This window comes from Lissotriton vulgaris, chromosome 4_1, assembly GCF_964263255.1.
Source record: "Lissotriton vulgaris chromosome 4_1, aLisVul1.2, whole genome shotgun sequence".
In the NCBI taxonomy this organism is placed as follows: Eukaryota; Metazoa; Chordata; class Amphibia; order Caudata; family Salamandridae; genus Lissotriton; species Lissotriton vulgaris.
In genome coordinates this window covers 126,625,932-126,770,110 of record NC_141691.1, presented here as the reverse complement: position 1 = coordinate 126,770,110, position 144,179 = coordinate 126,625,932, and the positions used below count along the sequence as shown (strand labels likewise).

The window sequence follows — 144,179 nt, the reverse complement described above, 5'->3', positions numbered from 1 at the left end:
TGGCAAACTGTATTTAAAACTTTGTTCTAAATGTCATACACTGCTTACTGCAAGGCACCGCATTAGGGAAAGGGGTACTACTTTTTATTAGCCTATGCAGAGCATGTGCTCTACTTTTAAACATCTAGGGGTATACCCAAATCACCCTACAACACCTGGGCTTCGAACATTCAAAATACACTCAAGAGATGCAGTTTTCCTTTGCATTATAGGACATATGGTCCTTGAAAAGATGTAAATAAGTATCAGCGCTTGTTGTCTCTAATCACACCTAACTAGTGATGTCCAATGTTAGACAGTCTGCATCAGTCGAGTGGCCGGGTATGGCATAATATACAGTACCTTGACCAGTATTGGAAATCTTTGCAAAAACAATAGAAGAGGGCCCATCGGACAGCAGCAGGCGCTCCGCGCTTCGAAAGAACGGCTCCAGGCATCGCAAGAACGGCAGACCTCCACAGAGATTTAGGCTTTGAGATATAAGATGGCCATCTCCCCAACCTCAACGAGACACTCTACAAAGGACTTGCTCAAAAGGAAAACCCACTGAGCAAAAAACTTGCTGATATTTCTACAAACCGTTTTGACCGGTATTCTTGACCCATCACAGTGTTGACCCTGCGCACCAGTTGACCTGGGCAAAGTGTCACAGATCAACAAGAAAACAAAACTGTGCCTTTTAAAAAATAAACGTGAGACTGGACTAATGCGGCTAAAGTCACTGTCAGTTCAAATCTTACAGACAGAGAATGACAGACCTGCCTGTACTTACAGCCCTGTTACCAGAATCTACTTTGTATCCCTAGGGCGCATTGGTAAGGACCCTTTGCATCTGAAGAACCGAGACTGTGCAGGGGACGGGGCAGGCCAGCTCGGGTTTGCTATGTGCGTGACAACTGGGCTTTGAAAAGGAAACTGGGATTGACCCCTTTTGATTCCCCATGCCAGCTCTTCCTCGGCCAGGATGAGCCTCGCCACGCCGCAGCGTGTGATGTCACGCGGTGCTGCTTTTACTCCATTACATGTCACGTTCAGTATATATATCACCACATCTGTCCCAACGAGACGGCAAGAGGAGGAAAGCGACGGAGCAAGTCGCTTTTCTGCTCATCTCTTCGGGGTGCAGTGATGCCCGAGCTCTCACCCCTTTCAAGCAATTCTGAAGGACATTTTGGGGCAAATTGTGATACTGAACGTATTTGTGGACTATATAACGTGGGGCCGTAGAAATAAATAAGGACAGAGCAGACAAAATATACAGTCACCAAAAATGAAGCCTGACCCTCTTAAATCAGGGTACGCATGTGACATTTCGGTGCGGCCCCGGTGCCTGCGTCCTCGCGCCCCCGCACCCCCTTGTACTCGGCCCCCAGAGAGGCATTGGAGCGCTCTGCAGCAGTGAAGGTTACACCGAGCACAGTGGACCATGCGGGACTGCAGCATCCCCTCCCCCATGCCAGAGGGAGGGGGCTTCTTCTCCGCCTGGCCCCGGAGGAGAGGGGCTACCGCACGAGCCAGGGGCTATATGGGGTGACCATACAGCCTGCTACCCACCACCCCCCAGGCGCAGGCACCCGCACCGCCCGCAGCCAGTACTTGCCTTGACTTTGCCTGCTGTGCGCCCGCCGCTGCATGCTGCACCTCCTCTGCACCGCGCTGCACACTGCCCGGCAGCTGAAGTTCCCTGACGGGTGGGCGCACGGGGGGGGCCGGGGGAGGGGCAGGGCGCTCCCTCCGACCTGCTGTAAATGCCAACTCGGCCGGTCCTCTTCTCGAAGCAGAGAGGCTCGCTGCGCCTGGAAGAAGTGCACGAGGGAGACTCCTAGAGCCGGCCACCTCCGGCGCTGGCAGTCTGTCCTGCCGGGCTGAGGGAGAGTGGTATAAAGGAGGGAGGGTGAGTGGGAAGAAGGGAGAGCAGAAGAAAGGGTGACAGGGACAGGAGGGGTGGAAGGTGTAGTCTGGGGTGGGATATGAGGTGTGGAGACCGGGGACAGTATGTGGGGAGGAGAGGGAGGAAGGTGGGATGGCCCGAGGGGCAGAGGTGAAGAGAGGTGGAAACCGAGACACAAAGGGGACAGAGGAGGAGGAAATGGCACTGGAGAGGCAGAAAGTGGAATACCAGAAGCGTGCGGAGAGGGGTAAAGTGTCTGCACGAGGCATAGGGGAGTAGAAGCGAGGCCGTGTGGCATTGGAGAGAGAAGGGCGGTATCACCTGGGTGAGGTAGTGTCTGAGAACGGAGATGCTGATAAAACACTACGGGGAAGTTAGAAGGGCCGAAGAGAGGGCGCTGCGGAGGACAGCCGGGTGGGGAAGGATGGGAGCGAGAGCACGAGACGGGGCAGGCAAGGTAGGACAGGAGAGATGAGAGAGAGGGACAGGGAAAGCCAGAGAGGCGGGAGAAGCGAAGAGGTCCCAGGCCGCGCTGTGATTGGCTGACGTCACGGGGGTGTCCCGGGCCGGCAGCTAACCACAGCGCGGCCCGGGAATGACGTCACGGGGGTGTCCCGGGCCGGCAGCCAATCGCAGCGCGGCCCGGGACAAAGGGGCGGGGCTTTAAAAAAGCACCAGAAACGCCCCTGAATCGCGTTTTCAAGAGAAAGCGCGATTGACAGCCTCTGTCTCCCAATGGCTAGCCTCCATTTATGGAGCTAGCCAATTGGAAACAGAGGCGATCTGAACATCCCTACTGAAAACAAAAGTTTTCAAACTGGGAGGGGCACTTCGTGCCCCTCGCCAGGTCGAAACCTAAAAAGGTAGACTAAAGTAATCCTAGGTTTGGAAATGTCCTAATGTGAGAGGGAAAATAATTCTACATCTTCTGCTGCCCTCACACACCCCGGGGGTGTCATGCTTCATCATCGGGCGTTTGCTCCTCGTAGGGCTGGCGCTACAATTCCCTACGGGTCCATCGAAGGGTCACTTTATCGGAGATCTTTTTTGAGGATTGCCGGATGTTGCATGCGGGTGTGTGGGGATTGGGTAAAAGGAGGGTAAATCAATTTATGTGCACGTGATAGTGTAAAAAATGACTGACCCCAAAAGGGCCCATTAGGCCTAGGTGTCAAAAGTCAAGGCCAACATGTTTCATGCCTCTGTTGCCTGTAGGTCATTGGCGCTTCTTCAGGACCACAATAATAAACAGTGTAGTGCACGTGCTATAAAAAGTAAAGATTAAAATGAGAACCCTCTTTAGGACATTTCCAAACCTAGGATTACTTTAGTCTACCTTTTTTCCTAATCTCTCTGTGTTTTTAAATATGGGTGACTGTTAGCACCCCGATTCATGGGTGGCTTTTCCACCTTTTTAGTTACTTTTTTCACCTTGATACATGGGTGACTTTTGCACCCTTGTTGGTGAATGTTTGCACCTTGAACTATGGGTGACTTTTGCACCCTGATCTAGGAACTTTGTCCTCTTTTTGATAAATACGATGAGTGGCACCCCACACAACTGGTTTGTAGGGAAGTTTTATGTCCTCACATAACCTCATCTAGAAGAGTTGTTTCGGCGTCTTCTTAAATCAATGGCTTCCTCTTACAACGGGAAAACCAACAGCTACCAGTGGTCCCATTTCATCTGTGTCAGTTCTCACCTCCACGTTTCGCATGGAACATCTGATCTATGTCAAGTCTCACCTCACTCTTCCGCAGGCAGCGAATGACCTAGAACCACTTCTATACCTCCAAAATGTCTTCAAATTTTAGTGACTACCAGAACGTACTCAGATTTCTGCAGTGATTGCATTAATCACCCGAGCTATCTGATAGTATTAAAGCCTGAGACTTGATTGATACTTGCAGATCGCTGAAGAAAGTTCAGTTACCACCTGACTGGGACAGACATCTCTGCAACAGGTGCCTTAACCCCCACACTATCACTCAAGACACATGCTATGTGCCATGGAGCCCTGGAAATCTCTGCACTATTCCTGGTTCTCCGCTCTCATCACTCCAGCATTAACAGGTGAGAAGTGACGAGTTAAAGGTGCGGTGCTCATATTTTGAGGAAGACATTATTAATCATTCTCTACATCTGCCATCTGAGAAGTGAGGAAGAATGTGGGGTGAGGAAAACGGGTGCTGAAGATAGCCAAGCATTATCATCAGTATGGACAAACAATTGAGCCCCATCCCACTGTGGCAGAGTAAATTCCTGCATATTAGGAAAATGAAGTGGGGTAGAGGGAGAGGTGTGTGTAACTTCAAAAAATTCTCTCTATCCATATAAGGTCAGGTTTGTAAATGTCTAACTAAATACTCAGAAGCTGCTGTACTGATGGCTCAGGGAGTTTAGTTCACTGCTGACATTTGTAGTGTCCTGAAGGAAACGAGTTTAGATCCCGAGAATGTCGAGTGGGCCTCCTAGAGAACCAGAATGGAGAACCAGAATGGATAGGGAACAGCATCTTCTGTTATTTACACCACTGGGAAAAGGCTATAATAACAATGATTTTCCTTCTTTCTGTAAGCTATTCTGAAACAGACCTAACACAAAACTGTTGTATGTACAGCCGTTTATTCTCAAGATGTGCCTGCTCCAGTAAAATGGTCTCTGCAAGCGGTCTCCTGCTCCTTAGAGGTAGGTCCGAACTAAATGTATTTATATTTTTGTCAGCTTGTGTTTCTGTGGCCCTGTCTGCATGTACCTACCGGTCTATCTTATTACCTAATTCTATGTGCACGCATGCCACCTGTGTGTGTATGTTGGCCTATATGTGTGTGGCTGGCTGCCTCTGTGTGCTTGAGTGTGTCTGCCTGTAGGCTAGGATTATGGATGTTTCTGTTCCCTTTTGGAGCAGAACTGGACTGGTCCATGCATTCTAAAAGGACAGGACCGAGAATGATTTGCATATGGCTGGTCTCTGTCTACAGTGCCACAAGGGGCAAAAACACTGGACTAGAATGCCGATGGTGCGATCCTTCGGGGCAAACATTTCTTCGATCACTTTATTTGTTAAAGCAAATGCCCTCAGTGCAACTAGTCAGGGGCCCTTCGCTCACTGCGCCGTCAGACTCAAGCAGCACCTCATTAATGAGGCACACGTTGGCAAAACCCTATCCGGGGTGGACTGGAATCTCATCAGGAGGGGAATCGGCCTGGGAGCTGGGCTGTTGTGTTCCAATGGGATCAGCACCAATGCTGGCTTGGAAGTGCCTGGTCTTTGTCTAGAGTGGCACTTTCAGCAAAAAACAATATAACAAGGCCCGAACGAATGCCAGTGGTGGACATTACGTCATGAATTCCTCCCATCACCTTGTTGCTTTTGCATGTCGCCTGGATCTGCTTGCATGTGTACATGTCTGATATAGTCTTGAATGTCCATGTTTGTCTGACATGGTCCTTGTTGGTAACATTGTCCTTACTCTTGTAGATCCAGTCTGAGTGACAGTTATCCCTGCATTGGTGCTGGATGGACGCATATGGGACGAGGGCACGCAAACTGCACAGTACTGGGGCATCCAAATTACCATTTTGCTTAAGATGGAGAGACTCCTTGTACTACCCTGTGATGAGTCCAGATGAATGGTTTTCTGGGAGTAGCTCTGCCTACTTATACGGTTTGCACTGGATCTCGGTCACTGCATCGAAACCATTCCCTGGTCTGCCTTTTCGTCATCAAGTTCACCAGTACCCTGTATGCGCTCTGACACCGTCACCTTGTTCGTATCTGTAAGGTGTCAAAATGCGTTAACCATGTTAGCCACAAGCACTTACCCTGACTTAACCCTAAACTTTTCCTTACATTTATTCCTATCCTTGTACTTGCCCTAATCTTATATTTTTCATTTCTTTTCCTCTTCATTCTAACCTAAACAATAACTCTATACCTCTCTCTTACAATAATTGTGATACCAACTCAAACATTTCCTTTACCCTCACCATAACCGAACCCTAAACCTTGCCTGTTCGCTTAACCCTTAATTTCTCCTTTACCCTGATCCTATACCAGTCCCTTTGCAAACCTATTCCTTAACCATGTCTAAATGTTTCACTTACCCCAGATTTGGGATAAATTAAACTCCAAAACCAGGATGGATAATGTGAACTGTGCTTTGCAACTCAACCCTATCGTCCCTACTCCCACAAAATCATCCACCCTGCACCCCAAGACAATTAAAGTTAAAACCACCAACTTCTTTCTTGAGAATGTGAAAAGACAAGCTCCTAGTTCCCTACTCATCCCCCAAGCCCCTATTACTGGCACAAATCATGCATGGTTCCCATTGTTATTGATTCCAGCAAAACTTTACTCTGGGAACTAGAGTCGTGCTCAATGGATGCGGTCTATTCCCTACCAGCTGTGAACCACACAAACATCATGGTTTAACCTGTGCCAGATGTGACCAGCAATCCCTCCCCTTGCATTGGACGAATGGTACGTTCTGACAAACTCCCAGTGCTCACTGTAGCCATATAGACAGACTATGGGCCCTGCAGTGCTGCAGAACTACTGATCAATACCACCTTAGAAGGGTGTGAGTAAGGAGTCAGTTTACCAGGTCCAGCAGAAGCCAAACGATTCCCATCTATCCGAAACAGCGCCACGCTAGATTTCAGCACGTATGCCCGCACAGCTAGGCCTCTCATAGTAGCCCTGTTCTATCTATTCTTGACGCGCACCACTTTCGACATCAATGACAGACCATGGCATAACAAACACACAAAAGGTTATGGAAGGATGCTTGCAAGAAGTCTAACCAGTGGCAATCGCTCAGATAGCATTCCAACCCATTGTTCTTTTGCCCACAACGCCACCTCAGTTTGGACCCAGCCAAATGCAAATCAGTCTTGGCCCTGCTCCAATAGGAACAGTCCAGCCCAAACCGGGTCCTCCCTGCACCAGAACACAAGCAACCAAAGACTGATTACGCTTTTATTGGGACTCTTCAGTCGAAGGTGCAGCATCCTCCCATCACCATTTGTGTGTATAATAGACCTTAGAATAAACCAGCACAGGAGCAGAAAAACATCTCAGCTGCAGTGTAAACGTGTACTTGCTAAAAGGCCATCCTCCTGTATAGTAACACATAGTACTGTAGTTGCACTTGTATAGTACATCATTTACTTAACAGGGACCTGACGAGCAATGGTAGATAGAAAAGTGGCTCCAACCCTGCTCAAATCCACCTTTAAGCAAACAGTGCTAAAGGAATTGCTGTGGTAATGAGTGTTGGGTGTGTGGCTGGTTTTAAGGAAGATGTGTAGCAGATTCCACTTCTCTTGTCACTGTGCCGGTTTCACTACGATTATGACTGGAAAGAAATCAGGTAGTTTATGAATAGCTGCACAAACCGTACCTTGTGGGGGGAGATGTTCTGGTTTTTGGTTGGGTGTAGTCCCAGGGCATCTGACGTCCATACTGCTTTGTACCAGTGATTGACTCTGTTTATTGGTAGGTGTGATCCCACATCATCTTTTTGAGAACCAGTTTTTTCTTTCCTTCGTGAATAAGTGAAACAAGAATGAAGGACGGGCCCTTGCCAGGAATGACCGTTTGGGTAATGCAGAGTCCCTTGAAGGTGGAGCACCTGGCCACAAGAAGCCAGAGCAGTGCTTGGAGCGCTCGTGCGATGCCTTCCTATGGTCGCAGATGGGAAAGCAGTGAGCGGCCATTGTTGGCTCCAGTGCATGTATGTGCAACACTGACTTGATCAGCTCTCATCATCTGAGGACTTCTAGCGGTTTGTTAGGTTTCGAAACGCTAATCCAGCCCATCATTCCCCAAATAAGTGCCGCTCCCTGCTTGGTACCATATCCTGGACTCCACTTGCAAAGAATTTCCCAACACAGATGGGGCTCACATGCTTTTGTAATGGCAACTGGTACCAAGGGAATTAAAACTATCCACACAACAAGGTCAACATATAAAGGTGCATAGCTCCATCACTCAGATTATTAAAGCTCTCAATTATGTAATTCTGAGTCGTAAATCCCCACTTGCTGTCCACGACCTTGTATCGTTTCTAAACCCCACAGAACAGACAGCATTCTGTTGCTCTCACGCTAGGTTTGTGTGCCTCATGCTGAGACTCTGGACATTTCTCGAGCCCAGAAGATGTAGAGGTTGTTGCTGCTGTTTCCGTAACAAATGCTTTTTTACTGAACAAGGTTGGCAGCCTTGTGGCCAACCTCCAACCTGGAGGACCAGTGATTGTGCATTGTCTGACCTCTACCTGGTTTGGGCGATCCTGCCAGAAAACTACGTTCTCGCTAGCATAGCACTCCAGGTCACTGAGACACACTAGCCCCTCATCCACCTAAACATGTGATGCTCCAAGGAGCAAGCTAGGTCATGTAAAATATCAATGCAAGCGCGCCAATACAAAGGGTTCCTGTGTGAGGAAGCGGAGTTTTGTAACATACTTCAGTCTTTTAGTGAACCTCATGGGCAAAAAGGAACAATTACATTTCATAAATTTGCAATGGTATTTCTAATATTTACATTTTTAGGTAAAGGGAGATAAAGGCATTTACACAGAATCAAACAATTTTCAGTCCAGCATGCCTTGCACCGCAATCCCCTGGAAACACACCGTGCATCCGTCTTAGCTCCCAGGTAAACTATAAGCATACTGACACATACCTTAGGGAAGATCTCTTTATTGTTGGTAATGTAGGGTACCTTTCACCGTCATGTGACTGCAACTTTTGAACGACCGTGCAAAATTCTATACTGCAACACTAGCCTGAAAACAAATACAAGAGACACTATGGGGCCTATTTATGAGCCGCTTTGCGACTCTCTTGCACCACGCAACATGGTGCAAGAGCAACGCAAAGCTTGATTGTGACTTATGAAGCCAGGCCGCTTTGTGTTGTCCTAAGTGGCTCTATAATCTGGAGCATGGCAACACAGAGCAAATAGAAGCAGCAGTTGTCTGTCGAGTCCCCGACCCATCACTCTTGCATGCACGGGCCACTCCTAAACGCAAATCGCTGAATTGCCGTATTCTGCAATGGGAAGGCGTTGCGTGGGTGCTCCCAAGCACCTCCCATGGTTTTTGATGCATTGCCATATTTACCAGAAGTCGTAAACCTGGGAATGCGCTAAAAATATCCGCCTTCTCAGGTGAGGTGTGATGTCACTTCCTCTTTCTATGAGAGCTGCACCCTGCAGCACATTCAGAGGGGAATATGCCTTTCAGGGTTGTTTTTGTGCAGAAGGTGTCCCTTCCTGTGCAAAAACAATCCTGCCTAAAATGCAGGCACCCTTGCACCATCACACAAGGGTGCCTGCATTGGTGCTAGACTATCAAAGGGCGTCCACGCAGAGAATAGAACAGCAATGTGCCTTATTGACTCAAATACAATGCAGTCCTGTCCTTGTCCTGTCACGCAAGTGAGAGAGGTGACTTACTGCAACCTATTCAATTCTCGTAAATAGGCCCCTATGTTTGATGCTCACAAAAACACTGGCCTATCCCTCAATCAACTACAAACAACAGCAATTATAGGTACCAGAGACCGAAGGAAGTGGGCGCACCTGTGATCCTAGGGCAATTGCATACAAACAGCAGGGGGGCAGGGCCATTAAATGTCATGAGCAGGCATTAAGCAAACGCATTTCCCTGCAATCTGTAATGATCTGCGGGGGATTAGCAGGCTGATTTTCCCTTTGTTTAATCAATACTCATGAATTTCCACACCGTAGCCCTGGAAAAGCTGGGACCCTCCCTGGAGCATGAGCTCTTTTGCATAATCTCCCACGGCAACAGCAGATGAGACACTAATTTGGCAGCTTGTCATACATCACAGTTAATTAAACCGCGTTCAAATTTCAATTTCCCTCCCGCGAGCTGGGGCGTGCTTTGTCGCGGGCCAGCGCGCGGGCAGGCGCGTGCGACGCACAAGAATGGCGGAGACAAAGGCGTGTGCGCGAGCTGCGTATACTGTGGATCCGATTCTTTCACTTTACAGACTTCTTTAATAGCTGAAAGTTGCGTGTCCTCTGGAGGTCAGACTCACGATAGGCCACAGAAGGTCAGCAATGCCTTTCATCCTTCCCATGTCACTAAAATGAATACCCGTTCTAATTGAGAGACAAAATACACAAACGTGTTCCATGTAAAGTGCGCTGGCAATAGTGAAATTTTAAGCAAGACATTGTTATTGCGCAGGTTTGCCGTGGGAGCCACACCTGGAGCGCAGGTAAAACACTGATCAAGCGCATTGCTAAATCCTGGTTTTCTTCTGCTCATCAGGTCCAGCTGACTATTCGACATGGCCTCAAAATTTTACATTATGCATTTTCGCCACACAAGCACCAATAACGTCTGCCGTGCAGTGAGAATGTCATGTCAGTTGAACCAGACGTCACCACCAGGTCGGCAAGCGCCTGCGCCTTTGGCAGCCATCTTTGTTTCTTGTAGGTGCAGGTACAGGAAGTGACGTCGAGTGTGGGCAAGTGTTGCCCCAAGAGCTCTACTTAAGGTGACAAATAAATAGAAATACCACTGCACGTTGAAAAGACAGCTGTATGGCACTTTACAGAACACCCACAGAGGGGACCCACTTTTAACAAGCACCCCCCATCATTTCCCAAGTAACGAGTACTCTTTGGAGCAACATGCTGCTTCCTCCAGGGGTATAACACAAGCCCCTGCTGTGTAGACGGGGCCCCGACTCTTAAGACCTGGTGGCTCAGTGGACTAATGCGTCCATTGCAGGGGCCTGTGTACGACCTCATGGTCACAGGTTCAAATCCCATCTGATCCTCTCAGCCTTTCATCCATCTGAGGTCGATAAAATGAGCACCATTGAGTTGGGTAACAACAAACATATGTTATTCAGCGCCAAGACACCTACGGGGTGGGCTCTCAACCTTTTAGGGAAGCCTCTTTCAGTCCATGGTCAATGAATAGCTGTGAGTGATAGAAGACTCAGGGGCCACTCTTCACATTTGGCAGGTGGGTGAGAAAATCAATGGAAAAATAAGAACCCCTTCCACTCCGATAAAAAAAAAAAAAATCAGCCTTTCCTGTTCCCAAATGTTGGCATGCATGGCACACAACCAAGTTGGCAACCTACTGCGGTGGTCGGAGACCCAGAAGTGAGGTTCCGATGAACGAGAATGCACCTGCAGAGATATATTCTATAGTCTTGCAAATGCATTCATATAGCGCTTACTACCTCCTGATGAGGCGTAGAAGGGCTTTTTGGCGAGTAGTAAGCTATTCCGCAACCCATGACGGATTAATGTTGAATTAGTATATTGAAATATTAAAGTAATTTGAGTGGTGGATATGTAAATCAGTTATTTGGATTTCAAAGGATAGCAGAGGGAAAAAAAAGCTTTGCATTTATATAGCACTTGTTACCCCAAATGTGGTGTTGCAGCACTTTTTTTGGCGAGTAGCACGCTACTCCGGAATCCATAAAGGATTAATATAGTGAAATATGAAAGTAATTTGAGTGGAGGATATGTTGAGCAGTTACTTGGATTGAGAAGGTTAGTGGAGGGACAGAAGAGGGGGGGGGTGGCAGGTTTGCCTCTATATAGTGCTTGCTACTCCGGATGGGGTTTTGAAGCGTTTACTTGACAAGTAGCACACTACTCTAGAGCCCGGGAGGGAGGGAGGGAGGGGTGTGTGTACGAGTATGTGTGTGTATATATATATATATATATATATGCGAACCTTTTCGTAGGCTGGTGGGAGAAGCACGTGGCCTGGGGGGGGACCAACGAACACTGGCTAGACCACATTATGGTCTGGACCAGATATATTGACGACTTGTTCGTCGTCTGGCGGGGCGACAGACCCTCGGCTGAGAGGTTTGTGGCAACACTGGACGACAACAATCTCAACTGGAGATTCACCAGTGAGATAAGCGATAAATCAGTCCACTATCTAGATCTCGAGGTATTTGCGGCTAGGGACACTATTCAAACCAAACTCTACCGCAAGCCGATGGCAGGAAATGCCGTCTTGCACGCTGCTAGCCACCACCCCAGATCTATGGTTAGAAACATTCCTCACGGTGAACTCCTGCGCCTGAAACGAAATTGCTCAGAACACAGCGATTTCATACAGGCACAAGAAGCAGCAATCTCTAGATTTCAAGAGCGAGGCTATTCGAAGACATCACTACTAGAGGCCTCCAAAAAAGTGGAACTCAAAAATAGAAAAGATCTCCTTGTGAACAAAAACCTGAACAAGAGAATAGAGACAGAACCGGTGACAAGAATGATCACAACCTATAATATGAGATCAAGGGAGTTGGTCCAGATTTTTAACAACAATTGGCATATTCTGAAAACAGACAGCGTCCTAAAGAACAGAATATCGCCTAGACCAATGATTACTTATTGGCGTTGTCAATCCTTAGGTGACCATCTAACTAGGAGCCATTACAGGGACCCCCCCAAAACAATCCAGATCCAAGCCCATCCAGGGTTTCTACCCCTGCATTCATTGCAAAGCATGTAAATATAGCCAGAAGAAGATCAAATATGAGGGTAGACCCAATGACCCCCGGCCTACAAGAACCATCAACAAATTCCTGAATTGTAATTCAGAATTTGTGATATATTGTCTTGTCTGTCCGTGCTCCAAGAGGTACGTTGGAAGTACGATCAATCCAGCAAAAAAGCGTATCTTGGAGCACATGCGTGCCATCACCAACAGGGACAAGAACTACCCGGTGGCACGCCACTTCGAAACCCACCATAACAGCAACAGAGACTTACTGTCCTTTTACCTAATAGATCAATTGGAAAGGCAGGAGAGAGGTGGGGATAAAATTAGAACTCTCAGGGCAATGGAGTCAAGATATATTATCGACCTCCAAACCATGAAGCCGGTAGGTTTAAATAATGATGAAGAACTTTGGGTACATCTGGATTAACACCATAGGAGTCAACTGTAAACTAGTAAACATGCAACATCTAAAATATAAATGAGATACCATCATCTGTTACTCTCCCCCTCACACGCTGTGTCTGATTTGATTATACAATCTGTATATCTAGATTAGGGAGGCCTAAGCCCATACAGGGCAAGAGTAAAAAAACAAGCAAATACGCCCATTCAGGGCTATAAGAAAAATGACTTGCTCGGAACACGTATAAAGACGTAGAGAGAGTGATCCAACACACACAGTGCACACAAATAGTATGTCTATGTATACAAACTACATACAAATGTCTAATTTTCCTATGTATAGTACATAGAGAGTTACGTGAATTTTTGTAAAATATATTCCCTTAAAGTTAACTCCTGACATTGTAACAAGTCCGAGACTACTGGAAATATGTTTGCACCGTGTCTATGTGTGTATATATATGAATTTATTACTGTGATCATATGCAAACTTTTCTATTTTCCGAACAAGTCATATATGTTATGAAAGAATCACATGGGTTTTACTCGTTGTTTTTAATTGCACGAGCACTTTATTAATCGCCATTCTCCGCATATTACTGTTAGATAACATATATTTGCACTTTATAAGAGGTCTGCCACAATTCTAACTAGTTTCTGGGACAGTCCTCTTTTGAGGTCAATGAAGAGGTGGAGATAAAATGGCGTGTTTGGTTATGCACTTTGCCGTTTCACGGCGAAACGCGTTTGTCTTTTTATGGGGTAGGGGGTCTGTCAATAAACACAACGAAATACCATCAGCTTGGAGTGCCGTCTGCTTTCTTCTAAAAAAGTGAGCGTGTATCGATATATATATATATATATATATATATATATATACACACACATTGAGGTAATTGAAATTTTTATGGTCGGATATGTCCCCTAACGTGTACCCCAACGTCTCCATGTACGAGTTTAAAGTGCATGTAACTTCCCTCCGCAACCGAATTTGAAGACGCAAATACATTTGCGTCCAACGTCAACATGTCCTCTATCAGATCCACCATGAATGGATTAATAATTCAGTTCCTAACTATGCCATGCCAACGTCTTTACATGGTGCACTTTCACGTGTTCCTGGCTCTGCCGAGCTAGGCCCTGATTTCTGCCTTCGAACCACTTCTGTCTCTGCCTCTGAAAGCTGCAGCGCGGAGATGCATCCCTGACCTCTGCCTTACTTCCTGCCAAGCGAAGCGGTGCCTGGCTCAACCTGGCCTGCCTGCCAAAACAGTATTTTGCCTTCAAGTTATCTGTTCAGCCTCCTCGAAAACACATTCCCGTCTAGTGATTTAGGTAAACATATCCCCGGCTGCAGAGCAAAGAGCAAGTCTTCCTGTCTCCATGCAAGTAATTTACAGTTCCCGTTGCCATAGTAGGCCCATGGCCCCACACGTAGACACGTAGACACATATGCACGCACTAGCATTCAGTATAGTATAGCCTCTGCCCGAGAGACCTTTTACTCCAGATAATACATCCTCCAAACATAAGATACCAGATATGTTATAGGTCCAGGTCGTTCTGACATCCCAGACTTCTGTCTCCTTTTACTAGTGTTAAAGTTCTCCCCAGTTACACGTCTATGTCACGTCATTCTAGTTGCGCGCGCATCCGCACTTCCTGCTGACTCTGCAGAATTCTCTATGCACCCACCCACTTATGACACGTTTCTGTGACGTTTCCAGCACACACCTCCGTGCACACCTTTGTACACGCCTTTCTGCTACGCACATGTGTTCTTATCACTTGTCACGCCTACTGTATCCATTGCCATTACACAGTTTTACTATATATGTCATGTACTGTTAATAAATCGTTGACATCTTTTTGCCATCATTACATATCCCCCGAACCCTTGTATTGATGGAATTGATTTCCATGGCTCGAGCCATCCAGATTAAAGCCTGTATGACTCAGACACCCCAGACTCTGACTCTCATTTGATTGAGCTATTCTTTTACTTGTCTGTAATTATATGGTAAAACTAGTACGGTAAATTATATTTACCACAACATACATATATAAAAGAAGGGTATTTCCTGCTACTACCCTGCAATTCAATTCGTCCTCCTCTGAAGAAGAAGGCAGCCGCCTTCGAAACGCGTCAGGATACAAGACGAAGCAGGACATTTATCATGAACCTTGTTCCCGGTTTTCTAGCTACCTAGCAACCTGTCGTGAATAAAGCCTTGCCTGGAAGCCCCGTGAGTGTGGTTGGTGTTTTACACTCTAGCTCTCACATATTGGAAGGTCCCATCACCTTCCTTGCTGCACCCGCCTGAGAAGAGTGAACAGCGTTTTGATGGGAACAGAGCTTCGCAGAAGTACTGCATTTCGCCGAGCACCGCCACGCAACGAGATGTAACGAGCCCAGAGATGGCGAGCATCCAGCTTGTAGGGAGATGATCATATACTTCTCCCTTGCTCCAATACCATCGCGCTGCCTGGCTGGCGAGGGGTCTCCAGGTCAGGGCCGTTGCACCACTAATGAAAACTTTGAACTTGCACGCAATATGTGAGTAGACATCACTTGCAGGACTATAAATACCACTAGGCACTGCGCCCATCCAGGGACGTGCCATGAACATAAAAGAAGGGTATTTCCTGCTACTACCCTGCAATTCAATTCGTCCTCCTCTGAAGAAGAAGGCAGCCGCCTTCGAAACACATCAGGATACAAGACGAAGCAGGACATTTATCATGAACCTTGTTCCCGGTTTTCTAGCTACCTAGCAACCTGTCGTGAATAAAGCCTTGCCTGGAAGCCCCGTGAGTGTGGTTGGTGTTTTACACTCGAGCTATATATATATATATATATATATATATATATGCACATTTACACGATATAACGATTCTCCAGCCCTGGTACCTATTCCTAATTTGGGAAACAATCAAACTAAGCATAGATTTGAGTCACTTCAGTTTCACAGAAGCAGCTTTGTTCATAATTGTGGGCAAGGGGTTTAGGTATTGACCGGTCACGTTGTCTACCGTTGGGAAGGATGGTGTTGAAGACAGGGGTGCAAGTATGCTGGAATGTAGGCCTACTGAGCTCCTGTTTGAGAAGTCTGAGTATCAATGCCCTAAACAATGGCTCAAAGTACAGCCCCAGGGTAGCATGCATCCCTCTTGGCCTTTGCATGCGGCCCCCTGATGTGCAGAAGCACTCAGCTGGTGATTACTAGAGAGATGCTAACAACAAAAAAAGATGTTACATAAACAGACAAGCATTTATTTAAAGGTTAATTGGTGTCAACAAAAAGTAGTAACTAAGGAGTCCTGCACCACTTAATTTTAAGAGTACTTACATTTTTAAAGCCATCTGGCATCAAAACTGTAAAAATGATCTGATAAAGTATCTTGGATTCAAAAAGTGTAATTAATTAACAGGCAGAAACTTTTCACTTTATTAATCAGATTAGATCAGTGCATTTAGAAGTATTATTTTAAAAGTGAAGGTTTTCAGAGATGATTTTGGAAACATTCATTCTTCCCCTCACCCCAACAACGCAAACAGTGAACTAAAGAGGCAAGGTAGTGTTTGTTTGCTCTCTTTGGGTAACCGGGGTACACATTTAACAAGTAGACATTATAGTTTATTAAATCAAACACAGGAGACAGTTTTGTACAGTGTGCATCCTAAAGTTGTGTAATTCGAGGTCCTTGTAAATGCGATAATGAAGAAAAGGGAGGGAAAGTGAATTAAACTATTGCCTAGGACCAGTTTTATAAAGTGGAGAAACCGTGGATTAATCCAAAGTTTTCTTGTTTCACACTGCTCAATTAAGCAACTATGAGTATATACCTTTGTCTCCCCCACACCCAACATACTGCAAGTCCATACCCCCGCCCACCCCCCCCCCACTCCCCCCCAACCCAGGTTTAACCACACCCCGCTGTCATCAATGCGGCCGTGAGTCACTTCACAGACCACAACTTTTGGCCCTTGGGAAAATGTTTAAGAGTACCCATGGTTTGGGGTGTTGAACATGACCACTGATGATCCTTTTAGAGGAAGAGAGAGAATTGATCCCTAGCCTTGCTAGCGATAACAACAACAAGTATTGCACCTTTCACAAGCGTAGGTGGGACGGTCATTGCTTTGGAAGGTGCTCAGCAGCAAGACGTGTGTGGCCAACTGTACGTACCCATGTAAAGGCTGAACTCATCGAGTAAGATGTGTACTGTGGAAGATAAGTCTGGAGTAAAAGTTTGATTTTGAGTTCTACAAAGGTATGGCTGTCTCGGGAGGGTGGTACATTCGATGAAATTTCGTTGGGATGGAGTCCAGTACTGAATGAGCGGCTTTATTGACCCAGGTCTCAGAGAGGAATGAAAGGTCATGGTTCCTGGTTGTGCGGCGGTCCAATATTTCTATACTGCACTTTGCTGGTGTTGTGGAGGAGGAATGTGAGGGAAGACTGAATAGTGAATACAGGCAGGTCCCTGTGCCAGCTTCCCCACAACAGTTCTCTTGTCCAGCTTGCCCACAGTCTGCTACCCTCTGCTGCCTACCTCTCTTTGTGCCTCCTCTGCTCGGTTCTTGCTTAGGTTTGCCCCTCCGGCTTGTTTTTCTGCCCGGTTTTGACTCTCCTGCTCATTTTTCAGCCCCGTTTTCTTTCCTGCTTGTTCTTTGCGTTTTCTGCCCTGTTTGCCTTTTTCTGCTAGTTTTTCTGCACTGCACTGACATGGCTCTCATCTTTCCTCAGTGACCGCCTCTTCGAGGGAGATGTGGTCTCCTCCATATTACCTCTGGGTTGTGGGGTCCCGCAGGGCTCAGCCCCAAGTCCGACACTCTTTAATATTTATATGAGGCCTTTGGCAGGTATTATCCATCCATTTGGCAATAAGATCGTCAGTTATGCAGATGATACCCAGTTAGTGGTATCGTTATACCACAATAAGGGTTCATCTAGCGTCCTGGCTCCCTGCCTTGAAGCAGTGGCCAGATGGATGGAGCTTTCCTACCTTCGCCTCAACGGGGACAAGACCGAGATTATGCTGTTGGGGAATTCATCACCCACTATCTTTGTCTCCATGTTGCCGTCTTGCTTGGGTCCTGCGCCATTCCCGAAGCCACAGATAAAGAGCCTTGGCATTTGGCTTGATAGTTCCCTTAACTTTGTGTATCAGGCTACTGCACTCTCTTCCATCTGTTATGGATTGATGAGAATGCTTCGCAGTTATTCCCCTCCTTCCTTTCGAGGCAAGAAGGATAATGGTCCAGGCTCTCATATTGTCCTGCCTGGACTACAGGAATGTTTTTTACTTGGGAGCCCCCCCCCTGGCCACAATAAATAAACTACAAGTAGTTCAGAACTGTGCTGCACGGATACTCCTTCATGTTCCACGTTGGCAATCGGCAAGGCCAGCACTGAGACAGCTACACTGGCTACCAGTTTCTGCCAGGATACAATTCAAAGCCGTGTTTGGCAATAAAGCCATATGGAAAACTTGTCCACCAATTCAACACCCACTAATAACATCATATCTTCCGCATAGAACTCTACGCTCTAGTTCTTTACATCTGGCCACTATCAAGAAAATAAGGAAGGCAAGATGGGGCGGACCCTCCTTCTCACTCACTGCTGCTAAGTTGTGGAACTCCCTTCCCCCAGTTATGCGGGGGAAAGACAATTTGTTGACCTTTTGTAAGCTTTTAAAAACACACCTGTTTGGAATGCTTCCCTAGCTCTGCGGATTGGCTCTGCTCTGCCTTTCTTTTCTACAAGCGCTACGAGGCCTTCGGGTAGTTAGGCGCTATAGAAATACTCTTATATTCTGCCCTCAGTTTGGCTTTTTTTTATGCCCTCTTATGCCTTTTCGGCTTGTTTCTCTGCTGTTTTACCTTTTTCTGTTAGTTTTTCTGCTCTCGTTTGTCAATCCTGCTCGTTTTTCTGCCCTCTGTTTTGCCTTTTCTGCCCGGTCTTACCTTTTCGGTTTGTTTTTCCACCCTGTTCTTCCCTCTTCTGCTCAGCTTTGCTTTTACTGCTTGTTTTTCTGCCCTGTTTTGTCTTTTCAGATCCCTCATTTTTCTGCCCTCTATTTAGCCTTTTTCTGCTCGTTTCTTCCCTCTTCCCGCCATTTCCTCAAGATCTGGATTTTCAACAGAGACCTTTCACCAAAGCACCCAAATAACCCCAGGGGTGACAGTGCAGCGCTCTACAAATGCGGACTGAGGTAGAGAAGGTGTGAATTTTGATAAGTTATTTGGGCCGTATCTTCTTTCATTGCCTGGCTGATTTTCTATCCCCAACCATATATGGTAGGTGTATATTGTGGGGGGTTTGGACAAGACTGCAAAGATTTGCTGTTGTAATCTATTAGAAGAGAATTTATGTCCTCTTCACAGATGTCTTGACTTTATCTTTTAGGTTTCAGTTCCTTGTTGTTTCTATGGGTGGTGCCAGGATGGGTGTGGGAAGGGATGTAGAGATGAGGGAGTGGTGGGAACTACAGCTTGGAGACCTGAGCGGATACATTTCACCTCCACAGACAGCAGGTTTATTTCCTGGAGAAAAGCATCAATGTTAGAGATCAGTCAATCTGAATTGTTGGAATGGGGATATGTGACTGCCCATGTCTAGCATTTTGGTGTTAGAGTAGGAATGGGACTGAAGAGGTAGAATATGGTTGACAGTGCATTGTGTCTGAAACTGAGACAAAGTAAAACTGGGGTTAGTGCTTGAGGGCTGCAGGGCAGTGTGTAGGGGTTGGGGCGATGCAGCATGGAGTGGATTACAGCTGTAGATTCCACTAGCCAGGAAGAGTCCACTGGGTCTGTTAACCTGTTTCCCATTCATTGGGGTTCTAATGCAGGTTTGGGGAGAGAGGGTGTTGTAATCGGCCAGTTGGATGTTCTGGATTAGATGGTAACGTTGTTTGAGATTGCAAGAACTATGTGCTAGGATACATGGAAAGTAGATGTTTGAGTGGTATGTGGGGGGGTCGCTAAGATGTGAGATAACGAGATATGGATGTGTTTGAAGGTAAAAGGTGAGTGGTTAATAATCAAAGTGCTAGAGTGGGATTTTAGATAACAGTATAAATACATTGGTGTTTTAAAACAGACATTGGAGGCGGTTTTAAAGCATAAATCAGGATTTGACAATTGTTATCTATTGGGATGGAAGCTTCCGCATCAAATGGATCAGATGGGGTTATGTTTAGGTTCTGGTCATTCTGGATTTCTATATGCGGGAGACAGAAAGAGGAGAACGTCTCGGTCCAGAGAGGAGGGTAGCAGGAAAAGGAGTTCGAAGAGTGCCTCTTCTAGGACAGTGATATTAGTCAGAGATGAAAGTATAGGCAGTGTTTCCAGGAGCCTGTTTGAATTTCCTCGTTGCACTTTTGGAGGGACTGAGAGAAAAGGCGATTTCATAGGATTGGTATCCTATTTTGACCAGTTGGGAGGAAGAGTGTTTAATGGGGGGAAATCAGTTGCACAAGCATTTCTGTGATGATCAGGAATCCACTAAGCCGTGAAGACTGCCTTGCAGAGAAGAATTATAAACAGGTGAGGAATCAATTAGTGAAATAAGGAGGGAGGTTCAAAATTACAGTTCAGCATTTTCTACTTCCCTTGGGAAGGTAATGGACAGTGGAATCTAAAGCAGATTGAATACACCACGGCTAATCTTCACGGGGTGATAGCCCTTCCGTTTTGGGCAGGTCCTTTTACTGGGTCAAAATATTTAGGTAGTTCATTTTCTGTTTCAGTTGTGTCCTAAGTGCAGGTTGTAGCTTGTCCTCGGTTTTGTTGTTAGTGCATACCCATACCATAGGAAAGATGGCCACCCCGCTGATTGGACAAAGACGGGTGTGTCCAAGAAAGGGGGGTGGGGGTGATTCTGGATCCCCAACCAGGGGAGGAGGGACTACTGGCTGCTCCCTCGGATCCCTCAGATAAAGAATGTCCAGGAGTTTTATGGATGCTGAGAAGCCATGTCGAATTGGACAGGGGCAGCACAGGCCCCAAACGAGGCAGTGACTTGTTGCACCTCACCCTGTAACAGCATCTACTAAGAGGTCATTGATATGGAGACCCTCCCTGTCCACAGAGGCACTGCAGCCGGATGTACTGGACATGTCCGTCAAATCAGCCCCTGGGACAAGTGGAACCAGCGACTGGGCTCGATCAGCCCGTTACTCAGATCTAACAATCAAGGGAGGACACACCGGAACCAGAGGTTAGTACTAAGCATTGAGGGGTCTCGCTATCATTCCTAGTCTCCTCACCTTAGGCTTGCCCCGCTGGACTCGATGCAGGTGTGACAAGGGTTAAACCCAAGTGCGCTTTCCGGTCCCAATGGCAGATCGTCTGGGGAAAATAGTCGCAATTGCAACAAAAATTGACTTATTGTACCCTTTACTTTTGTACAACAAAACCAGCGAGGATGTGCTCCAAACGCATTGTGCCACTGGTACAAGTCTGTGAGATGATACACAAAATCAGGGCACAAATTAAACCAATATGAGGGAGTAGTCCTTTAGCACTGACGACAGAGTCCTTGAGGGTCAACCGCTGGCATCTCAGAGATTAATCCTATGATACAAGAAGCTGAAATCAGAAGAAACGTATGCAAAAGAAGCAACAGCAGCTCTATCAGTTATCAAGGAAGACGCTCCTTGTGGTGGACCTAAATGACCACTTGGAGACCAAGTGCAGCGACCAATAGTAAGTGCTTAGCGATACATATGAATTCCGAAGGCGGTCTAGTACACAATCATCCATTCATATATTTGATAGATATATGCCCCTGTGGCAGACTCTAGTTTCAGAAACAAAATGATACTATGGATTGGCAAAGACAATAGGTCTAGCCTTAGCCATGCAGCATTTTTAATTTATATTTTTGAAGAGATATGCAATAGACATTAGAAATAACAAAAGGTAAAGCCGTTGCCATTTACAGATGGTGTGCCTGTGATTGCAACAAAAAACAAGCACTGGCGTTGCCAATAGGGCTTTGTCATTTACAAAACCAATAGCTCCAACTTTGCTACTGCGAGACCTATTGTGCACTGCACAGTGTGGATGAGTGGCGCTGCGTGGGTGTGAGTGGCGCTGCGTGGGTGTGAGTGGCGCTGCGTGGGTGTGAGTGGCGCTGCGTGGGTGTGAGTGGCGCTGCGTGGGTGTGAGTGGCGCTGCGTGGGTGTGAGTGGCGCTGCGTGGGTGTGAGTGGCGCTGCGTGGGTGTGAGTGGCGCTGCGTGGGTGTGAGTGGCGCTGCGTGGGTGTGAGTGGCGCTGCGTGGGTGTGAGTGGCGCTGCGTGGGTGTGAGTGGCGCTGCGTGGGTGTGAGTGGCGCTGCGTGGGTGTGAGTGGCGCTGCGTGGGTGTGAGTGGCGCTGCGTGGGTGTGAGTGGCGCTGCGTGGGTGTGAGTGGCGCTGCGTGGGTGTGAGTGGCGCTGCGTGGGTGTGAGTGGCGCTGCGTGGGTGTGAGTGGCGCTGCGTGGGTGTGAGTGGCGCTGCGTGGGTGTGAGTGGCGCTGCGTGGGTGTGAGTGGCGCTGCGTGGGTGTGAGTGGCGCTGCGTGGGTGTGAGTGGCGCTGCGTGGGTGTGAGTGGCGCTGCGTGGGTGTGAGTGGCGCTGCGTGGGTGTGAGTGGCGCTGCGTGGGTGTGAGTGGCGCTGCGTGGGTGTGAGTGGCGCTGCGTGGGTGTGAGTGGCGCTGCGTGGGTGTGAGTGGCGCTGCGTGGGTGTGAGTGGCGCTGCGTGGGTGTGAGTGGCGCTGCGTGGGTGTGAGTGGCGCTGCGTGGGTGTGAGTGGCGCTGCGTGGGTGTGAGTGGCGCTGCGTGGGTGTGAGTGGCGCTGCGTGGGTGTGAGTGGCGCTGCGTGGGTGTGAGTGGCGCTGCGTGGGTGTGAGTGGCGCTGCGTGGGTGTGAGTGGCGCTGCGTGGGTGTGAGTGGCGCTGCGTGGGTGTGAGTGGCGCTGCGTGGGTGTGAGTGGCGCTGCGTGGGTGTGAGTGGCGCTGCGTGGGTGTGAGTGGCGCTGCGTGGGTGTGAGTGGCGCTGCGTGGGTGTGAGTGGCGCTGCGTGGGTGTGAGTGGCGTTGCGCGTGTGAGTGGTGCTGCGTGGGTGTGGCTTTGCGTGGGTGAGTGGCGTTGCGTGTCTGAGAGTGGCGTTGCGTGTCTGAGTGGCGTTGCGTGTCTGAGAGTGGCGTTGCGTGGATGAGTGGGGTTGCGTGGATGAGTGGGGTTGCGTGGATGAGTGGGGTTGCGTGGATGAGTGGGGTTGCGTGGATGAGTGGGGTTGCGTGGATGAGTGGGGTTGCGTGGATGAGTGGGGTTGCGTGGATGAGTGGGGTTGCGTGGATGAGTGGGGTTGCGTGGATGAGTGGGGTTGCGTGGATGAGTGGGGTTGCGTGGATGAGTGGGGTTGCGTGGATGAGTGGGGTTGCGTGGATGAGTGGGGTTGCGTGGATGAGTGGGGTTGCGTGGATGAGTGGGGTTGCGTGGATGAGTGGGGTTGCGTGGATGAGTGGGGTTGCGTGGATGAGTGGGGTTGCGTGGATGAGTGGGGTTGCGTGGATGAGTGGGGTTGCGTGGATGAGTGGGGTTGCGTGGATGAGTGGGGTTGCGTGGATGAGTGGGGTTGCGTGGATGAGTGGGGTTGCGTGGATGAGTGGGGTTGCGTGGATGAGTGGGGTTGCGTGGATGAGTGGGGTTGCGTGGATGAGTGGGGTTGCGTGGATGAGTGGGGTTGCGTGGATGAGTGGGGTTGCGTGGATGAGTGGGGTTGCGTGGATGAGTGGGGTTGCGTGGATGAGTGGGGTTGCGTGGATGAGTGGGGTTGCGTGGATGAGTGGGGTTGCGTGGATGAGTGGGGTTGCGTGGATGAGTGGGGTTGCGTGGATGAGTGGGGTTGCGTGGATGAGTGGGGTTGCGTGGATGAGTGGGGTTGCGTGGATGAGTGGGGTTGCGTGGATGAGTGGGGTTGCGTGGATGAGTGGGGTTGTGGGGTTGCGTGGATGAGTGGTGTTGCGTGGGTGAGTGTGGTGTTGCGTGGGTGATAGTGGGCTTGCGTGGGTGATAGTGGGCTTGCGTGGGTGATAGTGGGCTTGCGTGGGTGATAGTGGGCTTGCGTGGGTGATAGTGGGCTTGCGTGGGTGATAGTGGGCTTGCGTGGGTGATAGTGGGCTTGCGTGGGTGATAGTGGGCTTGCGTGGGTGTGAGTGGCGTTGCGTGTCTGTAAGTGGTGCTGTGTGGGTGAAAGTGACACAGAGCCTTTGATGTGGGGCTGGCGCAGGAGAAATGCTGCTGCTGCTAATTAAATATAAAAAGTGTTTAGGGAGTCACGACTGCCGAGAGTAACAAGGCAAAGCTGGGAGGGGGGGCTGCGCACCAACTGAAGTGCTCTGGTTGCACAGCCTGCGGCCGTGTGAAGTGATAAGCCTTTGAAGTACACAGGCATGCTGTGACGGAGGTGTGAGAGGTCTGGCAGGGAACAGATGGCCTGGCTGTGAAGCAGGGGGCGGGGCAGCGCTGGGGAAGCCTGTGGGAGGGTGATTGATGCCTTTGATGTGGGGAGGGAGGAGAGCCTTTTGCGAGCCTTGTGCAGGAGAAATGCTGCTGATGCGCGTGCATGTTTAATCACGTGATTCATGTGAACTTAAAGAAAACCGCGGCTGAAAGCCCGTGGTTTGACGATGATTTTGGCCACTTGAATTCTCGTTCCCTCAATGCGCTTGCGCGCATTGTAGGTCACGAGACCAAAAAAAGTAATGATGAAATTTAAGTAGATATTGGCGTGCCCACCCAGGCACCGAAGTGGACTACTTTCTAGGTTGATGCCCAGGCATTTTTTTTTAAAGGGGGCCTCGCAACTGGTCCCTATCGGGCTGTATTGTGCCCTGGCACAGGTGGTCCGTTTTTTCCCCAGACTGTAGTGACAGCAGGCACATCGATGTGCGTACACTGCTCACTAGTGGAGAAGTTACAGTATGGCGTCAAGCAAAGTGAGCGTTATAGGGGAAGGGAAATCCTTTAAAGAGAGTCATTTTCTTTTTGGATATGCCTTCTCTTCTTGAAACGCAGGAGCAGCAACATTGTCGTGGTGTCACCAGGGCTTTAAGTGGAAGCTTTTTCAATATTATATACAAGCCATAGTTGCTGCTTATTTATCTTATACAACCAACAACCATTGACCAAGCCAATAGTCCTGACTTCTTGTAGGTCTGATTTTACTTGTTGTATCATATATCCAGATGCAAGGTCACGCAGCAAAATACAAGTCGGGCAGCACACTATGCTAAGCACAGATTTTTAGCCTGTGATTGGGCCACGCCCCTTAGTTTTTTCATCCCACTTAAAGCCCTGCCGATGCTCACATGTGCAAGAACGAAATGCCATCACTCACAGTGATGGGAGCCAATCTCTGAAGTGACCCGGTCCATTACCCCAATGCTGTAGGATGTGTTGGACGTAGGATGTGTTGGACAACGGCAACATGTGAATGATGCTTGAACAGACCAATCGACGGAGGAGACGGACCAAAAAGCAAGTATATATAGACATGGGCATTTATGGGATTTGTTTTTTTGGAACTCCTGTGGAAGGCGAGACAACTAAAGCCATTTCTGTATCAGAGCTAAACACGTACCATGCGGTCCTAACGAAGCACAATTACAGCGCAGCGCATTCATGTTGGCGACAGCTGGTGGCGAGCACGACCAGTCCCTGGCCTCCGTGCCTGTCGGTTCGGAATTGATGCTAAATGAACAATGACGCCCCACTTAGATGGATTTGTGCAGGTCTGCAGAGCCCCCTCATCTGCGCCTCTGAATTCCCAACAGACTAATTCAGACGAGAACAGACCAAGCGTGAAAATCAAAGCACACGCAAACCCGTGTTACCCCAGCCCGCCGCCAACCGCGCCCCCCCCCCCCCCCCCCCCCCGCCCACCCCCAACAAACTGCAACTGCAAATTAGCTCGGCAATGGGCTCCATGAATTCACAACAAGGTCATTTAAAACCCCGACCAAGAGCGAATGGGGAAGACATGAGCGCACTCTGGAAGCGACAGACTCCCGATCCGAGGTGGACTGTACCATTATTTCAGGGTGTCCGTCCCAACAAATGCGCAACAAATCGAGGAATACAGAAAAAAAGAGGAGTTTGAGAATAACCAATTCATTTGTAGGAAAGCAGCCGGCTGCCCTGGTCACAGGTCAGCAGTAAATTCACTTGAAGAGTACACCACCAAATGGAATCGCCAAGTGCGTCTTCTTTCGTCATAAATAACCTGGAAATCGCCCCCACGGCCCTGTGCTCGCCAGGACAGAATGTAATACTCACTTCGGGGAAATGGGGAAGTTTATCTGTCACGAACACCCGTGCATGGATAAATGTGGATAAAAAATACTTTTAAAATAATTCATATAAACTACCACTATCTAATGTGCAAGTACCAAAAGCAACACTCGCAAATTTGACAGTTCAATACAAAAAACTGCTCACAAAAGCTTGTAAAACAAACCACAAAACTTCAAGATAAACCCTTGGAAAATGCAGTGAGGTTTCGAATGTGTAACTGAATGGGATCTTTAATCTGCTAAACTGGCACGAACACATCCCAAACACAACAGGCATTTATCACACGATGGTTCCCTCCATCCGAGCTGGTACCTAGTCTTTCCTCTCTTGAAAGACATCTCCTGCCATCATGTGGTCTTATTGTATTGTCTATTGTATTATTGGGCTTATTTCCTCCCCCAAAAAGTGTGCCCAAATGGAAAATGCGCCCCCATACCATAACACACATGCAAATAACAAAAATATTAAATTCCTGAAAGGGGAAAGATACACTACTGACTAGCCTCTGAAGGGGCATGATTAGCAAGCAGTGTAGACTGGTCAGGCAGGAATCTTATTACGCCATCAACCAAAGAAGGTCCACAAAATGGATGGGGGTGGGCACAAAGAAATAAGAAACTAAAAACACTCATTTAAGTTTGTAATTTGATAACTAAATGGTGGAAATGCCACTGATCACTGCCATAACCTCCCCCTGCTTCACCATCACTCTAGCAATTCAGGAAGTACCTCAAGACATGGATGTTCAACCGATAGAACAGGCACTTTACCAGACAGCACCACACGGATGAAGCAGCCATGCTCAGCAAATACAGATTTATTGATTTCTCACTTCCCGCAGTGAAAGCACTGGTACAGCTTTCAGGCCGGACTAGTCCAACAGAATTGAGACTTGCCACTTACCAACCAAGGAACTTTGAAGCACCTAAAAACCGGAATAGTGAGGTACACACAAAATTTTAAAAAATCTTATACACAGAAAGATATACCACCTGAGTGTGTCTAAAGAAACACACAATTATTAAAGCTGTATCTAGTGACGGATCGTGAATTACACTTCACTCTGGAGAAATTACAGCTTCCCGATTAACTCAATGAGAAAATAACTATCCATTCAGTCAAGTCTGGCCACAAAGGGAATCCAGTTTTTTCGCTAGAATCCTAGGTCAGTTGAAAGGACTTCTGTGTTTTATGTGCATAAGGGCAGCAGAGATCAACTCACTATGTGAGGTACGGCAGGACAAGCCCGGCACACCCATACAGGACCATCAGTGCCTTCTTCAGGACGAACTCTGGCTCACTCGGTATGTAGCAAGAGTCAGTCCAATGAAAGGTGCCAAAGGAACTTCAAGGGGCATCAAGATGAGTTAATGACTGGCACACCAAGGAGCTCATCAAAAACACCATTGAGCCAACAAAGAGGAATACGGCTTCAGGTTGATGGCTTTAGGTGAAATCCATTGTGCAATTCAAGCAGCTGCCAGAGATAGAGATGCTTAAAGCAAGGTAGCTAGGCTAGTGGGTTCACAAGCACTCAACTGCTTTCAAAGAACTCACAAGAGGTCTTATCTTTCTGTGCATTATTTTTATTTGCTTTGATTTGCTGCTTTGGTGCAGGCGTTTGCCAAAAAAGCTTGGCCACCCTCTGTCTGATGGCTTCAGGTACATCAAAGCATAGGAGTCGCCGGCTGTGGCACTGTGAGCCTAAAGTTGACATGCAGATGTCATGTCAGGTCCTTCTAGACCTCAGCCACCTTTGACAATGTCTGCCATCACATCCTGATCAACAGGCTCCACCACATCAGAATCCAGGGAGACACCTTCAAATGGATCGCCTCATACCTCACCAGAAGAGCCCACAGAACTGGTCCCCCCTAGTTTATTTATTTAATTAGTTTTATATAGCGCTGGCTAGACCCGTAGGTATCAGAGTGCTTTACATTAGGTTACACAATGTTACAGAAAAAGATAACTATTACACATTACATCAAAAATAAGCAACACATTCAGGGAGGAAAGAAAGGTGAGACAAATAGAGCAGAGGGAGGGGTGGGGGGGGGGGTGAAGGGGGAAGATGAGGGAAAAGACTGCAGGAGAGACGAAAGGAAGCCTGCCCAAAGACCGACTGGGTAGGTGACGTCCAACGAGGGAATCCACAGCCCGTCTCCCCTATAGCTAAACAAGGTAGCTCCATCGGGCATCAGTTCACCTTGGAGCTCAAGATGAACCTCTGCTGCATCCCCAAGGATCATCCATCAGTCCCCCAACCTCTTCAACGTGCACATGACCCACCCCTTCTCCCAGCCAACATTGTCAGCTCACACAGACTCAACATCATTTCATACGCCGACACCCAGCTCATTCTCTTGCAGTTAGAAGACGCTGCTCCCCCCCACACCACCAGAGCCAACTTACACAGATGTATGATGAACATCGCTCACTGGATGAAAGACAAGCGCCTCAAGCTGAACACAGACGAGACAGAAGTTCCCATCTTGGGGAACAACACCTCCCTGTGAAATGATGCATGGCAACCTGCGGAACTCAGCCCACCCCCCTGACCAGGCAGACCGCACCTGCAATCTAGAACTCGGCCCACCCCCTGACCAGGCAGACCGCACCTGCAATCTAAGTGTCCTCTTGAACAGCAAGCTAAAAATGAAGGAATAGGTAAACACTGTCTCATCTGGCTGCTTCCACACCCTATGCATGCTCCGCAAGATCTTCAGGTGGATCCCTGTCGACACCAGAAGGACCATTATGCAGGCCCTCATCAACAGCAGGCTAAATCACTGCACACCTCCTGAATAGACTACAGACCTTACAAAACTCAGCAGCAAGACTCATCCTCGACCTTCCCAGACAGACACACATCACACCCCACCTTAAACTACCCAGACTCCCGATCCAGACGAGATGCCAGTTCAAGACATTGACCCACGGGTACAAAGCCCTGCACAAAGAAGGAACAGTTTACATCAACAAAACTCATGACCTTCCACCAACCAACTAGACACCTACGATCCACCTCCCTCTTTTTCGCAGACGCCCCCCTAATCAATCAAGGCAACAGCGGAGGATGCTCCTTCTCACATCTGGCGTCCAAAGCTTGGAACAACCTTCCCCTGCACCTCAGGACCGCCTCCCTGCTCCAGCAACTCAGGAGAGAACTGAAGAACTGGCTGTTCGAACAAACAGATCACCTCGCAGCAGCCAGCATGCCAAGAGTTTTGAGATTTGCACAGGTGATTTGCAGTGCTTTATAAAAAATGATTGATTGATGTGGACCCAACAAACACCTCTTGTGAGATATTTTTGGAGGAGACATTTGACCTAGTCACAGTCAAAATTGCTGTGGAATTTAATCTGTGAAGTACTGAGTAAATTCAAGAAATTAATCAATGAAGCGCAGAAAACGGAAATAGATACCAGTGTGCTGGATGGCAGGCAACAAATTCTGATGTCATGTCCGGTAGATGGAGCTAAAGGCGAAGCCTCATGATGGCATGGATCACGCTGGAGAGATATAGGAAAAGAAAAGTTTTACAGGACAGTCCAACACCTGGAAGTACTATGATAAAGAAATCAATCTGAGGAAAGCTGTATCATGGCACACCAAAAATCATACCCATTTCCTTACTGCAGAGCCACAATTTTGTTCATCTGTGAAAAATGGTAAAGTTAAAACATGGCCTTTGCTTTAAAAATTTCAATTAACTGCTTTCCAAGAAACAGATGGCAGAAAATCTGTTGCCTACCACGAACCTTTTCTCTGTCACCAAAAAAAGCATTCACACTTATTATGCAGGGATGTAATTAACTGAACTGCTAACATACCAAAATGGATTCATTTTAGATTTACCTTGCCCACAGTACACGAGAATGACACTTTGACTTCTGGCCATTGGAGATGAAAATGCTATTAATGGAAAACAAATTGGCTCCTTTGTTGCAGGGTAGGGGTTAGTACGAATGTCATTCAATTTAAACAATCGACCTTTTCACAACATTGAGTGAGTAACTATGTACAGAGGCTGATGTGTCGGTAAGCAGGAAGTATGGTCCATTCTGCACATTCAGCATTTGACAAGAATCTCAAGAAAACCATAAATGGCAAAGGCCTGTCGGGCTGCCTGAAAATGAGGTCTACCTACGAACAGCACATATTCACAAAGTAATGGAAAAAAGATTTATTGACAAACAATTCCTTCTATTCAGCACCAAAATGTACACTATTACAAAGGTGTGCACTGTCAGCTTGATATGTATTGTGGAATTGTGTTACAATATTGTGAGCCCTCATAGACCTCCAACCTGTCAACTACATATTTTAATAAAATAAAGAATAAGAGACACCCTTGTCTTTGGTGATTGGTGTAAAACATGGCGTGACAACATTAACAACAAGAACAGTGTGAAGTTCTGTGCACGCTTCTTGCGCCCTAGTGTTTTATGCTTCAGTGCTAGCTCCACCTCCTCTTCCTTTGCTGCATTCAATTGGCCGAAACAAAGAAAAAACATACAGTTTATAAAAACATTCCACTACAGAGCCTAATTTAGGCTGCTTATTAACGTCCAGTATTCTAAATAAAAGAATACATTGCTCATACCATAATATTGAAACTTCCTTCCAAAGAAAATCGACTCGACCTGCTATAATGTATCTACAGCTATGAGCTGAAATAGCTTAACACATACATCCATTTTTTAAGTGCAGCAGAACCAAGGGAGTTCTAGATGCGATCATGTTGGACTGGTATAACTTGGAAGTATATACAAGACCAGCATGGCCCATCACCTGGATATCTCCGCAGCCGCAAGTTTTTGACGTGGCGGTGAGGGTAGCTACCTTGTGGTGCTTGCGCAACTTGCAGAAGCATACACTGGTAGTGCCGTTCAACTGAGTGTGTAAATATATACCGCAGTATAAAAAATACAATCCTCATACATTATGGCTAAGCGCACTACAGTAAAGGCAAAAAAATCTATTTAGACACATTTTCCTACATTGCTGCAGACAGCAAGGTCTGCTAGACGCCTTCTGCACTCCCAAAAGTAAAAGAAAGCATTTGGTTAGAGCGATACTCGCTGCAGTCGTCGGTCCAGCAAGCAGGCATGGGTTTAACTTGCTCTATTCTTCCTTTCTGCATAACTTTTTGAGGGCTTTCATAGCGCTCAGCGAAATTTGCAGAGTGCTTTAAGGTTTCGGTGCCATTTGGGTTGAATTGAGGCATTGCTTGGGTGATGCCTATAGGTTTACATTTTTTTGTTACATTGTCAGAAGACTTAGGGAAGCAGAACTGAGGACAGTCTTCTTTTTGCTCTTCCCAATGTAACTCGCGGTCAAGCTTCTTTTGAATCTGGTCTGCATAATACTGGTAGGAGCCAGGCACCTCGGAGGACTGCCTGCCATTTCTCAAGAGAGGTAAATTGGACGGTCTCACCATCTGTCTAGGGCTCTGGTTACTAGCCGCTCTGTTCTCTGACCTCCCCTGAAAAAGCCTTCTGTCCGGCCTCTGCGGATCGCTTTCACGTGGCACAGATGTATGCAAGCCACTACTCCAAACAGAAGCGTCACCATTGTCAGCCATATCCCATCTCTCTTCAGCCTCTGGAGAAAGATCATCATTGTAGTGTAGTGACCTCAACCACTTAGCAGCCGCTTCTCCACCTTCTGCATAAAACGGCGGGGCCCTTTCTCTACTGCTACTGAGCTCAGAGGACAGAACATCTTTCTTGCCACCCCTTTTTACTGGAAGTTCACACGACCTAAGGCCACTTTTCGACAGGCGCATGTTGGCAAGCTCGAATTCCAAGCTTTCTGTGTCAAGTGACCGACTCCGCCGGTTAGTAGACAAAGGTGCTGGCATCGAAGAGCCAAGTCTATAGAGGCTGAGATGGCGGGGAAGACTGGACACGCCCCATTCGCAGCTTTGAAGGGTGCTTTGGGTGTCCATGCGAAACATTTGCTCGTCACATTCAGCAAAAGATTCTTTCTGCACAAAAATGCTCTCAAAGTCTTCAAATGATGCACTGATCTCTTCCTCGGCGCTAATTTCAATCTGCTGGTCAAATTCACCTTCCCCATCATTTTCAACATCGACTATGTCAAAGTTGACCATCGTTGGAAGCGTGGTGAGATTCTGAGTAAATGAGGAACCAGAATCCGAACTCCCCAGGCTTTCAGAGAGACTAGAGAACAATGTACCATTGCTGGTGAAGTCCACCAGAGCTTGACTATAGCTCACTGCCTGCTCACACTCCAAAATGTCGTCATGACCTGCGTCAATCACGCCATCATTAGGTTCCTTTGACAAGCTGCTTCCCGGGTGGGCTTTCCGGACGTTCAGATGCATCTCTGAACCATTATGGCCATTAGTGCCCAATGCCACGTCATCAGCATCCAAATCAAAGTTACAGCCACTTTTCGTTATTTGAACATGGCCGTTAGGCAGTGTTCTTTGGTCAGAGCTTTCACTATAGAACCTACTCAAACAAGGCATGGACATCTCTTGAAAGTCTCTCCAAGTTGGATGCTCAGTTCCAGAATCTGAAAAAGCATCATTAACACTAGTTCGGCTTGAATTTTGAGAGCCCACCTGCTCACTATTAAGGCACCTTTGTTTTCTGCCAAGCAAGGCAGCTGTTCTATTTTTACATTCAGCATTTTGCTTGATACATGGTCCTTGATTTGCATATTCACTCTTCTTAAAAATGGGTTCCTTGTTCTGATCCCACTGCAGAATCTGCTTCTGAATTACAGCTAATCTTTCTTCCTCTGTTTCCATTGCACCCATTTGCTGTCCAATAATTTGCATCAAATTTATATCACTTGGAAAGTTGCTGTCTAAAAAATGGTCAAAAAGCTCTGGACAATATGCCTCATTTTTAAACAAGGATTTACCTCCAAGAGGGGGACTCATGAGGCTATCGTCTGCCTCATAAAACTCATAAAGGGCGTCCCCGCTGTAGCTGTCTCTTGGAAGGCGGTCCTTCTTAAAGTTATGACTGACGCTGTCTCCTGTGTCGTCATCAGGCCCTGGGGTGTTTGAATCATAATAACCTTCGTCACTATTGGGTGCAGAACCTTGGTGGTCACTCTGCGGTGTTAGGTCTGCCGCGTCCATGACACCTGCTTCAGCACAGAGGTGAGTCATCTCCATCTGAAGAGGAGGGGCAGGGTCTGAAACATCCTGCACCTCCAAATAACTTTCGTCAGACCCTCGGTCACGGCTCGCATCCCCTTCGACCGCCTTCTCCCACAAATGCTGCAGGTATTCATCTCCCAGCTCATCCGGAGTTGCCATTTCTTCACCTCCTCCTTGATAGGTTACAAGACAAGAGCTCCTTTTGGTCAGTTCCCGACTCCGCTCTACAGACACTGTGCTGTCAGCAATGCTGTCAATATCTTGGTCGGCAATGATGTCTCCACAACCAGTCAAGGAATCAAAACTTTTGAGAGAGGAAACGTCATCAAATAAGAGGCTCATATGTCCTTCCGAGGGTGTCAATACTGGTTCAGTATCCTGGTCATCAGAGGGAATAATTTCTGGAATGCTACCATCATCAAATTTGGCACAAGCAGGGACTGCGTCCAGGATTACATGGTTACTCTCATTTGCGGTCACATTTTCTACAGTGTGCTTATGTGCGGACCTCGTTTCTGCACCGACATTCAACTCAAATTCTTTGCCAACAACATTAATGTCCAAGTGCTTGTTTATTTTGCTCAAAATAATTTTTTTACTTGGACTTTCTATCAACACTGCAATTTGACCATTGTCATCTGGATTAAGAGCATTTATGTCTTGGGGAGCAGCTGGCTCGATCCTTGCCTTTTTGTTGACCTCGTTTAAGCCTGCTGGCAATACATTCAACTCCAGTGGGTCTTTATCAGAATTATGTGCCTTGCTCTTTTTGTGTCGCCGCATCCCACTGAACAGTCCTTTTAGGCCTTTCTTGGCTTTGGGTAAAGATAAAGACTTATCTTCTTTCTGTTTGGAATCCAGAGCCTCTGTGCTGGTCCATGACGAGGCTCTTGGGTGGTTGAAGTCAAGATTGGCACCAACCTGAATTCCCAGGTGTGCACTCTGAGAGCTTGGAAGTGTTTTAGCGCCACGCTCGTGCAGATTCAACGCGGTCTCTGCATTGGAAATATTCTCCAGAGGCCCTCTTCTCGTTTGCCCATAGCTGACGTCACTGATGCAGTCATGGGTCTTGCTCTTACAGAGGCTCTTCTTCAAGGCTCCCTTTCCAGAGCTCTTAGTCCTACTACTGAAGAAGTTTGGAAGGGTGCAAATACTTTTGCGTACCCCAAAGAACCTGAACGACGTTTTCTTCTGCTTTCCTTGAAGCGGCTGATCAGGTGGGAGAGCAGGAACCTCAGCCTGGTCCGCGAGCAGACCTGCTGCTTGAGCTTGGCTCCCGGAGTCGGAGACTTCGCAGCACACAGGCTTTGTTGAAATGGTCGCCTTTCTGCCATCATTGCTCGAGCAAGTTTCCATGGCAACAGACGAAGATTCAGGTGTGGTTAGCTGGCGACAAGAACAGCAGATCTGGTATTCGTTTCCTCGTCAATCTGTGCAGATGGCATCATTACGGATCTATAAAAAAAAAGTGAAAAAATATCAATGCTAGCCTCAAGATGCAAGTCTTACACATCTTCTACATGGGTGCATTTAACAGTTCTGCCTGCTAAAAATAAGTACACATTAGGAAAAGCAAGATTCGAATCTCCATTTCTCGCTAAATGTTTAATTCATGTGAAATGATGCCTTTTGCAACAATCACATTTTTAAGGCTGAACTAAACAATACTACGCTGCATAAGGTTTGTGTAACTGGCACAAAGCTGCATAAAACACCACGTGTGTGGGATTAGAAACTAACAGGATGACACTATTCAGGCCATGGTGGCTGCAGAATCACACAGAGGGTGAAACCTTTGCTTCAACTTGCTTTTCATATGTTTTCTGGCAACAATTGGACACCGCCTCTTTGCCTCACCACCACCAACCTCTGCCCCAGCTGATCAGAAGCTAAGACAAACAAGATTTTAGGAACAAACACAATTTAAAGCAATTTTATAGAATGGTTTCCACAGTGATGCACTAACAGCTGGAAGCGAGACAAACATTGGGCAAAAGGCCTTGATGTAAGTATCGAGCTTTAAAATATCCTCGTTGCTAAAGTGCACGTTTTCAAAGCTGCCTTAACAACTGCTGTCTTTACAAGTCTACATGAACATACCAATGTACACCTAGATACATTTTCCTAAGTCACTGATGTTTTGTTAAGAATGGGAAATGCAAATTGCAAATGACTGAGTGGTCGGAAGGGTAGAATGCACAGGTTCAACGGTAGACTTTGTGAGCAGGTGACCATCACGGAAAGGTTTGTAGAGGAAATGGCCAGCAAGGGATTTTAATTTGAGAGTTTGTACAGCACCTTTAGGACTTGTTGTTTAATCACAGTACCTAAGTATGAGTTAAATCAATGGCTGTTAAATTCAATTCAAAATAGACATAAGATGTTACCACACTAACATCATGATAGAGCAATATTGCTCAATAAAACAAAACAAGAAACCAGGGTATATTGTCTGAAAATTATTATTAAGTTTCAAGGCAAAGTATATGTACAAAAACAATGAATGAACATAAAAAGCAGGGTGCATACATAGATATACAATGAGGATATTCAAGGTCTTGTTTCCTTTTCCTTGGACATATCCAAATTAAAGTCCAGACTGCTGTATTTCAGTGGTTGATTGGTTTTAACCCGGAGTCAGAAGAAAATCAAAAGATGACTGGGGGGCAAACTAGGCAGAATTGGACTAAGCAGGTCGACGTTTCGGTCTTATTATGGTTATTTTTAAGACCATCATCAGGACTACAAAGTAGTATATGCAATTGATGACCCTCTGTAAAGAAACAACAGTACATTATAATATATACAGTTAAATTGAATACCTGGTTTATGACATACAATAGTTATGACACAGCTGAATGTATTTACAATTCCTATTTACACTAAACAGAATAGCAGTAAGTTTCATCATAAGGTAAAATTGGTCGGTGTGGAGACCAAGAAAATTTATTATTTTAATCAAAAGATTTAAAAGAAAATTGTGCTAAGTAAGATAGGTCTACTCCGCGTTTTAATCGCCACGTATTGTACTTACTTTTGGCAATATAGGAGTCTTATTTGCACCGGTGTTTGGAATTAATTACACTGAAGTGGTGCACAAAGATGAATCCAATGTGCCACGATTGCGCTATAAGGAACAAGGAATCAATTTAGTTCCTATCAGATGTACATGTTTGTTTTATGTTGAATATGGAGGTTTAGGGCATTTACCTTGCAACACTTTAGGTGCAGTGATGAATAGGAAAGGATAGACCGTCCACTTTCAATTGTTGATCAGTTATCTCTATATATAAACTGAATAAAACAGAGAAAAGCAATATTGTGGCTTTTTGTAGTAAAAAATGGTCACACACAGGTAACAGGAAATGCTGCACTGGGTAGACAAGGGCATAGAGTTGATGTACAATTACAGCGCTTATTAAAAAAAAAAAAAAAAAAAAAGGGGGGGGGGGGCATGTACCCAACTTACTGTGGGTTAAGTGCACCGGCAAAGAGCCCCCGTGTTACGCATGATTTCCGCCTTAAGCAAAGCGCCGATTCGCGGCACTGGCATTTGTAAACTCCCGGTTTGGGAGTTTCACTCTCCTTATTTAAAATCTTGGGGAGTTAAAGTAGCGTTAATGTGAGCGCAACTGTCTACAACTAGCATTTCGCTTTAAATCAAATGCGAGTTCTCATCCTCTGTCAAAAACGCCTAAAAATTGATGTGTCTCACTCTTTATTTTATTTAAAGAAATAACTAAGGTACTTTTAAATCTTGGCAAGCATTAGGCCATGACAGCATGGGCTACCCCTATGTTGGGTACATGCCCCCCCCCCCTTTTTTTTTTTTTTTTTTTTTTAATAAGCGCTGTAATTGTACATCAACTCTATGCCCTTGTCTACCCAGTGCAGCATTTCCTGTTACCTGTGTGTGACCATTTTTTACTACAAAAAGCCACAATATTGCTTTTCTCTGTTTTATTCAGTTTATATATAGAGATAACTGATCAACAATTGAAAGTGGACGGTCTATCCTTTCCTATTCATCACTGCACCTAAAGTGTTGCAAGGTAAATGCCCTAAACCTCCATATTCAACATAAAACAAACATGTACATCTGATAGGAACTAAATTGATTCCTTGTTCCTTATAGCGCAATCGTGGCACATTGGATTCATCTTTGTGCACCACTTCAGTGTAATTAATTCCAAACACCGGTGCAAATAAGACTCCTATATTGCCAAAAGTAAGTACAATACGTGGCGATTAAAACGCGGAGTAGACCTATCTTACTTAGCACAATTTTCTTTTAAATCTTTTGATTAAAATAATAAATTTTCTTGGTCTCCACACCGACCAATTTTACCTTATGATGAAACTTACTGCTATTCTGTTTAGTGTAAATAGGAATTGTAAATACATTCAGCTGTGTCATAACTATTGTATGTCATAAACCAGGTATTCAATTTAACTGTATATATTATAATGTACTGTTGTTTCTTTACAGAGGGTCATCAATTGCATATACTACTTTGTAGTCCTGATGATGGTCTTAAAAATAACCATAATAAGACCGAAACGTCGACCTGCTTAGTCCAATTCTGCCTAGTTTGCCCCCCAGTCATCTTTTGATTTTCTTCTGACTCCGGGTTAAAACCAATCAACCACTGAAATACAGCAGTCTGGACTTTAATTTGGATATGTCCAAGGAAAAGGAAACAAGACCTTGAATATCCTCATTGTATATCTATGTATGCACCCTGCTTTTTATGTTCATTCATTGTTTTTGTACATATACTTTGCCTTGAAACTTAATAATAATTTTCAGACAATATACCCTGGTTTCTTGTTTTGTTTTATTGAGCAATATTGCTCTATCATGATGTTAGTGTGGTAACATCTTATGTCTATTTTGAATTGAATTTAACAGCCATTGATTTAACTCATACTTAGGTACTGTGATTAAACAACAAGTCCTAAAGGTGCTGTACAAACTCTCAAATTAAAATCCCTTGCTGGCCATTTCCTCTACAAACCTTGCCCAAGCCCGCAAGGGTATATTGGGTTGCTCACCCTTGTGTATATTATCACGGAAAGGTGGCGTTTGCAATGCTTTTTAATGTACACATTAATATTACTTCAAACAGACTGACTGTAGAGGATTTTCTGGTGGTAATTTTGGCCAGGTACAAAACTGGTGACCAGCAGGAGTTGGGAAGTGGCGTGAACAGCTAGCCCACTGTGATGTGATATTGCCATTAAAACATGCCACTGTCATTAATTGTGTACTTAGCACAAAGGTTGCAATATCCAGCAGGGCCCCGAGTCGGCAGGGTACGGCAGACCATTCCTTTCGCCTCTTGCATCGGTCACAAACAGAGCATGCGTAGCCATCAGAAGAATAGTTCAGGTGCAGCATAGTCAGTTATAGTCTGCTAAAGCTTGAGCACAGGAAGACATGGAGAGGGAGAGAAGCCAGTGAAAAAAAATACAAAGCCTGGTCATGTGAGTGTCCACCAAACCCATTAGGCGTGTAAGGAAGTGTTCTTGTGCAGTGTTCTTCCTGAGATCTGAAAGTGGACAAGGCGCCTGGATCTCACTGGCGGCCATCTTGAAGTACAGTTCATGTTTTATGATATCTGTATAAGAGCAGGAAATATGTATGCTGGGATGGAGAGAACCATTAGTTGTTACTTTGTTTCAAAAGTGCAGGATTGCCTACAAGTGCATGGAAGAATCTTCTGGTTTTCAACTGGGACTACTTTAACTAGTCTTGACTAGTGGTGGGTACTTTATTTACTAGTCTTCTTGTGTGCACATTTAATGGAAAGGTCAAGCATTCCTTCACATCTTCTGTTTCTGCTGGAGTCAGGTGATCCCCTGATGGAGCGGGAGATTTGAATAGATCTAATCCAGGCATATGTGAAGGTGTTAGAAGAAGGTGGGTGTTCTGCAAAGTCAATCATTGTGGCAGCACTGCTGGGGTGCAGCTGTTTAGAAATAGTTAAACATGTATGAAATGAAATACCAGCATTTGTAAAGCGCTGAGCTACCTCCAGAGAGGTGTCCTGGCGCTGGGGGCCATCAGTAAGATTAAGCGAGCATTTGCCCCGAGCCACAAGGTGCTGGGCTAACCTGCTGCCAGCGATCGAACCGTGAGCCCCCGTGTTCCGGAGTCAGCCGCCTTGGCCGCTGCACCACACCTCTTCCCTAGAAAGCATTCACAATTGGATGTTAACAAATGGCGACCAAACATTACAGGAACAATGTGGGGAGAAAGTCAACTGTCCAAAAGAGATTTTAAAATATGAGATGTCAGGTGGGAAGTGAGATAATTGAGAATGTGGTTATTCGAAGGGTGTTGGCCATAACCTGTGACTAAACACTACATGTACGAAGAGGTACCTTGTGATCAAATGTTATGAAAAGGTAATCAAAGAAATTACAAGAAGCTATATGGGCAGGATAAGAAATAATCACCCTTCAGAAGGCTACTAAGTACTTTTAGAAGCATAAAGTTGTCAGAGAATTAAGTTCAGAAAGTCCAAAAAGAAATGGGTAGTATCGTTAATGTTGTAATCACTCAGGAGAAAAAGAAAGAACAAAAGGAGAAGGGAAGAACTCTCCCAGGGGGGAAAAGAAATGATGCCACAGATGTTTCAGTTTCATTCATTTAGAAAATGCGAAGAAGTGCCCCATGAATGACAACATTTTTAAATTGCTGCAAAGAGAAGAGACATTTTGGGAGAGTGTTTTGATGTTGGAAGTAGTAGTTGTGCAAATGTTATGAATGAAGAGGTAGCAGTAGGAGATGGGGTGGTCTTGGCGTTCATGGGAGAGTTGCCTTGCTGTGGTTTAAACATGGATAGGGTGAATACCATCGTAGATGTGTGGTGCATGGTACACTATAAAAAGGTAAAAAGTTGTTTGACCAACCGTGGCCAACATGCATGTGAAGCTGCAATAAGCCACAACCTCTGCCGCTCGCAAACAGAGGTATTGCCAGCATTTTCCTGCTTACCTGACACTCGCTACTGGAGTAGCAGAACTTCTGCCAAAGTCCTTTGCCGCCGAGGAAGGAGTAAAGAACAGCAAGGCCGCAGAGGAGGCGAGAGGCGCGGCCCCGGGACTGCGAGGTACAGCGCTACTGACACCAGCTGTTTCCTCTTCCCGAGGGTGCCGCGCCCCCTCCCAGTGCCCCGCCCCCAGGCGTACAAAACCTCTCGCGGCCCCCGAGTCAGATCTCTCCATCACGTTTGACGATCTGGAAGCAACCCCTGACCTAGCTGCCCGTCATACTCAGGGGGACGCCCAACCACACGACAACTCGCTTCAACAAGGGGAAAGGGAGGGAGCAATCTCAAAAACTCACCCAGTAAGCTCCGGAGAACTAGCAACCAATGCCCCGTGTTCAGAACACTCGCTACCCCATTCAAACCCCACAGCGTCCCATAGCATATTATTTCCCCCAGTAACTAATCAACCGAACAAGGCTATTTCCAACGATCATTTTGAAAACCAATGCAAAACTTGCAGAGTTACCTCGCAAGTTCTCACGACAACAAAAGATCTGCTATTTCAATACCTAAAGCCCATTCAACTCAGCTTCAGGAATCTCGAAGCTCAGTTAACTATAATCTCGGCCACCCTTTTAGATACAAACACCCGTATAGAAACAAAGGGTCAGCGTAACATCTCGCAGCCACCCAAAAAACAGCATCAAGCACACATACAGAAAACAGCCAATCACACAAATTTAACGCCTTTAGCACAGAAAAACACCAAACAAAACACCACATTACCTAAACCTGTAGTCAAAACGCCTCAACCTCAGAAAGAGAAACCTCCTGCTAAATCAAGTCAGCAAACAGCAAACACAGATCTAGTCATGGTAGACACCCCAGGTCCAGTGATAAACGCAGACAGCAGTAGAGCCTGCTCAGAAAAAAGGCCCGAAAATTTTCCGTCGAAATCACTGCCCTCTCAAACAACTCCTAAAAACACATCCCAAAAACCTTCAGCAGCTAGACACCCTGCCCATTTGCCTCCGGAAGCCACCCCATACACAATAGTTCTCACAGGCGTACCAGAGCTAACCGATGACACACCAGAAACTGCATGGTCTCTTAAAAACAAAGCCATGCAGTGGTTAAGCATCAATAGACCGCTCGAATCCCACCTATCTGGAGGGATCACTACAGCCCGTAGGGTAGCCTGGATAGGCAAAACAACAAAGACAATCCGCGGAGACTGCATTATTGTAACATGCAGAGATCCCTCAACAGTGGACTACATCTGTGCCTGGCCTCAGCTTGATAAAAAAGGGGGGATTGACGCTCGTCATCTCTCCTTTTATCCGCCAGCAAAACACCAACGTAACCCTCCACCCTGGTCATGGCACCAGCTCCCCAAAGAACCATGGAACCAGGAGCCATGGTACCAAGTGCCATGGAAACAGATGGAATATTCCTATGACTATGTAGGTAGGGGTGGACCGAGAGAAAGGCCCAGAGAACGCCAGAGGCCCTACTGGCAAGAAAGACCCTATCAAAACTACGAAGGATGGCAGGGCCTCCCAACCCAAAACCGTTTTGACTGTCTCGAAATGGTCGACTGACCATTCAGGGACAAATCGAGACACCCTAAGCCCGATGATACATCGCAATCACTGAACGCTAAACAGTACCCCACAGAGTCTCCACATGACAGTCACGAAACCACTTTGCATGAATCATATAATTTTTCCTTCACCAAAACCGAAAATCCTACTCTTACCCGTCAGGGTCTACCTAATGTTCCAAACAAGGCTCTGATCACTATCCCCTCAATAGAAGCTAATACTAGCTCGGGCTTACGTCTTCAGCAACCACTAGCCTTTAATAACAACCTGACAAAACCATCACACACTGCAACGGATTCTTTAACCCTGAGTTTGACTATCGCTTACTGGAACGTTGCAGGTTTAACTACAAAAATAACCTCTTCCTCATGGCTCGACACAGCAAAGAGCCATCAAATTCTGTGCCTGCAAGAGACCTGGTGCACAACTCCTCTTCACTTAGTGGGCTACAAAACACTGTTTACTCAAGCAGTACCTAGTAGAATGGGCAGACCAAAAGGTGGGCTTACGACCTTCATCTCAAATACTCTTCCACTCAAAGTGAAACTGTTAAAGGAAACATCCTCCTTCCAAATAATACAAACCACACAGTCAACAGTAACGAAAGGAGATTTACATATATACATAAATTACTACAATAACTCAGGCAATGTGGAATGCTGCTCACACCTAGATGAAATAGCCGCATACTTACTCTCTTTCCAAAAAACAAACAATAAATCCACAATCTACCTCATCTGGGGAGGCGATTTTAATTTTACACTGTGCCCAAAGCACACCAATGGGAACTGCGGGCTCCAGAACGAACTTGGAAATCCCATCCCTCACTTTGTGCATACGCCAGGGGGCAACAAATTAAACGAAATCCTCTTCACCCTAGACCTTGACTTTGTCAACGAAATAGTCAATCCGGAGCAGGACTTCCTACCCACCTTTCACGGGCGAGGCTGCCTCTCAACCATCGACTTTATCTTAGCCTCAAACTTCTATAAAGGGCAACTATGTAACTTTAAAATTGGGTCCAACCCAATCAGTGACCATTACCCACTCAGCGTGGAAATCCACATGAGGCAAGCTGGGATACCTTCTTCAAAAGCTAGTTCCCTAGACCAACAATCGCTCACCATGAAGAAGCTGAACGGGTATGCAATTAAATGGACAAAGATCGACCCGGATGAGATGACACAGAGGGTTCTCGAAAAAACACACCGGTGGAGAACCAACTGTCTGTCCCCCGAGGCACCCCCAGAATTAATAGTCACCTCCTTTCAAAATATCCAGGAAGTAATAAAGGACGAGCTATTCATCAACCCCAAAAATAAGCACAAACTCCCTACCACAAGATGGTTCGATACCGCCTGTCGAAAGGCCCTTACGTCTCTCAAAGAATCCTTACGACAGCAACCGAGAGACCCTCAAAAAATTTCCCAGCTAAGGAAAACCTACAACAATGCTCGCAAAAATCGTAAAAAACAGATAAAGTCAGATCTATGGCTTCAACTACACGAAAGTGCATTAAGGAAAGACAGCACTGTCTTTTGGCAGACCATAAGATCCCCTCTCCTGGCCAACACCAGCGACCATGACCATCTCGATGTGGCAATAACTGAGGATGAATGGGTCTTACACTTTACAAAAATCTTCGGAATACCATCGGGTGCCGTACCAACAACCCAAACACAGGGACCTGAACGGGTAAAGAGCAACGTCTATCCAATCAACTTACGCTTTACTCTAAATGAGTTCTCAAACAATACAGGAGCTTAGAGGGAATACGGAAAGGGTCGCCCTCCACTCACAGTCAATAATATACAATGAGACCCAATCCAAATGGCGAGTAAATCTATCAGTGACATAAGGGGGGGTCCAATACATCCCACTCCCCACTACTCTCTTATCCACATTATAATGAGATAATGCACTGTGCTCTGCCTTGTTTAAAATATCTGTTCTCCAAGACAACCCAACAGAGCAAAGCTCTCAGAGTGACCCCAATCTTGGTTGTTCACAACAGTCCACACCACACATTGGACTTTACTCTAATGCATAGTCCTCTATTTAGAGTAAAGTCCAATGTGTGGTGTGGACTGTTGTGAACAACCAAGATTGGGGTCACTCTGAGAGCTTTGCTCTGTTGGGTTGTCTTGGAGAACAGATATTTTAAACAAGGCAGAGCACAGTGCATTATCTCATTATAATGTGGATAAGAGAGTAGTGGGGAGTGGGATGTATTGGACCCCCCTTATGTCACTGATAGATTTACTCGCCATTTGGATTGGGTCTCATTGTATATTATTACTCTAAATGAGGTCAGAAAGGCAATCAAGGCCTCAAAAACAGGAAAGGCCCCTGGCCCAGACGGGGTCCCCATGGATTTGTTCCTACATGACGTCGACTATTGGTCGAAATTAATTACATGTGTGATGGCTGCTGTTGTCTCAATCGGTCTCTTCCCTTCATGGTCAACATCGACACTATTGCCCATCTTCAAAAAAGGGGATCGTAATGACCCAGCGTGCTACAGGCCGATCTCCCTTCTGGACTCCATGGGCAAGATTGCAGGTCGAATACTCCTGGACCGACTACAATCTTGGGCCCGGGAGAACAACATCATTACTGACCTGCAATATGGTTTCCAGAAGGGGCTCGGAACGGTCGAACAGGCCTTAAACCTTGTCCTCCTGGCTGGAAAGTACGCACGCGCCAAAGGAGGTAACATCTTCCTGGTCTATGTAGACTTGAGCGCAGCGTTCGACTGTGTACAGCACGCAAAGCTATGGCAGATCCTATTGCATCTTGGAGTGGACCCACCCATACTAGCATTCCTAAGAGAGTTATACACCAATGCAGAAGGTCGAGTTAGATTTGGCACTGGCGGTGAACTATCACGACCCTTCAAAATCTCAAGAGGAGTAAGGCAGGGATGTGTACTGGCTCCCTTCCTGTTCAACCTATACACAAATGGGCTCGAACAGGCTATGCTGGAAGGGAGCCAGGACCTCCCGCAGATAGATCACCGTCCGATACCCATTCTCCTGTATGCCGACGACTCTGTCATCCTGGCACGGACTTCGAACCAACTCCAACGGCAACTCAACAAATACGTGACCTTCATGGACGCACTAGGCCTTAAAGTTAACATCAAAAAAACTTTTACAATGAACATCGGCCCAAGGCAAAGAGTCTCCAAGCCCATACATATTAACAACAGCACGCTAGAGAAAACATCGGTGTACCCATACCTGGGCATCCTAGTGGATGACACAATGACCTGGCGTAAGGCAGTGGAAGCCAGAAATCTTAACTTCCGCTGTGCTACATCAGCACTAACCGCATTCTCAAGGAAACTAGGCAAACCAGCCCCTGCGGAACTGTTAACCATATACTATGCGAAATGCCACAGTGTGGCTACCTATGGAGCAGGTATCTGGGGCTATGGATGCATTGATCAACTCCAGTCACCGAAAATGCTTTCATCAAATACATCCTAGCCCTTCCCCAAAGTTCCCCGATTTCAGCTTCACACCGGGAGCTTGGTATGGAATATATTATCGATACCATACGATGCCAGCCTATCCTACTGTGACAGCGTATATGGTGTAACCCTGAAAGTCATATTACTCGTTCCCTCATCACGGATTGTCTTGGCCTAGCGCATTGGCGGAAAATTCCGTGGCTTACCTACATCCACAAATTCTTTGTAGATCTTGACTGTGAGCATTACTTCCTTGAACCACCCTCAATTGAAGATATTTCGAAGAGACAGCTGAAGCAAATATGTATGGGCCACCTAAGGGAACTCCGCAATCAAGCAGAGATCACCAAAGCACAAAATGAAAAAATCTGCATATTACAGACAGGGAAACTCATTCAGCCCTACTTGACATACTTCCTGTCGAACTACGAAAAATTCTTAATCACAAGATTCCGGTTCGATCTTTTTTACTGTTTGGTCTCATTCCCGGAAATGAAGAACTGGTCCCGAAATCTGATGAACTGTCCTTGTGATGGAGTTTCTTTACAATCCACGATCCATGTCGTACTTTTTTGCAAATACTATAGACCAGCAAGAAAAACATGGATTCTCCCTATTCTGAGATCAAGCGGTCTAAGACAATCATATCCTGCACTTTCCCGTTTACAATCCCCGAAAACCCTGCACGAGGCGAAATTGATAGCAGCTTTTCTTAAAACAGTAATATCAACTCGACGCAAAGTCTCTATCTAAACTTGTATTTCTCTATTCACTGTAGAAACAGTACCACCATATTTGAAACTCCTTTCTTTTTTAACAGTGATTCAAGTTTTGTGTTCTTTTGTTTATTGATCTTTTTAATCTTTGATCTATGTTCAAAATTTCCTCTTTTTAATGTACTTTTTAGGATTATATAAATCTATAATCGAATAAAAGTTGATGAAATGAAATACTAAGTACTTTTAGAAGCATAAAGTTGTCAGAGAATTAAGTTCAGAAAGTCCAAAAAGAAATGGGTAGTGACGTTAATGTTGTAATCACTCAGGAGAAAAAGAAAGAACAAAAGGAGAAGGGAAGAACTCTCCCAGGGGGGGAAAAGAAATGATGCCACAGATGTTTCAGTTTCATTCATTTAGAAAATGCGAAGAAGTGCCCCATGAATGACAACATTTTTAAATTGCTGCAAAGAGAAGAGACATTTTGGGAGAGTGTTTTGATGTTGGAAGTAGTAGTTGTGCAAATGTTATGAATGAAGAGGTAGCAGTAGGAGATGGGGTGGTCTTGGCGTTCATGGGAGAGTTGCCTTGCTGTGGTTTAAACATGGATAGGGTGAATACCATCGTAGATGTGTGGTGCATGGTACAGTTGTTTGACCAACCGTGGCCAACATGCATGTGAAGCTGCAATAAGCCACAACCTCTGCTTATTCAGGGCAAAACATTGCAATGAAGGATTACATTTGGGCCGACTGGGAACACAAAGGGAGAATAACCAGCCATGAAGGGCAAGACAATTTTTGGATGGGCAACCTAATCTTGGTATTGGGACCAAGATTAGACCGAGAGCAAATCCACTAAGCATATATAGCTGGAAATGCAAGAAACAGTGACTTGGAGAATGAGTATTTAAAATATGCCCTTGAAAGTTCTAAGGGTTCAACCACAACATTATATTAAAACATGATGCTATTTATGTGGCGATAATGTTGCATTGTCTCATGTAGGGAATGCTACCTGTATTCCAGGGGAAAGGATGCCTAGGGTCATGCAGAATGCACAGAGGAGGAAGAGGACCTATGGAGCCTATTCTTTCACTCACCTGTGCCCATGAGTGACGTTGTTTCATGAGGAATGTCATCAGTATGCATGAGAAATTTCCCTTCGACCCAGGATGTTAGCTGGCTGCTAAAGGTATCATGGAAACACAGACATGCGTGTGATCATAACCAGGGAATCCCTTATGGTGGACTCACTTACTACTTCACAGATATAATTAAGTATTAGGAGAAGACTCCTCACCCACATTCAATAGTGGCATGCTTCATCATAAGTGCCTTTACCTCATTAGGGTAGGTAAATACCATTCGAATGGGCTGAACCGCTAGCAGAGAACTCGTTATAAAGTTATTCTTCTGGAGAAGTGCAGCAATCCGCTTTCTTCTAAAAAATGACTATGGTTATGCTGTAAAGACATCTCCTTTTATTCAGAGGGTAACCATGTCATGGTTTAAGGATGCTTTTCGAAACGCAATAGTTCATACAGCCAATCAGTTGTCGTAGTTGCCTACATATTTAGGCTGATTCGAACCAGCCCGAATGGTCCTCCGGCTTTCTGCTGGGCCTAAAAAACCCTGCTTGTATGCTTCAGACTACGAAAAGCAGGCACTTAAGTAGGGGCGTAAGGTTTTCAGAACTGTTGTTAGCATGTAAAAACCGTGAAGTAGATCCAGAGTACAAAATGCATTTGATTAACATATACTTAAACACTGCCACACACCCATTAGTGACCACTGAAAAAAGAACACACACACACGGGTTTCTATGTAGATTTATACACTGCACACAAAGTTTGTATAGTACAGAACTCTACATAAATGTTGGGACATGATTATACTTGTATAAAATGGTTATACATGGCATATTATTTATAGCAGATGGATTGTATCACGTGCGCACTGACTGGTGACCTCACACATCCTGAGGGTTTGTTTTGGCATACATGGAGGGGGCACTTGCCTGTAGTCAAACTCTTAAGAAAATAACATTAGGAGGCAGGTGTTAGATTGTTATCCATTAAGTACTCTTCTCTCGAGTATTTTTGATCGAGTTAGGTTATACACCCCTTGATTCCAATGATCATTGGACACCGTAACAAGATCATACAAGGACAATACAAATCTGAAAATTGACAGACCTGGCCTTAAACCAGCACTCTTGCTTGTACGGAGGAACTGAATCGGCCAAAATGCTCTCTCTAGGATTAAGTGTTTATATATAAAGATATCTTAAAACCCACTGAGTGCCCAGACTGGCTTTCCCCTGTTGTGATAGCCCTAAAATGTTCTGGCTAAGTGTTTTGAGACTTTTCATACGCTAGCGCTGCTTGAATTAAACAGTCTGCATTCACAGTGAGCAGTTATTAAATCTGTGTGGGATGTATGACGTTACAACGCATACTTTTACAACGCATACCTTTACAGCGCATTTTTTACAACGCAACATCCATTACATTATTCTCCAGTGGAGAAGTGTGGCTCACTGGTTAGAGGAGGCAGACCTGGAAGCAGAGGTCAGCCCGGAACCAGGGTTCAATTCCCGGCTCGGCGGGGTCTTGAGTCCTAAAATGTCCATGGACTTGACAATTCTCGCTCCGGTGCCTACTCGATTCATGGGTTCACACTCTGCGACTCTGGGCAATAGCTTGCTTAATCTCCACAACGGCCCCTCGCTGCGGGATGCCTGGCTTTCACCTTGCGGATACCCTGCCGGGGTTATCTCTCAGGGGAATACCAGACGGGTTCCCTAAGCAAGCGCTTAGAGACCGGTTGGTGATTTGCGCTATATAAATACCTGTACATTTACATTTACATTTACAACGCATTCCATTACAACGCATGCCATTACAACGAATTTTTAAAAACTACCTTTACAACGCATTCCACTACATCGCATACTACCTTTACAACGTAAACCATTACAACGCATAACATTACATTGCATGTAAGGTAAGTATTGGATAGTGTAGGGGTAACCATTACTATTCTAACTCCAGGGGGGGTGCAACAGTAGGGTAAGTGTTGGATAGTGTAGGGGTAAAAATTACTATTCTAACTCCAGGGGTTGCAATAGTAGGGTAAGTGTTGGATAGTGTAGGGGTAAAAATTACTATTCTAACTCCAGGGGGTGCAACAGTAGGGTATGTGTTGGATAGTGTAAGGGTACTATGTGTTGTAATGCTATGCGTTGTAATGACATGCGTTGTAGTGGTATGCGTTGTAATGGTTGCGTTGTAATGGGTGTTGCGTTGTAAAAGTTTTGTTGTAATGGTAGTGCGTTGTAAAATTTGCGTTGTAAAGGTTGTTTCCCATCTGTGAGAGATGCTGGATAGTTTCTGGGACTACAACATTTTCCAGAATTGACCTGAACACTGCTTGCCACCAGATCAAATTGGAAAGAGTTGAAACATCTTATGGCTTTCATTAAGCCACATGAGATCTAGCAATAGAGAATTATGCTTTCTGGATTTGCCAATACAACAACAGTTGTATTTCAGAGGCTGATGAGTAGCGTCTTCTAGGAAATTAATGGAGAAAAAGGATTCCAAGACAACATTTTGTTTTTAGATCACAACAAGGTGGAGAATCACATTCATTTGAGATAAGTACTGGCAACATCACAAAAGGAGAACCTTACTATCAAAAGTAGTAAATTCCAAGTTTGGCAGAGATTAAGTAGAATATCGAGGGCTCAAACTCTTGGGGGCTCATTACGATGGGGGGAAAAATAGCCACTGCCGGGACGGCGGTGGTGATCGTTCCGCCATCGTCATGAGATTTACCCCCGCCACATTAGGATGGTGGTGGGTATCGCGGCAGACGGAAAGTCTGTCTGCCGCTTTGCGGCCGGTAGCAATCGTCACGATTGCCTGGCGGAGCGGTCAGCATGCTCACAATGGCGGCGGAGCCTAAGCAGGCTCTGCATGCACAATTATGATGCCGGCGGAAGCCAGCCTTTTCCGTGACGGTTGAACCGCCATTGAAAGGCTGGTGGAGAATGTCTTCAGGGACCCGTTGCGGGCCCCCCTTGTGTTTGGGGGAGGTGTGGGTGCATTAGGGGGGGGGCCTGTGGTACCCACCTACAGTTCACTGCATCAAGTGGCAGGCAGAGTGTAGTGCCTGCCACGTAGTGCAGTTAATAGCACAACATGCTCTTTTTAACATTGTGGTAGTGAGTGCTGCGGTCAGCAGCCACCGCCGCAATGTTAAAGGTGCGGAATCCGACCGCAGCGGTGGCGGTCCCATCATAATTGTATATACGGGACCGCCGTATGCATGGCGGTCGGACCCAATCACCGCTACGGTGGTCCGCCCATTATCGTAATGAGCCCCTAAGTGAGGGATGCAACCAAGAAGAAAATGTCAAAGCCATTTTATTTGCACCCAGGCTAGAGACAAAAGAACAACTTATGAAATGTAACTCAAGGTTTCATGAGAACTATGAATTAAAGGTGTAGTCGCTTTAACAATTTTCTGGGAAGCTGAACAAGAATTTTTTTTTGAAATGGTCAAGAAGGGACGTCAGTGTTTATGATCTGGGAGCAGTTTTGAGAAGGTCGCGAAAGAGGAATGGAAAGCATTGAATGGATCTTTAGCACAGCAGTCAGCATAAAAAAAAGAAGATTCTGTGACTGAGTGAGAACATGGGCAGCTGAGTACAGCCACACGTATCTGAACGGACCACATACTGTTGCTTTAGGTTTGCAGGCCTTTGTTACATGATGCAGAATGTGCCTAGAAGGCTGAACGAAGCACAAGTGTATTATCGGGTTACAGCTAAACTTAGAAGAGTCTGCATAAAAGTTGACCGAGTATAGTGTGAGGCAGCTGTTTAAGTATGTTTTGACAGAAAGTAAGTGGGTTCAAAGAAATGGTCGCTTTGAAATGTAAAGGAGCACATGGTCAGAGGGTCTGAAGTGAGGCATCTCATAGGCGACTACCCAGCTTATGGAAAACGTATAGAGGAGTTGATGTTGAACAGTAATATTGTGTTCAGAGCGAATAAGATCATACCTCCGGAAGGGTCGCAAAGATATTTTGGCATTGTCCTAGAAGGGACATTGAGGAATCTCTGGCACTAAAAGGAGAGGTAGGGAATATTTCGGATGGCCTTTAATTGATGGTACTTGGACTGATAGGGGAGAAATTGTGTTGAAAAGGCAGCCAAAGGAATATAAACGATCAAGCTGTGAAGTGTTTGTTAACAAAGCTCATCATCTTCGGAGAACACAGGCAACGGATACAATGGGATATTTTTCAGTACTGCCCTAAAAATAATCTTTTTGTAATGATTGATTTTAGTACATGGCCCAGAGTGAATAGGGTTGGAAGTGTCACCACTAATGTTGTATTAGATTTTCTCGGGGATGCATTTTGCTGAGAAGGTATTCGCAATAAAATGGTGTCTGACAATAGGCTACAAGTTCATGTCAGCTAAGATGCAAGACTTTTTGAAACACAACAGCACAAAACATTTACAATAGGTTTGTACCATCCAATGGCTAACAGCTAAGTGGGGAACTTTAACAGGCTAGTGAAATATTTGCTCCAGTTGGCGGTGAATCGGAGGTTTTGATGGAGAAAGGATTGCCAGAATAAGGCCGATAACGATGATGGTTGGACTGCCCGTCCCACTACCGTGGCAGAGATCAGAATTCTGACCGCCGAGGCCAGGAAAGCTCCAGCAGCCGTATTACGATGCAACCACTACTACTGCAGAGGTCTCATCGTCAGTGCTGTTATGTTATGTTATTATTTATTTATAGAGCGCACGTACACCCAAGGGTTTCTTGGCGCTGGTGTCTGGGTCCTTAGACGATCCCTAGTCGTAGGTGCCATGCTCTCCAGAAAGGTCACTGCAAGTAGGTACATATGCACAGGAAACATGCAGTTGTACACACATGCGTAACACATGTGGACATGCCCTGTGCACCACATACCCCATTATTAGAGTGTGGCGATATATGCACAGTTCAGTCAATGGGGATACATGCCACCTACAGATTTACCTGCCTTCAGGAACCCACAGGATCGTAGTCTTGGGGGTTCAACTGCTGCGGTGTAAGGCGGGCCTGGAGAAAGGGATCCATGCCGGAGTCCGCTAGGGAGAAGGGAAATCAGCTGAGTAATAACCCCTTTTCCCACGACCCAAGGCAGCCGGTCAGATCGCCACAGTCGGGTTGTTGGAAACCCACATCTTAATCCAGACCGCGGTTGGATACCCCTGTACAGCTCTATGGATACAGTTAGTTTCCAAATGCCATCTCAGCAGTCGGAAAAAAGCCGTTGGAGTCAGCAGCCCTTCTGCGGTCGGTCGGATAATACGATGCATGCATTGTAATCCGGCGGTTGAACCGACTGTTTCTGAAGAGACCTTCGCCGGCTGACCGCCTCAGACAGGACCGCGGAATACGGTTCAACTGGACTCGTAATCAGGCCCTTAGTTACAAGCTAATATAAAAAAAAAAAAAATAATAATGAAAAAAAAAACACCAAGTACGTTCACAGGAAGTCACCATTCACACAGCGGCAGGGAAGGAAATCTCCAACTAATCAGTGGTTGGTAAATAGACATAAAAGGTTGAATAAGGTACGAGAGTATGAAGAGTTGGAGAAGAAGGTGAAACTCACCTAGAAACAAATGAAGAATCAATAATCTGAGAGGTGGCTCCAATTGGCATTCAATTTGGGGAGGCCAAGGGGTGAGGACAAGAAACTAATGTTGTATAATAAAGAGGCCACGTGCTGGTCTGATCCAATATCTTGCTGGATAACGGGGGTGAGAAAATAAATGTTTTTTAAGCACACAACAAAATGTATATGTCTGTAAATGAGCTATGCAAGTTAATATCAAGCTCAAAATATATAAAATATTTCAGAATATATCAGAATTAGGAAATCACAAATAAAGCACATTTTTGTAATTCTGAAGTGTGGTGTAAACCAGTATTTTAATGCGATCAAAACAAATCATACACTAGGTGATGCCATTGCACACATTATCGTTTGTACGCTGTATATTTTTATTAGTAAAAGTGTATGCCCAAATGTTACGGTCATTTCAATTGAAAATGTGTTTTCTGTAAAGGCAGTGCACTACTCCACCATGCATACTCCACTTTTCACCACTCCACATCACTCCATACAACTCCCTCTATGTCATTTTACTCCACTCTACACCACTGAACAACACTCTAGGACTCTGAACTCGACTCCACTCTTCGAGCTGCATTATACTAAACTCAACTCCACGCTGCTCTCCTCTACGCCACTAACCTTTAGCAATGCTCAACAGCATCCACGCTGGTGTACAGCATGGCTAAAACATACTGGCAAAGTCAATAACTCTTGCATGGACAAGACCTACAGGCTTTGCCAATGATGGTTTTAAATGAAATTACATAGGGGGAAGAGTGTGTGGCATGTGCAAACAGTTTGATTGGGGTGCGGGCTTGAAATGTGGCATGGAAGGAATGAATGATGCATTGAAATAGCCAAATGTGTGACGCTCTGATAGCGAGGCGGATGGCTGAGGCTGCCTGTGACAGGCCAACAGTGACAAGAAGGGGACTAAAACCCATTTTCAATCCCATGCTGACTCTTCTACACTAATTTACATTGCAATCTACTCTTCCCAACTCATAATACATGGGGTGGAGGGATGTAAGAATCTCCCTGTTTCTACACTGAGCTCGTCACTGCTATGTACCTGGCAATCAGATGCATTCCATCCCTTGGTCCATTTCCATCCCTCTGCCCCCCCCCCCCCCAGCCTCCGTCCCATTGTCCTTCGGTGTAATCCTCACCAAGGTACGCTGCTGATCCCTGCTCATCCTCCTTCACTTTCCCAGCTGTGATCTTGGTGCTTCGTGCAGCTCTCCACAGATATCGCATGCACTGGATTAGCCCACGCCTGGGCTCGTTAGTTCAGTGCTGCCCCAGCTCCCAGTCGAGGATCTTGGGGTACGTTTAACAGGATTATGGCCCACTTCGATGCATACTGCGCGCATGGGACGCAAAGGGCCACGTCATTTCCTCAAGGGGGCCATTCCGAGCGGAAGGCGCTTCGGTTCTGGATCATCAGTTTGAAATGTGAACAAATGCCAGAGACGGGCCAGGCGCTGCAGTATATATTTAAGATTGTTTGACACATTTTCTGAGTTTCAGCACCTCGGCTCACACTGCATAATAAATGTTATTTTCACAGACTGAAGGAGGGCAGAACACACCCTGCTTCACAAGAGAGAAGCAGTGACAGCAGAATGCGGCGCGTGGCTACTATTACTGCAGCCAGCAGGACCAGGGGACTCGGTGCACCGGACAGTGAGCACAGGACAGAGCGGACTCGGCCGTTCTGGCGCTATGTGGTGGAAGATACAATGTCAGGAGGGCACAGGGAATGTTCCGTGCTGGGATGTGTACGGTTTACTGCAATCAACTCCCTCCTGCGTGGATGAATATTGTAACAAAAGGATGCATTATAATGTTGCCTATATGAGTATATCTTGTAATAAACTGCTTCCTTTAAATTTTGGCTGCATGGATGTATATTGTAACAGAATGACTTTCAACTTTTGGTTGTATAGATATAAATTTTAACAAAATCTTCTTTTCACTTTTACAATGCTAAATTTAAATACATTTCTGCCTTTCTCTTTTGGTTATGTAGATGTATATTTTAATAAATTGCCTCCTTTCACTTTTGCCTAGGGCTGTTACTTCGGTGACACTGCAAAGAACACCCCAGAAAGCTGTTGCAGCCTAGCGCCTACATAATTGTACCCCCCCCCCCTAAACTTAATGTAATTGCATTTATATAACACTTACTACCCCCGACGAGGCGTTGAAGAGCTTTTCGGCGAGTAGCACGCTACTCCAGAACCCCGAAAGGATTAGTGGCGAGTTAGTTTAAGGAAAAACAAAATTAATTTGGAGCGGTGGACATGCGAGTCGGTTAGTTGGATTGAAAAGGATAGTGGATGGCTAGAAGAAGGAAGGGGGTATAAAGTATTTATTTGGAGATCATAGTAGTAAGATGGGGTTTGGGATGAGTAAAGGAGAGATGGATAGAGGGAAGAGTCTCTAGAAGTGGATTAGGGAGAGCGAAGAGGTATCGCTGAGCCTAGGAGGTATATACGAGGGAAGGGTCTAGAAAGGCTTGCTTGGAGAGATTTGAACAGCAAAGGTGGTTTGAGATGATGCAAGTCTAGAAAGGGTTATTTTAGGGCTCACAGTAGTAAGAATGGTGTTTGGGATAAATCAGAGAGTGGAGGTAGAGGATATATTGAGAGAGGTACAGGGTGAGATATAGGGTAGTGCACTGGAGATGCTGAATTTGGAGTAAATTAACAAAATGTAAAGATACGCAAGTACATGGAAGGTACATATGTAAAAGGAAGGCAACATATCTAGTTTTAAGTTGTATTTAATAAACTCAGGCCTTCAAGTGTTGCTGTACTTTAAACAAATGTATTCGGTTTTATACATATTTTCCCTTTTTAATAATTCAATAATGAAGCACTTCTAGATCGTTATGATAAAAAAAGTACTTATTTATGCAGTGACCTATATGTTAAACATAAAATAAGATAACCATAAGAAATATGTCAATTTATTTAAGCACACCTAACGAATACCTAAATAGTTACGACTTGTACCAATATTAGCAGTATAGTGGTTGTAAATAGAGTATACCAACCCTGTTGCCTTTCTGGAGGGAAAATAGCGGGCAGACGCCAAAGTGCATCGTTTTTGCTGCACGGGTCGGGTAACACGCAACGCCCATTCCTCAAACTGTATGCAGCAGAAAGCCTGACTGACAGCTCTCGTTTTCAGCCAGCACGAGCAGTGCATTGTGCCGGCACTGCAGCAGGCGCAGCCTGCAACAATCCAGTGGTTACACACGGGTTCTACTCAGCATCATCATAACGTACCTGTATGAGGTGGTTACACGCGGGTACTACTCAGCATCATGATAGCTTGCCTGTATCAGGTAGTTGTACGTGCGCACTACTCGGCATCATCATAACTTGAATGTATCAGGTGGCTACATGCAAGTACTACTCAGCACCAGGACTGCTTGCCTATATCATGTAGATACACACAAGTAGTACTCTGCATCACGATAACATACCTGTATCAGGTGGCTACACGCTGTTGCTACTCAGCATCACTATAAGACGTGTGTATCACGTAGCTACACACAGGTACTACTCAGCATGTTTTTAAGTTGCCTGTATCAGGTGTCTGCACACTGGTTCTACTTTTTTTTCGGTCTGGCAGACACCAAGCCTAGTCCGATACAACTACAATATGACACACCCACAAGGGCTCCTATTAGCAAGTCCTACACTTCTGAGATAGGGACACACTTTTACAATTGTATAACGCTGCCACTACAGGAGCAATATGCATCACATTTCTGAAAATATTTTAACGGAGATAAGAGTACTTATGCAGAATTCGGTTGAGGGGGGTCAAAGGTTTCAATGGTGATAACATTTTTTTTTTTAAAACAGCCAGTGGCTGGTTGGGGAGGAGGAGTGAGTGACCTTTTTAGGTCTCGCCTGTCGATGCGCATGCGCATCGAGCTTGCGAGACTATGGGGGCTTAACCACTCTTTAACTAACTTGCAAGGAATCGTGGAGATTCCTTGCAGTGCCCGTGACTTTTAAGCTCAATGCGCATGCGCATTGAGCTTAAAAGCGCGTGCACATCAGTTCCCTCAGCCGCTCTCCAGGCCCCTGCTGCTTTCACACCCTCTCCCCGCTCCGCCCCCTCCCCTGCCCGCCGTGTCGCATTTCTCCTCCCCCCTCCCCTTATCTGCCTTCCCTCCGTCTTGTTTGTGTCGCATTTCTCCTCCCCCCTCCTCCTCCTACTCTCCTCTCCCCTCCTCCTCCTCCTCCTCCTCCTCCTCCTCCTCCTCCTCCTCCTACTCTCCTCCCCTGCCTGCCGTGTCGCACCTCTCCCCGCTCCGCCCCCTCCCCGCCGTGTCGCAGACACAGAAGCTTGTTTTTCCTGTAAGTATTCTCAGTGCTGCTTCATCCGCCTCCTCTTCACACTCGAGCCTTGCCACCGCCTCCACTCTTCGCCTCGCTCTCCATGCTTGCTACTTACCCTCTCTTTTCCACGCCTTCGCCCCCAACCCTCGTCCTCAAAACCTCCCCTCCCTCTCTCTTCCTCAGCCCCCATCTTTATCCCACCCTCTCTCTCCCTCATAGGTCTATTTACCGGCCTCTCTCCTCACTATATCTCCTCCTGTGTCGCCCCCACACGGCCGTTGCCCCTCACCCCCTCCCGCTTGGGCCTTCCTACCTTCCAGGGGGGTCCCCGTCTTCCCTGCGGTGCTCCCCCATCACATGAGTGAATAGTGTACAACGCAGTGCCTTCCGCAGGGGCCGCTGGGAGCTGCATTGACTGATGCCTGCTGCAGCCGCAGGGCACACCTCGCTGCACACAGCCACGCGCTGGGCTGAGTTCCCACTTCCAGGCCGGCGGGGTGCTCACTCTCCGCTCCCTCACACTACCCGTCATTCCCTCCAGCACTTAGTGCGCTGTGTGTATCTCTCCTCTCCCCCAATTCCATATGTTATGGCTGAGATGCTCCCATTACAATACAAATGCACTGCCCACACCCATGCCACGAACTCTTCTCCGTAGTGAAAGTTACCGCACACTCCACGTTTATTACTAGCCTCGCTCTCCATGCTTGCTACTTACCCTCTCTTTTCCACGCCTTCGCCCCAAACCCTCGTCCTCAAAACCTTCCCTCCCTCTCTCTTCCTCGGCCCCCATCTTTATCCCACCCTCTCTCTCCCTCATAGGTCTATTTACCGGCCTCTCTCCTCACTATATCTCCTCCTGTGTCGCCCCCGCACGGCCGTTGCCCCTCACCCCCTCCCGCTTGGGCCTTCCTACCTTCCAGGGGGGTCCCCGTCTTCCCTGCGGTGCTCCCCCATCACATGAGTGAATAGTGTACAACGCAGTGCCTTCCGCAGGGGCCGCTGGGAGCTGCATTGACTGATGCCTGCTGCAGCCGCAGGGCACACCTCGCTGCACACAGCCACGCGCTGGGCTGAGTTCCCACTTCCAGGCCGGTGGGGTGCTCACTCTCCGCTCCCTCACACTACCCGTCATTCCCTCCAGCACTTAGTGCGCTGTGTATCTCTCCTCTCCCCCAATTCCATATGTTATGGCTGAGATGCTCCCATTACAATACAAATGCACTGCCCACACCCATGCCGCTAACTCTTCTCCGTAGTGAAAGTTACCGCACACTCCACGTTTATTACTACAGTGGAAAGTTCAAATTCCAGTTTATTACCACAGCAGCATAAACATAAGATAAGACAATGATTGTGTATGCCTCTTACAACTATTTAACACAGAAACAGCTGTACCACTTAATCATGAGGCCCCTTCAGTCTGAATTTACCTTCGGCATACATTTAACCCCTTACATCCTCGTTTTAGTTAACCACATCCACCACACCCACCACCACTACATCCACCACCCCATCCACCACCACCCCATCCACCACCACTTCACCGCATCCACCACCACCACCGCATCCACCACCACCACCGCATCCAACACCACCACATCCACCATCAACTCCAAATGCACCTCCACATGCACCACCACAACCACTGCCACATCCACAGCCACATCCACCAGATCCACCACACCCACCACCACCCCATCCACCACCACCACCACCCCATCCACCACCACCCCATCCACCACCACCACACCCACCACCACCACATCCACCACCACCACATCCACCGCCACATCCACATCCACCGCCGCATCCACCACCACCACACCCACCACCACACCCACCACCACCACACCCACCACCACCACACCCACCACCACCGCATCCACCACCACCACATCCACCACCACATCCAACACCACCACACGGTGTGTTACTGCTACAACGCATCTTTTACAACGTAATGCTGTTACAACGCAGCTATTACATCGCAAATACCATTACAATGCATGCCATTACAACGCATGGCATTACATAGCAGATGCTAATACAACGCATACCATTACATCGTAAGTATTGGTAAGTATTTAATTTTTTTTTTTTTATTTAATATTTTATAATTGATTTAATTATTATTAATTATAAAAAAATATTTATTTCGTTTTTAAATATTATAAATTAAATATATTATTTTAAGTAATTTTTTAAATAAGTATGAGTATAGGAGTATATGTTTTGGGGTACTGATGTATAGGTTTTGGGGTGTTTGGGTATTTTTAGGTTTTAGGGCAGGGTTTGGGTTTTGGGATGTTTGGGTATTTTTAGGTTTTAGGGCAGGGTTTGGGTTTTGGGGTACAGGGGTGTTTTTAGGTTTTAGGGCAGGGTTTGGGTTTTGGGGTACAGGGGTGTTTTTAGGTTTTAGGGCAGGGTTTGGGTTTTGGGGTTCAGGGGTGTTTTTAGGTTTTAGGGCAGGGTTTAGGTTTTGGGGTACAGGGGTGTTTTTAGGTTTTAGGGCAGGGTTTGGGTTTTGGGGTACAGGGGTGTTTTTAGGTTTTAGGGCAGGGTTTGGGTTTTGGGGTACAGGGGTGTTTTTAGGTTTTAGGGCAGGGTTTGGGTTTTGGGGTACAGGGGTGTTTTTAGGTTTTAGGGCAGGGTTTGGGTTTTGGGGTACAGGGGTGTTTTTAGGTTTTAGGGCAGGGTTTGGGTTTTGGGGTACAGGGGTGTTTTTAGGTTTTAGGGCAGGGTTTGGGTTTTGGGGTACAGGGGTGTTTTTAGGTTTTAGGGCAGGGTTTGGGTTTTGGGGTACAGGGTTTTTTTAGGTTTTAGGGCAGGGTTTGCGTTTTGGGGTACAGGGGTGTTTTTAGGTTTTAGGGTAGGGTTTGGGTTTTGGGGTACAGGGGTGTTTTTAGGTTTTAGGGCTGGGTTTGTTTTTTGGGGTACAGGGGTATTACGACTTTATATAAATCAAATTAATTAAATTAATTTTATTTAATTTAATTACATTAATAACTATATTTACAATTATTTATTTAATTGTATTAATAAACGATTATAATAAAATTATATTATTTAAAAATGTTTAATTAAATTCTTTTAATTATATTAAATATAATTATATTATGTATTATTTATAATTTAATTAAATTATAATAATATTTATTGTAATTACATTATATTATTTAACTATTTATAAATTTTTTATATTTCATTAATTATATTTTAAATATATTGAATTAATATCAATTTTAATATTAATTAAATTACTATAATTAAAATAATTACTGTTTTAAAAATGTTATATTATTTTTATTAATTTAAATTAATTTAATTAACTTTATTACATTTTTTTTTAAAAAGATATACTTACCTATACTTACGATGTAATGGCATGCGTTGTAAAAGTATCTGCTATGTAATGCCATGCGTTGTAATGGCATGCATTGTAATGGTTTTTGCGTTGTAAAAATCGCGTTGTAACGGAATACGTTGTAAAATAACGCGTTGTACTGACACCAATCCCCACCACATCCAACACCACCACATACACCACATACACCACCACATCCACCACCACCACATCCACCACACCCACCACCACTACATCCACCACACCCACCACCACCACATCCACCACACCCACCACCACCACACATCCACCAACACTTCCAACACCACCGCATCCACCACCACTGCATCCACCAACACCACATCCATGACCACCACCGCATCCACCACCACATCCACAAACACATCCACCACCACCATATCCCCCAGATCCACCACATCTATATGTGTGTGTGTGTGTGTGTGTGTGTGTGTAGGTGCAAATGCAATGTGCTTGGATTTTCGTCACAATAAAATACACTGAACATAATCTTCACAAAACTTATTTACAAACGTTTAAGGTATTGCCATTATAAATTAAAATAACTTAATTAAGTATTAATCATTTACAAAAATAAAAGCCATTGTGATTTGTAATATCAATACATCTAAGTCACGTAAATACAACACACATTGCATTACAAATGCTATAGGTGTCACATTTGCAAAAGTTAAAACTATTGACATCGTAACTGACAAAGCTATTAATTTTGCTATTTTAAAAACCAACACATCAATAAAAAAGTGTCATTTACAATAACAATCGCTCAAACTTTCCTAATGCGAGACCTATTGCATTTCCAATGCTTGTTATTCCCAACTTCCAAAAGTAAGAAGTAAAATATTTCCAATGTAAAGCATTAAGTGGAGCCTCTGTGGGGCATCTTAGTGATGTCAACAGTGTGCTTACCAAGCCTCCTTGGGAAAGGGATCAGTTTGGCGTCATTGTTAAAGTACAGAAAATCACAAAACTGCAGAGCGTGCACGTAGTGGTCGACACACGTGAACTAAACATGGTCGACACCCAGGTGCTGAGGAATGTGTGCTGTGTATCGGCAGACACTTTCCTGACTACACGCGATGCGCAATATGTAACACGTTTGAATGGAGTATAATTTGCGGCCATAATATCTGGAGGAGATTTCCAGGACCCACACAAGTAGAATTTTTCATGGTGCGACACAATAAAACCCACAGTGAGATAGCTTTAGTCGAGGGCTGGCTAGGATTCCCTGCCAAGAAGGAATAAGACCAGATCCATGCACAGCCCACAGTTGAGGGGACCTTAAAGTGATGATGAAACCCAAAGTTTGTCTTTTAAAGCTGCTGCACGCCCACTTCACACTGCAGTGCCAGATCCCAATTTACACTGCAGAGACCGCATCATACATACTCAGTGATAACTTACATATGACATCATATAGGCCAACGCTGATGGCATAACACAATAAACAGCATTTCCAAAGTAGGAGGAAACAGGACTGGAGAGTGCAGAATCTGCAAACAGTCCACGCGCTGCATACCGTGTAAATGTTCACACCCACACTAGCATCAGATTGGTACAGAGGGTCGTGCATTTGTCAGAAAACCCTACTGAAGCAGTAAGATCAGTAAGATACAACACCAGTCAGGTGCTTTTCTGATCAGCAAACACGTGTGGCGTCTTGATTAACTAATAATCAGCAACAGGACCCAGTAAGCTAAAACCTTGTTGTCGTATTTAACAAGCACCAAAACCTTGTGATGTCTAGATATATATATATTCATTTAGAACTGCGCAAGGATCCAGCAGTTTGTGTTGAAGCAAATGGAAAGTCAACTTCTCTTCTTGAAAAAGGAGTCGAAACAGAAAGAGATGAGCGGGGGTTACATAGATAAAAGCATATACAGTTAAGAGAACACTGGAGAAGAACAAGCTTCTCAATAGATGTATTTCTTTTTCATCCCTGTGTATGTGTTTATTACAGAACTTAAACACAAGCCATTTGATGATTTTTTAGATAGCCACTAGTTTGGTAAATACTAGAAATAACACATGGGTCACATAACTTGTAGCAGACTAAGCTGGGCTAAAACTCGCTCTCCTTCATAGAATTGTTGTAGTAATAAAGTAATATTGGTAGTAGTGCTAATCCATGCAAGTGCGCACACACGCGCCATCCCAGAATCTGTTCATTCACAGACTTGAAGGAAGTTGAGCTGAATGTGTCCATAGAATCTGTGAACTGCTCCATTAATGCTCGGTCTCAAGTTCCATCAGCGACATGCCTACTGCACACTGCCTAGTTACGGCAAAGAATAGGAAGGAAACTACTATTGTAGGAAGTAAATGTACAACTTAAGGGCAAATCAGAGCTGGGCTCTTTATAGGCTTTCAGAAACAAGGGGTGTCTACATCAACAGATGGCACGGGGCAATTTAATGGGCAGATGGCACGGCCGCTATTCAAATAAGTCATTGTATACAGTCCTACCGCTGAGAATATACTTAACGCAGGATACAGAGGGTTTCATTACCTCTGTGGCACATCACGTGGACTTTGCAAACACAGAGCACAAGTGCATTCGTTTGTTTGCTTTCTCGCAAAAAAACCAAACAAAAGAAGGATGTCAGGTGAAAACAAAACGCTGCCACCGGTTTTTTAACACCTATTTTGGGGGTTCTCCATCTTCAACTGAACAGCCTTTATTTTCACAAGACGGTGTATTTTTCAAACCCTTGCAAAAGAATGGCAGACGGCACAGACAGCCACACCTACACTATGCCCTGGGGTGGGTTTTGGATAGTGAACTGTGTGTGGGTCTATATGAGCTCCTGACATGTGACAATAGACGTACAAACTCCTCAAAATACCATTCCCCTTAGTAGCCAACATCATGTAATCTTTTTTTTATAAAACTTCATTATCTAAAGGGCCCCATGTGAGAGTTCTATAAGGTTAGCTTAGGCTCCATTTCCTTTTCATATATTGAAGGACTTCAGATCTGTGCAAGACATGCACCTCACTGTTACTCAGCGATGAAGATGCAGTGGAAAAGGTATCCCAAGGGTGGAAAAATAAAGCAAAGTGAATGAATGTGAGAGTGCATCAGAAATCAAAGTGAGCATGCGAAACCATAGACCACATACCTATCAAACTTATCATCACAAAGCTGAGTGGGACAATTAGATTTTGCCTCAAATGTTTAACCACAGCAACGGGTTAACTTACAGCCAAATAAGGAGTAGTCAGCCATGAGGTGGCCTAAACTGGTCTCTCAATAGCTTGCAATATGAGGCCAACAGAGATGGGATGACCTAGGCTGGTCCCTCCATAGTCTATGGTGTGGGCCACTCAGCAGAAGACGACCCCAGCTGGTTGAGGTGCAGTTAGGATGTTTTCATCCAAATGGTCTCACCTTAAGGGTTTTTTCAAGTCCTGATGGTGGTATGCTGGTGTAGAATGTTTATGGTTAGAGAGAAGCTGTGAAGACACTTGCTGGAAAGACCTCTTTGGGCTGCTTGCCTGTGGCGTCTCCATTTTACAATAATGGACTTACTGCTTTTTGGCAAACTTACCTCGTCAAGTCTTATGCACCGAGGTTATTGAAAGGATGTAGAGGCCATTACATGTAATAAACATCAGGTGCTAGATCTTTATTGCTCTGACCCTCTTGCTTATCTGCATAAGTCTTATTTCCACACTGGTCCGTCCCTAGCCTACGGAGAAGGGGCAGTCAGCAATGAGGAGACCCAAGGTCCTACCCTAGCCAATGATACAAGATAGTCAGGCTATGGAGAGACTAGCTTAGGTCATCTAAAAGTTATCGAGAAACTAGTTTAGGTCATCTCATGGCTAATCTACACGGCAGTCTGCTAGGAGATGGCCCAAGCAGCTCCTACCCCACAATAAAGGGCAGTAAGCAATGAGATGACCTATTTATTTTTATTTATTTATTTTAAAGGTTTTATATAGTGCTTGCTAGACCCGGAGGTATCAGAGCGCTTTACATAAGCATCAGATCATATTTACAGGTTACATCGTTACAAAGGTTACACAGTTATTGGAGCATCGCAACATAGTTACTTGTAAGGTCGAGATAAACAATAAGCACAAACACGTAAGGGATGTAGACAGGTAATCAAGGCGGGAAAGAGGAGGGGAGGGTGAAGGACACCGCATGGAAAGAGGCGGGGGAGGGCGACGGGGACACAAACCAGTAGACGAGTCAAAGCAACGTCCAAAGTTCAGTAAGCAGTGATCCCAGGGAAAGTGGTATCACTTCCCTATCTCAGTTGCGGGAAGCTCCCTTTACGCAGTGGACTCTCTCAGAGGGGTCTCTGAGACTCCAAGGCCTACAAACTGGATCCTACCACAAAAAGGGAAGAGGGAGTGCTTTGGCAAGGGGTGTCATACCATACCTCAGCTGTGAGTGGCTCCCTTGGTGCAGTTTACTCTCTCAGCGGCTTCACTGAGACTCCAGACTATAATTATTGGATCTTTCCCAAACAAGTGGAGGAGTGCTTAGTCAAAGGGAACAAAGGACAAGGGGCTAGGTAGACTAGCAAACAAGATGAGAGATTCAGGGGAGGAAGGTAGACAAAGAGAGAAAGAGTACTAAATGGGAACAAATTTAATTAATGAGTTATTATATAGCGCTGGCTAGACCCGAAGGAATCAGAGCGCCTTACATGAGGAACAATAATGTTGCAACTTACATCAGTTAAAAATTACATAAGTATCGAGAAAAGCATTTAAAGAACATAGGGGACAAGGTGAATGGAGCAAGGAAGGGTAAGGGGATAGGGTAAAGGGGTAGGAGAAAGATAGGACGTAGAGACGAGGAGAAAATATGCCCAAAGTCCGGCCTGGGTAGGTGACGGCAGGGAGGGGGGGTGGTTTCCACAACCCATCTCCTCTTTAGCTATATGGTAGGTCCACCAGGCATGAGCCAAATAGCTAGGTCTCCACAGTCTGGGGTAAGTTTCGCAAGTTCCAAGTCCTGATGTGTAGGCAGGTTAGTGGATAGGTTCAAGGTCTGGTCAATGTCCAATTGTTGTCTCAGGGAAGTAAAACAACGTATTGGGGGCCACTAAGGAAGCCATCTTGGGGACAGGCAGGGGACTGTACTGTACACTGGGACACTGGTGGCCATCCTAAGGTCAGGCATCAGGAAGTTAAAGTCAGAATCCAGGACAGCAGCCACCAGAGAATAACAAATCCAGCGTGCACACACCATCATACGCACAGACATGCACAAGCACACAGAAATTTGAGCAAACACTCTCATATGCGCACTGACGCACACACACAAGCACATAGACAGAAAACATCCAAGAACACAAGCACACATAAAATCCTATGCTCTAATACAAAAACACCCAAATACATGCACACGCAAACATTGTCACATGCACAAGTACACACAAATGCGCTCACACTCTCATACAGTTAGACACGCACACATACACACATACAATCACATGCTCCAGAACAAAAATACCCAAGGACGTACATAAATACATGCACACACACACACACCATCACACCCACAGACAAATGTGCGCACACGCTCTCATACGCGAACAGAGGGCGCATACAAGTACGCATACAGAAACATCTGTGCGCACAAGCAAACATACAATCCCATGCTCTAATATAAAGACACTCAAAACATGCACACAACATCACACGCTTCAAAACCCTCAGCCACACTGTTGATACTTTTAAAAGATACAATATAATAAAATCATTGTGATAAGTTCAGAGGGTGGGGGTTGGGTGGCGATGATTTTCTTTTCTACTAAGGGCGTGCAGGTGTGGAAGGGGGCATTAAAAGGTTTGAAGACCACTGTTCTAGGGGAAGAATTAGCAGACATTCATTTCCTCAATGAGTGGAGTTGGCACTTATAAAACACATCATTATCCCGGGGCATCTTGGCTTTGAGACGCACTCAATTAGCCAAACTGACAGTGGCTTTAATAGAACAGATGTGTTTTAAGGTCCCTCGCAACAAACACTGATCTTCAATCTTATGCAAGGTAAGAGGAAGGGCATTCTACAGAGGAGGCTGCAAATGAGTTGGAGCGTCTCCCTTACTGCCCCCAGATCTTCTGAAGCATGGAACAGAGAAGGGGGCACTTTGGATACAGACTTGAGAGTAGAGATTAAAGAAATCTGGGTTTGCTGTGATAAACAGAGCCTTGTTTCCAATCCTTCTGTCTACTTGAACCCAATGCATCTTTCGAAATACATCCAATCATTTAAAAATGTAAACCAGGAACTTCGCCTCTGGACATAGACCAGACTACATATCGCACAAAGGCCCGTTTCACCAATACAGCGAAACGGTTGTGTGACAATAAGTGGTTAAAGACTTTCTGCTTAGAATTTGTTAATCCCATCTCAATTTTTCAACCCTTGTAACCTTCAGAGAGCCAGCAGTAGTCAACTTTTTGAGTGGAGACCTCACATCGAAAGGAAAGCCTGAAGACGACGCCTGGAAGTTTGCACTGAATGTGAACCTTCAAATTGAAAGTAATTAACATTTGGAGACGACATCTATTAATGGTCGATATTTTCAGAGGCTCTGTTTTTCCTTGCCATGCTTTTACACCTAGCGCAAGTACTCTTGCAGTAGGAAAAAAAAACTAACATTTCGTCTGGCCAAGTTAAGTAGTAACTTATCAGGGTACAAATAGGGGAGGGCACAGCCCCATAAGTTCATGAATACATATGGAAGCGTTTTCCTGTGCAAAAAGGAAATATTATTCTTCACTGAGAAAAAGAAACGTAACAGCAAATTCTCTTGAGTTTCATGCGTCTATATGGAAAAGCACGGCTGCTGCATTTCTATACAACGAAAGTATTACGCATCTGAGAACTCAGACATATCTACAACTGGTAGAACCGACGATGAAGGCAGAGTATTTTCAAACAGGTAGACTGAAGAACGACTACACGCAGCACCGCGACATGTTAACAATATCCCCCTTTTATGAAATAGAACGAATCTTGTTGATTTCACCTTGCCAGACCCTTGAGGTATAGAGTTTAGTGCTTAGCTGCTTATAACTGGACTCGTTTAGCGCTGATAAGATGTCAATAAGAGCTTGCATGTGGCGGCTGCAAAAAAACACCGCGTGCACACAGCACAAGGAGCCACCGTTTATGATTACTAAACTGTAAGGTATTCCAGACAATATATCCAGTCAGGGGGTGCACTTTATGCGTTTCTCTCTTTTCTTTCGCGTGAGTTGCAGATCTAAGACCCTCTGCTTTACATGGTTCGGTCTCGCTTCCCGGTATCCCCCTTCCCTTCTCAGCCCCTCCCCCTTTGATCACAGCATCGATGCCCCCATTCTTGGCGCTCCCTCCTCTGTGACATCTGAACACGGACACCGCTCGTGAGGTAACCCTGGACTGATTCTAGTCGCCACGGCCCACAATGTAGACACTCGCATCTGCGGCCTCGAGCGCCTGCTGGGCTTCCATGCGCACACAAACAAGCCTTGGAAGCAGCAACCTCTCAAGACGGAATCATGGATACCACCAGCTAGCACACAGGCACACGCGGAGGCACAAGGCGCACACCCTGACAAATAGAACCATGCAGGACGGCCGCGGGAAGCTCTCCATGGCGCTTCGCTGTAGTAAAGTGAAGAATAGGTGGGGACAGAAGGCGGGAGGGAGAGACTAGTCATGTGAGAAAAATCAACACAACCCGCTGTATTTGGAATTGTATAGGGAAGCGGCAGAACCGCCTGACATTCTGAGAAGATCTAAAAATAGTTACACGGTTCTGCAGCACATCAACAAGTACTTCAAAAAGTCAAGTCTGGCTCGCTGGGATTGAGATATATATATATATATATATATATATATGGGTGCCCATGTTGGGCACCCATGATATATATCATGGGTGCCCAACATGGGTCCTAGAAACCAGCCCACAATTAGGATAACAACGAATTCATATAGGTATTTCTCATTCATACTAATTGTACCCAAATTAATCTTATGCAGGGGTCATAAAACGTCCGACACGGCAGAGGCCCTCCTGGGATATTTTGGACACGTCTACTCCACAGAGCGCACTAATTCGTCTCCATGCTTCCTACAGTGCTTTAGTAGAAGAAGCAGCATATTGTACACATATATATTTCTATTTGGACATTATTAATAAATAATTTAGACAGCAGGTTGCTCCGAATGCTACAGGCACTCTGCAATGGTTCTCCCACAACAGTCTAGGCTAGGGAAGGGGCGGGACAGCGATAGGAAGCCCTAATGCCGACTGGGAAAGGGATGGGACAGTAACAGGACGTACTCGTGCAGACTGGGAAAGGGATGGGGCAGTGACAGGACGTCCTCGTGCAGACTGGGAAAGGGATGGGGCAGTGACAGGACGTCCTCGTGCAGACTGGGAAAGGGATGGGGCAGTGACAGGACGTCCTCGTGCAGACTGGGAAAGGGATGGGGCAGTGACAGGACGTCCTCGTGCAGACTGGGAAAGGGATGGGGCAGTGACAGGACGTCCTCGTGCAGACTGGGAAAGGGATGGGGCAGTGACAGGACGTCCTCGTGCAGACTGGGAAAGGGATGGGACAGTGACAGGACGTCCTCGTGCAGACTGGGAAAGGGATGGGACAGTGACAGGACGTCCTCGTGCAGACTGGGAAAGGGATGGGGCAGTGACAGGACGACATCGTGCAGACTGGGAAAGGGATGAGGCAGCAATAGGATGTCCTAGTGCAGACTGGGAAGAGATGGGAACAGTGAAAGGTCGCCTTTGTGCATAGTGGGAAAGGAGTGTGTCTACAATAGGACCTCTTTGTGCATACTGGGACGGGGTGGGACTGCAATAGAAGGTCCTTGTGCAGACTGGTAAAGGGGCGGCACAGTGCTAGGACGTCCTTGTGCATACTGGGACAGCGATGGAACGTCCTCGTGCGTACTCGGAAAGGGGTGAAAAAGTCCTAGGATTTCCTTGTGCAGGTCGAGAAGGGGCGGGCAGTGATAACATTCTTTCTTTATGCAGACTGATCCCCCTAGTTGCTTCTGATCACTCCCATGTGTGAGGGGAAGGGCGACCCATAGCTTTATTGACCAACTAGCACTCAATAAGGTAGTCTACCGCAATATCATATTTAACTATCCCAATACAAAAATATTGTAGCCAAATTATCTAATACAAGAAAACCATGAAGGCAAGTACATGGGCACGTATATCCTTACTACTTTAATCTCTACAAACCAGAAGCTTGATGATCGATCTATTCACAGCATTGCAGTAGTAAAATATGGCTAATATATTTTAGTAGCACGGTGCTTTTCTACCCAATATTATGGCATCCAACTGTAAATAAACATGCAACAATAATGGCCTGTTGGGTTTCCACTTTGAACTGGCAAATCAATGCCCAGTTCTCAGGTACTAACTGTATATAAGGCCACTTGTTTAGCAATAGTGACCTATGGCGCGGGCTTGTGGGGGCATGCCAACGTGACTGGTCTACAGGTGGTAGAAAATCTTTGTATGAAGTACCTTCTGGCTGTCCCGAGAAGTGTATCCACGTACTCTTGCCACACAGAACTTGGGGAACCATATCTAGTAGATATTTTAAGAACCGCCCCAATATTGTTATGGCATAGAGTTTGGACAACTGACGAATGTGGTCTAAATCGGTTGATTTTGAATAATGTGCTAGGCCTAGAAAAGAAAAAGAAAATTTGTTGGTGGTCATACGTGAAGACATTTTTCGAGGGTCTGGGAACCATATATTATTTTAATGACCCAACCTCTTTAAGTAATATCTCAAGCAAAGCTCTGAAAGAAAAGTGTATGGGATACCTACATGAACGCAGAGTACAAACAGAAATGAAAAAGAAAACTGTAGTGGCACATGCACAAACTGTTATTTCTAACAAAATGCAGCCATATGTCAAACTCCAGATGAGCGATTATGAGAGGTTTTATTAACTCGTTTTAGGTTTAATTTATTGTTTCGGTTATTTAGTTTCCCAGATATGAAGGACTGGTCAAAACATCTGATCAAATGTCCCTGTGATAACCTGTCAGAACAATCAGACATGCACATTCTTTTCTTTTGTAAATTTTATATCAAGCCTAGACGAAAATTGGTCATTCCCCTACTGAAGATTATGGATGTAAACCGCTGCCGCCCTGCCTTTTTAGCTGTACAGAAACGGGACAATATTTTAACTGTCGTATTTATTTCCTCGTTTTTAAAAAATTCTTTTAAACTACGAAAAACAATGATATTCTGAATTATAATACCTGTCTGTGAAATTATGTTGAACTGTCTCTGGAACTATGTCGAATTTTTTTTGGTATTATGATAAAATGTTTATGTATTTATGATAATTCGATAATGGTGCTCATAATGAATTTATGAATTGAATATGATTTTATATGAATTTTTATGTATATTGTGTTTTAATAACTGAATAAAGAATTTGAATGAATGAAGGTGCCAGGTTTTAGTCATGGTCCATGCGCCAAAACTTTGGAAGGTGAAAATAAAAAATAAAAAAAAAGAAGGAAAAAAAAACATCAATCGAAAAATGAACAACTAGTGAAATCTAACAGCTTTTCCAATAAGTTTTCGGTGAACAAAAAAAAAAAAGTGTAAGGTGGATCTCAACACCTTCTTCAGTCTTCCCCAGTCTAGAAAGTCCCATCAGCCATTTGCTCCAGCAAGGAACAGTGTGCTAAGCTCTGGAGTGCCTGGGTGCATGAAGAATATCGAATAGGTAGTGCTTAATGTGTGCCAGGACTCAGTGTTGTGCAATGGAACGTGTTTTTCATCATCAGACTTTGACCCAGAGGATGAAAGAAAGGAGGCCGAAGAAGGCAGAGTAAGATAGGTAGATAGGTAAACAGTAATGAAAGGAGAAATTAGGATGGAAAAAACAAAACGTTTGGTAGCGAGCGACAGAGAAAGGAAGCGGTACGTACAGCAGTGGAAGTAAAAGATATGATGTGGAATTAAGGAGCGGCAGCCCTAATATCTGCCAAACCACAGTATATGGGATCAACAGGAAACAGTAAGCCCAGGTCCTGGATATGCACTCACAACAACACTGGCAACAGTTTCTAAAACGTGGAATGTCTTGGTTGAACTTAGAAAAAATGTCACCATATAAACAATGCGTAATATTTCAAAACGTCTTGTCCCCGACTCGCTACATTTCTAGTTCATTCGGCTCCACAGGACTTATTCCTCACCATGCAAAAAAACAAAAAAAACAAAAAAAAACCACACATGACAGATCCCTGAAATATATCCCTATTCTATGTATTAAAGTAAAAGTACTTATTATTCCAACTGTTGATATATCAGAAAATATAGTTATGCAGCAGTGTTCGAGTTACCAGTTTAACCACCCTGTCTTCCTACCCTATCATAAGACTAAGTTTAAAAAAGCGCAAGAGGTCTTTTTAGGGCCAAGCTGGAAGGAAGCAAACTCTTCAAATAAAAACCTGTAGCATCTTCAGCTGCGAATTTGACCTGTTCTGGAAGAAGGGTCAACAGGGGTTGATAAATTATTTATTGTTGGAATTCTGAGGAGTATATATTTTCCAACAGTATATTGGACGCCTGCATATAATCATTTTGGGGAATGAGTTATTTAGTCAGGGGTAGATTTCATTTAGATAGGATGTTTAGAATTATCGATAAAACAACCCAGAAAACCACTCACATTTTCAGGGTCTTATGTCAACCAAGTCCCTTCTCTAGCAGGTAAAGGCATCCCTCAGCTTTATGATGCATACATTCTATGCAGCACTTGGTTAGACTTTAAGCCAGAGTTTTGTGTCAGGTTGCACTCCACGTGGGATGATCAACGGTGCTCGTTTGTTGTGTGATGACAAAGCCACCTTACCATTACCAGCTAAGGAAATGCTTGTCCCAGTCACGGGACCAATGGAAAGTAATACATCGTTAAAGAGGCTAACAGGTGAATGATGTACCAACAGATCCCACGCCCTAAGCTATCTTCATCATGTGGTGATGACCGTCACCATGAAAGAATGAGTAAAGAGAACTGTCTCTTTTATAGCTTTATAGTCTGCCGTAGAGGGCTCTACCAACCATTAAAGGCCCGAGCCAAAAGAGAGGGCCTTTAACAAGGGAGCGGGCCTTTAATTTATTTATTTATTTATTTATTTTTGATATTTAATAAAGCGCGAACAATTGCCCGCAGGCGTCTCAGCGCTGTATTGTTGCAGACATCTCCTATGCTCGGCTTCATGCTCTCAGAGGTTAAACAACCAGGTTTTCAGTTGCTTTCTAAATGACAGGAGGTTTGGGCTAGATCTAATGGATTGGGGGAGAGTATTCCATAAGTTCGGGGCAGCAACCAGAAAACGTCGATCTCCCCAAGTGACCAATTTAGTATGGGGTACCACCAGATCGTTCAATTTGGCTGAACGGAGAGGTGGGGAAGGATTGTATGGAATGAGGTGGTCTCTCAGGAATTGAGGGGCTTGTTGGTGCAGTGATTTATAAACTATGCACAAGGTCTTGAATGTAATTCTATTCCTGATGGGGAGCCAGTGATAGCTTCTTAAGGTGTCCGCTATGGGTTTGAATCTAGGGATTCCCGAGAGAAGTCTGGCCGCTGCGTTCTGTACTGTCTGCATTTTCTTGATGACCCTGATTTGAGCATTGGCTAACAAGCCGTTGCAGTAATCGAATGCAGACAGGACTAGCGCACTTACCAGTGTCTTGCCTGCGCTCTTTGGGAGAAATGGAAGGACCTTTTTACCAGTCGTAGTTTGTAGAAAGCCGTAGAGGCCGTCTGGATAGCATGTGCCATGAAATTCAGGTTGTCATCGAAGATAACGCCTAAGTTCCTCACCTTGGGGGTTGGTTTAGGCAGAGCTCCAAAGGATGGTGGCCACCAAACTGAGGACCAGTTGGGACTAAGATGGCCAAAAGTTACCACCTCGTTTTTTTCGGAGTTCAATTTTAAACAGTTTGCTGACATCCATTGTCCGATGGCCAGCATACCTGTTTTAAAACTCTCCGCTACAGTTTCCCCATCATTTTTGACGGTTAGAATCAGCTGAGTGTCGTCCGCATATGAGGTAAGGTTCATCCCGTGGGCTTTGATGGTTATAGCAAGGTCCGACACGTAGATGTTAAATCAGGCATCTCCAACCGGTCGATCGCGAGCTACCGGTAGCTCTCCGAGGTCCGGTGAGTAGCTCGCTCCAGCATCCTAGTTTTGTAACCCCTTTTGGCCATTTTACGTTTTTCTGCTTTTTTTTTAATAGCTGTTGCCCGCCCTCACCAAAATCACCTGCTCCGATAGGCTGAATTTAAGTTAGCTGGGCCGAGCCTAAGAGTACGACGTAGTGGGGCCGGAAAGTTTGGTAGCGTGTAAGTAGCCTACCTTTTCAGGTCACTGAGGCCTTGGCGAGCGGTGATCGGCGCTGGCCCGCACCCCCATGCTCCTCACCGCACTGTGGACATTACTGATGCGGGGCAGCTCTCAACCACCCGCGCCTCCGTAGCTCACCAAAATGGAGCAGCTATTCCCGGTGGAGGGTTGAACTCTGAGGTAATTTAGAGCCTGGAAAGGCCTTTCAGCACTATACAATCTTCCACCGCACCCGACCTTGCCCACAGAGCACCCAAAGTGCTCCTTTCAACCTCTGCAGGCAGGCAGCAGTTGTTGAATTCGGACAGTACAAAGAAACCGGGAACAGGACAATAGTCAGGAAGCAATAAATAGCTGGGCCTGGCTTAAGAGTACGACATAGTTCGTCATCTGCGTGATCTCTGCGCCACCTGCCTCGCCCTTTTGCAGTCTGGCACCACGCTTTTAACCTGCACATCGTGTGCTAGAAGGGGCCGGAAAGTTTGGTAGCGTGCAAGTAGCCTACCTTTTCAAGTCCAGCACCAAGTCTCTGATTTGAGTGAGGAGCAGCTGATCAATGGGTAAGTCCTGGCCACAAAAAGTTGTGATTTCTTAGTTTGTTAGTTTGCTAGTAGTGGCAGATGGAATGGCAGCGAGGGAAAAAAAAAAACAAGAGCAGACTGCCTGGCCTGAAAGGGTAATTTTCCCTGCTTGATGTCTCCTACCCCGTGATTCTTACACTCATAATAAAGACTGCCGTCAATAACTGGTGTGCATTTTAACAAATCGAGCAACAGAAATGTACATTTACATATTTTAGGAGACAATTATTCATGGATTCGAGGCAGCTTCTTGTGGTGTGAATGCTGGTGCCTAGAGACAGCTCGAGCGCTGCTGGGTTTATGTTGCCGAATACCTCGGTTGACTAAAAAAAACAAGCATTTGCAATGCAATAGGTCTCGCATTAGGAAAGTTTGAGCTATTGGTATTGTAAATGACAAATATTTTATTTATGTGTTGGTTTTGAAAATTGCGAAATTAATAGCTTTGTCATTAAAATGCCAATAGTTTTAACTTTCGCAAATGTGACACCGATAGCATTTGTAATTTAATATGTGTTGAACTGACCCTAGGCAGCGGCCATGGCGTAGATTGAGTGCTAATTTAAGTTATGATCTATTTGCTCTAGTATCTGGGAACACTTTGTTTGCATCACTTATCTACCCAGGTCCCAGCGACTTATTGGGTCAACCCGTGTTTTTACAGCACATATGTATTCACTAAAGGCATAAATGAAGACAATGTCACGCACAAAAATACACTTAAGTGGAGTAACATCAAATTTAACACTAAACACCCAGTATATGCACTTTGGTTTTATGGTGGTAATTTTCGGGGGCAGGCGATGGAGCTAGAGCTGATGGGTCAGTGAGGGCTTTATTTTACCAGCACCAACAGTTAGCAAGCACAGTCAGACGGTGTAAAGCTCGCAGAAATCAATAGTGCAACGAGGAAGTCTGCAGCATAAGTGAATTGTTTTGTTTGGGAAGGGTAGGCAAAACAAGCCGGTATGCGTGACCAGAAATTAATGTGACAAAATCCGAAATGAAGGGGTTTGCGTATAACCATGTGAGCAAGGAATGCATACAAACACCAGCACACAACATCGAATAAAAATTATGATGACAACTGCAGCTAACCTATGCCTCATACTGCCTGGGGCATCAAATCTGACCAGGGGTGACCTCCGTACTCAGTGGAGGTTCGTATCTTATCCACCTGCCCAATAAATATAAAAATGCCTGCCTGTACCGACGCCAGGCTGGCTGTTCATATACCTGAAATGTTACCGGCCGCATATCGTTATAATATCTTTAAGCCAATGCTTAGCAGATGTAATTCACTATAGTTATGTCGGCAGTGTTGGAAACGCTACAGTTGACTCCCAGTTCAATCCACATGTGTGCAGTGTCAGCAGAGGTCCAGTTATTCTCACAAAGCAACAATTTTACACTGCCAAAGTCAGCCACAAGAAAAATCCGGAAGTCACTTACAGACATTTACTGCAAGCTTAAAAGACTCTCCGGCACAGGCTTCATGCTATGGTAACATTTTCAAATCTCCACGTTCTTTGGAGGTCAGCAATTTTAACATTTTGCACTTGCCTGTTGTACTTTAGATGGCAGCTGGCACAACCCTGTGAATACATGAAAGCGGGCACCGTGCTGTAGCGGGAAAACTGCGTCCATGTAAATAAAAGTTAGTCGCAATGTAAAGCAGGACCCCATCCTGAGCCACTCACATCCGGCCCGGCCCTGATTAGGCTGGGAGGGCATATGAAGGCAGAAAGGGAACTGACAACCTATTGGAAGCACGGAAAGATGGTGGCTGCGACAACCCTGTGAAAGAAAGCGGTTCCCATGTAAATAAGTTTGGCATGCGGCGGACATTGTGAAACCTTATTACAATGGTGGCACTCTCGCTTTAGCCATAAACAAATATCAAATATATGGAGATAAATATCTGTCTACATCCGTCCGGCAGGGAAATGTCGAACGATGCTCCAGTCCTAATGTAATTCTTTCCCCAGTGATAAAAGGAGGCGCGCTTCCAATTCTGCCGGCGCCAGCTGATTCAATTTATAAGCATGTGAAGCGCGTGCTGCAGTCCGCCGCCGGCCTGCGACCAGGAAGTCAGGCAGGCCGGGCGGGACAACCGGAAACAGGAAGTAGGAGGGCAGGAGCCTACCCCGCCTCCCACGGAAGAGCCGCGATTGTTTGGAGCACCGGAGCAGGCAGGAGCCTACCCTGTGCCCCGGTGCCGAAGAAGGGAGGAAGAGTCCTGCTGCCGGTGAGAGCCGCTGCACCAAGCAAGCCGGTGAGTGGGGCTTCGCCTTGTTGCTTGGCTGCGAGGGCGGGGTTCATGTGTGCGCGCACGTGCGGCGGCGGGCGGTGTATGTGTGTGAGCGTGCGTGTGTGTGTGTATGTGTCTTGGAGTCTGTGTGTATGCGTGTGTGTGACTTAGGGGGTGGGGGGTTGCCTGTCTGGGTGCCTGCGTGTCCGTGTAAGTGTGAATGCGTGTGCATGCATGCGCGTTAGGCTGACTTGCTGGGAGTAAGGGAGGGAAGTGCACGGCGCGGCGCAGGACGGAACGTGCGCGTTCGTGCACCCAAATCTGCCTTCAAAGCTTGTGACAGTTTCTTGTCCTCCATTCCCCCGTGTCCGATAGCTATAAGTCTCCGACCTTGGACGCATCATTCGGATGCGAATTCCAGGGCGAGACCTAAAAAACGGCTGGATTTCTCCATCAGCAGGGGACAGAAACACCCTAAATGGAAAAGGATTGAAAAAGCAACTTCAGCTCCGCCCCGGGGGATCTAAGGTGCAGGTTCAGTGCTACATTAAGAGCACTGCAGACAACTGTCTTACAGCTCTGCTACAGTATTCCTCAAGAGGACCCCAGGCTGTGTGCTGCACCGCGGGTACAACTGGTGGAACAGAAGTGAACTTTCCTGTCTCGCATTACTGCAGGACAGAGTCCATGTGGCACCTAAAGTTACCACGAGGGATGTATTTGGTTAATACCTACATGCCCATGCTGTCAGAGGTTATCAGAGATGCCAGTTCCAATGCAAATGTTATATAGAGCGGGAGGAGTGAGGTGTGCCAGGGGCGGACCCTCACCCTGGAACACAAATATTTGGAGAGGTACAAATCTGGATAAGATGTATCTGATTGTGGCAATGCCATCAGCAACAGGTCCTAGGTGCCTCTGACTAGTTAGTAGGACGTTCAGTGAACAAAAAGCCATCGAATAGTGTGGAACTAATTGAAATTGAGCAGCGCAGCGCTTTATGAAGAACATTTATATTGGAGAAGGAGGCGATTATGGTGCCTGGAGTCCAGTTGAGAACCGGTTACATATATCAAGTTGTGATGGACCCTGGGAGCGAGTACATGTACCAAGTAAAATGCTATATATTCTATTAGGTGTTTATATTACTTCTAATTACAGATGGGTGTGACAGCGTTGCCCTTTAGTGGTCAAGGAGTGGTCAGTTGTCCATGGTGCTGCCTGTACTGATTGTATGATACCACATTCCTAGCCAGGCTGAGAGCTCTTGTGTGAGAGGTTTCGCATTCCAGTGTCATATTTGGGTAACTATTTGAAAGGTTCTAACCCAGGATGTGTCAGAGTGAATAGAGAAAAGTACTTTTCAGCAGGTTAGCAGGCAGTACTGTGACGACTATGGCTTCTGTGCTTGGTTGCATTGCAAGGGTGTCGAGGGGGGTCTCTTGTAAAATGCGCTAGCTGGTTAGCCTTTAGTAGCTCACAATGGTTTTCGCTGATCAGAAAAGGTTGGAGACCCCTGTGTTAAATAGTGTCGGACTTGGGGATGAACCTTGAGGTACCCCACATGGCAAGGAAAACTCTGCTGATTCGAATGGTCCTAGGGTCACTGCTTGTGATCTATCCGTCAAGAATGATGCCAATAGATCCTTGGCTAGGCCCAGCACGCCCATCTTTTCAACACGGTCGACCAGGATCTTATGGTCGACCGTGTCGAAAGCTGCCGATAGGTCTAGAAGCACCAGCAGTGCTGTGCCTCCCTGATCTCGGATTATTCTGATGTCATCCGCCGCCTTGATTAGAGCCGTTTCTGTTCCAAGAAACTTGCGAAATCCAAATTGGGTTTCGTCGAGAAGTTGGTGTTGCTCGATAAAAGCTGCAAGTTGGATGTTCATGGCCTTTTCTGCCACTTTGGCCAGAAAAGGGAGGTTGGCAATAGGCCTGTAATTTTTTAGCTCCGTTTTATCTAGGCCAGAATTTTTCAGATGGGGCTTCAGTAGAGTTTTTTTAAAGGGATCGGGTAAGTTCCTGTGCAGAACATCAGGTTGCAAATTTGAGTTATAACTGGAATCAAGGTGTCCATTAATGGACGAAGGGTTTTCAAAGGGCATGGATCCAGTGCTGAGCCAGATTTAATAGAACTGATGATGTCTTGAACTTGGTTCTCTGAGATTTCCACAAACTGTGGAAAGATGTTACAAGTAGGTGGCATATTTATTTCGTTGGTGCTATGATTGGCAGAAGAAGTGAATGCAGAATAAATATCATTCACTTTTGTAAAAATGTAAGATGCTAATGAGTCACAAAAGCTTTGTGAGGTTGGAGGGTTAAGGTCAGGGGCATTTCCTGCCAACTGCTTGGTTATCTAATAGAGCCTTTTTTGGAGTTTTTTGCGCTTTCAATTTGCTCCTTGGAGTACTTTTTTTGGCCTCCAGGATTTGTACTGGGTTAGGACCTCCTTATAGTTATATTTACTTTCATCATCATAGTTTTTCCTCCAGTGCCTTTCTTTGTTTCTACAGAGCTGTTTATGTTTTCTTAGTTCCTCAGAATACCAAGGCGCTGAAGGGGAATTCCTGTTTCTAGATAGGAGTTTAACCGGTACTAATTTGTTAGTGGCATGATCCAGCCAAGCTTGATATTGCTTTGTTGCTATTTCTGGATCAGTGGACAGTGTTGGTTTAGAGTTGTCTAATGATACCTTAATGGAAGTATAGTCTAGCTACGGCTGCCTATAAAGCTATTAGAACATTACGCCACTAGAGGAAAGAATACTCTAATAAAGTAAACAAAGGCTTCACTAAGCCCGAGGGGATTCAAATCCCCTCAGGGTCTATGAGGCCTTGATTCACAGCAACACCTGTGAGCAACAAACATTGGAATGTTTGCGCTCCGGGGGTTTAACAGCCATTAGATGCCTGGAGCACTCCATTGTCTTCAAGGGAGCTCTCAACATTCCAATGGTCCAATATACCGTTATAGGCCGCCTTAGCAGGCTATACCGGCCATTAAATGACTGCTCCAGCGTTAAAGGCCTGAGCATTTGGCTCGGGCCTTTAACGCTGGAGCGGGTCTTCAGTGGCCGGTATAGCCTGCTACGGCAGGCTATTAGAACATTCCGCCCCTAGAGTGCAGAATGTTCTGAATAGCAAAACAAATGTCTCATGGTGCCTGAGGAAACTGAATTCCCCTCAGGCTCTGTGATGCCTTTGTTCACAGCAACAAAAAGGCAAACATTGAGATGTTGACGCTCCGGGCTTCTACTGGCCATTACATTACATTTCTCGCATCCTTTCTATCTCCACCCCCTACTCTATCCCATTGCTCTTCACTGGTAGTCTTTCTGACTTAATAGAGCTTACCCCACATACTCATGGTCTTTTTGATCTCATGCTGGCTCTTGCTTTTCAACACATTTTCTTCAATTGGAAGACTTCCACAAAATTATTCATTACAACATTGGTGGAACACTCGGTCATTTTCACAGATTGGATGTGGACTTTGTTACCTCATGGTTGCCAGGATTTAATATAGATCTATTTTGGTTGCCTCTCACCTCCTTTCTGGATCGAAATGTATTGAAGAATGTTTCACATTTATCTTCTGAGAATTTTAATCCTCCTTGAATGATTAGGTCTCTGTTTTTTTGTTTTCTTTCACCTTACCCTTCAATATTGCTATAAGTTGGGAAATTATTGATCAACTTCTTTTAACTTATGTATGATGCTTATTTTGGATGGATTCTCTTGCTTTATATTGTATGCTTCTCTCCTATGATATAGCTCCTCCCGTCTCCTCCCTTCCCCCCTCTTCTCCTTTCCCCTTAATGTAAAATCTCGAAAATGCTTTTATTCCCTTTTTGCATATGTCAGCCTACTCATTGATTTTACTTACAGTTTTCTTTTTGTGTACTGCTGATATGTTTTTATACCTTATTGTATATCAATAAAGCTTTTCAAACTGAAGAAGCCCGGAGCACTCCATTGTCTTCAGTGGAGCTTACAACATTCCAATGTTCTAATATGGACTTATTGTCCAACGTAGCGGGCTATGCAGACCATTAAAGGCCCGCTTCAGCAGGCAAGTCCTGAGCGGAAGGCTAACAAGGGAACAGGACTTTAATACCGATATAGCGCAGCTACAGAGGGTTACAAGACTATTAGAACATTCAGTCCTCTAGTGGCAGAATGTTCTAACAAAAAAACAAAGACCTCACAGGCCCAAGGAGACTGAAATCCACTCAAGCTCCATGAGGCTTTTGTACACAGCAACAGCTGTGAACAACAACATTGGAATGTTGGAGCTGCGGGCTTCTACAAGCATTAGAAGCCCAGAACACTCCATGGCTTTCAGTAGAGCTCCCAACATTCCAATGTTCTAATATAGCCTTATAGCCCGCCGTAGCGGGCTAAACCGGCTATTAAAGGCCCTCTCCAGCGTTTAAGGCCCGAGCCGAAGCCAGAGCTGTGAACAAAGAAACATTGGAATGTTGGAGCTCCGGGCTTATACCAGCCATTATAAGCCCGAAGCACTCCATTGTTTTAAATGGAGCTACCAACATTCCAACATTCTAATTAAAGATCTATACTGGGTGGCTCCTTATACGATTATCAATGAAGAGAACTAGAAGCCACATGTTCTCTACGATCTAGACCAGTACTGTCCGTTCCAAGCCATGGCTGTAACAGAACACGCACTGTAGGTTGGCCGTCAGTGGAGCGGCTGGACAGCCAACCACTGTCCTTCTGAAGCTCAACTCATTCAATCATAATTGGAGATCATTTCTGTTCTTCCCATTCAGATGCAGATTTCTACGTGTGTGTGCTGCCCACCAGCAGTCTGAAGTTTGACTCAATTTGGTAAAACGTGAAGGGGTTTACCATATACTTTTCTGGTTGCAAAATGTAGAAATCTGCATCAAATCAAGGTCATGAACTGAAACAACACAAGACTGTGCTCCAATCTAAACATGTAGAATCGAAATAGGGAATAAGAAGGTGAAACTACTGTGTACCAGCCGCGAGTGAAAGACATGGTGACATGCTTCGATGAAGGGTGGATTTCAACCTCAAACAAAGTTTGATAAAAGTAAAGAATGTAATCAGTTATCCCTTCATTCCAGGCTTGGAGTCTACCCTCATTCCAGGCCTGGGTTCTACTCCATACACAGCAAGAGGGAGAAGCACTCCCACATAAATGTACATAGACCAAACTTTATACGAAGGGCATTATAGCCCGCCAGAAGTCACCGCCCAGAGTTGCAGGAAAGTTTGGACATTATCAATGAGGTATCACAACACATCAGTTGGATGTATTCGTTCTTAATTTCTTTGCTTGTGTTAAAACAGTAGACAAAGATACAGCAAACGCGTTTCGTAACAAAACATCGGGACTTCTACAGGGCACACATTTTAAATTAAGTTTTATAGTCCATAGGCTGACATGGATTGTATGTGTTTTTTAATTACTCCAATATATGTTTCACACAATCGGGTCAAAGGCCATAAATTCAAGCCAATGCATTCCAGAGGCATAGGAAATGCAAAAAAAACCAGTTTGATCTCAAGCCAATGCGTATATTTTCCGCATACGAGCTCGTCTCTCTTCTAAAGTTGCACCAAAGACGAAAAAGAAAAAAAGGTTTTCTACTCCCTTGTTAACATGGCTGAATTCTCTTTTTTGCTCACCTTGCTGGAAACTAGGTCTCTGGATAACAACAGTATTTCAGGTCTCCTTTTCTCTTCCTTTTTCTGGTGCCTACTCTTTCAGAGCTCTCAAGGTTCTCATTCGGTTTGTCAGCCTTAGGGTGGTCTTCCCCCAAATATTTAGCCATCTCCCCTCTTGTTATGATGAAATTGTATCTGTTGGCCTCACTCTGCATTTTACCACTGTTGACCAGTGCTAAAGTACTTGCGCTCACTCCCTAAAACACTGTAAATTTGGCTTATATACAACTGGCATATTTTATTTTCTTGCAAGTCACTAGTAAAGTGGTACTCTATACACCCAGGGCCAGTACATTAAATTGTGCCAACCACTTAAGTAGCTCTTTAAATTGCAGCCTGTGTGCAGGTAACTGGCAGCTAGACTAGGCAAAATAAACAATTTGCCAAGCTTTAAACTAACTCCCTTTTTATTACACATAAGTAAGAGAAAGGGATACTAGGTGTTGGCAGGTTGGGAGGAGTGGAAATGGGCACAGCCCCACTTAGCGTTTTTTAAATATGTTTCAGCAAACACACAAAGAACATCACACTAGCCTTATGTGACCCCATTCCCAGTGGAGCCCAGAGAGGGAGGCAGGAAATTCCATGACCACTGTTGGGCAGGGGCCATATACAAGCTTCCTCCACTTCAAAGCTGGCACCGGGTATAAAATTAGGACCCTCAGACACACTGTTCAGTACACTCCTGGACTTGCGGCTACTTTACAGGACTGCCCTGCAGCTCGAGGCCCTGAGAAGCAAGACTGGACCTGCTCCCTTCATCCAGGTATAATGACTCCAAGGGACCTCCCTGCAACTGCCCACCTGACAACTGGACTGAGTCCATGATATCCCAAAAGTGCCTCACCCAGTATTTAGCCCTTGGTTGGCATCAGAGGGCACTCCTCTGAAGAAGAAAAAATCCTAGAGTCTTGGGCTCTTTGCAACCACAAATTGGCCTGTTCGCACGAGATCTCGCTGTCCACCAACATGAAATTAAGGTAGACTGGACTCTCTTGCACTACAGCGACAGCCAGTAACGACAGTCAACGCAAGATATGCACTGACTGCTTTAGTGCCAAGCTACAAGAGGGTTAAGCACAGGTTGATTTATTGACTTCTGTGGTTCATCCTGACAGAGATTGGGTTGTTGCTTGAGGGGGTGGGGGTCCCACTCAATTAAAAACCCAATTTATCACAGTTCTGAGATCTATGAGGGAGTAGTTAATCCAGTTCTGGTTTCTTCTTTGCATTCTGGGTTTTGTATGCTTGTTGAAAAAACCTCATTCACAAGTCAACTTCAATCTGTAGTTTCATAACAGTTTGATAAAACAGTCTGTAGGAAACTACATGGTGTCACTGACTGTAACGTGCAATGCCTTTCCATTTTACTTAGTACTGAGGGCTATACCCAGCACTGTACCAGATTGTAAAGCTACCATACTTTTTTGGGTGAGGTCTGCGCACTCTAGAAACAATGATATTTAGTATCATGTACATTATGTTTGGGATTAGAGAGGTCAATGGAAGCCAGTAAATAAGGTCCGGAGGTTCCGATGAAAGCTCATCGGCATTTCTGCACACACAAACAGAGCAGGAACATGTTGACCGTGTTTTAGAGAGGAGTGTGGAGTTATAAAATCACAAGTCGCCCATCCCATAGCTTTTCATTTTGTATAAGTGGGGTACAAGAGCAAAAAAAGATTTCCCCAATTTAATACAATTTTAATTTACGTGCCCTTTCTTGCATCCAAAAAAACAGCTCAAGAGCTGTGGCTGAGCTCATCGAGCAACAGTATCTGCTGGCATGGGAGTACCCCAAGGATAAAACATAGCACCATGTGAGGAGTAGTGTCCACCTTTTAAGGCAACTACATAAGTGGGACACAAGAATGCAGGAACCAGTAGGAATGGAACACCTTGCTAGTCTAGAACTAACCGCTCTTAGGAGTAATACTATCTCATGCACTAACACGGACAAGGTAGGCAAATCAAAGTGTTTATGCTCATGAAAACACATGAGCACTGGGAAAAGGTAGCAAACCCAGCCAATCTTGCTGATTAGCAGTCTGTAGTCAAACCGAAAGCATGCCTGTCATCTAGAAGCCACAGTCTTTCTTCTACAGCAATTTCTCCAATGAAAGGATAGCTTTAAGCCAGAAGTATAACAGAAACAAAGAGTGATGGATGGGAATGTATATCATTTCCAACTGGGGGGAGGAATTACAAGGTATTAGGGGGGTCCACGAATGAACTACATCAAAAGTCCCAAAATGCTAGCAATGCGCACACACACACCCTCTACCACAGCGCATTGGCATGAAACACTGAAATCAGTTGCAGTTCTATCAACAACGTGTCAGTGCTCGGATCCAAATCATCTCTAGGTTGCAGGTGAGTGATGGTCATTGGGCCCAGAGAACCTGCAAGTAGCTCTCGACTGTCCCATGGGCAGTTACCAGAAAGACCATTGGCCTTCCCGTCCAGCACTAGCTGACTACTTAGGCGCAGATGTGTTCTTCTGGTGGTTGGCCTGGAGTAGAAGAACTGTGTCCTTCAAGTACCCAGCATCTTTAAATGGAAATGGTAATTTGGGACTTTTGCATTTGTTAATCTGGTCTCAGGAAAAAAAAAACTGAGGTCAGGAAACTGAGCATGAACGAGTGTGCGAAGGGCTTTGGGTGGTTCCAATTCTTGGGGGAATTAAATTCTTGAATTAATCTCAACCAATGTGATACACTCCGGTCCATGTTTTTTATAGCTCACTTTTGAGGCCCAAAAAGCATCAACCTGGCCTGAAGTGGCTTATGATCATGTTCAAAGAGGACGTAGCCCAATAGCTTGGGCTGGACTGTTCTGCTTAGAGGAAACGTAGTGTTAATTTGCATAGGATAGGCCCCTGTCAGTAGTCGCACACGTGGTTACTGCCCGTCTGTAGCTGCAGTGCAGTCAGAACGGAGATGGACTACAACAAGAACCACAGTAAATACCAGCAGCAGAGATTAAGGCAAGCATTGCAACATCACTATTGTGTCGTTACTTTTTTTCTCCCAGCTCCAACTTCTCAGAGTGACCTTAAAGTCTGAAAAGAGATGGGCGATGCCAATTAAAGAGGCTAGGCCGTTAAAAGCTTGAGCTAAACACTCAATCTCCTGCTCGGTCGAATTCAGAACGAAAGGGAAAAAACATAAGGAGCAGAGATCTCCACATACATACACACCCATCCCGGTGAGGAGCTCAGGTGTACCTACAAAGCCGCTGCAGAAACTGATCAAATGTATTATATGGATCGGCTTCCTCTACTGATGATGCACGCAGGCCAGAAACAAAGACCGGCGAGTTACTGGTGCAGAAAAGGATAAACCATGCAGCATTTATGCAATTGATTTTCCTCATAATAAAAAAGAATGCTCTTTTCAGGACTTTTGAGTGACGAGAGAGGTCGAACAACTCGACTGCCAAACCAATGCAGTTAAAGACTTACTCTGCTTTCTGCACAGTCTCCTGTATTTTATCCCCAATTGACCAGCACAAACACGCCTTCAATTGTAACCAAAACAAACTCCCTGTCACTATATCCAACATGACATGAAACACTTTGAAGAGCCCTCCACATACAGCACTATGGCCGATCAACTTAAAATACTGCATCATCCTTAGCTCACCAACTCAGCGTGGTTTAATGCAAAATTACTCTACAAATACTGGAGTGGGGAGCTTTTAAAAAGAGTTCACAAAATCGGAAGATCACACAAGTAACATCGCTTTTTGTGGTCAGGGAGGAAGCCGGGATTCAAATTCCAAGACTCTGCTTAGAGTATAAAAACAAAAGTTACACGTAACTTCAGCAATCATACAGAGCTATCACAGAAAATCCGACCTCAATAAATGCAAAACTGTTTGGCATACACAGTCGTTTTACCTCCCCGCTCTCTTGCTACTTCTGCTTTTGCATTATGAAAAGTAGAACTGTGTTTCTCGCAGAGATACATAGTGTTTGTTCAAATGTCTAGATTTTAGAATAGGTTAATAAGAAATTGCATTATGCTTCTCTCCTTCACCAGCCTTAAATTATTATGAGAATCCTTGCTAGAAAAAAATGTTTTTCCTCAGGCACTTCGAAATCATGAAGAAAAAAAAAATCACCATGCGTTGCTCAATGTAGTTTAACATGAGTTTAGAATTGGATTATAGGCACAGACTGAAAAGTTAGGTGATCAAAATTTTATTTGCAATATAAAAATGGGACAAATCAGCGCCCAGCTGTGACATAAGGTGTAGCACCCCTTCTGAAGATGCATGATGTCAACGATGCTGGCGAATCTTCATTGGAGGAGCCTCGTTAAGAATAATTTCAATAACAGCAAGTTTGGGGATGGGTCAAATACATACCAGAAGCTAAGTATCCTACACCCCCACGTGTTATATCTGATTACACTTCTGTTGAAAGATGGGCAGGCTGTTCTATGGAATTGGCTCTTTGATTCTGGTCTACTGGGGAATCAAATAGATTGTTACATATGTGACACGTAAAAACCAAGAACATGGATGGTCAGTTTCAGCATGAGCCTACCAGACACCACAAGTTGCCTGGTTGCAAACTATTGCAGGCTTACCAAGAAGTTATAGGAACTGGTCAGTTGCTTACCACATTTTGGCTTCATTGGCACTCACATTTGAGGGCTTCTTTGTCCATCTTGTGTTTGTCCATCCCCTGGAGCTTAGCCTCTTTACTATCTCTCTCACAGGCTGACTTTTACCCTTACACTGCTCACTATTAGGGAACTACTATTTTTTTTGCTTAAGAGCGCCATGAAAGTGCATGTGTTTTCCAACTCTCTCCCTCACAAATTGCTGCTGGCCCCTTCCCCTTTACAAAGTGCCTTTCAGCTACTGTTTCAGTCATTCATTTTTGTTTTTTTATTTACTAATCAACCTCAGAATGATAATTTAAAAAAAATGACACCGTGCATCATTTTGTATGCAGAAAGACACATTGGCATGTCATCATTGCATTGGTGTGCCTACAAAATGATAGACACTGCAGTTACATTACTGTCCTTTTTTGTAGGCCGTTCTGCAAATATCTTGCTGATGTGGCAAAGCAATGGCAGAGTCAACAGGTTCCAAAGGCAAGACTTATTGGCTTTGTCAGTGCTTGTTAATTCTACAAGCGGTGGCGATTAGTATGGAGGAAACAAATCTGTTCTCTATAATACTTTGTCAAACCTAAAGTATTGACATTCACAATGATAACATCTCGGAATAATATTTGACTGTAGTGTTAATATGGAATAGGATGCATTTGTGGACTAAAATGCTATCTCGTCCTTATGAATAGATTAGCCCGTTGTGAACTCTATATATTTGTGAGTCGAGGTTGATGTAAACAGGCCCTCAGACTAAGCCCCAGGATTGCTGGTTGACAGATCACAAGTGGGAGAGTGTGTAGCTAGCAGGCTCAGGCAGGAAACACGTTATCAATCTCATAGTTAGAAGCAGCAGCATTACAAAAGGGTCAAAAGATATTGGCCCAATAAAGCGCACTTGGCTGGAGGGAGTACGCGTGTTCCTCAACACCATAAAAGTTAGATGCCACATGAATTAGTAATACATATCCAATCAGGGCTTAGCACACGTAGTGATCACAGGCTCCCCATGCCGGACATCAGGACATGATTGCCACTGGCCACACTGTGTCTACGCGAGGTAGAGACCCAGCTGTGGTAACCATTAGACAATTGATTTATGACTCCAAAGGGAGCAACCAACATTCCTCACCATATATGGTACACCGTAACCCTTTACAACCTGCAGAAAATTGTATAAGAGACTACATATGAACCAGCGGTGGCCCGTGCAGGTAAGAGCAGTAGGGCCAGGTGTGTGCGAGTGTGGGGTGAAGGGATGGGGCAGTGATTTTGACGGGCGATGACGAGGGAAAATTAAAGAAATAATTAATTTTCTGTCATCATCGTTTGTTGACTTTAGGGACAACTTGGAACCAAGAAACTGGGCGTAACTTGTTTGTGGCCAAGAAGGGCCGGTAATTCACAAGTTATTATGTTTTCGCCGATTACCATCTTTGTCTAGGAGCGAATATTGGCAGACTATTCAGCTCACTTAGTAACATGTGCAGCACACAAACCTTCCCTGTTTAGAGGATGACGTGCTAGGCGGGGCTAAAATAATTCGATCATTTTCTTTTAGCTATTCTTGAGTTGTTGTAGTGTGTATGTGGTGATGTGGTGCAATTTATTAACTGCAAACTGTATTATGTGCCAAATCCAATTTGGTGTAGATAATATTTCAACATTGCATTTTTGCCCTATGTTGCAATCCTAGATATGCATGGTTATCTTGTGCTTATTGAAATGTTCATGGTGAATTGTTTGATGCATCATTAGGAATAGCACTGAGCTCCTAGTAGTAGTTTTTAAGAGTGCATCACATAAATTTGCCCCCATGATTAGAACAAACAAAACTCCCAAACTATTTGAGTTCTACTTGTCCCAAAAAATTCTAAAATGGTCATGGATTCTTCTTTAAGCACACAGAAACTAGGTTCCCCACAAAGATAAAGAAACGTAATACGTTTTGCCAAGAGTGGCATTTGTGCACTTTCCTGGCCTAAAGAGGGAACATTTAACCCAAACATAATTGAGCATCAAAACTCATAAAGACCACATTTTTCAGGTCAAAAGAGATGCATATTAGAGTTATGGGCCAGCCCTACAATGCTGTTAGCGGAAAAAACGTCAGCACCTCCCCCACCTTACTTACGCAGGGATGAATGTCCTCACACCGGCTCCCCCTGCATTAGGTTACTCAAACCCAGCAGTATTAGAAGCCGAGGACTGCCCAATTGCAGGAGAGCTAATGGAAGAAACCATGAAGCTAGAAGAACGCATGAATGATTTGTTAAATAGAATGAGGGAAAGAAGGGGACAGGAAACCGGACAGCTGCGGGTTAACATGGGCCCCACAAGTGACATTTTCCTACAATATTTTGAGGAATGGGTTACTCTCCGAAATATAGAACAGACTAGACAGCATAGTTGATTTGATACAAAACCCTGGCAGGAAATGCAGGCTCATATACTCCACTACCATAGGAAAATGCAAGAAAAGGATAGAAAACAGCAGGAGCAGAACCAAAGAGGATGGGCAAAATCAGTGCAGCATAAGCTAAAAAAACACTGCACTCGAGGGAGCAGCTTTGACGGCAGCCGTACAGATGGCGCCAGCCTCAATGGAGACTCCACCGCAAAACTTTAGAGGGTTCCAACGGGCTATGGTACTAGTGGCCAGGGAGGGTGGCAGCAACCAGACCCTAGGGAATGCTACTATTGTCAAAGGCTGGGTCACCTGGCAGAGAGATGTTCTCTAAAGGAATACCATGAGCAGCAAAAGTATTAGAGACTATCCAAAAAGGACCAGCCGACGCAAAACACATCACAACACAACAGAATACGGGTGAAGTCTCACCTCAATACCAAAAACAGATTAATCAGAAGACAGTCTACAACAGTTGCAGGAAGATCCGCCGGGCGCCACACAACCACCAAGTAATTGGGTAAGTGCGTGGCAGCATCGTCCACAGATAGGGAAGCCAGCACAACAGGGACCAGGGCCACAACCCAGGCAAGAAGGAGTGAGAGTCAATCAACAGAGTGTGTGGAGGCAGGGCAAAAATGTGCAGTAAGATAAACCCCAGTACAAGTAGTATTTACCCCAATGACTAACCCCCAGTAGTTTACCTTAGACTATAAAATAACTAGCATCCACTTACCCTTTTCCCCAAAACCAGTACCAGATTAAACAAGCATTTGCAATGCAATAGGTCTCACATTTGCAAGACTTTAAGCTACTGGCATTGTAAATGACAAACCTTTTATTTATGTATTGATTTTAAAAACAGATAAATAAAAGGATTTGTCATTTACAATGCCAATAGCTTAAAATTTCGCAAATGCGAGACCTATTACATTGCAAATGCTTGTTTGCAAGGGAAGCGGAACACTGATGGGTTGGAAGACATACAACTGTCATTTACAACGCCTAGAAACCACAACGTGCAGCATGACAGGCTGTATGCAAAGCTATTGCTGTGGGGTGTCTCTGTGCAAGTCAAGTCTCGGGAACCAATATTGTGTGCGATAGTGCACCCCTGAGCTGAAAGACTCCCCTCACCCCACTGTCACCCAGCTCGCCATGTTACCTTTTGCGTGGGGCGAGAGCATGTAGTATATAATCTCTACATCCATTCTTTACAGAAAAGCACTTCAGTCACTTTAGAAACATCTAGCTCAGTGTTTAAAATAAGCACCAGGCACTAGATCAGCTAAGGCGCTCGCATTAACCAAGATGTGCAACGTTTCTCGGAAAAGGTGCAGCTTCTTCTAAAGCGGAGTCTGAGTTGGTGCGGAAAAAGTAACCGCCTGAAAGGGTTAAATTTTTCTGCACAGCTTGAGTTGGTGCCTGGAAGGACGCAGCTGAACCTTAGGAGAGGAGGAGTAGGAGGAGTAAGAGCCTGGGAGGGCTGGTGTTAAAAACAAATACAACACAGACCCCCGGGGTGTGAGAAACGTTACAAACGTTTGGCTGTTGCTAGTTTAGGGACTGGTGGGTGGAGGAATTTATCATAGTGCTAGGTGGGGGTTGGGATTTTGGTAATTGTTTTTTAGTGAGACTTGTCTGCGAGGCGTGGTATAATGAAGTGCAAACGCAGTTTCCGAGCAAGAGGCCGTGGTTTTCCAGGACCCTCACATTTACTGACCGATACATTTTACAAAAATGTGCTTCTTGATTCACGGGGCAGGAAGACATTCATTAGGGACGAACACACGTTGGCGGCACCTGCGCTTTACTTTAACATGGTTAAAAGGTCAATCGCGGGCGCCGCGATTGCTGCAAAAGTAAAGAAATTGACAAAAATCTATTCCTTTACTTTTGCAACAATCGCGGCACCCGCGCTTTACCCTTAACCATGTTAAAGTAAAGCGTGGGTGCCGTAATTGCAACAAAAGTAAAGAAAGACGAGCATTTGCAATGCGGCTGGCTGCCCGGTGCGCGGCGACACTACGGGGACGACATCACTCGGCAGCTCCTCGGGTGTGAGGCTGCTGCTCCTGATGTAGCGACCTGTCACCGCTGGTGTCAGTGCCCGAGACAAACATAATTAATTTTCTAAGCTTGCACAGTGTCCTTATCTCGGCTCGAGTAACCTTGACGTCACGAGAGTTGTGACGTAAAGTAGCGAAACTGGTGCAGTGAGCCCCTCGGCTGATGGCAAAGTAGCAAGTCTGCACGAATGCAAAAAAAAGTGCTTCAGAGGCAGTATAACACAGCTAGTATAACGCTGCATGTAAAAGATCCAGTCCGGGCGGGGCCAAAAGGAGACAAGGCATTAACAAGGAGAGACTACCTCACCTCACAATCGAAAGCCAGCATTTAGCACGAAAGATGACCCAGCCAATGGAAAGAAGGGGCGGAGCCGACAACTTCTGAAATCAGCTTGATTACAAGAAGCCTCGCAGAATGAGTAGCACATGCGCGCTGCAACGCAGGTCTGCGAGACCTAAAAAAAGACTAATAGACAGCCAAGGGAGCTCAAAATTTGTACATGCATCTAAACTCAGAGCTGCTGAGAGCTTGTCAAACAGGGGTCCACACCAAGTTCGTCATCAAAGCTGATCTCATTAAGCCCCACTCTGCTGCTGATCCCCCAGGACAGGGTTCGCTGGCCACGCCCCTGGGGCTGGGCAAACTGACGAGGGGTGTCACAGAAAATTATTTAAAAGAAGACCCCCAGGTCCCACGGCCAGCAACCTGCATTCCTCACCATATATGGTACACCAGAACCCTTTACAACCTGTTGAAGATTGTATAAAAGATGGATGACATTGAGCAGTCATCAGACCCTGTGACTGTTCTCCTAGCCATAACGTTTAATTAAACAAACTGTTCCTGTTTGGCCAAACACCTCATCTTCTGCTTTTAAAGGGATTTCTAACTCGAGCAACAGTAGCATCACAACTCATTGTTTCTCAAGTAACCCATATTGATAGCAATTAAATCAGTGTTTAGTTCTAAACTATGAAAAGAATGGAAAAAAACACAGACCGGTCCCCATGTTGAACATATGGATGTATTTTACAATTTAATAATAAATTTTTTGGCTTCTATAAAAATACAGTATTTTTAATAATTTTTGGAGCTGCAATCAATTAGACAGCAAGAGCCGTTGGTTAATAGTATGATCCATATTGGCTACAGCTGCTTCACCATCCCCTGTGAGCTTCTTCCCAACTTCTCTGTAGCACAGATCTTATGTGCCTCAAATCTACCACACAATTTGACCACACTCCTCCAAGTTTGAATTTAGAAAGAATATACACATACAGCAAAGGTAACAAAACAGAATTAGACTTTAACCCTCATGCCAGACATGGGTCAGATTCAAAGGCATAATCTATATTGATTTACCACACCTTGATATCTGTTCAAAAAGTACTACCAGTTCTTTACAAAACAGCTAAATGCATATGTTAACCTTCAGGGGCTTAAAGGAGCCCAGACTATCTGTAGCTGGAGGTAGATTTAGGCCCAGAACATTCTTCTCCGACACAGAACATTCTTCTCCGACACATGTGCTCTTCCCCTGCACCTTCGCTTTGTATAAGGATACAGCTTAGAGTAATGAGCAGATACACACTCATGAGGAGAGGAAGCTGTGTGTGTGTGTGGGGGGGGGGGGGGGCATCTTTGCCATGTGAGTAGAGAAAATGGGATAACAACATAACAACCCGTTTGTGGTTGTGCCAAAATTTAAGAAACTATTTATTTGGCTTGGTGTTCAAGTACACACTTTTTTGTTCAATTATATGAAAATGCTTCACTGAGCATCAATATAAAAAAAGAGATAAAAAAAGAGCAAACTATATGCAAAACGTGTTCAACAAGACATAACATAGTAAAACAAAAACTTTCCATCCTGGTTCAGTGGGAATCAGGTTATGTTCCGGACAGAAACATTATTGAATCTGCCTAATGTATTCTCAACTTAGTTCCCTATACATTGATGTTGGGGTAGGATCTGCCTACTTGCGGCTCCAGACCGTCTTTGATATGAACATCATTGAATCTGACAAATGTATTGTTTGCCTAGATCTTTAAAACATTGATGTTGGGGTGAGATTTGCCTCAATCAGATATGTTACGATTATGCTTGCCCCACCTTGAAATCGGTGACATTTACCTAAATAATAACAGATTCTGTTGGGCCCATATGGCAGATAACCCAAAATCAAATTACACCATGTATAATGCTTTACAAGATTATACTCCACAGTACCAAATAACATCAGTCCACATCGGGAAGACATTCAAAGTGTGTATGACATTGGTACTCATATCACTTATAACCTGATTCCCCACTGATCCAGGAGGGAAAGGGGTTTTTACTATGTCATGTCTCGCTGATTTTCTGTCCAGTCTAATGTTTTGGGTTTTCAGTTAATTATATATATTATATATATATATATATATGTATTTGTGCTATGTAATATATATTTATGTAAAAGCCTATGGTCGTTATCCATGTAAGATCGTCACTTAGGTTTCTCAGTGTCCATGTTCGTTATACATGTAAAATTATTATTTAGGTTTTCTAGTGTCCAAGTAGGTCTTCAAAATATAGAATGTGTCTATGTATGTTGTAGTAGTAGTAATAAGCTTTATTCGATTTTTAAATTAAAAATCATAAAAGCATCAACAATACAAAAATACTAACAAAAAAATACAAAAACCATGGACATTTCATTTCATAGACACAATAAAAAGCCATCATTCAACAATTATTGTGCAAAATTCAGTTACCATTAAAAAACTTAAGAGTTTGTCCTATGTAATGTGAGGGGCGCTCGGGTAAAAATCATATAGATCCCAAATGCGAATTGTGCCTTGTCTTTCACTTTCATTGGGGGTACAAACTCGTAAAAAGGGGGCAACATTGGTGTTTTTAAATTTAATAAGTACCAAATCCCCAGCAATGCATTTGGGCAGCGTCCCTAACCATCCCACCCTCCTGACACTCAAGATAACCCCGTCTAGCCCCGGCGGCAACGGTCTATTCTTATTTAGCCAATAGGTGGCCTTATTTAACAAATCCTGCTGGGATTCGCGTGTTCCCTGAGTGAGGGCAGGGACCCCGGAGAGGACAGAGACATACGGGGCGGCCTCAGGGGGCAGGTTGATATGTGGCATTCTTGCCAGTGCGGATCTAGCCACAGTATGGGTTTTTGGTGCAGGTTTGACAGATACTTTGGGGCCTATATGAATAGGTTTGCGTAATGGCTGTATTTGGATGGCCCCATTGCCAGATTTATACGTTTCGGGGGCGGTGGTAGGGTTAGGACAGACGCATGTGGCCATAATGGTAGCTGGTAGCGGGAGCTTTCTTATTACTGACTCAATATTGGTCAGCCTTTCCCCTAAATCATTTATTTTAGTGACCAAGGGAGAGATAGTAGCAACCAGCAATTGCTCAATTTTGGCCAATAAAGTCGTGTTGGGAGAAAAAAGAGGGTCCTCTGGTATGTCCGCGGCCGGGTCCTCGATAAATGCTATTGGATTAGCAAGTGATGGTATACTTGTATTGTTCCCAAAGTTAGTTTCGATGTCATGCTTCCATCTATTGTAGGAACCCAGGGGCGCGGCATTTACTTGGCTATGAGCTTTGTCAGTGAGGCCATTAGCATTAAGACAAAAAGAGTCCACAGTTGGGGAGGTTATAAGATCAGGGGCGTACTTAGTACCGCACAGGGCGTTGAGATCCTCCCATATGGACAACGTGTTTGTAATAGTATAAGGAATGTCAGACAAAACAACAAAATGTTTAGGCACAATACCTCCCTCTGTGATGGAACCAAGCGGGGTGGCCCGTCCCGGCCTCCACAGGCCTCGGAGGGCCACAGAGGGCCCGCCCTTGTCCCGGGCTTCTCCAGGCGCCCTCCCGCGCAGCGGGGTCTACGCCTTCTTAAAATAAATCGCTGGAAGGAAGTCGAGCGGGTGGGCGGGGCCGGCAGGGAGAGCAGCCCAGCTGGTCCCAAGGGCGCGCAGGGACTCCTGGTCCTTGGAGTCCCTGCTGATGCTCGCAGCCCTGCCGGTTGCCAGCAAAGTGCCCCTACTGGTCTGGACTGCTATCGCCTATGTCAGGGGGAGCTGCGGGACCCGCGAAGCGGGTCCGGCGAGGTCCTGAAGTGCTGGGTTCCCAGGAAGGATTTAGAGCCTTTGGAGGGGCGCTGGAACCACAAACAGCGCGGTGTGATGGGGAAAGCACTGAGTCCCAGGTGTTGCCGGTTTAAGATCAGGAGCGGGCGGGCGGGGCGGCAGGGAGAGCAGCCCAGCTGGTCCCAAGGGCGCGCAGGGACTCCTGGTCCTTGGAGTCCCTGCTGATGCTCGCAGCCCTGCCGGTTGCCAGCAAAGTGCCCCTACTGGTCTGGACTGCTATCGCCTATGTCAGGGGGCGCTGCGGGACCCGCGAAGCGGGTCCGGCGAGGTCCTGAAGTGCTGGGTTCCCAGGAAGGATTTAGAGCCTTTGGAGGGGCGCTGGAACCACAAACAGCGCGGTGTGATGGGGAATGTATGTTGTTTTACAGCCCTGAAGAAGTTCAATGTCTTGGATGAAACTCTGTGGCTGTTGTGGACTGGATTTTCGGTTTTCATATGAATTTCATAGAAAAAATAAAAGAAGATTCTAACACATCAGCGAAAATCATCATGAATTGATTGGTCATTTTGCCTTTGTGATATCCCATATCTAAATATTATATGGTGCAACTCCCTATTATGTTTGAATTTGTATAGTCCATTTTGGACCGCATCTTGGCAGTGGGAGCATGGCGTGTGTGCACACGGCCAGATATATGGTGTTCATCTTCGTATAGGTGAAGAATTTAGGGAGACTACGGGATAGGTGGGATCCTCTGTTTTGGGTTCCACTGTTCTGTCCAGTTCTTTCTATATATGCAAAACATGATTGGACATGGCATTATGGCACTTTAAACCGGTTTCTTTGCTTTGGAGTAAGTGCATTCTGTGGACTAAGCAATAACATGCCTTTGGTTCACGTCACAGATCATGTGCTACAAAGGGATTTGAAAATATTGCAAAATATATTTCTGCTACAAAAAACAAACTGCAAGCTAGACATGCAACAGGAAGTTGGTTTTCTATTTTAAAAATACACACAAGCATGTGTTGTCACAAACAGAATTTAGCACATGCGTCTCAGACGAATGCAACCTGTACACGCAGCAGTCAAACACAGCATGGCCAAATCGATGCTTCAATACGGCGTTCGATAAATAGTGTGGCGTTCGTTAAATTTCGCTTAACATTTCATTTGGATAACACCAACGTGTATTGTTTACAGCACACGGCTACATAACGACTAAAAACTGCCGTAGCAAGATCAGTAGAAATGAAAAAGATATATTTGTAGATTCACGGAGACAGCCATAAATTGCATTAATCCACGTTTAACCAAGTCATGTCATGGATGTTTAAAAGAGCTTTCCTAATGCCGCAATCACCTACATTTTGTGCAGTGAGATCTGATGCACAAAGTGTGTATGTATTGGCCTAAATAGTGAATAAAAAGGAGGCGTGACTTACATGAAAACAAAGCATCATAGGACAAGGGCCAGGCGACTACAGAATGCAAACTGTATGTAAAGTTCAAGCATCCAAACAAAAAGAGGCCACACCTTCAGAGTTCTGAGCCAGGCAGCAGAACTACAACGTGAGAAGCAATAACTGAGCCTATCTGGAAAAGATTAAATAAAGCACCGCAGAGTGGAAGAGCGAGCCCTCTTCCTCCTCCTGACAGCTGCTCCCGAGGCGGATTAACCACAACAATAATAACAAACCAGCCTGGAGCAGGCGCGGTGAACACTGGCTCCCCGGAGGCCCACTGCCTGGGAAGGGAAGCCTGCCAGCAACAGAGCCGACGCAAACCACACGCTGCAACCCGAGGAGCGGTGCTGGGGAGACGGGCCCGCCTGGAGCCAGCACGGGAAGGCCTGCCTGCAACAGAGCCCTGTCACAAACCACAACCTACTAGTCATGGCAAACCTACGGGGGGGTGGGGGACGACGACACGGAGACAGCACAGGAAAGCCTACCAGCAACAGAGCCCTGTCTCAAACCACACACTACTAGCCATGGCAAACCTAAGGGGGGGAACACGGAGACAGCACAGGAAGGCCTACAATCAACAGAGCCCCGTCACAAACCACACACTACTAGCCATGGCAAACCTACGGGGGGGTGGGGGGGGGGGGGGGGGGGGGACACAGACAGCACAGGAAAGCCCACCAGGAACCGAGCCCTGTCATTATCCATACACTACAAGCCAAGGCTCTCTCGTGGAGAGACAGGGCCTGCACCGAGAACACGTCAAAGCACAGGAAGGTCTATCAGTAACCGGGCCCTGTCATTAACCACACACACCTAGCCCAAGGCTCTCAAGGAGAGACAGGCCTGCCTGCACCCAGAACAGGGTCCCAGCGCAGATAAGCCGACCAGCAACAGTGCCCTGGTTGGGCTTCCAGACCAAGGCTCTCTCTCATGGAGAGCCAGGCCCGAGAAGCCCACCAGTAACCGAGCCGTAGTAGGGCTTCCAGACCAAGGCTCTCTCTCGCTCATGGCGTGGCAGGCCTGCCTGCAGCCACAACACGGTCACAACACAGGAAGGTCTGCCAGCAACGGAGCCCTGTCACAAACCACACATTACTAGCTCAAGGCTCTCTCGGGGACTGCCTGCAGCCAGAACACGGGCACGGGAAGAAGGTCTACCAGCAACCGGACCTGTCATTATCCACTGGCTGAATGCTGGGAAGGCAGAGTGCCTGGAGCCAGAACAAAGGGCGGTCTAACAGCAACAGAGCCCAGTCACAATGCACAAGTTAAAGCCTGGCTGTACAGAGCCTGCCTGAAACCAGCATACGGTCATCAAACCCACACTGCAACCATTAGAACTCATGGATCAGCAAAGCATGCATGCAACCAACCAACCAACGCCACAAACCACATGCCGTTTCCCCAAGGCTCGCTGGCATGGAAGGATGGCCAGCATCAACCCGAACAGAGCCATTCACAAACCACAGGTTGAATGCTGGGTGTGAGATTCCTGGACCCAACACATGGTCGCAAATCACCAAACGGGGCAGTCATGGGGGATCACAGACCAGGAAGCTCTCCCAGCAACGAGACGAGTTGCAAATCACAGACTGCTGGGCCAAGGCTCACTCGCTTGAAAATAACGTCCATCACAAGATGTAGCCACAGATTAAAGGCTAAAGGAAGGAGGACTCGCGTCGACCAGACCTCAGTCACAGGTGAAAGGCCAACCCGAGGCCCACAACCATCACCACACTGCTGGGCATAGATCCACTGCCTGGAAACTACAGCAGTCACCACAAACCACGGCCACTAGCATCAGCAGCGCACGTAAACGCCTGCAGCCAAACTCAGTTACCACACGCACACACCCCTGCTTTCAGGCAGAGAATAATTAAAACACCCGACATCCTGCAACAACAGAGTCTTTAAATGTACGCTCCTCTCAGTCAGACACTTCTAAGGCTGCGGGGATCAGATATATCCTCCAGACATGTCTGAGTGGCTTTATTAGACCAGACACCTCCCTGTGTCAGACAGACTGAAGTGGCTGCAATAGCCAGGGCTGTAAATAGACACCACAGCCGTTCTGACGGCCTCGGATACAGCATCTCTATTTTTTTACCCATACAAGTCTAAGGGTTGTTACAGATGGGACACCGCCTGCAGCCATATCACTTTGAAAAGCTGCCATACGCCTACTATACATGTGGGTACCTTTGATGAACTGTAAACAGACACCTTCCTCGGGCGAGCAAGTCCGAGAGGCTGCAAACGATCGAATAACTTCCTCATTCATGCAGAAATTGAGGGACTAACAACAAATACTTAAATCACTAGGACAAGTCAGATCTTGTTTTATAATGTGTATTGACGGTAGCTAGACTGGTATAGAACATGAAAGAGTACGTCTGGACTGTAGCCGAACAAACCCTCCCTCGTTTACAGTTGTGTTGGGTCTCTGAAACATCTACAGCTTGCATACGTAAAATGCATACAGGTATACGAGCCAGTGACTGAATCAACAACCCCTCGCATACAAAGAATGAGAGTTTTTTTTTTTTTTATAACATGACCCTACTTCCCTTTGGAGTGGTGCTCAAAGACAGGAATCTGAACGGGTTAAGGGGATACAGGGACTTCAATCTGTAAATGGGCGGGTAGATCGATGGGACATTTCTCATGGGTGCTACTATTTAGGGGTTTTCCTCCCTTTGGAGTGGTAGTCAAAGCCAGGAATCTGAACGGGTTAGTTAAGGGGATACAGGGACTACTTTCTGTGAATGGGCGGGGGGGATAGATGTGACCTTTCTCATGAGTATTTCAGTATGCAACCCTGTAGGGATGTTCAGGGTGAGATGAATACAACTAGAGATCCTTTTGGATGACCAAACACAGGGTTCTTTTAGAGATCTGCTCAAGCACACTAAAAACCTCGTTTAGTCCAGTCCACTTCAATATTTGGGAGAGAGGGGGAAAATAGAAGCACAGTTAAAACAGCAAATAAAGTTTTTTTGTCCTGAAAATGCTGTTCAAGATTAGCTTTCATGGGCAGACATAAGTAACAGTTTATATTAAAGGAATGGATGCAAATTTCTTCAGAGAGAAGTGGGATCAGTCAAATAATCAAAGTATAGTGTGTGGGTGGCAGGCGAGGGCATACGTGTAACACGCATGGAATGGGGGTGCTACACCCGCCACCCCATCACCTAACTCTTCTCTCCAACAGCAGCTGCCAGTGACGGATCCCGGAAGCGCAATGAGGGGGTCTCAGAGCGTACAAGTTGTACCTGCACGCCCCAGACTGCCAGCCCGAAGGCGTCCCTTTCAGCTGCGTCCTCACAGCGGCATACAACACCACACACACTCCTTCCAGCCCTGCCCTCTGCCTCTACCTCCAAGCTCGGCTCCTCCTGCCCCGAGCCCCGCCGACTCCCCCCTGTTGCCCCCGGGTCCGGTGAGCCCACATTACCTGGGGTTTCCTGTCCTCGGCATCGGGACTACCTGCTGTGCACGGACCTCGCAGCCGCTCCTCGCCCACCGTAGTGACTAGTTGCCGCTTAGAGGAAAAAGCGTTCACAACGACGCTACACCATGTGACTTCTACGTCACAAACATCAACCCACCTTACAACAAAACAAGCCCAAATCGAGCGCAAGTCCTGCAAAAAGAGCCCCAAACAAACCCAACCCACCAAATCGCACGAAATGGTTACAAAGCGACGTGAATGTTAAAGCAGGATGTTACCTCCTTGTCAAAGTGATAAGAAATGAAATGACGAGTTAAAAGAACAGATAGTGCTTGTTCTTTAGAGTACGACTTTTCACCTCCTATACAGCGCTGAGCTGCGTTTTGCCTAGGCTCGCTATTTTATTATACCACATATATTATACAAACGGTGTTCGCAAACAAATTACGGTTAACCTACTGGAGCCTTTTTAGGTAATAATTAATTCCATGGTTTCTTTTGTGTTTCAGAGGAACAGTCAGGCCCGGCTCCAGGAATTTTTATTTGGGTGGGCCAAGGGTGCATTTGGGTGGGCCACTGGGACTCAATTTGTTGCATATATTTCTGGGCAGGCCTGCTTCAGGGCCCTCATTGATCTCTTCTTACTCTTGCAAGGCCCAGTAAAACGAACTCTTTTCCAAATCTATTTCTAAATGTTATTACTCTCAAAAAGTGCTTTTTCCTTGTAATGTTCCTTTGCTGGGAAGAGGAGGTTTCGGAGGTGGGGGTATCAGGCAAATGACACTTCTCGGGCTCCCTCTGTGCGAGCCTTCAGGTAGAATCCCTCTTCATTACTACCTCCACCTGACCCCGGACTCTGCAACACACTCCCTTACAGGCTTGAATATCCACTACTCCTTTCCAGTGCACATTACGTCACAGCTGACCTTGGGCCCCAGCCCCATATCAGGCACCATCGGGCTCCACTTTCATTTTGCCCGGTAAAAACATTAGAAAAATCACCTTCAAACTTAAAACACTGAATATAGCAGTAAATGTAATTAGCACGCACTTTAAAGTATGTTCCACAGTAGCCCTTATGACCCGACTGCTAATTAAATAAACAAAAACAGAAAGGCCATGACAGGGCCGGCTTTATCGCTGATGCAAAAGTCTTTTTGGTGCCACATCAATAACCTCTTTCTCCGTAAATACCTTTACTACCACCTTCCAACAGTGCCCCTCATCCCTTCATGACCCCCCCTATTGACCTCCTCCTCAGATTTCCTCACTGCCTCACGCCACAAGTGCCCCTCATATCCCCATAGCCCCTCCCCCTCATGACCTCCTCTTGGAGACCAGTACCCCTTATCTCTTGGTAGCCCCTCCCACTCAAAACCTCCTCGTCTAACTCCCTCACTACCACCCTCCACCAGTGCCCCTCATCGCTCCTTAGCCCCTCCCACTACCTCCTCCTCGGATTCCCTCACTGCCTCCCTCCAACAGTGCTCCTCCTCTTTACGTAGGCCCTCTCTCATATGCATTTCATTTGTTATATAGCGCTACTCATATCAGTGTAGTGTGTGTCAGTACTTTACATCACACACACATTATAGAGAGACAATGAATCATACAAGTATGTAAATCGGTCTACAGGGATTGTCACATTAGCCAATGAGGATTACAAGGTGTATACATCACATGTCATCCATACTGGTGGGCAGTATATTTTAAGAGGGTTTGGTCTGGGGTAACACAACCTTAGGATTTAAAGAGCATTCCATGGGGGTCAGCTTTACTGATAAAAATTTATTTGTCCAAACATACTCATTTTAGCAACATTAGAATAATAAAAGACTGGGGAAGTTCTAACTACATCACAAAACAAAAAAAGGGAAGTTCTAACTATACCATTTATGTTTGTGGTCAGCTCTTAGATGACAGTTCATAGGTCACTGTCCTGTGATACGATTGTAACTTCTAAACTCCAAGTAACACAAGGATCTCTGCGACAAAGGCAGTAACCCACTGAGCAATCCAGATACAATACAGTTCATCTGCATTTAAACCTACAAACAAACAAATGATTGCTCTCCAGAAGGATCATTAATCACCAGCGTTATCTGGGCATTTTGTATTGTCTTATTGCTGTCCTGCATCTGCCATGATAAAGATAAAAACTGTTTAAATGAAGCTCACACAAAGTATGTGTCCTGCTGGGCCTGTGCAGATTTTAAAAAGAAAAAAATGTAGTAGCACATTCTCTTACCTGCTCCATTAGTCAAACTTTGTGTCACAGTCTGATGTGATAAGCCACTGCAGGGGTTAGGAAAGGTGTCTAAGAATAAACAAACTTCTTTTCACCTGAGCTGCATAGAAAAAGAAATATCAACAGAGCAGGACAATAGGCAAAGGTTACCAAAGGTTACCAGTCAAAGAAAGGATTTGTCACCTTTCGCTGTGCCGAGATGTAGGGGTGAAAAAAGTAACCAAAGCCTCGTTAACATGTTAATGGTCTTTAGAGACCTGTGAAGTACTCGGGTGATGGGCTGCGATAATCTCTAAATCTGTCTGTGTGTGTGCGCCCTGGCTGACACACACGACCTGCGCGTTGCGCGCCTGCCTTCCAGCCCTCACTGCTGAGGGCCAAGGCTCCTGTTTGTGTGGGCCAGGCTCATATTTGGGTGGGCCTGGCCCACCCGGCCCACCCGCTAGAACCGGGCCTGGGAACAGTTACCATCTTTTGACGATTCTCCTTATATTTTGACCAGATTTGGCAACAAAAATACTAGCCATGTTTTCAGCTATGGGTCAGAAAGCGCCGGGACACTCCTTGGAGTAGCCGAGCGCTATATAAGACACCCATAACATTAACATTAACATGCCTTGAAATACTGGTAAGTGTGGTGTACACCTTCTGGGTTAGCACACTAAGGTGGCAACCTCAGATACATCATACCCTCCAATACTTAGGAACTGATTAAAGGGAGTTTTATAAAAATAAAAAGGATAATTTAATTTAACCATTAACTTGCATTGAAATGGTGGATTTTTTTTAAAGGACGCGAAAATGAAGTCAATTTAGCTTTAAATTTGAGTTTCCTACGACATCAGAAGAGTATGTACTACTTGCCCACATATCGATACAAACTAGGAAAAAATAGTTTTCCCTATTAACTTGTTTTGAAGATGAGGACATTTTAAGTGCGAGACAGCTAAAGCAGCATCATGCTTTAGTTAAAAAATTGTGACTCCCGTTTAAATCAGGAGTGATGGCATGTTGCATACATGCCAGCATTTTAGAAGAGAAAAGTGGGAGATTAAAAAAAATAATCGGAAGAATGTATTTTCCTCACTGACTTCTATTGAGTCCTGAATCGGGTAATTGTCATGTATGGGACTTGCAGGTGTGCTGCTGCAGGATCAGATATTAAAAATGCAAATATGTGTTTCGTTTCCCTAAACCTGTCAGGAGCATCTAGAAAGCTCCATAGCGGTCAGAGAAAGCGTGATACAAATTATGTGCACGGGGCATGGCCAGGTAATATGGCCGGTGGATGTGATTCACCTCGGCTCCGGAGCCACGTTGCTGTCCTACTACCTAAATCCACGTCAGAGATAGCCAAAAAATCCTTCCTGCTGAGGCTAAGCGGCTGTGATACCGGGGATGCCGCGACTGCATGCATACAGGACACAGAAATAGAAGATTTAACCTCTGAGGTAGACGCGAGGTAACAGCTCCGGTGACTTGCGTATTGGTGGCGTAGCCTGACGGACCGGCGTATCAGCAATTTCGATGATGGAGACCACGGAGAGGCATTACGTGGTCCTGACCCACTCGGTCCTGAGGAGACACCGGGCGACCCGCCAAGGATGAAGAGTTGCAGTGGGCAGAAGCACTCGACTCCCAGACCGGCGAGACCGTGGAGGCGCACAAGTTGAAATGCGGCAGGGGTGCAGGAGAAGCGGCCCCCACAGGCGCCAGGATATTCTGATGGACTTGTGGGTCACCGGAAGATGCCTGGCTCGGCCTTGATCCAGCGGGACACCAACCTATGGACAAGTATCACTAAAATGCATACATTCAGGCCCATAAACCACTCTCACTTACAATATCCGGTAAATGAAAACCCCACTGGGGATCAATTTAGGGCTTTCTATATGTTCGTTTACCGCCTGAATTTTGAACCTATTAATTACTAAGCCCTTCCTTACTCATGGATCGTTATTAGTTGAGTTAGAGTTGGTAATTAATGACATTAAACATTTACCTATTTATTTCATTGAATAACCACAGACTCTATTTTAAGTTTTAAGTTACATGGAAAATTTAATGAATCAGGTACAATTACAGTGTTGACTCCATCATTCTGAAGAGGTATGGTTCAGTTACCTAAATGAGGCTAAACATTTTAATGACGAGTACCTCAGAAAAAGAGGATAGAGAGAAAAGGCACATTGACACAAATATACATTTATATTTACCTAGGATGGTGTGAGATCAGACCTTTTGGCCAAGAGTTTGGACCCACGATATAACAGGTTCAGGACAGCAATAGAACAGGATAGGTCTCCTCTTCTGGATTCAACGCCAACGTCAAACCCCTGTCTGATACTAGTTTCCCTCCTCGACTATCTTCCGCATATTGTTCCTAGTTCCCTCGCCTCCTCGGTCCTCTTCTGACCTCTCGTTCCTAAATTTTATTTGTAAAATTCTAAGTCTACTTTAGGTAACTTGATCAGCAATCGGACAGCATCTCTATCTCTCAGCGTTCTGGCAGCGATCCGCTTATTTAATTTAGCTAACTATCCCAATTATACCTTCTGGTGGCATGTTCCAACCCCAAATGTTTCAAACTTGAAAATTTGAGTATTCTGATTGGACAAGCCAAGGGTATGTTCGGCACACCATACTAAGTTTATTACTTTCTCTTAAAAGCATTGTTTTATGTTCCTGCCCATTTAATTTGTTTATCCCGAGCTTTATTCCCACCCGTTTTCATATTAATTTTTATACATTGTATAACATTTATACATTTGTTCATTGAGTCTTCAGGATGTTCTGTCATCTTTCTATGAGAAAAGACCGTCCTTGATCACGTTCCAAGACTTGAGATCACGACTTTATGTTTGATGTCTACTGCGACTGCGCGCGTTACCCACGTGGGTTTAAACCTCGTCTCTCACTTTAGGCCCAGTTACCAACTAACAGAGAAGTCAAAAAGACAAGACGTTAGATTCAAATAAAATGGTTTGACGGTATACCACTTATGTCTACTCTAATCCCATTTAGTCAACATAATTCTTTATGCATTAGCACAGTATAAAACACAGTTTCGTTTTAAGCAGAGCAAATGCTTAGCATGAGAGTTCTAAAGTAGCCATTTTGCACATTAATGCGCAGAAGCAAAGCTTACCCTCCAAGCATTATGACATCATGCAATTGGCACATGCACAATTCATTTCCAGCGATTGTTACCAGACGCCAGACAGCGGTCTCCACCTTGTGATACAGACTGATAGAGCATGCACTCGTGCTTCACCAGAATGAGCCGGTCCTTGCCTTACTCCTTTCGTGATTACACGTTGATGATTTGCCTTTTCAAAAACTATTGGGATTCATTTGGTTCTGGCGTCACTACATTTACCGATCTACTAACTGGCCTTTATTCTTCTGTTCCGAACTCTGATTGTCAAGGATTTAGTTACCCTGCTGGGTTGGAATTATCACCGGATGTAGGCTCTCAAATCTTGGATTCAGCCATGGAGCCCTGAAGAGTTGTAGAATACTTTTGTCTACAACGAAACACTTGTCGGCTGGCTGTTTGTAATTTATACCTGATGAACAATTAAAGAGACAAGATAAAGAGCAAAGACTCCACCGTTGGATTGGTCCCATTTCTCTCAACATACTCATCTATTAGATTTGCTATTGTATATGTGTGCGCAGGACTGTTGCTAATTTGTAATTGTGTGGTTTTCTGCACAGATTGAGGGGTTTTGAGGGTCTCCCCTTCCTGACAGCACCATTCCTATTTTTGGGTACTTAAGACCGATAAAACGTCAACATTGCTTGAGCGCCATTACTTCTGTTTACTAAAACCCGTTTCTACCTACACTATGAGAAAAGACCGTCCTTGATCACGTTCCAAGACTTGAGATCACGACTCTAGGTTTTCTGTCTACTGAGACTGCGCACGTTACCCACATGGGTTTAAACCTCGTCTCTCACTTTAGGCCCAATTACAAACTAACAGAGAAGTCAAAAAGACAAGACGTTCGATTCAAATAAAATGGTATGACGGTATACCACTTATGTCTACTCTAATCCCATTTAGTCAAAATAATTCTTTATGCATTAGCACAGTATAAAACACAGTTTAGTTTTAAGCAGAGCAAATGCATAGCATGAGAGTTCTAAAGTAGCCATTTTGCACATTAAGGCGCAGAAGCAAAGCTTCCCCTCCAAGCGTTATGACATCATGCAGTTGGCGCATGCGCAATTCATTTCCCGTGGTTTTTTAGCCGCCATTTTAGTCTTATTCAGTTACTTGTTAATAGACACATAGGCAAGCGTCCCTTGCTTCTACATTGTATAGAAATTTTGTGTAAATTAGTATGACAAACATTTTATTAGTACTTTATTATGATTATACGAGAGGATTCATTCAGCAAGTTGCTTATGAGCAAATCCTTGCTCCATCAGCCTGCCTGACTTTAAAATGGCGGCTGGCCTCGTGGCACCTACAGGACTCCCTATGAAAGACTTACAGGAGACTGTGTTACAACAAGAGACTAAGAACACGACTGAGGGGGTGACAGTTGCCCAGTAATATGTACCCCTGGAGCGATAAATGTGATAAGGTCCGCTCTGGCAACGCAATAATGGGCCCCAGGAAAGTCACAATATACCCTGATGTCAGAATATTAAACAAGGAGGCGCTAAGCATGCTTAAGGAAGTAGAGCGCACCAATGGTGCAGTCAGCCAATCCTTCCTTGTCTATAGAAGGCCACATACACATAAGGGGAGGGAGATACCAAGTTCGCATTTTTGCCACCAAAGAAGGTGACAAACAAAGTTTCAAACTTCTTCGCTCTCTCTGAGAAGAGACAGCTCCCAGAACAAGGAGAATCCTCCTCCGCCATAGCTCTCACGAAATAGGACTAGTTGGCCTCCCTGAGGGAGTTCAAGACAGACCTCTGCTCTGAGATAACACAGGACATCAAGGCATCCATTGACTAACTCAAAACTGATCTGACCAAGCGTAAGTCTACCCTCCAGCATGATCTAGACTCGGTGGGCACCAGGGTATGGAGGTGGAAGCACAGGCGCAAGACCTGGCCAAGTGGGCCACGGTCACACAAGACTCGATGCAAGACCTCTAAAATCAATTACATCTGGCCCTGCTTAAGACACAAGATTTAGAAAACAGATCTCGAAGATACAACTTCAGAATTAGAGATCTGGGAGAGGAGGCAGAGGGACCCAACTCGGAGGCCTTTATTGGGGGCCTCTTTGCTGAGGTTTTGGGCCCATGCCGGCTAAAGATTATGACCGAAAGGCGCACTGTGTAGGGAACCAAGACGCCGGGAATCATCGACGCACAAGCAACATCCTCATCAAGCTCCACTCATTCAAGGTAAAGGAGGCTATATTGCTAGCTGCTAGGAAAAAAGACAAGGTAGCCTTTCAGGGGTTCCGGTGTAGCTTATATCAAGATATTGCGCCTGCCACACTGGCACGTAGACAGCAATTTAGGCCCATCACCATGAATCTCATAACAGACAAATTCAAATACAGGTGGACCTATCCATTCGGCTTGAGCTTTGAACACAACAACAAAATGCGTCATATTACAGAACTAGAAGAGGGTCTGAGAGTACTGGGCATCCCCTCCTTGGAGACTGAGAGCACCCAGGATACGTCGAGGGGGAAGGAATGAGACAACAATAAGGTCTCCCAAAGGAGCACAACTTCTAAAGGTGGACGCCTTAGATCGTAACATAAAAGAGACTAGGTGAACCAAAGCAGTAAAGGACCCACGAGGAAAGTCCGCCTGAGAAGGGATCAAACAAAGATGGGGTCGGCTGCGGAGGACATGGTGGACAGCAACTGAAAGACACTATACGTAGCAGAACATTTCGTGCTTAGAACAGGTCAAGTCAAGAGTTGGCTATCGTCTTTAAGCGAAGGGTCAGCGGTGGCTGCGGGCTCTGGCCAAGGTGCCCGCCAGCACGAACCAACCCTTCATGGACTTCAGAACCGGAGGCCACCGGGCCATCCAACACAGGTTGTTGTTGGTAATGTTGTTTTTATTGTTGTAGGGGGGGATCCAAGGGGATTGGTGGTGGCCATCAAGGGACTAGCTTGACAATCGCACTGGCCCAGGGGGATCTCCCGAAGGCCTCAAGTCACTATGGGTTCTCGGCAACAGATTTGACGGGAGAGGCCCTGTAGTTTATCTCAAAGGGCTCTTGTGAGGGGGCGTGCTTAAACACAGAGCCATGGTGATCTCCATTGCTTCCTGGAATGTGAAAGGGGTAAACTCGCCACTTAAGAGACATAAAATATGGAAATACCTGACTGACTTTCATTTCGAAGTAGTGGCACTCCAAGAAACGCATTTAAAATGCTCTGAGGAGCTTAGGCTACGCCATAAGCAATACTCCCTCATCTACAGATCCTCAGCCTGCACAAAACAGAGGGGGGTGGCACTACTTTTTCATAACTCTTCTAAGTTCCAGTCAGAGGCCATAAAGTCGGATAAGAAGGCTGAATGTTCATGGAGAAGGGAAACTGAGAGGGAGTGGCTGCACGTTTATCTCGACATATGCCCCTAATGTGGGCCAACCTGCATTCCTCTCTTCGCTACTAGATTAGGTGGGAGAGTTTGCTGAAGGTCCGACGATCCTTATGGGAGATTTTAACCTCACATGGCAGGCAGAGATAGACAGTACACACCTGAATAGAAATGCCACAGGCAATTTCCCCAAGGGAATCAAACAGACGCTGCATACCTTACGGCTCAGGGATGCATGGAGACTCCTCTAGTCCTCGATCAAAGACTATACATTTTGTTCCCACATGCACCAAACGTATTCGCGGCTCGATTACGTTTTTATCAGCCAAAGTCTATTGGGCTCACTCCAGGCAGCGAAAATTCTCCCGCTTACGATCTCTGACCACTGCCCCTTTTTGATCTGTTTGAATTGCGGCAACAGAACTTCCAAGATACCAAGGTGGTACTCCCGGTATCTTTGATAAAGGACAGAGTGCCAGGAGATGAACTGAGGGGGACTATCACAGAATTTTTTACATTAAATTCCCCGCAAGACACCTCGCCACTGAATAACTGGGATGCATTTAAAGCGGTTTTGAGGGGTAAATGCCTAGAGCTTAATGCCACACTGAATAAACAGAGGGCTAAAGAGAGGGTGGATGTGGAGACGGAAGTGGAACTCACAGAAAAGGAGCATAAAAAAGCGCTCTCCAGGGCGCTGCAATGTAAACTAACTGCTCTTAAGAGAAAAATCAAGGCGATTTATAACAACAGGACGGAATACACCTAGTTGCATCTCCGTCAAATCTCTTGCACACAGGGGATTAAAGTGGGATCTCATTTAGCCAGACAGCTTAAGGAAAAAAGAGAAAGGGAATACATTGGAGGCATACAAGATGGAGAGGGCAATATAGTAAACTCGGATATGGAGAAGACTAACATATTTAGGACATTCTACAAGGGGCTATACACATATGAGCCTTGCGACACAGATGCACAACACCGGTATTTACAAGCGCTAAAGTTTCCGCAGGTCTCCCAGACATGGAATGATATCCTTAATGCACTTATCACAAGGAAGGGGTGAAGAGGAAGAGGTGGGGACAGCAATCAAATTACTTAAGCCCAAGAAAGCACCCGGGCCGGATGGCCTGACGGCTCATTTCTATAGAACATTCGCACCAGATATAATTCCACAGCTCATCTAGCTTTTCAACACTACGGCGGAAGGCATCGGGGTGACACCTTCCATGGCGGAGGCGGTGATAACGGTGATTCCCATGCCGGGGAAAAATGCACAAACAATGCACATTTTATACACCAATTACGCTCCTGAACCTAGACGCTAAAATATACTCTGCTATCCTGGCAGATATAATCCACCCTGATCAATCAGGCTTCATAAAGGGTAGGCAGACCCACAACAATATTCGCAGGATGTTACATCTAATTGAAAAAGTAAATAAATGCAAGATCTCGGTGATACTCGTGGGTTTGGACGCTGAAAATGCTTTTGACAGGGTGGACTGGACATTCCTCTTTCACACACTTCAATGCTTTAGGTTTGGTGGAAAATTCATAAACATGATCAAGGACAACAATGCACAACCGCGATCCAGGGTGCAGGTTAAAGAGACCCGTTTCGACCCATTCCTCCTTAATAGAGGGACAAGGCAGGGCTGCCGCTACTATTTGCCTTAAGCATAGAACCGCTGGTGTTATGGATCTGGGAGTCCCTAGAGATAAGGGGCATTGACTTTGGGGGAGAGGAACACAAAATCACACTCTTTGCAGATGACATCCTGATGGCGCTCACTACCCCAGACCTCTCTCTGCTGGCTTTGCAGAGGGAATTGAACTCCTTTATGAAGGAAGCGGGGTTCAGAGTTAACATCACCAAATCATCTATTTTACATCTCACGGTACCTAGATGATGAGGCTAAGCGTCTCCGAGAGCGTGCCCCCTTTCAGTGGGCCAGACGCTTGCTTCAATGCCTAGGCATACAACTAACGTCACGTCTAGAGGGTCTCTATAAGGTTACCTACCCGCCTCTTTTACTTCAGCTCCAGCTAGACCTCAAACACTGGAAACAACTATTTATCCCCTGGCTGGGATGCATACATGCAATTAAAAAGACAGTGCTGCCTACATTTCTATATTTATTTCAGGCACTACCAATTGACCTAGAGAGGGACCTTCTGCCCAGGTTACAATCCCTGGTCATCCGCTTTATGTGGCAGAATGGCAGGGCATGTCTCCCCTTCCACTCCCTGAGACATGCGAGGAGAGAGGGTGGAGTGGCTCTCCCTGATTTTGGTTTATACTAAAAAGCGGCCCAATTGAGGATTGTGGTGGAGTGGGCCAAGAGGGAATCAGATAAGCATAGGTTGCACATGGACAGCGCAGTAGCAGGAAGGGCAATATGGGACCTCATATGGAAGCCTAAGAAGGATAGGCCCACAAATGCTAACATAAGCACTCCCACCAGTACCACTCTGAGGGTCTGGGATGAGGTGACTAGGGGAGGGGAATGTACCACATTGCCGCCACCCTACACTCCGATCCACTTTAACCGAGAATTCCCCCCCATGCGCTTCACAAGGGCCCATTTGACCCAGGGAGGGTGGTTGTCTCATGCTTACAGACCTCTTCCACAACCATGATAGCCTTACATTCAAAACCTGCCAAAGGGAGTTTCGGATGCCCCTAGCGAGCACTTCTATTATCTCCAACTTAAACACTGGGCCCTCAGCCCACAGGTTAGAGATGCAGCAACGCAAAAGCAAACACCCATAGAAAAATGTGTGCAATGGGTGGGCTCCATGAGGGGGTAATCTTCTTCCTGTACAGCTGTCTGCTCTCTTCCTTACACTCACCGAGATCCAGATATATGACTCTATGGGAAGGCATGGCTCAGAGGGAAATTTCTGACAAGGAATGGAAGTGGCTGTGGGCAGACATTTCCAAATGTAATCATTCCCTCGATCTGCGGGAAGCCCATCTTAAAATTCTGGTGGATTGATACATGTACCCCACCAACCTTAAAAATATATTTCCAGATACCTCTGATATATGATATAATATACCTCTGATATAATTTTTAAAATGGATGCGGACACTGGCTCTCTTCTTGTGATCCTCATCTATCGCCCCCCTCAAAATATGCCTACCTTCGCTGCATCCCTATCGGAACAACTTGCCCCCCTTATTATTTCCCATGATAAAATTCTACTATTGGGCGATTTCAATTTCTGGCTGGATTCGGTGGAGTCTGATTCTCAGGCAGCCACACTGAAGGACACTCTCTCTGATTTTAATCTCACCCAACACATTCACCTTCCAACACACGAGAAAGGTCATAGCCTTGACCAAATTTGGTCTCAAAACATCTCCTTGGCGGTTAACTCCATCCTGCCTTGCATTTGGTCGGACCATTTCCTGATCAATTTTACCATAACCATTGCAAAAAACAGCAAACCTTTGCCTCAACAAGGCGGGAAGGCAAGAATGTGGAAAAAGGTCGACATTCCGGCCTTTCTCCAATTGTTAACCTCGACTTGTCCCTCACTCGATCTGGACATAGAGAAATCAGAAGTAGTCTTCTCCGACTGGCTACTTCAGGCAGCTGAAGTTCACGCCCCCTGCGTTAACTTTTTCCGCTCTCGCCCCAACGATGCTCACAGGTGGTTTACACCTCACCTAAAAGCCCTTAAACTTAAAACTCGTCAAATGGAGCGCAAATGGCGCGCAGCCTACTTAGAGCATGACAGAGCCAACTTCCGTAAGGCCCGCAGGGAATACCAAAATCTCATCCTCAAATGCAAAACTGACTATTTCTCGGATAAAATTCTCAAGGCCCAAAATAAGTCAAAAGAGTTGTTCAACATCGTGGAAAATCTCAGCTCTAGCGACAGAACTTCCCTTCCTATGGTTCCTACCCAAGAGCTCTGCAACACACTCAACTCTTTTTTCTATGATAAAATTTGCATGATCAAGCAAAGCATTTCTACTACTCAGTCCCCTTTATTGTTTGCTGACACCTGTTACAACCCTGCCACTCTAGACTCTTTCCCCCTCATAGACGATATCAAGCTACTCAAATTATTAACCAAAGTTAAAACTGGCTCTCCTGATGACATTTGCCCCCCTCACATCTTGAAAGAGGTGGGCACCAATCTCCCTGAGTGCTTACTTTCTTTACTGAATGGGTCACTTGTACAGGGCAAAGTTCCACGCAAATTGAAAAAAGCTCTTCTCGTTCCCCTCATAAAAAAGGCAGGAGCCAACCCACTAGATCCCATCAATTACAGACCTATATCGCTGTTGCCATACTGTGCCAAGCTGCTGGAGTCACATGTGTGCGAAACTATCTCCAGCTTCTTGGAAAAGTCTGAATACCTGGCACCGAATCAAGCAGGGTTCCGCCCTTGCCACTCCACCGAGGCGGTCATCCTCTCGGTGTTAAACACTCTGAGGCGGAATGCAGATGCAGGAATCCATCAGGCGCTTGTGCTACTGGACCTCTCTGCTGCGTTCGACACGGTCGACCACACCATCTTGGTCGACCGTGTCGAGCAGGCAGGTCTCAGGGGCCCCGCATTGAGCTGGATCCGCTCTTTCATCTCGGACCGCACACAATCGGTCAGACTCGGCTCCTTCTCCGCTCCCATTATACCCACCACCTGCGGGGTACCACAAGGTTCCTCGTTATCTCCCCTTCTTTTTAATGTTTACTTACGCCCTCTTTTGCACTCCTTGCGTCATGCTAATGTAACCATCTTCAATTATGCGGATGATTTGCAGCTCATCTTCCCTCTTAACAACATTGACTCAGTGGACGTATTCCAAAGAACTATGTCCCACATATTGAGTTGGATGAGCTGCAATCATCTGAAGCTCAACCCGGGCAAGACCGAGCTGGTCCTGCCCGGACAGAGCCCACTAAGCTGGAACCCTAACTTCTGGCCCACTAACATGGGAGCCCCCCCCACTAAATCTTCCGTGGTTAAAAGCCTAGGCATTTTTATCAGCGAGGATCTCTCGCTAAAAAGACAGGTTGGAGCGGTGGTATCTTCCAGCATTTTTCAACTGAAGAAAATAAGAAAAATTGCTCGCTTTTTCTCTTCAGCAGCCCTTACACAGATTGTCCTCTCCTTGGTTCTGTCCAGGCTGGATTTCTCTAACAGTCTTTACCTCGGCCTCCAAATTGGTGAGCTTAAACGCCTCCAGCTTGTTCAGAACCAAGCTGCCAGGCTACTGCTGAATATATCCAGGAGGCAATCCATCAGACCTGGCCTTAAGCAACTACACTGGTTGCCAGTTGAGCAACGTGTGGCCTTTAAGGCTGGGTGTATTCTGTTCCGTTCTCTGAACGACTCTGGCCCTTCTTTTATCAGAGATCTTTTCAAAAAATATTGCCCCTCCCGTCACCTTCGATCCACCTACAAATCACTTTTGATTGTTCCTCCATTCAAAAGGAAACGCCACGGAGGCAGCTGCTTCGACCATGAAGCTGCTGTACTCTGGAATTCTCTTCCTCTACATATAAAGCAGAATGATAACATCCTTAGCTTTAGGCAATCTCTGAAGACCTGGTTGTTTTCTCAAGCTTACTACTGATAGCACTGCTTATCCTTTGACTGTCTTGTTTGGCTCCTTCTACAGCGCCATGAAGCCTCCGGGCGTACGAGCGCTTAACAAATCCCAACTAACATTAACATTAACATTAACATATGTTGGAGGGGGTGAGGTCTTCTTGGGGACCTCCAACATATCTGTTGGGACTGCCCTACAATAAAACCCTTTTGGGAGGAAATTATGGCACACATGAAAGACATGCTGGGATACCCCATTCCAACTTCCATAGAGGGGATCCTCATGGGTATTAGAGTACCGGAATTAGAACATCAACCTAAAGCAGACAAAACCATTATGTGTACTTGTTTAGGTGCTGCTGAAACCACAATTGCTGCAGCGTGGAAGAAGGAAGGGGCACCCAATATATCTCAGTGGCACTCACGTCATTGGAAAATTCCCAGTGTGGAGAGGATGACGGACATTTTCAGGGACGATTATAAAAATTTGAATATAAATGGGGTCCATTAGTCACATCTCTTAGGCAGGGCCTCCCCTTGACGGTATGCTCACCCTCACTCGGGCCATGCACCTGTTCCCATTCTAGTTCCTGCGGTCCATGAGAACGGGGACTTCCCAGAATGGCTTACCCATTGAAGAGGCATTAATGGGACATGGAGCCCCGTAACACACCTGGTTCACCTCCTACACTATCGGACCAGTGTCTACGCTACTCAGCTGCCACCACCATTGATTCTTTCAGTGTTTGGGGGGTAATAGTTTAGTTAGGTTGGGAGGGTTCCTAAGCTAGGAGAGATAAGAGTCTTGACACATAAGTTCGGTTGGGTTGATCAGGCATCGGACTACAACCAACGATGCCCCTTCCTTATGGGATGAATCCGTACTTCCATTAGAGTACTCCACAGGAGTGGGAAGCGCTTGCTCCTTTTCAATGTATGGTCAACCTTTGTATCGCTTCGATATCAAGATATGTCTATTGATATGAAATGTTGTATGGTGTAACATATATTGAACTCTGTGATGACCTCCTACATCTACTAAATGTGAAACTGAATGTTAATAAAAACAAGTTTGAAAAAAAATTGTGCCCTGGCCTGCAACAACAGGTTATTGGCAGTGCATGCTCCTAGTCACACAAAACCAGCACGTCAGCTGAAGTCCACCGAGGAATCCCGCTTTTGCATGCAGGAATCGAAAGGCGAGAGACTAGCCTTGAAATCAGTAGTCTCCCGCCTGAATTAGGAGGGTTGGCATGTATGCATGTTAGCAGACATGCCAACATTTTAGAAGAGGAAAGTAGGAGATTTAAAGAAAATAATCAGGAGAATGCATTTACCCATTGGTTTCTATTGAAGCGGAGGCAATTTCAGACGATTGATAACCAAATAAAGCAAATAAAGCAATTGTTTTGCTGCAAAAATCGTGAGTCTCCTGCCTGAATCAGGTCTATTGGAATGTATTTGTTGGCATGTATGTGTTGGATATACAGACAACCAAAAAGACTGCGATACGAAATATGACACAAAATGCAGCACCTGAAACAGTTCTGTTTTTAGCCAATTATTTCTGCCTTTCATATTATTGACCTCAAACCTCACTCACTGCAAGGGAGACTCATACGTTTGGAGGTTGAGTTACACTCTTACCATGGCACAACAACGATTGAGCTGACAGGGTTTCAGCCCCCCCACCAAGTAACCCTGCTTCCGGGTTCCATGGACTAGGTTGGCAGAGCAGAGGCACTGGCCTGACCGTCAACCGCATGGAAAGGATTCTGCTTGTCCGTCACAGGGGATTTACAGCCTTGACGAGCCTCTGTTTTAAAAAAAAAAATTTATTACTGTCCCTGCTCACTGCTACTATACTCTGTCTAATCGTTTAGGGGCATATGTATCATTGAAATTCGCATTCGCAAAGGCCGAAATTCGCCGAATTTCGGCCTTTGCGAATGCAAATTCTCAATATGGTATGTATGAAGCAAATGTGGTTCAAAATAAGGAATCGCACAATTTGCGATTCCTTATTTTGCGATTGCATGTAAGGAATCGCACAATGTGCGATTCCTTAAATGCAATGTATCATGCAAAAAATGTTTGCTAATTGTCCCTGAGGAATCGCAAATTACCACCAACTTCAAGTTGGTGGTAAGTTGCGAATTCCTTTCAAAAAGCAATTTTTGTAAAAACAAAATGTGCCATGTGACGCTCATACATGCCTTTAGGGCATGTATGTGCGCCATATGCGCACACATGTCATTTTCAGGGGTGCATCAGGGTGTCCTTTGGACACCCCTGCACCCTTGCGAATATTCTCAAATTGCGATTAGCAAATTGCTAATCGCAAATTTCCCCTTCATTCCTATGGGCCTCCTGGCCCGTAGGAATGAATGGGAAATCATTCCTTAATTGCGATTAGCAATTTGCTAATCGCAAGTAAGGAATCTTAAGAAATCGCTAAAAAGAAGCTGATTTCTACATACATACCATTTTGCGATTCTCAAATAGCGATTTGCAAAAAATCGCTATTTGAGAATCGCAAAATGCTATTTTGATACATATGCCCCTATATTTCCATTTTAAAGAGTAGTGACTTGCTGTTCTCAAAGTATCCTGTGGGGGTGCTGGAAAGTCAGTAGTTGTGAATGTTGCTATTATCAAATCTCACCCTATCTTTATATAAACAGCAGGCGCGTCCCACATTACTTGCACTACAATAGAAGAGATTATAAGTGCCCATCAAGATGCAGTGAAAAAACACAGAGACAGTGCACTAGTAAAAGTAGTACAGATGTACGACCCTAAATTGCATCCGCAAACGAGTTTGCGACCCGTTTGCGCATGCAAAATGTTAAAGAGCCATGTACAAATCCTAATTAGCGAGTCGCAATTTATTTGTGACTCGCTAATTAGGAATTGCGAATTGCTGTTAAGACTGGCTCCAAAAATATTTTTTAAAGGGATTACTACCTGCCCTTAAAAAACAAGAATTTTCAATGCAATAGGTCTCGCAATTGCGAGATTTTGAGCTATTGGCATTGTAAATGACCATGCTTTTTATTTATGTGTTGGAAAAAACCTGCAATAATAAAAGGCATTTACATTTACAATACCAATTGGGGAAAGTTTTTAAAAGTTGAGACCTGTTGCATCGCAAATTAATCCAAACAATTACACCAGTTGAATGGCCCTGTATGTGGTGTTCTGTTGTTGCTGAAATGACAGTCGTTCTGCTACAGCAAGAAATTATCTGTTTATAGGTATAGATGAATGGCTTTTTGCTGTGGCTGCTCTGCCACTACATCAAGCACTTATGAACACCTGTGACTGTGACTTGATCCTCGAAGGTAACACTATGTACTGGTACGTTTAACTACCAAAAAACAAAGGTACTAAACTAGAAGTGGCATAGGAAAAGAGGTGAGTGCCATAGGTAAACAACAATGAAAACATTAAAATGTATGAGAACACCAACTTCAGAGAGAGGTCAGCGTAAGAGGATAGCAATGACAATGACAGCCACTTCAGGAACAAGCTCCTATAGAAAGAATGTAAAAACTGCAATGCATAAACTAACTGGTATCATCTAAAGCAGAAACAGAATTCTCTAACTCATTGTGGCACATGGATTCATTCAACGAGCCTAATCAATAACCACACTCCGTAAATTGTTGCAATGGATCGATCCTGTTTAGACCAAGGAAGGGTATACTTTTCCCTCTGCACTTCAAAAGAATGGACACCCAATAGCAATATTTCAGATTGACTGCATGAAGTGCCAAGATCATCCCATCTGCAAGACTAGTTATGGTAGAGTACCTTTGTTGGAAACTGGGAGAGCAGATGGCAATGAAATGATACAAACAAGGAGATCCAGGATCCAGGCAATATTGATGCAATGGATTCCCCAATCTCTTAGATGGGCTGGTTCACCAGTGTCAGTCTCGTGAAAGCTATTATTTTCCTAATTGCGGTGCGAAAGTCATTATACAAGAAGCAAACTACGAGTACAAAAACGTTAAGGATAAAACTGGATTGAAGGGCTTCTCCGGTGCCCTGGTATACTTCACCACTGTTACTTTGAGTGTACTCCTGCTCCAACCACTTCCACATGTCACACATCCTCCTGGCCTCTGAACACCAAAACATTTCTACTCTGAGGCCCGGCTTGCCAACATTTTCTTTCCCCTCATCTAATCAGAGCCTTAGTAACACGACGTGCGCAGGGCACTGATCAAAAAAAATGCTGCACACTATAAGTGTCTAGATACAACTCGCAGCCAAAATACACTGTTGACCAAAAGGAGTCGGCAGCCGTATGTAAACCGAAAGCGAACCATGCACAGCCATGCATAAATAAAAGTGGGCGGCAGCTAGCTTTATTAAAGTGAAAATGCTCCGTGCCACACACTAGCATTAAATTAAATGAACAAGTAGTCCCCAAATTAAGCACTTAATAAGGGAACTGTAATTGGCCAGTGCTCCTCGCGAAAAATGGAAATTATGGATCTGAGTACTAACGAATAAGGACCAAGGAAACAAAAAACAACGCACAAATTAACCAATTGCTAGAAGAATGCCAGAATACACTCCGTAGAGTGATTACTGCAGGTCTTGCATGCACGGTGATGCTCGAACTAAAAATGGAGCCTAACAATTATCTGCTGTTGTCTGTTACATCGACAGGCAAAATGCTTGTGTTTATGCTGCTGAATGAGTTAACTGAACGGTCAACCAACAATAGTATAGTTTCTCCTTTTCAAACCGGATTTAAGAAAGGACATTTCACAGTGCTTAGCACTCTCAAGCATAATCCAATGTTCTTAGCACTAATAGCCAGCTGAGCTTTTAGTCAAGGGACCGCACCCTGTACTGTCTTTATGGATTTTGCCAAGGGGTTTGTCCATGCAATTAGACCCAGATTACGGATGAATTTGTCCAATATGGTCTCCCCTAAAAAATTTAGGAGCATATTATCAAGGGATTTATCTCCGCTTTCTTGGCTTTAAAAGCCAAGAAAGCGGAGATAAAATTATCTCCCTATCAGCAACAGGGTGCTAACACGCAAATTCGCATTTTAGCACCCTTTTTCTCTACGCTTCCCCTTGCATCTCTAATGAGTTGCAAAGGGGGCGATCCAGAGAAAAATAATAGGAGAAATGTTGTTAAGCGACATTTCTCCTATTATCAAGGATATCGCTAACCCTGTTAGTGATAAAAAAAGCAGCGCTAACCGCGGTTAGCGCTGCTTTTTTTACACCTGGTATTTTTCTGACTTAGCCATGATATCCTATGGAAGTTGGATATCATGGCTAAGTTAGTCAGTCAGTCAGGATATCTTTATTTCGACTTATTACAAGTCATACAAAGAAAACATAAACAATAAACAGTAAGACATAACATAGGATACATATGCCCATACATACATAGCCCAGCATATTCAAAAAAAAAAACGTTAAAACTACCAAAAAAGTTAAATACTATACACATGTTAAGACACTTTAAAAATTACTAAGGCGAGTTGTGACCGGCAGCTTTTGCCCTAGCTGCGGCAACTAGAAAATTCGCAATGCAAAAGGTGGTACGGGGGTCTGGCAAAAGCTGCAAATAGAGCAAGGCAGGACGAACCTGAATAAAGCCTGCTTCTTTCAGGACGGGGAGTAGATATTTTTTCCTCTGCTCCTGGAAGAAGCTACAGAACATGATGAAATGCAGTGTGTCCTGCGCCGAAAAGTCGTCGCATCTGCAAGGTGGGGCTTCATCTGGCTTCTGCCATCCCTTATATGAACCAAGATAATAATGTATCAGGTTAAACCTGAACTTGGTTAGCAGAAACCTGTGATAGGGAACGGTTACAAAAATAAGATAGGATGCAATAGAAGGGGCGCTAACCAAAAGGTCATGAGACCTAACTGATGGCTTCAGTAGTTCTATATCCTCACGCTGCGCTTCCTTCCTATTCATAAAGGCCTTCTTAATGTAACCTATGTCTTCCACCCTGATTTTATCTGGGCATAAAAAGAGCTCAGGGCGGCCCAGGTCGCTAAAAGATTTAGTTAGATATGCCAGCCATGGGATGCTACTATGCTTATCTAACGATAAAACATCCTTCAAGATTATATGGTTTAATGGGAGGTCTTCGTTTAACCATAATTTCAACCATAGAGTCAGGGGTGCTAAGTTCAGTAGGTCAGACAAGTATGGTAGGCCCACCTCTTGATGGATTGAGTATGTTGGGGTGCACTGAGGGACGGATAAAAGAGATCTAATAAATCTGTTTTCCGCTCTCTGAATGGGGTCAAGATTGACATAGCCCCACAGAGGCGAACCATAAAGTGCAATGGCCACTGGCTTACTCTTATAGATCTTTAAAAGAGCTTCCATAGGCCGAGCACCCAACTTGCCTGCAAATCCAAGGATTGCTGAGGAGGATCTGACTACCGCCAGCTTTTTAGCTTTTATCTGTGGTCCCCATGTACCCTTTTGATCAAATAAGACACCCAAGTATGGGAATGTTGTTACCATTGAAACGGGGACCCCACTACAGAAGAAAGACTTGTGCCTTTTTTTAGTACATTCGCGCCCCATTACCATGGTATGAGATTTTAACACATTCACCTTCAAGTCCAAATTGTTCATGAAAATGCCAAAAGCGTCCAATAGAGTCTGAAGGCCAACACCAGTTCGAGCAATCAGCACGGCATCGTCTGCGTACAGGAGTGCCGGAATTTGCACATCCCCTGCACGTGGAACGTCCGCTTTCAGGCTGCGCAGATGTGCACCCAAGCCGTTGATGTAGATGGTAAAAAGCGTCGGGGCAAGGATGCAGCCTTGGCGAACCCCCTTTAAAGATTTAAATAATGAGGTGCATCTGCCGTTATTTGACACTCGGACTGCTGCGAAGAGTTCCTGATGCAAGGTGGCCATAAAGGAGACCAAGGCTTCTTCGATGCCCAACTCTAACAAAATCGCCCACAGTTTTGATCTATTGACGAGATCGAACGCTGATGACAAGTCCATAAAGGCAAGAAACACTGACCCCTCCTTAGCTACGGTATACTTAGAGATAAGAAGATGCAAGTTAATACATTGTTCGATGGTACCCTTTCTTTCTCTAAAACCGTATTGCAAGTCGGATAGGCCTCCACAGTCCTCGATGTTTTCCCTCAGTCTGGCTAGCAGGACTCTGCCCAAGATTTTTATAGTTGAATCCAGTAGGGATATGGGCCTGTAGAAGGCGGGGTCATCCCTGCTCCCTTTGTTTTTGAAAATAGGGACAATCGTAGATATGGCCCATGTAGCTGGCGCCGAGTTACCGTTCACTGCATTAAACAGGTTTGCCATAACCTCGGCCCATAGCTTAGGAGAGAACATGAAGAAGTCGGCCGGGACCCCATCCGGACCAGGTGCCTTATGTTTAGTTGTATCCATGAGTGCTTTTTCGACTTCTTGCGGGTTGAAGATAATGGGTTGTACATTGTTAATAGTCATCTGGGCCCTTTTACTACCGCCGTCATCATCTCCCCCATAAACATTTTTAAAAAAAGCAAGCCATGTTTCATCATCGATTACACAGTCCATAGGTGCATTGTTATCTTCTGCAAAAAGTGGTTGCCTTAAAATCTCCCAAAATCTCCTACTATCCTTTAGTACAGCCACGGAGAGGAGATTGTCCCAAGTTTCGCGTTTGATTGCGTCTTTGCGATTTTTTATGGTCACTTTGTAAGTCTTCCTTTTCCTGGAGATTTCGACTCTATCCTTGGGTACAGATTTTAGTGCCGCTAGCAGTTCTCTATGTGCTTTCGAGCACTCGTGATCAAACCAGCGCTTGTGGCCTTGTACTCCCGGGGTGGTTTTTACCAGGAGTTCCTTGGAGACCTGTGTACAGATTGCCTCATATGCCTCAACTATGGTTTGCCCTTGTGTGTCCGGGTTTCTACAAAGATCAACTTGGACTTTAATTTTGGGAAAACATTTATTATAGAAATCGGCCGGTATAACTTTGGCCCACTTCACTCGTCTGTTTTGATCAGTGGTCCTCAAAGGGTGTGCCGCTTTTTCCGTTGCTGGGGGTGCCCCCATGTAGGCGCCCCAGGCCACTTCTAATAGGACCGGGTTGTGGTCGCTGAAGTGAGTTGGTACAGTGACATAGGACATAGTCGATCTTAAGATTCCCCATGTTACAAAGATATAGTCAATAACTGTGCCATATAGAGTGCCGGTAAAAGTTGGAGTTCTTAGTGCGCAGTCGGGTTCAATTAAATCAAAGTTGGCCAAAAGTTCCTCCAACTCCTGTCCCTCTGCAGAATGTTCAAAATGAGGGCCCTGTATTGCTGTGTATTCCGCATCCTTTGCATCACTACCCTTGCAGGCTAATTCACACAAATGAATGTTAAAATCGCCTAATAAAATTAACTCATAAGCAAAATTATTATCCTGAAGTACTATATTTAAGATAGTGTCTAGGCTTGCGATATTACGGCCATTATAGTCGCTGTTCCTAGAGTTATAAAAGTTTACATATAAAGACTTACACTCTTTGCTTATCACCCTCTCTATCATTAGGATGTTGTCTGATTCAGAGCTTATCTGCCTATAACTGCCTTTTAGAGCCAGTGAGAACAGAATTGCCAAGCCCCCCTTGGCTCTACCCGCTCTACTCGGAACTGCAGGGTTAGTAAAACTAATATACCCATCCCACCAAAGGTTATTCGATGTGTCCCAGGTTTCTTGCAGGGCAATTATGTGGTACTTAGAAATAAAGCTTAGCCATGCATGATCCTGGCGTTTGGCGTTTAAGCCCGCCACATTCCAGCTCATTATCTTACAGTGGTTAGTGGGAGATCTTGGGTCTACTGGCGCATTTCCGTCTGCGCAATCGACTATTGTTTGCTGCAATACCTGGCCGCCCCCTGTAGGTAAAAGATCGGGCTCCTCAGCCTGTTCTTGGACTGATTCTAGTTCGAGTCAGTCACAGGAAGTTAGGTCAGACAAGGGGGCAAATCTGTTGCCGGTGCCGAATCCCCACACAAGAGGAGTGGCTGCCTGAGCCTGTCCAAATGGAGCTAGGTTCCAGGGAAGTTGTGGAGTTATTGGATGTACCGGAAACTGATTGTTTCCCCACCAATGTGTAGGCCTTTGACCCCTAGTATTATATTCGAAGTCCCTTATGCCAGAACCCCAAGCATTCCCTCTTGTCTCTTGTCCCAAAGTTGCCCTGATGTTTAAATCATGTGGGCGATAGGATCTACCTGGCTCCCTATAGGCTGCTAATTGAGACCACTCGTTGTGGTGTCGGAGTCTAGGACCCCCTCCCCATCTATCAACGTTGAAAGGTCTTTTATAGGTTGGAGGTTTAGGTAAAGTGGTAAACCTATTTTTATCAAAAAAGAATTTGAGAGTAAGAGGAATTATGGAGCCACTACGTCGTTGAGGCGGGTAAATATTGTTTAAAATGTCTGGGAGGACCTCAGCGTTGGCAAAATTTAAGATGACGCAATCCCCTTGGAACTTTTTGGGCTTGTTGCCAATCCATGGGACCCTCCTCGACATAACAATATCACCTGCTAACTTATCATAGCCCTGATCTGTCATACGCATGTTGTGAGTTAGCCAGTATAACGCTTTGTCTTTTAAGTCTTGGTTGGACTCTGCTTTGCCTTGCGATAAAACTGGGACGTTGGCCAGCACCAAGACAACCGGCGAAGCCTCCAAGATAAATTGGGCAGAAGTGTCCACTTGGAATTCTTCCGCTATAGCAGCAGATGCACCAATGCTAGGGGCTGAATTGTCTGCCACCTGACCCTCTGTAAATAATGGTGGTAGAGGTAGAGGTAGTGAGGGTAATGGGGGGGGGATGACTGCCCTTGCTGTATGGGATGCGGGCTGTTCTCATTAGTATTGACTTCTGCATTTATGGGTATTAAATTAGTGACGAGGGAAGATAAATTTCCAACCTCGTCTACCAACTTACTATGTGCCTCTCCCAGTTTTTTTTACCTCAGATGATAATTTGTCCAGTTTCCCTAACATAGGTTTGATGATAGTCCTGATTTTAACATCAATCATATCCTGGATTCTATTAAATAGATCCTCCTCGGTGGCACTTCTTGACTCACTGTCTGTGACAGGATCGGGCTGTTTCCTTGCCCGAATCTGGGGTGGTGTAGCGATCTTCTTCCTACTGGGGTGTTTACCCCCACGTTTCGCAGTAGATTTCCGACAAGCTCTGACAGCCCTTGTGGCAATTGGCGGTGAGTGAAGTGCTTCTTCCGTGGCGTCTCTCTGTTGGTTAGAATCGTTGATGATGTTGTCTGATAGATTGATCAGAACTTGTGTGTCTGATTGAGGGTAAGAGTCAGCTTTATCCTCGGGGTCCAGATCTTGGGAAATTAGTATTTCTGGATACCCTGAAGAATTATCAGGCAGTAGTTCGGATGACTCGGGAATAAAAGCGCTTGTTGATGGACTTACTAACGGCATAATGGGTGATTGACTCAGCCCCAAGGATTGCCTGCGCTTGTTGTTGATATCAGTAACTACTTGCACAAGATAAGAATCCAGAGTGTTCACAGATTCCACTGGGACCGGGACCCGTTTTTTCCCCATGCTTAGGGTAATAGCAAATGAAGACACTAAAGTCCCTACGTCGAAAAACACCGAGTAGGTTGTGCAACAGGAGAGGATAACAACAGCGTAGTACTAACACTCTATTAAGACCAACAAGTCACGATGGGGTGCAGTACCTTAGTTTGCGGAGAATGGTGTTAGGGGGGAGGCCTAGCCTGGCCTTTTCGTGCCTCTGAGGGCCACAGAGGGCCCGCCCTTTGCCCGGGCTTCGCCCCGGGCGCTCCCGCGCAGCAGGGCTCTACAGTTAATATAGGTCGCTTCCTCCAGTTAGGTGAGGGGGCGGGACGATGAGGGAGAGCAGCCCAGGTGACACAGGCTCGGGGTTTCCCTTGGGCTCCTGGGAAACGGAGTCCACACCCCGTCGCTCGCAGCCCTCTGACCCGCTCCGCAACGAAGTGAACTTCAGCCCCTGGTCCTAGGGCGACGCGGGACCCGCGAAGCGGGTTCCGCTAGCAGCAACGATGTGGAGCAACGATGAGGAGGTTCCTGGCAAGCGCTGCGGAAAACAGCAGCAGTCCGTCCCTGTTCCTGGCCAATTAGGTGCAAGTCCCGCGTTCTCAAGCCTCACGGGGCACTTTATCTCGACCCGGAGGCAGGGGGCGGGACGATGAGGGAGAGCAGCCCAGGTGACACAGGCTCGGGGTTTCCCTTGGGCTCCTGGGAAACGGAGTCCACACCCCGTCGCTCGCAGCCCTCTGACCCGCTCCGCAACGAAGTGAACTTCAGCCCCTGGTCCTAGGGCGACGCGGGACCCGCGAAGCGGGTTCCGCTAGCAGCAACGATGTGGAGCAACGATGAGGAGGTTCCTGGCAAGCGCTGCGGAAAACAGCAGCAGTCCGTCCCTGTTCCTGGCCAATTAGGTGCAAGTCCCGCGTTCTCAAGCCTCACGGGGCACTTTATCTCGACCCGGAGGCAGGGGGCGGGACGATGAGGGAGAGCAGCCCAGGTGACACAGGCTCGGGGTTTCCCTTGGGCTCCTGGGAAACGGAGTCCACACCCCGTCGCTCGCAGCCCTCTGACCCGCTCCGCAACGAAGTGAACTTCAGCCCCTGGTCCTAGGGCGACGCGGGACCCGCGAAGCGGGTTCCGCTAGCAGCAACGATGTGGAGCAACGATGAGGAGGTTCCTGGCAAGCGCTGCGGAAAACAGCAGCAGTCCGTCCCTGTTCCTGGCCAATTAGGTGCAAGTCCCGCGTTCTCAAGCCTCACGGGGCACTTTATCTCGACCCGGAGGCAGGGGGCGGGACGATGAGGGAGAGCAGCCCAGGTGACACAGGCTCGGGGTTTCCCTTGGGCTCCTGGGAAACGGAGTCCACACCCCGTCGCTCGCAGCCCTCTGACCCGCTCCGCAACGAAGTGAACTTCAGCCCCTGGTCCTAGGGCGACGCGGGACCCGCGAAGCGGGTTCCGCTAGCAGCAACGATGTGGAGCAACGATGAGGAGGTTCCTGGCAAGCGCTGCGGAAAACAGCAGCAGTCCGTCCCTGTTCCTGGCCAATTAGGTGCAAGTCCCGCGTTCTCAAGCCTCACGGGGCACTTTATCTCGACCCGGAGGCAGGGGGCGGGACGATGAGGGAGAGCAGCCCAGGTGACACAGGCTCGGGGTTTCCCTTGGGCTCCTGGGAAACGGAGTCCACACCCCGTCGCTCGCAGCCCTCTGACCCGCTCCGCAACGAAGTGAACTTCAGCCCCTGGTCCTAGGGCGACGCGGGACCCGCGAAGCGGGTTCCGCTAGCAGCAACGATGTGGAGCAACGATGAGGAGGTTCCTGGCAAGCGCTGCGGAAAACAGCAGCAGTCCGTCCCTGTTCCTGGCCAATTAGGTGCAAGTCCCGCGTTCTCAAGCCTCACGGGGCACTTTATCTCGACCCGGAGGCAGGGGGCGGGACGATGAGGGAGAGCAGCCCAGGTGACACAGGCTCGGGGTTTCCCTTGGGCTCCTGGGAAACGGAGTCCACACCCCGTCGCTCGCAGCCCTCTGACCCGCTCCGCAACGAAGTGAACTTCAGCCCCTGGTCCTAGGGCGACGCGGGACCCGCGAAGCGGGTTCCGCTAGCAGCAACGATGTGGAGCAACGATGAGGAGGTTCCTGGCAAGCGCTGCGGAAAACAGCAGCAGTCCGTCCCTGTTCCTGGCCAATTAGGTGCAAGTCCCGCGTTCTCAAGCCTCACGGGGCACTTTATCTCGACCCGGAGGCAGGGGGCGGGACGATGAGGGAGAGCAGCCCAGGTGACACAGGCTCGGGGTTTCCCTTGGGCTCCTGGGAAACGGAGTCCACACCCCGTCGCTCGCAGCCCTCTGACCCGCTCCGCAACGAAGTGAACTTCAGCCCCTGGTCCTAGGGCGACGCGGGACCCGCGAAGCGGGTTCCGCTAGCAGCAACGATGTGGAGCAACGATGAGGAGGTTCCTGGCAAGCGCTGCGGAAAACAGCAGCAGTCCGTCCCTGTTCCTGGCCAATTAGGTGCAAGTCCCGCGTTCTCAAGCCTCACGGGGCACTTTATCTCGACCCGGAGGCAGGGGGCGGGACGATGAGGGAGAGCAGCCCAGGTGACACAGGCTCGGGGTTTCCCTTGGGCTCCTGGGAAACGGAGTCCACACCCCGTCGCTCGCAGCCCTCTGACCCGCTCCGCAACGAAGTGAACTTCAGCCCCTGGTCCTAGGGCGACGCGGGACCCGCGAAGCGGGTTCCGCTAGCAGCAACGATGTGGAGCAACGATGAGGAGGTTCCTGGCAAGCGCTGCGGAAAACAGCAGCAGTCCGTCCCTGTTCCTGGCCAATTAGGTGCAAGTCCCGCGTTCTCAAGCCTCACGGGGCACTTTATCTCGACCCGGAGGCAGGGGGCGGGACGATGAGGGAGAGCAGCCCAGGTGACACAGGCTCGGGGTTTCCCTTGGGCTCCTGGGAAACGGAGTCCACACCCCGTCGCTCGCAGCCCTCTGACCCGCTCCGCAACGAAGTGAACTTCAGCCCCTGGTCCTAGGGCGACGCGGGACCCGCGAAGCGGGTTCCGCTAGCAGCAACGATGTGGAGCAACGATGAGGAGGTTCCTGGCAAGCGCTGCGGAAAACAGCAGCAGTCCGTCCCTGTTCCTGGCCAATTAGGTGCAAGTTTGTGAGCCCCTATTTAAATTTGAAGGTTTCTAACGCACTAGAATCGACTCCCGAAGGAGTATCTCTGCGCAATAGACTGCTGGGGAACCCGTCCTGACTTTCCCTGTGAGATGGTCCTTACTGGGTATCTCCAAGGTGAAACCAGGCATCCCCGGCGTATGTGGGGGGCCTTTGTGGAGATGAGGCAAGCTAATGCCCAGAGTTGCCGAGTGTGATCTCTGGTTAGAGTAGGCACCGAGGTGAGAATTATCAAGTCCTCTGACCCTGGTCCACAACCCCTGCCACATCGGGAATTGAACCCTGGCCCCAGGCCGTCCTCTGCTCCTGGGTCTGCCGCCTCTAACCAGTGAGCCACAACACTAACGCCGAACTTCGAGAGATTATCGTTGGTTTTCCAGCGATAATCTCTCATTTGGCAGTTAGCGTGAGGATTTTTATCACTTCTGAGATAAACGTTGCTAATAGCAAGTTATCTCAGCGATAATTTCCGGGGATGCTTAGCGATAAAAAAATCATTGCAAAGCCTCAATAGCGATAAATATCGCTACTTGTTGGTAATATGCCCCCTAGTATACCTTCTGGTGCAATTGCATACCAGCACTTGGGCAAATATTAAACCAATATCAACCAGTAAGAATATAGATAAATTAAATTGCCACTCCAAAGTAAGGCAAGGTTTAGTCTTACCACCATATTTATTCAACTTCTTCCTAAAAGACTTTCTTAGTATGCGAAGGGTCAGAATGCATGCTTTTTTTAGGCAGATTACCTCCTACTCGTTGTAGTTTGGCTACAGAGATCCCAAACTGCTTTAGCCTAGTATGTCTAGAGTAACTATCTGACAATCCGTGCAAAATAATAAATAAGCAGTCAAACTCTTACATTCGGAAAAACAAAGTTAAAGGATCATGGTATGTGGATTAAAACCTGTAAAGAGTGCAGGATTCCAAATATCAGTCTAGTTTGCGACAATTATTTAACACTAATTAGGCAAAAAGTGAAATCTATCAGTAACGGAAAGATGTGATTGAAAGTATGGTGAAAGAGAATTAATGCTGTTGGCCAGTGTGTAAAAGCTAAAATGACTCGAATTACACTAGATTGACACCCTTGATGTTTTTCTGCATTACTAAGAATGATAGAAGTTTGAAGTCACATCATAGTGCAAGATCTTGGCCCTTAATAAAGGTATTCTGATGGAGATAATACACTTCAACGCTTAAAATTATGGCAACTGAAAGCAGCGATTAGGCTTAAGCTGGCATGTGGGCTTTACATGTTCTATAAGCAACTTCATATCCAAGTGGATTTCAGAAGAACTAGGGAAAAATAGATCAACTGTGTATCACAGATAAAAAAGGGAATGCGAACAATGGATCGATAAGCTGGCCCTGGGTATTTAAAGAAGACATAAACCAGCACCGCCTCTCCCTACCTCCTCCACTGCCGAGGAACGCGCAGGATTGACTGTCAAAATGCAAAAAAAAAAAAAAAAATAGCCTGAAACGCGATAATGAATCCCGCCCCTCCCGGACCTGCCCCTCCCGGACTGGTGACCTGACTCATGGTTGCCATGGCGATATTTTAGAAAATACGCTTTCGACACCGTAAGTCACATCACCCAGTCCTCGAAAGGCAGGATCACAGCCGGACAAATCATCCAAACACGGGCTTTGTCCAGTGGCAGGCCTCTGTTTGGCGAGGCCGGCCAATGGAAGAAGGGGCGTGGTTTCTTGCCCCTTCTTGCTAACAAGAACTCTTGCCGGCGACAGCGCGTGCGCTGCAACGCAGGCTTCGACCTAATGAAACGAAAACATTACATTTTTTTTTTTTAAAATGCATCCCGTTTTTTCCTTTAAGGAAAACGGGATGCATTTTTGTTTAAAATAAACTGCTCTATTGAAAAGCAGTCCCAGATATGGAGGTCATTCCCAATGGGGTCGCAAATTGCGAGTGGCTCATTAATATTCATGAGCCTCGCATTTTGCACCCCATTGGGAATCACTAACAGTGTCTCTGACACTGTTGTACATTTGCTTTTGCGACTCGCAAATTGCAACTCGCAATTTTTTGCAATTTGCTAGTCGCAAAAGCAAATGGTCGTACATCTGGCCCTTGATTTCATAATAAAAAAGTCCCTAAAATCAGTCTGGTGTAATAAATTAGAACATACACCTTTATCATGGTTGCTTTTGTTCTCATAAGGCCATATTTACTAATTTTTCATACAATGTAGGGCAGCAAGAAAAGTTGCTGCCTTGTGCGAAAGGGAGAGAGCAGAGCAGCACCATATCTACTAAGATATGCTATATTGGTACGCTTTAGGCTGCCTTGCACCATACAACCTTGCAAAATTGTGCAAGGGTGTTTGAATGAAGTCTAGCTTATGATTTGTATTGGAAGGGTACCCTTCCAGTATTAAATAACATGCTTAGACATTGTTCAAATTTTTTGAAATTTGTATGTGTGCTGTACATTGAAAGCACATGTGCAAATTTGAAAAAGTTTGGTGAAAAAAAACTTTTCTCCAATGTTTCGCCTTCCTTTAGGAGAGGTATATTTTTGGAGCAAAGCCCTGTCTACCAATTTGCGAAGAGAAGGCTTTACGTAAAAAAACATGGGTGGTAGCATTGGAACGCCCAAGTACCATTAATGGTGCACCCCCTTATGACGCATGGTAGTGACTACATAGTGCTACTTTGAGATCCTTGACAGCTATTTTCCAGCACAGAAGTTTTTGCTGGTTGGCATCTCTTTTATAACACAAACCCAGCACAAAGTGTTACCAAATCTGCCCATAATGCTGTGAGACTATTCATAATATCCTGCACTACTTAAGTGTACACTAAAAAAATATACATTGCATTCAGACATAGGGTAAAAGAGGCCTACATTTGCTATTCTTCTTGCATCAGAGTGCTAGGTGAAAAACAAATGTTCTGCATTGCGTGAAGGGTAAAAACCTGCGCGAAATCAAATTTATAAAGGGTCATGTGATGATGGCATCATTGATGATACAAATGCAAAAAAAACTAGCTTGCATGATGCTCAGGATTGCCATAGGGTGCAAATGCGAGCCTGTTGAATCTAGCAAGGGATTTGTAATTTTCCAGTGCAAATTCCATTGTGTGACACCCACATGAGCATATAAACCACATAATACGTAACATATCACACAATATACACTTGGGGCCAGATGTAGGTAAATCTCATTTACCGATTCTTAAATACCAAATTTTATTGATTCGGTATTCCTGAATCGGTAAATGAGATGTAGGTAAGTAATCGGTATTTTTTACCGAATCGGTAAAATTCGGAATCGGCCGTTCGAAATTTACCGAATCGGTATTTACAGAATCGTAATTACCGAATCGGTATCTCCCATTCATTCCTATGGGCCAAAAGGCCCATAGGAATGAATGGGAGATACCGATTCGGTAAATACCGATTCGGTAAATACCGATACGGTAAATACCGAATCGGTAAATTCTGAATCGGAAAGCAAGCAAAAGTGAAACTTAAGAAAACAGCCATAAAGGTGCTACCACCCTCCCCCTCCCTACCAGGAAGTGCTACACAGGCAGCTGCAACTAATTAGAAGGTTCAGGAGAGGCAGTTGGAGCAGAGAGTTTGGGAGCTGCAGCAGAAAGAGATTGTGCAGTTTTAAACCTGTAAAATGGCAACCAGCAAAGACACAGAGCAGCCAAATAGAGAGAGAAAGCTGAAATTCAGCAGCATGGAGCTACAGGTCCTTGTGGAGGAGGTGGTGAAGGTGCACCACAAACTGTTTGGCAGGCAGTCCCTCACTGTGGCAGAATCTGCTAAAAGGAAGATTTGGCTGGATATACTGGACAAAGTGAATGCTGTGGGAGTGACCACCAGAGTCACAGAGGATTTGAAAGAGAGGTTCTATGACCTGAGGAGCCTTACAAAAAAAAAATTGTCAGACCACCACAAGCAGGCATCGCAAACTGGTGGAGGAAAGAACACAGCACCCCCCCTCACTGACCTTGAAGAGATGGTGGCCTCAACCTTAGAGCCAGAAAACGTCGCAGACTGGGAAAAGTGGACAGCTCAGCCAAAGCTGCAAGCAAAAAAGGTAAGATGCATGCACAGCAATCCCCCTCACGCCCTCATCCTTCCCTCACCTCTTGAAGCTAAGTGACCCCAGTCCCGGTGTGCCAGCACCATACAATAGCAATGCATCATGGTACATGTAGTTTGTAAATGAAAGACCATGTCATACAGCACAGCAACCACCAAGTTAGGCAAATGATTTCAGACATAATGAAGGGCAGGCAACATGTACATTGTGCAATTTGTAAAGATTTAATTGTAGTGGCTTTGAGACATTTGCGCCTAGCTGATATACGCTCATGTGTCCACAGGTCACACATCCAGAAGGCAGTCACAGGAGACTGAAGGCACAGCACCCCACAGGGATGAAAGTCACAAGCCAGGTCCCAGAGCATCACAGGACACAGGTGTACCGAGCGGCCAGCCACCTTCCCAAGACCAAAAATCACTCAGGATGTGGAGGCATCCCCACGACGTTCACAGTCCCCTCTGTTAATGTCTTCACCAGATATGCCTGCATCACTGCAGGTACAAACACCTGCAGCACAACAAAGCAGGAGGCATGTACTTGCCCCACTGATAGAAATGGATACATCTGCTGGTGAAATGGAGGTGGAAGACACACACACCTTGCCTTGAGATGATATCTCTGCCACACTGCAGTCCAGTTCAGAGGTTGGCCGTGGTAGCACAAGACGCCGCAGAGTCCAAGGAAGGAGTGTAGGTGCACGTGGGGAGAGGTCCAGTGTGTTCCAAGGCCTGGAGGGGAGCATGGTCAAGATCCAGAGGATGAAGGGAAAGGCCATCTTGTCCTGTCAACACCAAATGAGCAACCTGAATAGCAATATGGAGGAAATAGGAAAGGGCATCAGGGAACTGGTGGAAGTGAACAAGAACATGGCTACAGGGATTAATAAAATGACACAATCGGTGCAGCTACTGTGCACCAAACTGGACACAGAAATAGCATCAAGGCGCAGGGAGAAGCAGCGTGCACATCAACACAACAAAGCAATTCACCGCCTGGCCACAGCCACATCCCTGCTATGCAGGCGAAGCATAAACAGTCAGGAGTGTTTGACGCAAAACAGCAATGAGGTGACAAGGGGAATAGCCAGGATGACCGGTGCTCTTGAGGCACTAATTAATACTCAAACAGCACGAACTGCTGCTATTGATGTGCCATAGAGTGAAGGGAGCACAAGTAGGAGCTGCATGTCAAGCCCCCTTGGTGTAGAGACAAGGAGGAGCAGCATGCGACAAGGTGAGGCTACAGGCCAAACGCCCAGCGAACACAGTGAGCCACATACATCTGGCAGTGCCAAGCGTGGACGCAAATGAACAGTTAATATAAGGGGGTAGTGACCCTGGACATACAATTTTGAAAGTTCAAAGTTTGTGTTGCACATTTGTGCCTTAGACACCTGCGTAGTGACAACATTAAACTACGTTGGGTGCACACTCCACGTGTCTGTAGCCCTTTACTTACTTAAAAATAGTTGCGTGTAATCTCTTCCCGTCTGAGTCTGCCATCTGTTGGTGTTGCATGTCCAGCTGTGTGTCTCAGGCAGTGCTTGGTCATCATCGTGGTCTTCGAAATCTGATAATTCCACGTCTGTGCCCATCTTAACTGCAAGGTTGTGCAACATTGCACAGGCAGCAATGATTTTGCAGCAGGTCTCTGGTGTGTACTGGCGTGCCCCTCCACTCTTGTGCAGGCACCGAAACCTGCTCTTCCACAGTCCAAAGGTGCGCTCCACAATGTTCCGGGTGGATTTGTGTGCCCTGATGTACCTCCTCTGGCTGGGTGTTGAAGGGTTGACCAATTCAGCGAGCGTTGCAGGAAAGCTGATGTACACATGCATTCTCTGCAACATGGTGTCCAGAAATTTTCTGAAAAACCGGGACAGGCAGCTCTGGGACACCCCACCTATCGATGCAATGACACTCTGGTAGCTCTCAGAGGCAAGCAGGTGTAGGCTACAGAGCACCTGCACATGGGGTGGTATGGCATGTGCCCTTGGGGTTGGGTGCTCCAACAGTGGGTGTAGGTCCCTGATTAGGTCCAGATTGGTTTGGGGGTCTAGCCTGTACCTTTGGAGGATCTCTGCCTCAGTCTGTTGGAATATGGTGATCCTCTGCCTGTACACCTGCTCCTCTCTTCTCCATTCCCTCTCTCCTTCTGCCTGGATCCGTAGCCGCCTCGCAATCACATAGAATGCCGCCATTCTGGTAAAACTGGTGCATTTTGGGCCCTTTTTTATGGCCTGCAGCTGGTTACCACCTGATATCAATCCATGGTAAATACCGACTCTTAAATACCGAATTTCAAGCAAAATCAGTATTTAAAAGGTTACCTACATCTCAAACTTTATTTTTACCATTTCTTATTTACCGATTCGGTAAAATTACCGATTCAGTAAATTTACCGATTCGGAAACTTTTCTGATTCGGTATATTTACCGATTCGGTAAATTTACCGATTTGGAAACTTTTCCGATTCGGTAACTGCCGAAAATACTGATTTTCGGCCGTTACCGACCGGTATTTGGTTACCTACATCTGGCCCTAAATTTTATTGATATAAGGACTGTCACAAAGCCAGGCCAGGCTGTTTTTGTTGCACTGGCTTTACATCAGATTTAAGGGGTGTTTGCACCACTCCACATGAGACACATCCCCTTTGCATAAATGAAAGGCAGGTTTGTACTTCAAGGCATAAACCAATGCTCTAGCTCAGGAAAGTTGATTGAGACCGCTATTTGAACCGTAAACTGGATCAGAATGTTCTGTTGACCTTTCTGATAGGAAACTAGATGTAGGTGTGTGTTATGGGCCTGCATTGTGCGCTCTGGAGACATCTATAGGTAACCTGCAGTGGTGAAAGGGACTTACAATGACAAGGATGTTGAAGAAAGTAGAGTTTAATGAAGTCATTGAGTAACAATATAATTGGCGCATCATTCTGAAAGCAACTTCCAGCGGTTGGAACCTTGCCAATTAAACAAGGGAACTTTGCATTGGATCAAAAGTAAGGCAACATTCCAACACTTAACATGAATACCCAACAGATCCTCTCAGCACAACAGAAGGGCAAGAAAAACAAAAAAAATACTACACAAAATATGACTTCATGATAAAGTCCTTCAGATGAAAAGGCATATTGGGCCATATTACCAACAAAGTGCGATATATATCGCAAAACGCGCTTAGCGCGTTTCCTGTTATTGCAGTCTATCTCTGGATCACATCACCCTCTTAGCGGCGTATTTTCAACGCTTTCCTAAGAGGCGATGTGCAAACCAGCGATAGCGGTGAGAAACCTGAAATAGAGGAAAAAATCCTGCGATAATTTGACAGCGATAAGAAAAACCTTGCTAATACGCAGGTACGTACTTATACCATTGATCCACCTTCCATTGACAAGACTTGTAAGTCAAGTTTTAATGAGGTGGTAGATTCCTGCGATAACCGCGATAAGCTGAACTCTTTCTTTCGCTGTGCTGGTCCTGAGCCGTGTTGATCATACTGCAAAGTTGTGTTTGCCACAGTTTCCATGTAGTTTAAGTCATGAACGCCTGCTTTGCATGTCATTAGCGATAAATATCGCTGACATGCAAAGCAAGTAAAAAAACAGCTGCTATCTCAATAAAACAAGGGCTAAAGCATTTTAGCACTTGCTTGATAATAGGGCGATAACAATATCACCGCTTTTTCGGCAAAAAGTGCCGCAAAAGCTGCGATATTGTCCTTGATAATATGCCCAATTGTGTTTTATCTTAAAACACCTTACACCAATGTATCGCTACATATCTCAGGTACATGCTTCTTTGAAGAGCTTTTGATAATTGTGGTTCTATCTAAGTGTTCATGTACCGTATCGACTTCCCTTGGAGGCACCACTGCATCTTTGTCAAGATTCCAAACATGACCATCAACAGTCACAATTCTTTGCTCTCTCGCAGTTCACGCTTGTATAGGTGCTGAAAAGTTTGTTTCACATTTAGAAACTTAAATAGCCTTTTTGGTTTTTACTCAATCTCCAACAAGCACAGGGTCTACCAGGCTCCCTTCACAAGAGTATTCAAAATCTTCTTGTTCTACATCTGCAGGCGTTTGAGATACTGGCATGTGTGTCAAAGAAGCAGAGGCATTGCTATTCCAGGAATATAAGTCAAATCATACTGATATGCCTGATAAAAGTATTGCCTACCCGCACCTCTTGTATTAAATAGGTCCACTAAATGTTTGTGGTCAGTACTCAACTCGAATCTACAACCAGAAGCATAAGCTTTCAAACGTTGCATACCCCCTCACAAAGGGAATCCTTCCCTTGCAACGGTGGAATGCGTGGATTCTGCCACTACTAATGCACTAGAGGCAAAAACCCTCTCCTCCTTTCCATCACTTCTGCACTGAAGCAAAAGAGCAGCCAGGCTATTACTGTTGGCTCCCGTCATAATGATGATGTCATTCTCAGTATTAAATGGTTTAAGAGTTCACACACTGGCGATATCCAATTTTACCTATGCAAAATTTGCTTGGCACGCATCACACCATTGTAGACAGATTGTAGGCTGTACAGTTATTTGAATATTTCCCTAGAGCTTTAGTTTCAGAGGTGTCATTGTTAATAAGGGTGGTATTGTTCTTGTTCATTAGTTCTCAAGTAGGAAATATTCTACACAATTAGATATTGATAAGCTTGTGACAAATCAGATTGAAAAAAAGAGAAATTGACGTAAGAAAAGATAAAGATAAAGCGAGAGAGCCTGAAGCACAGTACTAGAGTACAAGTAGCATGCAGTTTGGGTTATGCTAGCGAAACAAAATATTTTTTTTTGTGTTTCACACATGCACTTTTGGAAGACTGCGACTATTTCAGTAGTTAATGGGCACAGTGCTATTAATAATCTGATCTATAAAGTGCATTGTTCCCCTCAAGGGCGGTGACAGAGGAAAAATAGAAGGGGTAGGATAGATGGTTCAAAGAAGTATATTGTGGATCAGGTACTCTACCAACTATCTGTTAGGTACCGGTGAAAAGTGGAGCGAGAAATCGCATGGAGGACTCCAAACCATTATTATGTAGGTAGTGACAATGACTGTTTGAGCATATACGTATTCATTAAGGTGATTCCAGTGCAGATTGTCCAGATCAATCACAAAATTTGTAGAGCGCGCTACTCACCCGAGAGGGTCTCAAGGCGCTGGGGGGGGGGCGCTACTGCTCGAACAGCCAGGTCTTGAGTTGCTTCCTGAAGGAGAGGTGGTCCGGGGTCATCCGTAGGTGAGTGGGGAGGGAGTTCCATGTCTTGGCCGCCAGGTAGGAGAAGGATCTTCCTCCGGCGGTGGATTTCCGGACTCGAGGAACGGAGGCGAGGGCGAGGCTGGTGGATCGGAGTTGGCGGGTGGGTGTGTAGAAAGTGAGACGGCTGTTGAGGTACGTCGGGCCCGTGTCATGGAGAGCCTTGTGTGCGTGGGTGAGGAGTCGGAATGTGATCCTCTTGTTGACTGGAAGCCAGTGCAGGTCTTTCAGGTGGGTAGAGATGTGGCTGCGGCGAGGGATGTTCAGGATGAGTCGTGCTGAGGCGTTCTGGATGCGCTGCAGTCTCTTCTGGAGCTTGGCTGTTATTCCCGTGTTAAGGGTGTTCCCGTAGTCCAGACTTCTGGTGACGAGGGCCTGGGTGACTGTCTTCCTGGTTTCGGTGGGGATCCACAGGAAGATCTTTCAAAGCATGCGCAGGGTGTTGAAGCAGGAAGACGAGACGGCGTTTACTTGCTTGATCATCGTGGAGGAGGAGTCCAGGATGAAGCCTGGGTTGCGTGCGTGGTCTGTTGGTTTGGGTGCGGTGCCCAGGGCCGGGGGCCACCAGGAGTTGTCCCAGGCAGAGGGAGAGGATGGTCCTAGGATGAGGACTTCCGTTTTGCCGGAGTTCAGTTTCAGGCGGCTGGTCTTCATCCATTCTGCGACGTCTTTCGTTCCTTCCTGGAGGTTGGCTTTGGCGGTGGCGGGGTCGTTGGTGAGGGAGAGTATCAGCTGGGTGTCGTCGGCGTAGGAGATGATGTTGAGGTTGTGTTGGCGAGCGATGGCTGCGAGAGGGCTCATGTAGATGTTGAAGAGGGTGGGGCTGAGCGAGGATACTTGCGGCACGCCGCAGATTACTTCGGAGGCTGTGGACCGGAACGGGGGGAGGCGGACTCTTTGGGTTCTACCAGTGAGGAACGAGATGATCCACTTCAGGGCCGCTCCTTGGATTCCTGTGTTGCTGATGCGCTGTATCAGGGTGCGGTGGCATACGGTGTCGAAGGATGCTGAGAGGCCCAGGAGGATGAGGGCAGCAGTTTCCCCGTTGTCGAGCAGGGACCTGATGTCGTCGTGGCTGCGATGAGGGCGGTTTCGGTGCTGTGGTTTGCTCGGAAGCCGGACTGTGATGGGTCGAGGGATCCGTTGATCTCAAGGAAGGCAGAGAGTTGTCTGTGGACAGACTTCTCGATGACTTTGGCTGGAAAGGGGAGGAACGAGATGGGGCGGAAGTTCTTGAGGTCCGTGGGGTCCGCGGTGGGTTTCTTCAGGAGGGCGCTCAGTTCGGCCTGTTTCCAGCTTTCCGGGAAGGTGGCGGATGCGAAGGAGCTGTTGATGACGAGTCGGAGTTGGGGTGAGATGATGGAGGTGGCTTTGTTGTAGACGTGGTGTGGGCAGGGGTCGATGGGTGAGTCGGAGTGGATGGTGTTCATCAGGCCGGTGATGTCTTCGGTGCTGACCGGGGTCCAAGTGCAGAGGGTGGCGGTGGTGGGTGCTGGTTCCGTGGTAGGGTTCGTGGTCACTGTGGTCAGAGTGCCGAAGCTGTTGTGTATGTCGGCGATCTTGCGGTGGAAGAACGAGACGAGGGAGTCGCAGAGGTCTTGCGAGGGTGTGATGTCGTTGCTGCAGGCGCTGGGGTTGGAGAGCTCTTTGACGACGCTGAAGAGTTCCTTGCTGTTGTGGGTGTTGTTGTCCAGTCGTTCTTTGAATGCTGTCTTCTTGGTGGTGCGGATCAGCTGGTGGTGTTTGCGGGTGGCATTCTTGAGGGCTGTCATGTTTTCTGTTGTCTGGTCGTGACGCCAGGCTTTCTCGAGGGTACGGCAGGTTTTCTTGGAGTTCTTGAGGTCGTTGGTAAACCACAAGGCTTTTCTGCTGCCGGGTCTGGTGGGGGATTTCTTCAGAGGTGCGAGTTCGTCGGCGCAGTCGGAGAGCCACTGTGTGAGGTTGCGGGCTGCCTCGTCGGGGACCGTTGTGTTTGAGGGCGGATTCTGGCTGAGGGTGGTGGTGATCTGGTCGGCGGTGATCTTGCTCCAGTGTCTGCGGGGTGGGCCTGTAGCCGGTGCTGGTGGGTCGTGGTTCTCCTGAAGTTGAAGTGGACGCAGCTGCGTCTGTCCAGTGTAGTCCGGTGGAGTGACTGAAGGCAATGTGCTTGCTGGAGGAGAAGATCGGGTCGAGCGTGTGACCGGCGTAGTGGGTTGGGGTGTTCACCAGTTGCTTGAGTCCGAGGTTGGCGAGGTTGCCCAGTAGGGCGGTGGTGTTGCCTTCCTTGTTGTTCTCCAGGTGGAAGTTGAGGTACCCTAGTAGGATGTAGTCTGTGGAGGTGAGGGCGTGCTGACTGGCCAGGTCGGCGATGGCTTCGCTGAATTGTGTGCGTGGTCCCGTGGGCCTGTAGATGAGAGTGCCTCTGAGGATAGTCTTGGGGTTGATGTGTATCTGGAAGTGAAGGTGCTCAGCGGCGGTGAGGGTGTCGTCTGCCTTGGTCGTGACGTGGATGGTGTTTCTGTAGACGATGGCGAGGCCTCCTCCGGTTTGGTTGATGCGGTCCCTCCGGGTGATCGTGTTGCCGTCCGGGATGGCTAGGGCGATGTCCGGGGCTGAGGAGGCGTTCATCCAGGTTTCAGTAAAGGAGGCGACGTCTGGTGATGTTGTGTCCAGGAGGTTCCAGAGTTCGACGGCGTGCCTGTGGATGGAGAGGGTGTTGAGCAGGATGCACTTGAGGTTGTTGTTGTTGGTGCTCAGCTTGGCGGGTGCGGTGTCGGTCCGGAGGCAGGTGAATTTGCAGGCTTGGCAGATGAAGGGTCCGTGGGTACGCTTCGGGATGGCGCTGTGGCAGGCGGGGTTTCGGCCGGCGTTGAGTCCGTGGAGGGTGGCGGCGTCGTAGGATCGTCGGGTGGGCTGGCATCGTTGAGGTCCAGGGTTCCTGGCGCTGGGCGCGGTCCAGGCACGAACAGGCGCAGACGGGCTTGCCTTTGGCGCGCCTTTGGCGCACAATCGGCGCGCCCGCTGCGCATACGTGCGGACTCTGCCATAAATGGGGAGTGGGAGGGTGGAGGGAGGGAGGCGCAGCTGGGAGGTGGGAGCGGGGTGGCGAATGGGAAGGGGAGAGGGTACCGAGGAAGAAGGGGGCGGGGCCGCGGGAGAGCAGCCGCAGGGAGCGGGGAGCGAAGGAAACCAGCGGGAAAGAAGGCGGCAGACAATCACAATATCAAGACCAAAACAGGGGCACAACAGTGACAAAAATAAAATAGAGACAAGAATGGCAGAAAAAGACAGAAGACCGGACCAGGAGGCACCTAAGCCGCAGGGGCGGCGGCGAACAGGCGGCGGAGGCAGTGGGGGCCGGCGCACTCGGGAGGAGCCACGCGGCGGGAGGAGCGACCGGGTCTGACGAGGTCAGGTCAGATCAATTATAAAAACATTTAGGTTCATTTCTATAGAGTGACCAGAAGTTGGAAAGAAGTTGCATTAACAAAGACTCAAGTGCCAATTAGTTGGATGAAATCTTTATAATGTATATTCTGGAGTATTCTTACCCAAAAGTTTTATTATCAATTTGCAAGCTAAAGTAGCCCAGGCTAAGCCCTACAAAAGAGCATAACAGCTTTTGAAACAGTATTTATTAGGTTTCTACAATATTACAATAAGTTTGATTAGGATTTGATTACAGCCATCATCAAAAGGGTTTATAAGTACATCAGGGTGGCAGTGCAGCCTGATGCCAATTAGAGGCTATGGAGCTTACAAAAAACTGTCAGCGACAAAGACAACATAATAACCACCTGGTGTTTCAAATACTGGCATGCGTGACAAAAATCTGGGGCAATTATTTTTCTAGGATTATAAATCAAATCATATTGATATTCCGTCAAACAGTATTTTCACTTAGCTTTACCCTACCTGCCCGTCTTGAATAGGTCCACTAAAGGTTTGTGATCAGTATACTAATATTAAATGTAAAATAAAGTCATGTACTTGCTTCATCATAAGGAGCAACATATTTTGATTTAGGCTCTGATCCCTTGTAGGTTGGACTATGCCAGTTCAATCTTTTGGGGATTGCCGGCCTTTCTCCTTAGGAGACTGCAACAAGTAAAGAATGCTGCTGCCTGACTTTTGCTGCATCTCCCTGTAGGACAGTGCAATTTTTGACATGGTCACTTCCACTTTTTGCCTGGTATTTGATGAAATTTTGACTAGAAGTGCACCAGGGGCCAAGCGAGCCAACATGGCGGACGCCTTGTAAGGAGTTCTGGCCCACCACTTCCAATATCCATTATAATCCCCCCAAGTTCTCAAGAATTGCGGTTTAAATTTACCCTACGGGATACTGGTTGCTGCAAACAAGACGATTCCTGGAGGTGCAGCTGCAAATCCACTCTGAGGAGCACTGACGAGTCCTAGAGGAGGTGTCGGGCCTGGCGCATCACGTCTGGTGCTGCCAGACTATTCTGGGCTTGGCTCGATGCTCTGGGCGGTGCTACAGCAGCCCGACTCATAACGCTTGGTGGCAAAAGAGCAGCAGATTTTGGAGCGGGGCTGCGGATGGGCTCAGAGAACGATAGCGGAAACTCCTCTCCCCAGCTGAAGATCACCACCTACCATACTTGCTTTGGCCACCATGGCTAAAGACAAAGTGCCCACATCCTCGGCTACACAAAGCACGCTGGATCAATACATGACTGCCCCCTCGGTGCGGAAGGGGCATCCCAGCTCCTGCCCCAGTGCCAGACAATGCAGCCCTACTGGTGGGGATTATGCAGTCCCGGGACACGCTTAAGGCCAAAATCGGAGCGGTGGATACCGAGGTATTCTTCCTACATCAGGATCTCCTCAAGTCGGTTTACCGCATCATCCAAGCTCAGTCCCGCGCCTTGGTTGTGGAGGACACAGTCACAACCCTCCGTAAGCAAGTCTATCATCTAACAGCAATCATACAGGAACTCACTACAAGAGTCGAAGGCGCCGAGGGCATCGCAGATGCAACAACTTGCGCTTCATGGGCTTCCCTTAGAACTGTGAGGGGGCCTCAGTGACCCAATTCGAAACACAATGGCTGCGCTCGTTGATGCCAGATGGCTCCCTCTCTTCTTGCTTTGTGGTGGAGCGAGCCCACAGGGACTTGGTGGCGCGGCCTCCTCCGGGCGCCAGACCCCTTCCATTCATTGATAAGCTCCTCAACTATATGGACAGGGACGCAATCCTGCAGTTCGCTCGACGCCATAGAGATAAGCTAACCCTCAACTCGCAAAATATAATGATATTTCCGGACTATACCCGTCTTGTACAGCAACCGCGTGACTCTTCCGTAGCCGCCAAGTGCAAGCTGAGAGACGTTAACCTCCAATATATACTATTATAACCCGCACGGATGCGAGTCCTATACAACTCTAAAAACCGCTTTTCTTTGACACCCTGCAAGAGATCTTTAAATGGACTGACGAAACCATCTCACTCAAGCCGAATTCTCTGCATGAACAGGAATCTGACTCCTCTCAGGGCACCAGACATTCCGCCCGAAGAAGCCTTCATCAAAGCGGCGACATCGCTCACCATCGAGTTGGCACTCCCAGACTCAGGGAGAAGACTCCTAAACCAGTTGTTTACTAATCCTTGTATTTCTCTTTTCCTCATTTCCCTGTATCTCTCTCTGCTGTACCATTTGCTGCTCTCATTTACAGTAGTAGAGTTTAGCCATGTGTGGTAAATAAATTATTTACACTATCATAATTTCTATAAATACCAAAATGGTCAAGCATAAATGAGGAGCAGAGTCCGTGGTGTTAGAGTCAATGGGCTTTATTTCATTAACTCGAGTTAAGGGAGAGCTCCTTCACCAAGCGGGTTCAGGAGTGGTCTGAACTTTATTCACAGAGTGCAATATTTATACATTCTTTGCATACATAGGGAGGAGCCCTCCAAGCAGAAGATAAAAAAAGATATGAGCATGTAGGAGTTCACTTTAATGAGTCATAGGTGGGTGGGTGCAAAGTGGGGGTTGCGTGGTCAGCTAAAACTCGCACTGCCTGTTTGCACAACTTATCTGAGCTTTCCAGGAGGGCTGCATTCT

The 144,179-nt window shown here is 46.1% G+C and overlaps 1 protein-coding gene across 1 annotated transcript; it reads right to left on the bottom strand.

Moving 5' to 3' along the window:
• Nucleotides 1-30,349: 30,349 nt before the first annotated feature.
• On the bottom strand, nucleotides 30,350-100,775 carry AMER1 (APC membrane recruitment protein 1). The gene is made up of 2 exons (XM_086918379.1): nucleotides 100,644-100,775; nucleotides 30,350-34,777 (listed from the first exon to the last, which is right to left on the bottom strand). The coding sequence occupies exon 2, from the start codon at nucleotides 34,676-34,678 to the stop codon at nucleotides 31,205-31,207; it is 3,474 nt and encodes a 1,157-aa protein (XP_086774505.1). The 5' UTR covers nucleotides 34,679-34,777; nucleotides 100,644-100,775; the 3' UTR covers nucleotides 30,350-31,204.
• Between the last annotated feature and the right edge of the window lie 43,404 nt (nucleotides 100,776-144,179).

Bases quoted from the DNA above. Each gene is read 5' to 3' on its own strand.
- AMER1 (XM_086918379.1), bottom strand. From the start codon at position 34,678: ATGGAAACTTGCTCGAGCAATGATGGCAGAAAGGCGACCATTTCAACA.